The sequence below is a fragment of the Leiobunum rupestre genome, chromosome 2 (assembly GCF_980474605.1).
Source record: "Leiobunum rupestre chromosome 2, qqLeiRupe1.1.hap1, whole genome shotgun sequence".
Lineage (NCBI taxonomy): Eukaryota > Metazoa > Arthropoda > Arachnida > Opiliones > Sclerosomatidae > Leiobunum > Leiobunum rupestre.
In genome coordinates this window covers 7,982,904-8,103,016 of record NC_143385.1, presented here as the reverse complement: position 1 = coordinate 8,103,016, position 120,113 = coordinate 7,982,904, and the positions used below count along the sequence as shown (strand labels likewise).

Sequence of the window (120,113 nt, the reverse complement as noted above, 5' to 3'; positions counted from 1 at the left end):
AATTGTTTCTCTAACTTTCTTGTATAGAATTCAGACGCGTTTTATTAGGCATATAACGCTGTAAAAATGAGTCAAAAGGTGATTTTCGGCAGAAATAGCACTACGGCCACCATGTCCTTTATTGTTTGGAAAGAACTCAAAAGCTTCAAATTCCGCGACGAGGGAATAACAGTACATTTCACGGGTTAATCGAAAATTCTCCCTAAACTATAATTTTTCTTATTAGTCTACAGTTTACATTTACATTACTATAGTAGAGGTAGTAATAAATTTATGTACTTCTTCATTTGTACTACATTTTCAATAAATCCCTCAATTTTCGGATGTTCTGCTTTATCCTTAAAAATATGTTCCAAAAAATCTTCCTCCTCTGAACTTGATGATGAAGATTCTAATATTAACAAAATAATTCGTAAATCTTCTTCCCTGACCGCCGCCATTTTCCACAAAACCTGCTCCGAATCCGTTGATCCGCAGTGGCGGCGCTAGGGGGTAGGCCAGGTAGGCCACTGCCTACCTTAAAATTTTGAGCGGCCCCAAAGTCACCCTATAAGGAGCCCCAAATTGATCTAGAAAGGCTCTCAAAATGGTCCCAAGAGGAAAAATTATTTATAAATAACAATGAAACAATTGTCGATAATGTATTTAGAAATTTTTGAGGTATCTCCTAGTAAATAAAACCAGTTCTGTTATTTTGGGACACGTTTTACTGTTGTTAGAACTTTTTTGTTCGTCATGTACATCACTACTTTATTTTATTGAAGCATTTCGTTGAGAAAAGGGGGGTTGGGGGCCCATTTATTTGGTTTGCCTACCCTCGCGAAAATTCCTGGCGCCGCCACTGTTGATCCGTCACTTATCTCGGATCAACAGACAGCAAGAAATCAGCCACTCTCTCGCGGAGCAACGTCCCAATGGTAAACGCGAATCTCTGCGGGATCTGCTCTCGAAAGCCCAATGGGACACGCAAGGACTTTCGGAGCACTCCGGGAGCAGAGAGAGCAGCCCAATGAAAAACGCCATTAGAAACATTCCCTGGCTGGTTTCGACTATCTTATTCCGTATAAATACAAAATGGGCCAATTACATTTTCGGAGGTTTCGTCATTATCAGCCAATCATGATTCAAAGAGTGACTACGGCAGCGACTCGTTGCCATCTAGTTTGAGTTACTGAAAATAATAATTTGATTTTAGATTACGTCACCTTAAGAACCCGCATTTGATTGGCCCACGTCAATCGAGTCACGGCCCTATGCACGCGCTCACGTGAGCGCGTGCAGGAGGCCGTGATCGAGTTTAATGTAGTTTTTAAACATGGTAGACTGTTTCTTTACTCGTAAAGGTTTTTCTCTTATATGCAAACGTTTTGGATAACTATTGCGTTGTTTGTTGTTATGGCTCCTCGATGTTTCATTTCCACATGTAGAAAACGATTTGCGGTGGACGGTAATGTGTCGTTGTACAGGTAAAAGTTTGGGTTTCCTTAAGCAATTTGAAATGTTAACAAACGGCGGGCTTTCATATTGATGATTGGGTAAAAATTACTTCAGGAAGTTCAGTGAGCCTAGTGGAACGACAACTCAAGACTATAATTACTGCAATATCCGTTTTTTTAAAAACACTTTATTTAACATTGTAAATATCGGTCTTCGTTGAGTACTATCTCTCATGTTGTTTAACAGTGGAATGTTGAATTTAAGCAGAGTGCGAGACATTTATCTTGGCTAAGCTTCTAAGACAAAAAGCATATTATTAAATAGAAGGTAAAGTTTTTAAAAAGAAGACAATTATCAGTATGATTGTTGCTGTTTAATTCAATGACTGTCGTCAATTCGTCATAATTGCCATTGGTTAGTGTAATGTATTTTTTCTGGGATATAATTACTCTTTCATAAGGTTTTTGTTTATCTAAGTTTCTACAAACATAATAATAAATATAATATTAATTTCTTTAAATGTGAAATAACCTTTAAATAAAAAGGTTAATACTAAGGACCTTCAGTCACTGCTTCTCCCAAAACTGCCATTGACATTGCCTGCTATTTTAAAAGTTAGGCCTATGTCAGGCCTAGGCTTAAATATTTTCAAAGCGAACCAAAACGAAATCTTATTTATCTTCCTCACAATGGCATTTAAATATTCCTTATAATAAGTAAATATGAAAACAAAACTAAAAGTTCAAAGAATCTTAACACTTTCATTAAATAAAAATCCAAAAACGTTGAAGTGGTTCATGTGAAAAACTCCAGCAAAAACCTATGGGAATTCTGCGAGCTTGGATCGGATAGATCCTGTAAAAATCCTCTGAGCTTCTACTATTTTTAACCGCCATGCTATGGCGCTAGCGGCTTGCCGTAGTCAATTAATGGCCGCTGATTGGCTGAAGTTTAAGCAAAGACTATATAATCATTAGTCGTTGCTTCAAAATTACTTGGCGTCAGGTTCTCCCGTAGACGGGAGCATTCTAGGTAGGAGTATAAGATTTCTATGGGTTTCGACTTCACGGCGTAGTGGTGTAAGCCGTCTTTTTTCGGAAACGCAAAAAATCGTACAGTAAGATATGATGGCATCGATTACTCACCGATGTATTTGATGAGCGTTATTGAACTTACCCGATTCGAAATCCCTGCGTCGTCAGAAACTTATAATGGAGGTTGATTTTTCGGAGGTCACTTTCCGGAAGTGGGCAATCGTTTCATTACAAAATCGTATAGCTCTCGGAATTCTAATCTAGGGTAGGCAGGATCAACTTAAATCCATCTATTAAATTAAAAATACAATAGTTACCAAATATGTTCCGTTATTAGCTTTTTAAAATAGGATTTACTGATAACCATTTAACTGCCCCCCCCCCAACCAACACGGGTTTTGTTTGAGCTGCGTTGCCTCTCCCAACTTCTTAAACGTTCCTACGCCACTTGCAGTCCACCTTTAAAATGACATTTTGTTTCAACGTAAAATGATTTGATATGCAACCTTCAAACAAATACATATAATTCTAAAGAAAAAGGCACTAAACAATTTCACCGAACCAGTGGCTTATGTGGGCTAGGACCTTCAGCTTTATCGGAAGCGTATTTAATAGAGTACGAAATTTTGGTTTAATTTAATTGAAATTGAAATTATTGCATCGAAGAAATTCTAATTTAGCGTTTTCTCTATTGATTAAAAACAAATGCGCCACCCAGGTTTCAAACCCAGGCCATTCGCCTTGGCAGTCGAGCGCTCTATCACAGAACCACCGATAGCTGCCTAGCTTCACTGAAAATAAGACACTCATCGTAAGCATAATAGGTAATAAAGTCTTTAATTTTTTTATGAATGAATTTATGAAGGCGTAATCTGGTTTTTTTACGAATGAAATTATGTTGATTTAATCTTGTTTGTCTAATCTTTGGTATTGTTGGTTTTTTCTGTCTTATATTTGTATCTACTATTTTTTTAAGTTTATTTCCTTTTCCCCGAAAAATCGTCCAGTCTTAGAGGAACCTTTAAGAGCGTAAGTCATGCCCAAAAGCTTATCCGGTTTCATTATAATAACGTGAAAAATCTTATTTGTGAATGGTAAGGTGTTGCGCTTCTTGATAATATATTTTCTATTGCTTGATTTCTAAGTATTTGAACTAATTTATTGCTTGACTGCGTTATAATATTTTTCTATGAATTATTTTGATTTTGAAGTCTGATTGCTTGACTGCGTTATAATATTTTTCTATGAGTTTTGTTTCTGAAGTCTGATTGATTGGGTTGTTATTGTGTATTTTTCTATTCGTTATTTTTAATTTTTTGATACTCTAATATTTTAAACTGGATATAGTACAACGTTACTTCGGCGTATTTCGAATGTGCGTGAGTTGGAGGGTATTTTCACGTTTTATTAGGATCAGTTTTTTTAAATTTAAATATCTTTCGTTTTATTTGTATTTTATTTCGTTTTTTCAGTCGTATATTTTTATGGAGTTGTATACATCGTGCGCTTACACTTCTGTTGGTCTGGTTTTTAACTGGGTCGTCATTACTTCGTAATTTATTTTAAACGTTTTCTCGACTGATTAAGATGTTTAATTTGAAATAAAATGAGCGTTAAAGATGCGGCAAGTATTTCGTAAGCGAGAAAAATACAAATACCCTCTGTAGATATTTCTTTCATTAAAATTGGCTTCGTATTATATTTAACCGATAAACTTGTACCGTAAATAGGGTTAAATTCAATTGTGCATTGTTTTAGTACGTCTAACTCACTGTTGTAACTACTTAATTTATAATATTCTGAATAAATTATACTCGGTTGTTTCGTCTCAGTTATTTTGATTATAATTAAAATTTTATACCGGGTGGGATTGAACCAGGATTACGTTTTTAGTAAATAACTCTGAATTGCGGAGATCTATCTTTAAGGGTCATCTCGAGAAATTAATACCGCTAGGGACAATTCTTCCGATGAGAGGTATATTTTGGCTTGCCAACTTGTATTCTTTTATAATTGCACTTTACTTGGAAAAAATTCTAGAGTAAAATTTGATTTCTATCGTTTTTTCCCCCCGAGATATTTCCCTTAAGCCTTGGCATATAATGCATGAAATAGAATTATTAAAGCCACTATAAAACCCTTTTCGTTTTATTCAAAATCGCACATTAAGTGTTTTTTTAAACTAAGCTGTTTTGGGCTTAAGATCTTTGAAATATTTAAATCTTAAGATATTTTGCTGAATAGTTAAAGTATGCTGTGTAACAAAATTATTAATTTTATTTCAGTTTCTAAGTGATGATGTTAGGATGAAATGGGTAAAAGCTGTTAAAAACAGTCTTATGATATAAAGAACTACGAAATAGTTTGTTTGATACATTTTGAAGAAAACTCGTGTTTGAGATTATTTGGTGTTGGAAAGATACCCAAATTGTTCTGAAACACTATGCTACACTACCGATATTTCCCTGGTCAACTTAAAATACTGAAACTGAGCAACATTCATACCACGCTTATCCTCTGGTAGCCGAACACTACAGCAAAGCTTTGAAAGAACATTTAATGTGTATACTAGCATGACCGATAAGTATATTTTACAAACAGCCAGTAGTGATGATCAGGAAACATTTCTATCAAGGACTTGGAAAATCCCATCCCACTGTTCCCACAAGCTGAAGAACCAATTATTGATTCCCAATATGCCATTAAGTAGTATTGGATCTGACTATAGTACTATTCAACTGGCAACTTAAAGTACCAATTTGTTTTTCAAACTGAGGAAAAAAGGGGAAATTGACTTAAAATAAATTTCTATGATGAGATAGCGAATGTTAAACATGGTCCAACAAGATAATTAACTCCTATTTAGGAATTTTTCATTGTAATAGTGCACCTCTGTAAAGTTATTATTAAAATAAATACACATTTGGAAAACTAAATATTTTATTTTGCTTCATTTTGTACATAGTATCACAATATTTGAAAATAGAAAAACAATCGAAACTGAAATTCTGATTTCTAAAAATTTTTTAAATATCTCTCTACCACATTAGCTTTTTAATAAAATATGTATTGTGCAAAACACCAGTTGTTGTATGGCTACATTATCACGCTTCTGCCCATTTCATTCTAACCAAAGAATATAGACCCCAGGAATCGAAAGAAAAACCGTTAATGTCTCACCTCTCAAGTTGACGGGAGAGCTTCCGGAATCGCATGAGACAACGCATTTCGCGTACGTTTCTACCCCCTGTTTCGACTTTGCCTTCCGGACGGAAATTTTCTCCCACTCATTTCTACAATTTTGTTTAATTTGTCAATACTTAAATAGTTAAATTTACCGGATATAATTATCTAAAATGTATCTCTAAAATCCTTCTAATTCTCGAGGAATATTTATCTTAGTAAATAATAAGACTAAGTTTCTAAGATATTAGAAAAATAACTAATAATAGTAATTTGCCTTGACAAAGGCGGTTTGGAAAATATATATCTACTAATAGTTAGCTAGCCTTGAAAAAGGCTGTTTGGAAAAATTAATTATTAATAGTTAATTAGCCTTTAAAAGGCTGTTGAAATAATTTGAAATAAAATTAAACTATCAACTAGTCATTTAGCTAAGTGTTTATATTTTAAACAAGCGCATTAGGGCTTCTTTAAACCTCGAGGAGGTAGAAGTCCGCTCTTGCCAAAATAATAGAACAGAAAGACTAAAGACTTAAAATTCGAGGAAGACTTTCAAAATAGACCTGACTAGTTCTGGAGCTCAAGACGAAATGGAAAGAAATGTTTAAAAAAAAAGCAGCTTAGCGATCGAGCCTGGCATTGACCATATTTCGCAAAAGTGGTGAAATCGAAAAAACCGCAGAATTTTCCAGGAAGCGAGAAGAGCAAGGTCGTTTTATTGTTGTGGCTATCGTCGCGTTTACTGGACTCCCTTCTGAGCTTGTATCCGAGCGTCGGATTCCGAGCATTGACGTGCATGCCCGCTGGGGTATTTCCCGAAATTCCCTCAAGCCCCTTTCTTTTCTTTCAATTGTTCATTAAACTTTCTCTCCATTTCCGCTCCCTTCGCCTCCCGAATCTATCTGTTTATGCTCTACTATCTTTTTGAGTAAACGAATTGATTTTAAAAGATTTTTCCCCCCGAAAAACTTTACTTGGCAATAAAAACATAAAGAAATTTCAAATATGTGGCCTCTTAAATAAAAATATGTGGCCCTTTTAATATAAATATGTGGCCCCTCTCAGAAATGCAGGGGGCTAAAGCCCACTTCAGCCCACCCTTAGCGCCGCTACTGTTTATAAAAATCAGATGAATCCTCTTGTGGTCCTGGAGCCGGCCCTAAACGGGTTAGAGTGTGCAATAACTGGTGGCTTTACTGGGGAGTCGGGGTCCGGCTCTTGTAACCCATAAGGGCGGTGGCGCACTGGGAGATGTTAGCTCTGATAAATAGTCCTATCTACACCTCCGACTTCGGGCAGGTTTGGGCTGGATACTGAACTTCAGTTCAGGCTAACGGAGAGGGTCCAGGCAAGCTGGCCACCTCGGCGGATTGGGTAGCCTGCTGTGGGGCAGCGGGCCTCCATATGTGGGCACGGCGGTCCTGTTTCCCGGCCTTTTGGGGCCCACCGGGATCTCCGGTGCCAGCTGTGCCGGGTTACTTGGGCTGCTGTATGCTCGTCTTTCCCCTTTAGGAGCTCTCTCCAAAGGGCTTGGCTCCTTACCTTCATAGGTAGGGTGTCGGCTGGAGTTGCTATAGCATCCATTCTAAATCCCACTGCTGTTTGCGAAGTGGGGATTGGTCCACCCATTGCTGCACCTTCTGCTGGGTTGAGTGGCTTGCGTCAAAGGTGAGACCATCAGTAGTGGGGTTCTGCTACCCATGCTGGATTTGTCACCTGTCCGGGCTTGGGGACGCTGGCGTAGGGCACTATGATGATAGGCCTCCGGTGGTATGGTCTTTGTTACTAGGTACACCGGGCTATAAATTCTGACACACTATGGTCGTGGAGCTGATTTCTTAAAGGAATCTGTTTAAAATGAAGTTATCCAAATCATCGATGCAATTTGAATCTGCAGGTTTTAAGAGATTATTGACTGATGCAGCTCTGTATGCTGCCCAAAATTGTTGAGAATTCAGATGATCTCTATTGCCTCCTCTTTGACGAATATAACCAAAAGTAATTTTCTAGAAAGTCTTGACTTAAAATTTAAATTACCATTTTTATAATTTGATTAATTAGGGCAAGCGTAGTTGTGCAATTGGAGAATTTGTTTTGTCCCGTTAGCTCTGGCCCTGTGTGTAGCCAACGGGTTTTCTTATTGGAATAATTAATTATTAATAAATATTAAGAAGAAAGTTCTCCTGGTAGATGTTTTCTACTTTTAATAGGCGTATGGGAAACTGAAATTTGATATTCATTATTGTAAAAAATAGTTAGTCGATTTCTGGTTTTAACATTCATGAAACAATCGTCAATAAAATAGAGAGAACAAAGTGTAAAAATATTCATTTATTTTATGTTATAGTTTGTAATTGTTGACATTTTGCAGCCACAGTTTAGAACTAAAAGTTTGAAAGTGAATATAATAATAAAATAATAATAATCAGCTGGTCTAATACCTAGGGCCTAAGCTTATCTAATAAAAAAGCGTATTCACCGTTCTTTATCCTTTGGTAACTTAAAAAAAAAGATAAACGAGACTTAATTTTCTTAGTTGACGGACAATTTATCGCTGATAAATACATATTAATAGATTTATTGATGTTAAATTATCCAATAAATAGAAAACTTTTTGCGTCGTTCTATGCCTAAATCACGCGCCGCTCGAGGCGAATGGTGATAGCAGGCTAGTAGCGCCCTCAAACGTCTAAGACTAGTGGACATTTTAGCGAAAAAATTCATGTGACGGATTTTTGAAAGAGAGGCGCCTCTCTATACTATAGACTCTCTGGTTAAACAACATAAGAGATATAAAGTGTTTTTTTTTTTTTAAACGGATATTGCAGTAATTATAGTCCTGAGTTGTTGTTCCCATAGAAATCTCATAGGTAACTAGAATGCTGCCGCCTACGGCCGAGCTTGACGCCAGTTCGCCTTGAACCTTCAGCCAATGAGAGGCCGTAGAGTGGTTCCGCCAAGGAGGATAATAATCCTCCTTGGATATGCTACTATAGCGGGAGATAGGTGACGTCATTCTCTCTGGTGACATTAAATTCTTGGCAGAACCACTCTTTGAGCTCTGATTGGCTGAGATCTGGCTATCGTCTGCCACGGCGTTTGGCCCATTTTCCAGTTACACGGCAGCATTCTAGTTACCTATGAGATTTCTATGGTTGTTCCACTAGGCTCACTGAACTTCCTGAAGTAACTTTTACCAAATCATCAATTTAAAAGCCCGCCGTTTGTTAACATTTCAAATTGCTCCGAGGCTTAAGGAAACCCAAACTTTTACCTGTACAACCACACATTACCGTGGAAATGAAACATCGAGGAGCCATAACAACAAACAACGCAATAGTTATCCAAAACGTTTGCATATAAGAGAAAAACCTTTACGAGTAAAGAAACAGTCTACCATGTTTAAAAACTACCTTAAACTCGATCACGGCCTCCTGCACGCGCTCACGTGAGCGCGTGCATAGGGCCGTGACTCGATTGACGTGGGCCAATCAAATGCGGGTTCTTAAGGTGACGTAATCTAAAATCGAATTATTATTTTCAGTAACTCAAACTAGATGGCAACGAGTCGCTGCCGTAGTCACTCTTTGAATCGTGATTGGCTGATAATGACGAAACCTCCGAAAATGTAATTGGCCCATTTTGTATTTATACGGAATCATTCTATGTTATAAGATTTCTATGGTTTCCCCATTTTGTCAGCTTTCATTCTTGTATTTTTATATTCGATTAACCCTGTTCCGCTGGCTTTTATTTTGCAGCAAAGACAAACCCTTAACCCTTTTCTCCGTGGACTGTTTAAAAACCAGAGTAAATATAATAGGTTTGTGAAGAAGCCCGGTGAGGGCCCGGCACTCCTCCAACAGCGATGAACCGATGACACAGAGGCTTTAGCGAGTACCACAAAACTCTGTCCTTCGTCTCTACCCTCTGTAATTTTTCCTTGTCTTACTTTATTGGAGGACGCAGATTGCGGTGCACGCCCAAAGCTAAAAAACTGAAAAGAGGCTTAACAGAACAAGCAACTTATCGTTAGGATAAGCCAAATTATTTCGTTTTGCAGAAATGTAAGTTTAATTTTATTCTTAGTATTTTATCTTATTATTGTTGTTACTGATCCGTAGCTTCTTTGATCGTGATATCATGAAGCTAAGGATGCGTTTTCAAAAGTTCTTTTTCCTTTCAGAATTATGAAGCCATATTTTATACACGTTCATTACCACATTTCAATTTATTTTAGTGATAGTAATAATAATTCTACATGCCTACACCGTTTTCTTTTTAGTAGACTATTACTTATCTAATCTCAAGAAAGAGGTCTGATAAGCAATAAGCCATAGAGGAAAAGGAAATAGATATTTCCCAGTGAATAGTGACTCGAATTTCTGAAGAAAATTTTTAACGTGTTGAAACATTGAAATATGAAAACAATGCACTTAATGTAATAAATCAAAATGATAAATGCTTATACCAAATATATAAGTTGATTAGAAAAATTACAACTATTAGAGTATGATATCAAATAGCTGAAAAGAATATATTTATCACACACAACTTTTCAAAGTAATACAAGTCATTTCCAGTTTGCAGCACTTAAGTTAGTGCTGTACGAGAGGGCAGTTAAATGTCAAGTTTTCACGCTGGTATATCTCCTTGGAAAATTGTACACAGAGTTTCTAAATTAATGAGTGATTGTTAAAACAAAATGAAATTCAATGCATTTCATCCACAACTTTTCCTTTACTTAACTGTATAGCGGGGTTTTTTTACAGAACAAACTTTTAGTCAGCTGAATTTGGTTTTATACTTAAGGCTATTTCTGCTAATGAAAACAAGCCATTGGTTTGTAATTCTTTATTGGTAGAATGATAACCAGATTGATGGCTATAAATGCATTTTTCTTTTTGCGAACAGTTTAATTTTCCATAGACCTTGATCCCAAATAAAAATTAGCGGGCAAAGAAGATTTATCATCGTAGTTTATTTAAAATTACATACATTGCAAATGCTTTGTATGTGTTAACTGTAATCAGGTAGATAATTCTTATGAGGTCTTGAATTACATAATTTTCTATAATATTTGGCTCAATTTTTATTGCAATTACTTTTGCTATTATTGTAATAATTAGGTTTATTTCAGTTGAAATGTCCAGATCTCTCTTGGGAGGAAGTGGTCAGAATAATAACTTAGAAGATTTAAGAGAAGTACTTGATGATATGCCGTCATTGAATGAAAGTCTGGATGTTGTCCATTCTGGATTGTCATCGAATGAGAACTCTGATAGTCAACAGGGTATGTCTCCTGGTGGTCAGAAAAGGTCAGCAGCACTTCCTACATCATTCCCATCTGAACTTAGGAGACACAATTCTGTCCCTCCAGGTGTGTGTTTGTAAATGTTATTCAGTGTATTATTTGTAAACTACTTATATGTTAAATTACACTCTTTGGAAACATCTCATGCTTTTGAAAAGAATTTAAATTGCTCAATTGGGAGACATACCTTCTCAGGTCATAAATGTTTGTTAGCATCAAAAGATGAAAAGCGGAAGATAAAAGATATTTTATTTTGGCAAATAGAATTTTTGTAGCGTAAATACTCTCAAATAATGTGACGTTAACTACTATTCCTCTGGTCCCTCTACATTTGTCGCCTGGAACTGTAAGTTAGTTCATCCTTGGGCTTCAAAGATCCACTTCCTTTAATAATATCCCTTATGTATACTGGTTTAAATTCTTTATCACACATGATTGGTACGCTGCCGCTGCCAAATGTTTTCGTAAATCTCATTCACTCTCAGATTTAATTTGTTTCTCAAATGAAATCAAATTTGAATGAGCATCTGAATTATTTTTCTATATTCTCCTAGTATCATGCAGTGTCCCCTTTTATTTCCCTAAAACTAGTAAAATATGGTTATGCACACCTAAAATAAATGTTAATTGTTGAGAAGTAAGACATTTACTCTTTAAAACTATCGCATATTTTGAATTATTTTGCTTCGCCATGATATGATTTTGGGGTAATTTCCTTCATCCTCTAAGCTTGTATTAATTCAATACAAGGCTGGAGGCAAAATAATTTGGTTAAAAAATATTGTTCACACTAGAACAAAGCTATAGCGAGCATCAATGTTATGTACTATAAAAGTTAGTATGCCATTCGTATCCTAGCTGCCAAATGCTAAAACAAGGCCAATGCAGGCTACATCAGAACTAAGTACAGAATCTGGCGAAGGAGAACCTTTTGATAAGTACTTCAATGCATATTCTGATAAATATAGATTCAAATTAAAAATTTGCTTAGGAATTCGGTGGCATAAGCAATGCCAGCCTTGTTTTAGCATAAGCTTGTTTTTGTTCAACCCTAATTTTAAAAATAATCTTATAATATCTTTTTTCAGCTAATACGACTGTTCCACTATCTAGTCCAAGTCCGTCACTAAATGGAGAAGATGGCAGACACTTGTCAAAATCGTCCGTTTCAAAAATAGATTTCCTAAAACAGTGGAGTATTTCTACGTACAAGTGCACCAGACAAGCTTTATCTGAAAAACTTGGAAAAGTAACTAATTAAAAAAAATTATGTTGCTATTGTAGTCTATGCTGCATGGGCTTAAGATAGATTTGTTACAGTTATTAAGGTGTGCAGAGCTTTTTTATTACGTCATAGTAATGAGGGGTGCCCGATATAACAGTAACCAATTTATCCGCCTATTTTTCTAATATCGGTATTGGCCGATACTGGTATAAGAAATATATTTAAAAATAAAAGATAATTCTTGATTAACTAACTACATTGTAATGATAACATCTTATTTGATTGGCCTCGCTACATACGCCAGACTTAAGAAGCTAGATCATACCTTTTTTTAGACAGGTGGTTAAGAGTGTGAATAAATAAAAAACAACCATATTCGATTTGTGATAGAAAAAATGTATCACGTAAAATGAAAAGAAATATAATTTGGGTATGCTCTTGCCAAACTTTTTTTCACGAAAAATTATAATAATATGGTATGACAGTGTACTGAAGCTTCTTTTACAATGATTTTATCATATACACTACTGTTATGATTGATAACTTTGTTCATATTGTCCGATATTATTGGCCACGAATAACTGATAAATTGGCTGTACCCATATCAGTGCAACTCTAATAGTAATCCTCTATATTAAAGATAGGTTCAAAGTTAATATTTCAATAATATTCTGTATTATAAAATTGAGGAAAGATTTAAAATATTACACAGAAAACTAAAATCTTGTCTGGTTTCAAAAATATCCTTTATTTAATAAAGTGCAGTATTTTTTTTATGTAGTTATAGTTATGACTCACCAGGGCCATAACAATAATAAAATTGTTTAAACCATATTTATTTACAGTTAGATTAAGATTAAAGTTTTTATTTTTAAATTTATAGGGAACCAAAACCGTAGATGTTGAATTGGAGACACACATAGATCAGCTACGAGAGACACAACGCAGGTTCTGTAACATATTAAGATTGGCTCGTGCATTAACTAGCCATTTCTATCATGTGGTTCAAACTCAACATCAGTTGTCAGAGTCCTTCTCCGAACTAGCCACGAAATCTCCAGATCTACAAGAAGAGTTTGCGTACAATGCAGAAACTCAAAAGAACCTCAGCAAGAATGGTGAAACTCTACTTGGTGCTTTAAATTTCTTTGTATCAAGTTTAAATACACTGTGTAATAAAACGATGGAAGATACCCTACTTACAGTGAAACAGTTTGAAACAACAAGGTAATAAAATATTTTGAATTCCATATTGTTTAGAAATTAATTTATTTAAAGCAAATGGTGGCTCTAGTGGTACGATAGGTGTAATTTTAGGTTGGAATTTCCAAAGCTTTTAAATGGGAACTTAATAACTGCCGTATCTTTGCTATGAGGCATGCAGCTTCCCTATTAAAGTTCTAGTCTCTAATTTAAAATGTTCACAGTCTTATAATTATAAGCAAGATTTATTGTTAAATTTTAATTGTAAATTATGGTCAACATCTTTTTTCATTGAAAAGTAACACACCTACATAATGTTTATCAACAAAGATTGGAGTTATTTCTTCGCCCCTTTAATCAAACTGCTAAAGCTTTCCATTGGGTGATAAAATTTAAAATATTTTGCGTTCTGGCTACGGGGTCCTTTTGGTACAGAACAGAAAAGCATCCAAAGGATTTTCTTTGGAGCCACCACTTGCTCTATATGATATATAAACTTGTATGGGCATGACCCTGCATCAGGGTTGTCTGATAAATCCGGTGACTTAAAAAAATCATTGATTTAAATCGCGTATTATATTTCAATTTATTTATGAAAATATACGAAAATAGGTTCTTTAGAAATTTCAATTTATAAAAAATGCAATTAAATTTCATTATTAATTAATAATTTAATATTAACTATAGTTTTGTTATCGCTGCAGTCAAATTATTTATCATAAGGCATAAAGCCTTAAAAAATCAATATTATCAATTAAGTCAAAGATGTATTAAACTATTTAAGAATATAGAAAAATAGTATTAGCCTCCTTGCGTACTTTGTACCGAACGTTTGTCTGCTTCTTTTTCACCGCATATATTCATATGGTGAGTGTCAAGAAAAATGTAGTGGATGAACCTTCGCTACATACTCGATTGTGGGTTTAAAATCTTTGTCTAAAGCCTTCATGACATAAATCAGTCGCATACAATTTACTTTTAGGAATGGGTCCAAAGCCTAGAAAGATATTTTGCCATTTTTGACGGAGCATATGCCATCAATGTGTTACATATAGCAGTCACGTTTTTTAGCTTTTACCACCCTCTAACTGCTAATGTGATTCTGTATTTCAGGGCTGTCTGAATGAAGTCAATTAGTTTTTAAATAATTTATTTAAATCGCCTATTATGAAAATTGACAAAAGTAGGTTCTTTAGTAATATGTCAATTCAGAGCAAACTAAGTTACAAGTAGTGATTCTTCTATGTACTTAAAATTAATTTAAATTCCATTACATTTAAATTGCAAGGAAATCAATGAAATCAGGTTTTAAGCAAATAAATCGATTTTTAATTTTTTTGAACATCAATATTTACTAAATTTCCAAATTTCATGGGCATTTTGTAAACCCAACAGGGAAAATTAACTATCAAACTTAAAAATGTTTATTGTATACTGAATTTTCTGTATTCAGTTCATACAATGATTCAATCAATATAATTCAAGCAAATGCCATCTCACTTTAGCCAGGATTGACAAAACCCTGGATCTTTCACAGATTTTGCTGTAGGAGGTTGTGAGCCAATTGTATATGAAAATATTTTTTAGGCTTGAATATGATGCATATCGCACTGATTTAGAGGAATTAACTGCAGCAAATCCTGGTGATAGTGCATCTTCGCGATTAGAAGAAGCTCGAAGGAATTTTGCTATGCAGAAGGAAAAGTATGAGCAGTTAAGATCAGATGTTTCTGTCAAAATGAAATTCTTAGAAGAAAATAAGGTTTGTAATATTATATAATATTCTCAGTGACAGTGGTCTGTCAAGGTGAGCCATTTCATTTCGTATACAGCAAGTGTACGGCTGCCCGCTAGATATCATATAACAAAAAAATTTTGCTAGTCTTATACTTGACATGATCACATTGATAGGTTTTATTTCTCCAATTCAATGTTTATTACCTTGCACTAGCTTTGTTTTTAATATAGGAAAAGAAATTATCAAAGAAACTGTATAAATTGCAACTTTTCAAGGGAAGTATGTCACTGCGAATCAGTGGCATACTAGCTAGAGCTATAGACAGAGAACAGACAATTCCCACCACTTTGACTGTACTGGATATTGTACCTTACCTCTTTTTTACTGTGTATATTCTACTCAAGAACATGGAGCCCGTCTGTCAAACAGACCAAAAAGGGCCAGAATCTGAGCGTTAAAATTCTGCACAAGAAAATGGAATCTGTTCTCTGCGTTTAGGGTCTGGTTATACAGTGCCAGGTTTCTAATCACACACACCTCAATACAGGCATGGTAGTAAGGGCTGGTTGAATTTGATTTAAGATAATAGTGTAATTTCTGATTTATAAGAAATAGATTTAAAGTAAGTCATCTTTTGCGTATTAAAATTTATTCATTTCAGCCGAGGGGCTGATCGCTCCGCGTAATCGGTGTACAGAGCCGTACCTTTGACTGTACTAATGGGATTACGCGTAATCTTTGAAGTCCCTGCCTTTGGCAGTGCTAATCTAAGCGTAATCCGGTGTACAGACTTTCTAAGAGTGGTTAGCCCCTCGATTTCAGCATATAAAGTGGTTTAGTTAAAAACACAACTCACTTAATTAAAATGGCATATTTATAAAGTAATACTTTTAAATACCCTTTCATACCTCTGACACAAAAATTCTTTGAGTTAAAATTTTAGCATGCAAAATTATTATAAAATTGCAGTCCCACCAAATTGTAGAATTTTATTTCATAAAAAAACTTAATGATGGATTTATACAATTTTTTACGTCTCATTATTTTTCTTTATTTAACAAGGTCCTTCTTGCTTGATCTCATTATCTATTTCTATTGGATTATTCATGCTAATTTCATGAAATACTTTTTATTTTCAGGTCAAGGTGATGCATAAACAACTACTTTTATTTCACAATGCAGTATCTGCTTATTTTACTGGTAACCAAGTAGTATTGGAAGCCACTTTGAAGCAGTTCAATATCAAACTTAAAAACCCAAATTCTTCTGGTGCATCGTGGTTAGAGCAATAGCTGTTCTACATAAACATTTCGTAGAAATAAATTACGAATATTCCCTACATAACAGTTATTTTTAAAGAACTAAGCCTCTTTAAAAGTATAATTATCGATTCTAGTCTGTAAAGCAAATGCGATAATAGACTTTAAGTCTTAAATGAAATTTGGGTTTTACTAAAATAAAAGGGTGTTAATGTAAATAGATGTATTTGTTGGGAGAAGATTAAATTAATATTAACTCTGCCTACAAAACCCTACACCCCAGGGATATGACACTTGTGCAAAAAAAAAAACCGTAAGGTATTTAGTTCACTGCGAGTTAAAAGTTAATATTTGTAATATACCCCAATTGTATTCATGTACATGTATAATGAACTTCCCATATTGTTAACGCTTTAACTGCAAAACATTGTGCACCTTAAGTTTCTAAGTTTAGCTTAAGTAACATATTAACTTTATTTGTAAAACTGAAAGCTTTAGTATTAAGCCACTTCATATGTAATATCAAAAGGTGTTTCATTTTTACAGCAGGAATTCGTCTACAACTAGGAATGTTTATTCAGATGAGTTAAATATGTTAGGTGGGCTTGACTTCTACCACTTTAAATGTTTTAATTAAAATATGTAAGTGAAATGTACTCTTCTTTAGTTAAAGGAAAAGTCCAGGTTGGGTAAAACTTGGGTCTATTTGAAAGATCATGTTTAAATATACTCAAAAATATCAGTCTTAAAATTGTATCTTTTTTTAATGATGATAAATTAATTTTTAAACGAGCCAAATTTACCGCCAAGCGATCTGCCATTTTTTGTTTCGGGGTGACGTTTTAGGACTTTAATCACGCGCTGCTCGCGCTATAACAGGCTTTAACAGCGTTCGGAGCAAGCGCGCGTGGGGAACAGTGTGCGGTCTGCGGAGGGAAGGCTAAAGAAAATGGCAGCTCGCTTGGTGGTAAATTTCGCTCGTTTAAAAATTAATTTCTCGTCATTAAAAAAATATACAATTTTACGACTGATATTTTTGAGTATATTTAAACGTGATCTTTCAAATAGACCCAAGTTTTACCCAACCTGGACTTTTCCTTTAACTTTTTCTTAGTTGTGTCTATAGAGAGTGTAGTGGTCAGTTCCTAAGGTATAATACAAGGCTTTAAAGTCATATCTTTGTTTGTCTCAGTATGACAATTGCATAGGAGAAAAGAAATTACACCTAAAAGGTTTTTAGATTAAGGGAACATTTTAATTTTAATTCTTGCAAGATTTGAATCCATGTAAATGTTTAGGCCACTTATAAAAATTTGTAAGCACTTATGTAATACACTTTTTGTTGTGAGTTGCGGGAGATCATTCCTAGTTTGAGATCGAAATTCCTATTTACTAAGAAAGCGAATGTATAAATGTTTTACTTTCCTTTTCAATAGGTAGTTAGGAACACTTTCAGAAAGTTGTTTCAATCAAATGCACAGGTTTGCTGTTTTTAATAATTATCTAGAACTTATTATTAATTTTACTACAAATTTTTAATATTTTTTAAACTTCGATTATGAATGCACTATCTCCACTTGTTTGCCAAAAATATATAATGGTACAACGATATTACCTATTTATTTCCGTTCGCGAGGCTTTTTGTAAACCTTTGCGAGTTTAAAATAAAAATTATAAAGGTAAATCTATTTGTTCCGATTATGAAATTCTCTAAATAATGTATGTCAAAACTAAATACAACGGCATTTAAAAAAATATCGAAAGGGGCTCCTGGAAACATTTGAGTACGTTCCTGGCATTTATCTTTAATTTATTCAGTACTGTCATACCAGTATTCTGAAATTAAAACTTTAATTAGTGTCTTAAATTCTCCTCTAAGCATTCATGGAGCTATTTTTAATAAGGTGATATCTCAAGAAGTAGCATTCAGCATCATGGGGAGAAGAATACTTATTCTAAAAAAATTTAAACAATTATATGTCTCTTAGAAATAATGGTTTTCTGTGATCTCCCCATGAATGTAAGTGAATTTCCGTGATAATCTAACCAAGGACATTAACCGAAACTTACATTTTACCTACATAATATTTTCTTGGCTAATTAAATTTAGTTTGTGATCATAATGCCTTCTGGTACTTTTAGTGCTGGATATTACATAATTATATGCATTCCTATAATTTTTCTAATCTAAAAGATAGTGCTAAATTATTTTTGTTCATTTTTGAACAGCATATTGTACGATATAAATGCTTCTAGTACCACTTATTTGATTTAAATTCTGCAATAAGTTGGCAAAAAATATTTCATCTGTATTTGTTTAATGCACACTAAAAGCTCTGAATACATTTTTTTACTTAAAATAAATGAAATTTATTTGTCTCCACTCTCTCAGTATATTTTTATATTACAAAATATTTTTAAAACCATCTCAATCCAATTCCCAATTCCACCTAGTATGTCAATAATAGTTATTTGCATATGTTGTGTATTTAAAAAGTAACTAAACTTCAGGTCTACATTTTTTAAACTTCATGATCTGATAAATTAATGACATTACCTTTAATTTTTTTAAACCAATGAGAAAAAGTTGAAATTTAGACAAAGAAATTTAAATGAAAATTGATACCATTAAGTAATCATAGCCTCTTATACAGACACAGTATATTATACTTCTTTGGAACATTAGACTAATACGCATTTGACAACCAAATGGGGGTAATGCCATTATAGGACAATTTTAAAATGTCTAAGCTCACCAACAGGCTGAAATGTAGAAATATTTAAAATATAAAAAAAAATTATTTTCTTTTTCTGCCAAATTTTTATTGAGTTAAATTTTTTTTTTCCCATCTATTATTAAAATTGTACCGCTTAGGGTTTCACTTTAAATATTTGTTTCCCTGTAAACAATTTCTGAATTGGTATATTGGTTTAAAATTAAAATGAACTAAAACAGTCTCTAGCTTTAACAATATTTAAAATTTGGAATTTTGGTTCAGAGTTAAGGGTGAAATTGAGTAAAAATACTACTTAGAATTGCACTGTAGTGTTTTACCCTTCTCGTAATTCATAATTGTTTGAAAGAGTTAGCAGAAACAACAACAATATGATTTTCTTAAAGCCGGAGAAAGACGCTTATTGAAATTGAGAGCTTTTCTTACTCAACGAGTGAATCATTAAACACTACCAAAAACTACGCTTTAAAAGATATAAAAAATACTATATAATTTTGTGGTCAGACTACTGAATCCAGTGCCTATACTATTAAAAGTGTAATTAGAAAACTTAGCTGGGTTGTTGGCAATGGAATATGCTGTGGTAGGTTCAAACTAGCTTCATTAATATTTAAGCCTCGGAGAGAACACTTACCAAGATTGAAAATGAATAGTATGGGCACTTGTAAAACTGATTACCAATTTGTAAATTTTTAAAACGGGTTAGTAAGATGACTGGATATGAGTGTTTATTTTGATTTCCTAAAAAATGGAGTTAAACTTATCGCTATGCATATGAATATAACCCAGAACATATTTAGGTAAATGAGAATGTATGAGATTGTAGCTAATCCTCATGTACAAACTATTGGATATTTATTATGAATTAAATGCGGCTTAATGTATTTTTCTGTAATTAATTATACAAGTTTTCGCAAAAGACAAAGTGAGAAAATTGTTTGGATTTGTGAGTTTCTTAGCTAATGAGCCTCGTACATTCTCAGTAGCCTACGTACATTCTTGACATAACCCATATTAATTCCTGATTTGTAATATATTTTTCACATGATTAATTTTTTAAGTTTGTTTAAGACGAGTAGTTTTTAAGTGCCATTCATCCATTTAAAGTTACTTAAAAAACTGTATTTTAGCAAATGTTTTATGAATTCGTAATAATGATAATGTTAAACATTCCAAATTTTAAAACGATGTGCTTTTCTAAAAAAAGGTAATTAGTTCTAGAAAATATTTATTTCTTGTAATTATTTCCTTTGGTACTTTTCATTTACTGGTTAAAATCACAATATAATAAACCTGTTTCTGGTAAATTTGATATTTTCTTATTAAAATTACATTTGCTACAAAACTAGATTGGGTACCAGAATTATTATCTGGTAGTAAATTTAAAATAATGATGAAGAGTTTCCTTCACACTCAGAAGTGGGAAAAACATTTCAGGCATTAAAAGTCACTACTCGATGATTTGGGACTAAGGTGGAACCCTTTGATAAATTCAGCTACCTTGTGATAATAGATCTGACCACCAATACCCATATATTTTCCCAGGTAACAATACTGACCGAAATAACTAATTTCCCTAAAAGGTCTTAGTAATTATTATAATTAACCATAGTTTTCAAATAAGCCCATTATTATTATTAGTGAAAGGGGTGAAGGGCTAAGGACTTGCGCATTCGCACACTTCGAAGAGAGGTCGATTGTGCAACCCCGAACGTTAAGACTTAAAAAGACCGATATCCGACACAAAACGGAGAATCCTCTTGGCCGGCATATTATAGAAATCAGAAGTTTCCAGCGGATTCATATCAAGATGCTCGAATCATCTGGCCGCGTAGTAATCGCACCTACAAAGCACATGAGAGGCGGTTTCCTCCTCAGCCTGACATGTCTTACAGATTGGATCATCACTGATTACAATCAGGTAAAGATGTCTGTTAAGGAGACAGTGACCTGATAGTAGGCCAACGACCAACCTGATATTAGATTTGGAAAGTGAGAGCAACTCCTTAGCTCTCTGCCTAGAGGGGCCCCGAGATAAACTCTTTAGCCTGCCTTTGGCCATCCATCTCAAGCCAAAGCTTGAGTTGACGGTCAGTCATGGATTCAGAGATAAGGCCGCGAACTATGCTAGAGGGGATAGGAACGTCAGGTTCAGCACCAAAGAACCCAGCCTCTGCCCCCTTCTTGGCTAAGACATCGGCTTTCTCATTAACATAGTACTCCCGATGGCCAGGAACCCAATAGAGTGGAGCTTTATTGTTGGTGCCTAGCTCCGAGAGGAGATTCAAACAGCTATAAACCAGTTTTGAAAAGACCTGAAACTGGTTGAGAGCTGCTTGCCTATCCAAATAAATTTGGATAACCTGGCCATGAAGCTTCTTTTTAAGACAAAGTCAACACAGAAGCAGATAACGGCAATTTCCACCTGAAAAACACTAGCATAAACACCAAGGCTTTCAAAGAAGCCGAGATTGCTAGTAAGACAATACATCCCCGAACCAGAGCCAGAGAGGGTCTTGGACCCATCGGTAAACCAGACGATTTCTCCTCTGATCCCGAGGGTACTATGATTGGTCCACTCCGTACGGCTTGGAAAATAAGTATTGAAAGGCTTACTAAAATGTAACTTCGTAGCCATCATATCAGAGCCCATTAGGTAGACAGGTAGCTGACTTGAAATTTCCCGGTAGATCTTGGTGTGGCTATTATCCCAAATATTCGCCTTCCACCAACCATTCTGGTTGAGCCTATAGGCTCCCATAGCAGCAGCTTCTTCTATGAAAAGATGAAGAGGAAGAATGTTCCGGAGAATTTCTAGAGAAGCACTTGGAGCTGTTCTCATAGCTCCTGTGATGCTGACACAAGCTAGCCTTGGTAGGGTGCGCAGATCCCTCTGCACAGTCTTGATTGGACTCTAGGCCACCAGACCACTGCAGTATAGGAGAGCAATGGTCTAATGATCATGGTGTACAGCCAGAAGACCACTTTAGGGCTAAGTCCCCATGACCTGCTAACTGCCCTTCTGGTTCTCCAAAGTAACATCTTAGCCTTCTTAACTATAGAGTCAAGGTGATGCTTCCACGTTAGTTTGCTGTCTAGAATAACACCGAGGTACTTCACCTCGGTGCTTTCGCTCAAGATAGTCCCAAATAAGGAGATATCATTATAAGAGTTTTGCATCCTTCTACGATTAAAAGGAACAAGAACCGTTTTATTAGGATTAACCGTAAGATCAACTCTCCTGCACCAGCTTTCCACTGATGCAAGAGCCCTTTCTAACTAAATCGCTAATAGTGTTGGGGAATTTTCCCGTGAAGATGATGGCGATATCGACAGCATAGCCGAAGCAGCTGCACCCAACCCTGTTTAGCCTCACCAATAGTTCATCCACAATGAGGCACCACAGAAGAGGTGATAGAACACCACCTTGCGGGCAGCCACGGCTGGTGGCGACCATAAGGGATTCACCAAGCAGGGAGGATACCACCTCACGACTAGTCAGCATAGCTTTGATCCAAAGACAGTGTCATTAATGCCAAAGCGCCTTGCAGCCTTCATTATGAAAAAAGGAAGTCAAACTGATTGGCCTAAAGGCATAGACACCAAGGCCGAGATTGCTAGTAAGACAATACATTCCCGAACCTGAGCGATAGTGTGTCTTAGACCCATCGGTAAACCAGACGATTTCTCATCTGGCCGCGAGGGTTTTGTGATTGGACCACTCTGTACGGCTTGGAAAATAGGTATTGAAAGGCTTACTAAAATGTAATTTAGTAGCCATAATATCAGAACCTATTAAGAAGACGGGTAACTGACTCGAAATTTCCCATTAGATCTCGGTGTGGCTATTATCCCAAATATTCGCCTTCCACCAACCATTCTGGCTCCCATAGCAGCAGCTTCTTCTATGAAATGATGAAGAGGAAGAATGTTCAGGAGAATTTCTAGAGAAGCACTTCGGGCTGTTTTAATAGCTCCTGTGATGCTGACACAAGCCAGCCTTTGTAGGGTGCACAGTCTTTATTCGGACTCTAGGCCACCAGACCACTGCAGCATAAAGAGAGCAATGGTCTGATGATCATGGTGTACAGCCAGAAAACCACTTTAGGGCTAAGTCCCCATGACCTGCTAACTGCACTTCTGGTTCTCCAAAGTAACATCTTAGCCTTCTTAATTATAGAGTCAAGGTGAGGCTTCCACGTTGCTGTCAAGAATAACACCAAGATGATGGCGATATCGTCGGCATAGCCGAAACAGCGGCACCCATCCCTGTTAAGCCTCACCAAAAGTTCATCCACAACCAGGCACCACAGCAGATGTGATAGAACACCACCTTGCGGGCAACCACGGCTGGTGGTGAATATAAGGGATTCACGAAGCAGGGAGGATACCACCACACTATTCGTCAGCATAGCTTTGATCCAAAGACACATTGTCATTAATGCCAAAGCGCCTTCATGATGACTGCGCTGGACACATATCAAAAGCGCCCTCTATATCAAGGAAAACTGCTAACGCTATTTCCTTAAAGTTAATAGCCCTTGCAATGCAGTTAGTTATGCCATGAAGGGCAGGCTCAGTAGATTTGCCTTTTTGGTAGGCATACTGAGCCGTCGAGAGAGGTATTTGAGAAATAACCTCCCCCCTAATATAGTTGACTACCAATTTTTCCAAAATCTTTAGAAAAAAGGAAGTCAAACTGATTGGCCTAAAAGCCTTAGCCTCGAGATAGTTCGATTTCCCTGGCTTCGGAATAATGATCACCCTAGAAAGTTTCCAGGTGCTAGGAATATATCCAAGGGCAATACAAGCCCTATAGATTCTACTCAACATTGGGCAGATAATATCAATGCCCTCCTGCAACAGAATGGGAATTATACCATCCGTCCGCAGACATATAGGGCTTAAAAGACTTTATTGACCAATAAGTCTAGAGTGTGTGACAATTTTATTCGCCACCGCCCAATCTTCCCTTTTGGTACGTGCAATCCTAATGGGAAGGGGGTCAGAATCAGTACTGTTCGTTCTGGAGTCAGGAAAGTGTACATCTAACATATGAGTTAGTAAGTGTCAAGATGTTTAGTCTTATCGTTGGCCATAATTTTCATTAACTTTGCTGTACTGGGAATATCAGAGATATTCTAACAGAAATTCCTCCACGAGTCCCTCTTGGCCTCGCGGATGGCCTTATGGTATGCAGTGAGTGTGTGCTTGTAGGTAACCCAGTCACCCAACCTCTTAGCTTTGTTAAAAAGCCTCCTAGATTCTTTGCGAAGCCTGCCAATCTCATGGTTCCACCAAGGAACTAGCCTTAGCTGGTTGGTAGACTTCACTGGACAGTTGCGGTGGTAGGAGTCTATAATGGCATGTTGCATGGGATCAACAGCCAAATCAAAATTCAGCACCGATGACAGCCTAGGCTTATCATCCTTCAGATGAAAATTTAAATCATCCCTAAAACCAGGCCAATTGGTTCGCCTGGGATTGCGAAGTTTGTTATAAACCTGAACCAGTTTCATCCTGACTTTATAGCAAATGTGTCTGTGATCCGACAGTGAAGGTTCACTAGGCACATGCCAGCCATTAACTAGAGCTTCGACATTCTCTGTACACAGCGTAAGATCAATGACCTCCCTTCTGTTACGAGTAACAAAAGTAGGTTAATTGTTCTTATTAAGAATATGAAGTTTTGTACTAACCACGTATTCCATTAGCTTATCACCACGATCGTTGCAGTTACTGCTGCCCCAGATAACATGGTGAGCGTTCGCATAACAAACTATAATGAGTTTCTTTCCCGACCGCTCAGTGGTTGACCAGATTGGTCACCTCCTGTGATGGTGGGGGCAGAGCATCATCGAAAGGAAAGTAAGCAGATGGCAGCGTGAGTTCATCGTTACCATCAGCGGTAGGGGAAATGATTTTAACCACGGAAGTGTTCCTAGATAGATTGAGAGCAGAAGGGCATGAATGTCCTTGCGTACCATTACACAAGCTCTAGGTGAAACGGAATTATAGTCTTAATAGACATTACCTGTGCTATTAAGACCAAGGATTTTACCCTTGGTAATCCAAGGCTCCTGAATAAGAGCAACATCAATTTGCTCCTCAGCAAGCCTACGACAAAGTACAGCGGAGGCTGCCTTGCAGTGATGAAGATCTATCTGCACCACCTTAATGCTCATGGCGACGGGCCTAGATTGGAGGCAACAACGCCCCCCCCCCCCCCCGTGGTTAGACTAGATCCACCAATCTCCCCCACTATTGCTCCATCTGGTTGAGCCACCATGCCTTGGACCTATTCACCGTCCGAGACACTGAGGATTTTGATGTCCTCTGTCAGCGTATCCTATAGTCCTGTATTGATCGAGTCATTAGACTCAGATTCATTAACAGGTTTAGGATTAACCACACCCTCTACAGCAGATAAAGATACCCCTATCCAAACCTGTCTGAGCAGTAAATCCTGCCGCTTTCATGGCGTTGACCGACTAACTATCCATTAGAACAATCCAATGGATGGCAGCCGGTTCCTCAGTTTTTCCCAGCACCTTCCAACAGCTGGTGTTCAGCGCACCGTTGAAGGTTTGAAGACGCATGAGTAGAACTTTAGGGTCCTTCGTCCAGACCGTATTCGGAGAGCGACCTTACAAGGTTTCGGCAGGTCACTCAATTGTTACCAAAAGCCTTGTTCCCTGGAGAACCTGTTCGTTGCGGTCATACTCCTGACTTAACCAGTTACCTGTGAAGTCATCCTTGCACAGGTAAACCAGGGCACCTCCTTTCAGCTGGAATTGCCAGAATCGAGGAAGAGGGTTACCCGAGGGTATCCCATCTATCATTTCCAGAACTCCACGCTGGATGGTTCCCATTTCTTCTCCGGTTAAGCAATTCGAGGGAAACCATCTTTTATGATGGCCATCCGCATCGAACCTACAGCTTCACTGAAAGTCTGTGGCAGCCTGTTGTTGAGAGCTTTGAGAGTCGTGGTCCGACTCCCTTGTTCTCTTGTGTGAAGAGGAGTTACCCTTTGCAGAGTCTTCTGCCAACTTCCTGAGTGTCTTACGACGCTTGTTCCTCTTGCGAGTACGAGCCTTGGAAGCACTTACCTTGCTTCCCTCCATCGGGGTGCTGTCTTTGGTAGACCCTCGCTTCTGATGCTCGGTACTGCCGGAGGCAGACCCTAGCAACATGGGCTTGGTTTCTTCCAAGACAGACCCACGACCTGAACTTGTTGAAGGGAGGGTAGTATCCTGAGATACACCCTTACCCTGGCTAGAGCCGGGTGCTGTTAAAGACAGACCCGTGCCCGATGGTTTTTTTGTTGTTTTGTTTTTTTTTGGAATTCATAAAAGATCCCACGAGAAAAGAGGAAAGTAAAAGGTCACCGCCCTTAATCCTCTGTCCTGGCGGGAGGCTAAAATACAACGGGGTGTCGCCTGGTGCCCCGAGGGGATCGTTCACGATACCGTATTTTCGCTTCCCCAGAACCACTCAGCCCTCAGAACGATACCTTACACCTTGGCTGAAGGAAGAAGCAGAGCCTTAGTTGGCCAGCATGAAGGGTTGACTTCCACCACGAAGAGGTACAAGGTTGCAGTTTATGGAAGGGCAAATAAGCCTAAAACATGGGTCACTTATTAAACAATAGTTATGCCTCCTTGCTTGGCGAATCGCAACCCCTGCTGTGGTGCCTGGTTGTGGACGAACTCTTGGTGAGGCTAAACAGGGATGTCTGTCGGGGCTTTGGTTATGCTGACGATGGCGCAATGATTATTACTGGGAAGTTCCCAGGAACCATTTCGGCTATGATGAGAAAAGCTCTCATCTCTGTGGAATTCTGGTGTAGGGATGTTGGGCTCACCGTCAATCCTGACAAGACGAACCTGATTCCTTTCACTCGAAGGAAGGTACATGACTTGTTTAATGATATTTCTTTCTTTGGGACCATCTTGGTCAAATCAACTGAGGTAAAATACCTCGGTGTTATTCTCGACAATAAACTAACATGGAAGCCACATCTTGATCTCAGTATCACGAAGGCAAAAATGTTACTCTGGAGAGTAAGGGGTACCATAAGCAAGTCTTGGGGTCTCAGCCCAAAGGTTGTGTATTGGATCTATACAATGATAATCAGGCCTATGCTGACGTATGCAGCAGTGGTTTGGTGGCCGAGGGTAGTGCTTAAGTCAGTTCAGGCTGAACTACGCACTGTGCAAAGGCTGGCCTGTGTCAGCATTACAGGAGCTATGAGAACTGCTCCACGTGCTTCTCTGGAGGTGCTCCTGAATATTCTTCCACTCCATCTTTATATAGAGGGAGTTGCAATTAAATTTATGGGTGCCTATCGCCTACTACATAATGGTTGGTGAAGGCACGGCCAACTTCGATCACGCATACCGCGCTTTAGCGGCCCCGTCAATCGCCTCGCATCTAATGTTAATTTGCGTATGAATAATCCCGATAGGGGCGCTACATACGACAAAAAACCTACTATCACTAAAGGCGGGGGATAAAAGCGAAATCGCGGAGAAATGTTTTTTCTTCGGTTTTCATAATTCATAATTTAAAAAAAATATTACCTTATAAATATTAAATGAAGAAAAAGAGACGCGTTTTTTACGTGAAGGCGCCATATTAGAATACATAGTTTTGAAGGATGTAGAGGTGCTTAGAGCGTTTTGACGCGTAAATAATGTCTCTCTTAAAATTTATAAATCTTTAATAATAACAAATCTTTATTAATAGTATCATAAGTTAATGATACCTCTAAGTACACAAATAAGCCCTTTTAATGAGGAATCTTGGTCCAGAAAATGTGATGTCAAATCTTGTCCCTCCGATTCCCGCGAAAATGAAAGATTTGAAAAATATCTCTAACCCAGCGCCGCTCTGCGGTCGAGAATGAAACTATATTGGGAGGGGCTACTTTTACTAGTCGTACCTTAGTGGGCGTGCCTTAGCGGGGTGGAGAGGGAGAGGGAGAGAGTTCGTTCGTTATAATTTCCGTCACATGAGAGAAATAAACCAATAGCAAAAAAACGTTTTTCTGCCTCTGCGGGGGGGAACGAATTTTCTAAGGGAATATCGAAATTTACCTCTTTTGGGGAAGTTCAAGCTAGCCTTGCACCAAACAGGATTAAAGAAACGTCAGCTTCGGCAGTTCCAAGTGTATGTTAAGGCTACTTTGATACGCAGTACGGAGAGACATAGGTCGATTTGGACAAGCATTTACGCCATAGGCAGCATAGCCATTTGTGTACTTAGAGGTATCATTAACTTATGATAGTATATATATAGCAAATTCACGAGTTTATAACCGTTCTTAGGTAGTATTTTCTGTAAATCTAATTAGTTTTAAGAGTAAGAATATTTAAACTAATATAATTAAAGATAAAAGATGCTTAGGTACATCTTTGGAACTAAATAGGTAAAAGATAGATGGTCTTCAGCTTGCATTTCAAGGAGGATGATTACTGTTCAGGTTTGTACCTTTATTATGGAAAAAATTTTGAGTCAGATAAATTTACAAACCGGCCCTTTCTAAATATACAATATTATTCTAGGTTTAAAAAGATGAAAGCTTAAAACTTGTTGAAACCTAAAATTATAATTTATTGCGCTTTTAACTTAATATTATTTAATAAAAAATGTTAAAATAATATATTTACCCTGAAGTTACAGTTAATCTTCTTTTCACTTTTTGTTTCATTTATTTACATGTGTTTCAAGTATTAAACAATAACACTATGTTCCTGGCAGCATGTAGAGGATGTTCTTGGTTTCTGTTTAACTCTTTTATAATTTATAAACACCCTTAAAAAATTTGAATCATGAAAAAAAATTATACTATTAGTTAAATATTAACCTACATTCGGTTAAATTCAATGTTTTTTAAAATTTATTAAAAAATAATTGTTTTTTGTGGATTTTTCATACCTGACTAACGTTAAATTTTGGTCGTAGCGAAAGCCTGGTGGGAAAATATATACACCGTTAATTCAGGCGATTGACAGGGCCGCTAAAGCGCGATCGAAGTTGGCCGTGGTGGAGGTCTGCAGCAGCTAATTGGGAGTGCAGCCACACCAAATTGTTTCGGCAATATTCTGGTCACTTACTTATCTTATTGATGGGCTCTGACAACATGGCTGCAAAGGTACACTTTGAAAAGCAGTTTAGGGTCTACTTTCCAAGTCGTCTAGACTGGTCTGGCGACACAGTCTTTGGAACCAAGGGAGAAATTGTTAGGTTCACAGATGGCTCCAAGACTCACTCAGGGGTGGGTGCTGGAGTTTATTGTCAGACTAAGGAGTTTGGCTTCTCTGAGAGCCTTATCATTTTTGCTACTGTTTTTCAGGCTGAGATTTCAGTTATCTGCTTCTGTGTAGACTTTTGTCTTAAGAAGAAGTATCGGGGCAAGACTATTCAGATTCTCTCAGACAGTCAGGCTGCCCTTAAGGCTCTTAATCAGTTTAGAATTACTTCTAAGCTCGTTTTTAGCTGTCTGGATCTCCTTACGGAACTGGGCACCCATAATAGGGTTCAACTATATTGGGTGCCTGGTCATAAGGGGCATCAAGGTAATGAGATGGCCGACACTCTGGCCAAGGAGGATGCTGAGCCTGATATTCCAATACCTAATGGCCTGGTTCGCAGCTATGGCTGAGAGGCAGGTCAGGCTTTGGCTTGAGACAGATGGTCAGAGGCAGGCCAAGGAGTTTATTCCTGGGCCAGGCTTTGGCTTGAGACAGATGGTCAGAGGCAGGCCAAGGAGTTTATTCCTGGGCCTTCTAAGAATAGTATAAGGGTGGTTACGGGCCTACTTTTAGGTCACTGCCAGCTTAATAGACATCTGCATCTGATTGGTATCAGTGAGAGTCCTATGTGCAGGGCATGCCTTGCAGAGGAGGAAACTTCCTCTCATGTCCTTTGTGTCTGTGACTCTTATGCGGCTCAAAGGTTTGAGTACCTTAGTATGCATAGGCTGGAAACGAGCAATCTTTCCAACATCCCAGCGAAGCAAATCTTGCGCTTCGTTTCAGAGACTGGGCTTTTCCATGTTTAAATGGCTGGGGCTGCACAATGGACCTCTGGTCGAAGTGCTAGGTTGGGTCTAACCCAACCACCTCCACTCTGGCTATTTTTAACAATAGGTACTTTTGTTTTTTTTTTGGTTTTGTTTATTTTTTTAGATGTATTATTTGTCAAGGATTACAATAATGCAAAAAGTTTTAACCGCAATTTATTATTTAGAAAGTTATGATAAATTTAAAATTGTTACTTGCCAGCAATTTTTACCTAGGAAAATACGACATATTTCGAGATTTTTGTACGTGTTGGATGAGGTAGGACTGATGACGAATTAGATTTAACGACAAGATATTACTAAATTTTTAAAACGTGTGCAAACCGAAAATGTGTTTACGGCTTTTTTGGTTTTGTTATTGTTTTTTGTTTATTATTTGTCAAGGATTACAGTAATGCGAAAAGTTTTAACCGCAATTTATTATTTAGAAAGATATGATAAATATAAAATTGTTATTTGCCAGCAATTTTGGGTTAAGTGTAGAATAGCTGCCCCCACCCGATTTTTTTGGATAGAGGGCAAGATGGGGATTACTTTAATTTTCATTTTTTTTTGGCGAAAATGAATATTAACAAAGATATGCATTTTTAAACATTGGCCTTTTGCAGTGAATTTTCCCTAGGACGATTCTTTAAATTCCTAGATTTTAATGCGTTGTGGATAACGTGGCGCTGATGACGAAAAAGAAAATGTGGAAATGCAAAACATACTAACTTACTTTTTTATTTCAGGTATTTTCGCCGTATTTCAATGCATTTTAGGGGTTTTGGCGGGGATAATAGGTTAGGTTATTTATATTATTAGGTTGGATTAATATCGGGTTGACGATACTTGATGCGTCAGGCTTGGTGCTGTCCTCTAGGTTGCGTTATAGATGGCCCATAGCTTTTTTTAGTATGGGGTTGGGGAGGCGCCGCGCGCCCTCAGCGCTCGAGCGAAGTGAGTGCGCGGCGCCGTCAGGCGCCAATACTTAGAATACATTCGACGTTGTATAAGTCAACATCACACAGACGACATATGATATGACATAGTATGGTTAAAAAACGGCTAAAATGCGGGAAAAATTCCCAACCCTTAAAAGTTAGTACTGTTTTGCATTTCAGCCTTTTTCTTTTTCGTCATCAGTCCTACTTTATCCAAAATGTATTCAAATCTAGTAATTTAAAGAATCGTCCACGTCATCAGTCCTACCTCATCCAACACATACAGAAATCTCGAAATATGTCGTATTTTTCGTTGTAAAAATTGCTAGCAAGTAGCATTTTTACATTGATCATATCTTTTTAAATAATAACTTGCGGTTAAAACTTTTTGCATTACTGTAATCCTTGACAAATAAAAAACCAAAAAAACAAAAAGAGCACAATAAAAACAAAAGTACCTATTGTTAAAAAATCCCTCAACTCTTTCTAATAATAATAATAAACAATAGTTACATCTATGACTAATTAATTTTTGAACATTATGACAGTAAGGATATCACGTACTAGCACCCCACGACGTGGGTTTTTAATAATGGTTATACCTATATTTACCAATAAAAGGAATTATGCTAGTAATGGTTTTTACTTTAAGGAAATTAAATGGCATCAAAATGTCCCTGTACAAGGCTCATGGTTGTAAACTACAGCAAAAAAATAATTTAGAAAAATTAAGCCCAATTATGTTTTTAATATCTAGACTGTGTTTAATTTTATTTTAACTTTGTTTGGTTGTCATGAAATTTTTCATTAAATTCTCGCATGAGAAGGGGTTGGAAAAATGACAATTATGATTAGTCAGATTTACCATCACGAAGTATGGAAGTGAAGGAAATACTATTTTTATCCAGATTTTTCAAATGCCATTGTGTAATTTTTTTGTATCATTTTGAAACCTAATTCTTATTACCAAGTTCTTTTACGGTTTATAATTGATGCAGATATGTTAGTAAAAAGTAAGGGGCTTTTGTATATCTGCTAATGATGGGAATACAATTAAAATAAGTTAAATAAATTAAAATAGCCTTCAATTTGCTGGTTTGGTTATGAAATGCAGAAATTCATTTTTCTAAAGAGCATTTCAACCTTGAGGTATATTTTGTCTGGAAAAGTTATTTTACAAAGCACTAATTAGGTGCTGAGTGATATTTTTCCAGGGAAATTGAGAGCATTATGCCCACAAGTTATTAGTTTGGAAAGTCATCTACGTTATATCTTTCAAATTGGGAAGTAGGCTTTAGATATTTACTACCATACAAGGAGAGCACAATCTTAAAGACAGGCATATAATACAATAGGATTTTCACTGGCTAGAGCCCATGGTGCCTACCCCATCATTAAGGAAGTTGTTGTCTTCAGTCCAGCCATATAAGCTCCGAGAATATGGGCAGTCAATGAAATTGTTTTCAAATAGTGATTTAGTGGGTTAAAAAGCTAGAGACACTTTTCTTGGGTGTGGTGTCCAGGGACTGATTAACACTATTTACACGATTAACGCCAATGTGGTTATAAACATAAAAACATATTTAGATTTGAGGAATGATGTGGAATGACACTACCCTTCCAGAAAAATATTCCTTTTTATGTTATTTGCTAATCTGCTAAATAACCCATCCAATGATAAAAAAGCCAAGGTCTGACTTCATTGCCCCTCAATTAGTCAGCTAAAACAAAAGGATTTTTTTCAACGGAATTCCAACCTGTAAGTTAAAATATGGAATTTATTTTATAAAATAGCTCAATACTTTGGGTAGTTTTGAGCTATCTTACACAATCAATTTCCAAATACTTTTTGAAAAGGTGCGCTGAAATAACGATATTTTACTATGATAAATTAAATTTGGTGGTGTTCTAGCTGATATTAATAAAAGTTTCACTTTCTACTTGAGGCTTACAAAAAAAATCATTCTAAATATGGCTGAAAATATACCTATGACAATAAAATTTCAAATTTGATTAAACAAATCATTTTTTTTTAGTAACATTCACTCTTACTAGTCAGCCCATTCTCAACAGAGTGTATGGAACAATTTAGTACTCTCATCCCTGCTAGACATGCCTAGGGCCTGACACCAGTGGCAGAAGTATGACAACCACCTGATGGGGGGTAGGTGGTTGTTTTCCAATGACCCACAGCATTCTTTGCTTTCCTGACGCATGGTATTTGAGAATTAGCCACCCTAACTATGGATTTAAGTGATGTAGCGCTATCAAATGCTGTCAGTTGTGATTAAATATTTCCTAATGGAAGCTAGTTTCCCCACTAGGTGGCACAGCGCTTTGGCACCTACATAATAAGAAATTACATATTCTACTGACACAAAAATTGTAAACGTTACAACAAATTTTTCTTTAGAAAATTTATTTTAAAATTGGAACAAAAGGCTGTGGGCTTTTTTTCAGCAGTTAGTGGTACGTTAATTAATATTTAATCTTTAAATTTGTCATCTGTCAGAATGGGTTTTAGCAAATTTACTAAGCCACATATAACAGTGACAATCTCATCACAGTAAGGAATTAAATCAAGGTCGAATTTATCATTTAAAATTTTATATGACTTAACTATTTGTATAGTTCTCTCTACCTGCACACGGGAAGGTATTATTTTAACACTGTCTTCTTTACTAAGTTCAGTTTTCTTCCTCAAACAGGGTGGGATATGCAAAAAGATTCCATTTGCAGAACATTCGTCTTCAATAATAAACCCTATAACAGTGCAGTTGATATTGTTAAAAATGGGTGAAGTGTAGTACAGCGGCCTCATCGAATTTGATATTAATTTTGGTTGCGCCTGATAGACCTTGTCACGTAGATGTCGAGGGTATTTTTTATTTTGGCCGCAAATGATTATTTAATTGTTTAACTTAATTTTTTTAATTTTAAAAATTTCTCATTTTCATTGAATTTAATATTAATTTTGGTTGCGCCTGATAGACCTTGTCACGTAGATGCCGAGGGTATTTTTTATTTTGGCCGCAAATGAGTATTTAATTGTTTAATTTAATTTTTTTAATTTAAAAATTTCTCATTTTCATTGAATTTTATATTAATTTTGGTTGCGCCTGATAGACATTGTCACGTAGATGTCGAGGGTAATTTTTATTTTGGCCGCAAATGATTATTTAATTGTTTAACTTAATTTTTTTAATTTTAAAAATTTCTCATTTTCATTGAATTTTATATTAATTTTGGTTGCGCCTGATAGACCTTGTCACGTAGATGCCGAGGGTAATTTTTATTTTGGCCGCAAATGATCATTTAATTTTTTAATGTAATTTTAAATTTCTAATTTTTGGGCATTTGCACGTGTTTTGTTGTACTTATTTCCGTCGTGTGTTCGCCAGGAACACAGTTTCGGTGTCCTAATGAATTCCACGTGATATTCCCTTTTTGTATAAAATCAGTTACAGTTTTTGTTCATTTTCTCGGCGTTTTGTATTTTTGGGCCACAAAGTGATATTCCCGTACTTTATCAAATCTTTTACAGTTTTTGTTCATTTTCTCGGTGTTTTCTATTATTGGGCCACTTTGTTTCTGGTTGAGATTAAAAGTATATATTTGATGCGTAAGGCTTGGTACTGTCCTCTAGGTCGCGTTATAGATGGCCCATCGCTTTTTTTAGTATGGGGTTGGGGAGGCGCTGCGCGCCCCCAGCGCTTGAGCGAAGCGAGTGCGCGGCGCCGTCAGGCGCCAATACGGGGAGTTTAGTAACGTCTTTTACGTGTTTTGGAAGTAATTATCTTCGTCGGGTTGTCGCCTACACCACGGCTTGTTACTGTTTGTTTAGGTTTCCACTCTACTAACTTTTAACATTAAGTTAATTAATTTAATTATCATTTGCGGCCCAAAAAAATTGTTTCGTAATCTACGCGTCAAGTGCTACATTCTCCGCCACCCAAAAATACAAAACCACGGTAATTCCCTAAAATTAGTACATTTTTAACATTAAGTTAATTAATTTAATTATCATTTGCGGCCCAAAAAAATTAGTTTCGTAATCTACGCGTCAACTGCTACATTCTCCGCCACCCAAAAATACAAAAACACGGTAATTCCCTAAAATTAGTACATTTTTAACATTAAGTTAATTAATTTAATTATCATTTGCGGCCCCAAAAAAAATTAGTTTCGTAATCTACGCGTCAAGTGCTACATTCTCCACCAAAAAAAAACACGAAATTACATGAGGCCGCTGTAGTGCAATTTTGCCTTAAAAATCGTTAATGATTTTATATTCCAGATTTTAATACATACCTTTGTCAACCACAATTCCATCTGCAAATTGTTCACCTTTGTTTACGACATTGCTAGCAATGGTTTCGTCCTGGTCACTCACTTTTAAACCCCAGGGATCACTGACGAGTGTTATCATACCAGATGGTGAAATTCCAATGACAGTTTTTATCCTTTTGTAATGGCTGTAGGGTGCCACTTTCTCACCATACGCATTAGGTTTCGTCATGGGTGCTTCAGTACAATTTAACACGACCCGTGCATCCATAAACTCTTTAAAACATTTAGGAAAACTACTCTGGATATTTTCTAAATCCGGCCAAAAATTAAAATTCTTTAAAATTTCAGAAAGAGCACATAGTGTTCTTTCGAAGTATATTGAAATTGACCGATTTGAAATAACAAATAATGCAGCTAAAGCTTCAAATGTCAAATTTGATTTCAACTTCATTAGTGTTAATAATACACGATCATTTACAAGCATAGGAAAATTGGGAAGGTCTTTGTTTTTTTCATGGCCTAACACCTCAATTGAAAGGCTTTCAAATAGTTCTTTTCCAACGCCAGTAAGAGAAACTAAATTATTAGTTGTCATTCCATTGCTAGAAAGTCCAATTCTTGATGATGCAAATTGAACTTGAATGCCAATGGAATGTTTTGTTACTTCTGATGACAAATGATTTTTATTTAGTTCTTGGCTTTGCACTGGATTAGGCACAGTTTGGTTGGAGAGTGAAGACACATTTCCAGGATTTATTGGAATTGGTTCACTTGGAGATTCAATGGGAAATGACTGATAATTCAAATTATCTAATGATGAAGGATCAGTAGATGGATCTGAAATGAACTTGAAAATTAATTTTATTATTTTGCCAACTCTATTATTAAATAAAAATAACTGGGTGAATATCAACACACCAACGCATGTCCGATATTTTTATTTAATTTTTTTTTTGATACTTCAGACAATACTGAGATTTTTGTCAAAATTATTTTGAGGAAATATTAATTTTTGAAAATTAACCAAAATTAAAGTTTTCTAGCGTTACTTTTCCATTTGTGGTATAGTGGGGTACACAAAATTTTCCGTTTTGTGCAATATTGGGTGGGGACAAAGTATTTTCCACTTTTTCTTGGTAATATGACCTCTAGTTTGCGATGCTAGATGGCACATCGTGATTCGTTAGAATTTTTCCACTTTACTTTTTTTTACTTATATTGTATTCGGAGATAGGTGCTTTACCAACATTTTCAGAAGCACGTGGGCAGTTTAAGCAAATCTTGCAGAGAAGCGTGGCCATGAAAAAGTTTTTCTAACATTTTATTTATGCTAGTTTAACCATTTCCGCAAATACAAATTGCACAATGCTTAACTTTTATTGCATATTTTTTTCTTTTAAGCCCATCGCGTATCTTACTTCACCTACAACAATGAAGCGGGCCTAATTTCGGCAAAAGTAACGCTAAAAACGTTAATTTTACAAAATTAATATCTCAGCGAATTTTCATTTCCTTAAAATAATTTTAACACAGAAATCATAAGTATCGTCTAAAGTATACAATAAAAAACACAAAATCGGACATGCGTTGGTAAGTTGATAATTTTCCAAATAACCTTTAGAAAGATTTACACAATGTTGGACCCGTTGTCCTTTCCTTTTTATTAAAGTTGGTTGTCTTTTCCTTTTTATTAAAGTTGATCCAGCTGTAGATATACATGGCAAATTTTTACTGGGAATTGCATTGAATTTCAGACGTCTCTTTGTAGCTTTCCCATCTAAATAATAACTATTGAAGTCAAATGGATTTTATATTCAGGTTTATGTAATCTCACTATTTCCTCCTAAGAAGTCATCTTCGTTGAAGTGGATGCTGCATACCCGTGCCCACTTGCTAGGTGTTTTCTCCGGCTTTATCTTGATTAACCACGCTTTTAAAAGCTTCTTGCAATTGGGTAAATTGTGAAAGGATAACTTTGTCATTTTTTCTTCGCCTTTTACCTGACGTTTAATCCTATTAATCGCGTTATTACTACAAAGTGGTACAGTACAACCTCTGGCCATCTTAATTATTTGTTTTTTAACACTAAAGTGCTTCTAAGATTCTAAATTTGAGGACTCTGGTTTACTCTGGATACCTTTCTTTTGTCACCCACCAATGTGACATGCTATAGCCTTCTGACTGACTGCCATTATTGACATACATACATTTTTATGAATATACTTTGAGAGGCTTATAGCCAGTTTCTTTCCCTGAAGATATTTTTTTATTAAATAAACGACAGTGATTGGGGCACTCGAGAGTCCACTCACCCATAGCAAAACATATCCATGATGAGATTGCCGTTAGTAGTCGAAAATGAAAAAAACTTCGCAGCGTTGCCAGGTCCCGAAAATCAAATTATCGTACTAGGACGATGAAATTATCGATTTGCCATAAAATTTATCGCACATTAGCAACGCAACGAGAATTGGCGCTAAATTTGAATTTTTTACTAATTATTAGCACGTAGTTGGGTTGGGTACTTTTTTATACGAGATACCAAGAATGTATTTATTTATACTCACGGACACGTTGAGGCCCTAACCCATAGAAATCTCATAGGTAACTAGAATGCTGCCGCCTACGGCCGAGCTTGACGCCAGTTCGCCTTGAACCTTCAGCCAATGAGAGGCCGTAGAGTGGTTCCGCCAAGGAGGATAATAATCCTCCTTGGATCCGCTACTATAGCGGGAGATAGGTGACGTCATTCTCTCTGGTGACATAAAATTCTTGGCAGAACCACTCTTTGAGCTCTGATTGGCTGAGATCTGGCTATCGTCTGCCACGGCGTTTGGCCCATTTGCCAGTTACACGGCAGCATTCTAGTTACCTATGAGATTTCTATGCCCTAACCCCGTCACGCTAAGGGGGGGGAGGGGAAAAGGGGGCGGTCTTATTTTTTGCGTCCTCGCAGCAGCGTTAATCGCGTCGAAAAACGTAATGTTTAAGAACCAATAAGATTGCAGTATTAATTGATTTTATTAAAGCGGAGGAGCATACCTGGGGGCCTAACGGGTGGAATTGGAGAAACGCTAAAAATAATCTCGACATATTCATTCTCCCTGAGTATAAATAAATACATTCTTGTTTATACTCAGGGAGAATGAATATGTCGAGACTATCGACGGACACGTTGAGACCCTAACCCCGTCACGCTAGGGGGGGGGGGATTCAAAAAGGAGGAGGTCTTATTTTTTGCGTCCTCGCAGCAGCGTTAATCGCGTCGAAAAACGTAATTTTTAAGAACCAATGAGATTGCAGTATTATTTGATTTTATTAAAGCGGAGGAGCCAAAGATATAGGAAACATTATAAAGGTCTAGATAAAATATTTCAAAGGGAGTGAATACGGAGGTGACAGCTAGCAGAAACGTGTAAATTTCTGCAGGCTATCCTTATAAGGCGCTATCTATCGGTAAGAAAGCTTGTGCTATCGTCGCTAGAGCCATTGTCGCCTGCTTAAAAATTATACTAAAAGTCACCAACAGATGGTGTCTAAAGACTACGGCCTGCGGAAAGGTCAAGCACTTAGTACTACAATGCTAAGAGAACTCGCGATCTTGGTCACGTGCCTTCCTCGGTGTCTGCTAGACGACCCGAAATTTATCTAGACCTTTGTATACATTTCTTATATCTATGGCATTGAATTGGGAATAATACTGCTATAATTACCATTACGATTTCACTTGCCATGGTTACGCGGGACCTGTTCTGATAAGACTGTACGAAATTCATCTTTATAATTAGGTGGTAGCGCCATCTATATTTTGTAAAGTTATATGGCTAAAAATAAATAATTATTAGCTAACTCACCGTAACTTGAGTTAAAAAGGATCGTGTTGACAGAATAAAATAATTTTTAAACAACTTCAAAGGTTTGTTTGTTACGAGTAATCATACATTTCAATATCGCATCAGATTCGCGAAAAAATTCAATTGCAATATAGTAGGCGCTTAAATAAAACATCTTCCCAGAAATTGCCAAGAAGTAATATTTCCGACAGTCAGGACTCATAAGTTATTATTTATATAGTGCTTGTTGAAATATTAGAAAGCTGGAAACTTTCTCGAACGTATATCATCGGTTTTTTGCTAAGCCTTAAAATGCCAAAAAAGTTACCTGGTTAAAAGGAAACACTTGTTTAGTTCTAAAGGAATGAGTTTTCATCTTTTTCCAAAAGATAATTTTATACTAAATGAATTAACTCTGCCTCCATGAGAACTCTTAAAATTGCCTGGTATTATAAAAATATTACATATAATTTTAATTATTTATACCATTAGAGGATAATAATAATAATATTATCTTCTTATACTTAGTTTTAGTAACATTATATATTTTACCTGAAAATATATTATCGAAAATTAACATTAGTATGTTCCTTATACACGTGAGCCGACGTGTTTCTTATCTGACGCAAAATTCTCATGAGGGCAAAAACGCGTCTCCAATTGGCTTAAAGGAAGTAGGCTGACTGCATGGCACACGTGTATTGCAGTAAGCCTACTTCCAGTGAAAGACAGAGTAAACCGAAGATTTATGTAGTCGGCCTTTAAATATGACTTTTTGGCCAGCCATTCTAACCGTTTAACCGACCGACCGGAAATAGCTCCTTCCCAGATGAGTTTGGAGAGGGGAGTAGAAACCGAGTATCTTTTATTGAAGCGCCCATTGCTCGTGTGTGTGCTCGTGTTCATGGTAAAGCGTAAAGGTCGACCATAACATTAAGACAACCATGTCAATCAGGTATGGAAACATGCCCAGTGGTATTCCTTTATCGAAATAATCTTCTCTAAGTGACATAGATTCACCAATTTTTTTTTAATCTGCTATGTACAATGTTTGTTGCCATATTAGGAGTGACAGTTTTTTTTAACTTCATCATCACTTTATCTCTATAACGGGGTTTTATTAATTTCTTACGGAATACTCATGAGATATATGTAATTAATAAAGATTAACTAAAATCAATAAAAACAATACATAATTTATTTACAAATTAAATACATTAAAAGTTGGACACAACGTTTCGAGTCTTACTAGGCTCTTTGTCAAGTGTAACAATTTTTCGTCGAAAATGTCTATTTATTAACAATATACATGTGGTATAATGACGTCATGTTTCTTCACGGTAAATAAATTTCGGGGAACAACATCAAGATTTAAGATTGTGTCGACACGGTAGATATATTTAGAGAGACGATGTTACTGTTTTCGATGTCCCATATAGGGGAGATATCGTTATCTTTAATTAAGTTTATGTTACCAAATTTTTTAATAAGGATTTTTTTCTGCTATTTTTCGTTTAAAGGTGTGGTTTTCAGTGTGGATAATTTGTTTATTGTTAAAATCTATGATGTGGCCAGAGTTTTTGGTGTGAATAGTGAGCTAAACTGTTATGGGGTCTAAATTATTAATTGCACGTTGGTGTTCTTTTAGGCGGGTTAAAACAAGTCTCATGGTCTCTCCAATATAACTATCCGGGCACGCACCACAAGGGACTTGGTAGACTACTCCATCTGGGTTAATTTTATTATTATGGCGATTAATTTTATTTTTGGTTGGGTTTTTAAATAATCTTTTTAACGTAATACCTTTTTTATAGTTTACATGTATATTTAGATTTTTAAGTTTACGTTCTAGGGCATTATTATTTTTACCTAAAAAAGGGAGTTTTAAATACATACATTTATCTTTATTTTTATATTGTTTACAAGTTCGTAAATCAGAGTTAAATCGCGAGTTTTTTATGAGACGGTTTGGGTAACCGCTCATTTTTAATTGGGAGTCGATAAGATCTTTGTCTAGAGGATTATTAGTGTTATATTTATTTATTCGGCAGTACATGTCATTGGCTACGTTATTTTTATTTTATATGGTTGGAAGGATCTAAAATTTAGAAATTTCCCAGAATGGGTAGGTTTTTGAAATAGTTGAGTTTTTAGAACATTATTGGTATTGGTGATTTTTTTATCTAAATTTTTTTATAGTGTTGCCATCTTGTTCCTCCAAAGTGAACTGTATACATTTATCGTAGGTATTTAAAGAGTCGAGTACGTTTAAAGGGTTATTAGTCACTGAAGTTAGTATATCATCTACAAAACGATACCAAAATAAAATTTGGTTTTCGTGGTCATTAAGGAACTTTTTATCCAAGTATTGCATGCACATATTTGCCAATAGTGGGGAGAGGGGTCCACCCATAGGTAGCCCCTCGACTTGTTTAAATATATTGCCATCAAATTCAAAAAACGTGGAGTCCAAGCAAAATTCAACCGCATGTAATATGTCATTAAGGCTAAATTTCGAGATGGGTTTCCCTCGGTGTTTCCCCTTAAGTTTTTCTCTAAAACTTTTAAAACGTAATTTTTCGGAATACTACCAAACAAGTTTATTACGTCGAAGCTAATGAGTTTATTCGAATTAAATTTTATTTTTTGTAATTTGTCTAATAAATCTTCACTGTTTTTTATTTCGTGTTTGCTAATGGGTATTGCAGCCATAGACATAATAAAGAAATAGACACCTTACGCGGAGTTTGATTTCCCAAAAATGTACGGGAGTTATAGCTAGCAGACAGCCGGGAGTTGTTCCGTATTCCTGTGGTACCCGTGTAAAGCGCCACCTAACGCTTATTGGCTTTAAAAACAGACGCAAAAACTTTAGCGGATAATTTGAAAAATGCGTTGTACGTTTATGACTAGGAAATTTAATTATAAAAATGTGACCTAAGTTTTTGTGATTTTTTTACTTAAAAAGCAGTGATTTAAGTGTTTTCTACTAAAAATCTATTTTTATTTGGTAAAAATGGTAAAAAATTTTTGGCTTAAGGGACCTGGAAGACCTCCGTGTGGTAGAAACAGTCGCGCAAGGAGGACATTGTACGGCCATTTTTGTAAAATGTTGTACAACCTCGAAACGTGGACCGATCCAAGATACCTGGAACAATTTGAACACTGTGTTTCATCGGAGGCAAATTATGCCAAAATGTTTTTTAAATTGTGTAAGGTATGGGTATCCTAATCCGGACGGGGTGGACTATATGGCTCACAAATGGCAGTAATTTTTCACATGTTTTTATTGAATAATTGTAGTAAACCCATTGTATTAATTAAATAATATTTAGCTGCTATTCAAATTGTGTTCCTTTCAATATCTTAATACGATATTTTATTTAATAGTGAAACGTCCAAAACGGTTTAAATTTACATTAAAATATTTTTTAAATTTAAAAATTTTAGGAAATGATCCTTACATACGTCGAAATATCAGTCAAACGGAAAACATTAAAAAATAAGTAAAATTACAATAATAAAATATATATATTTTCATGTTTTATTTTAGAACTAAGAATATAAAATTATCACACAATGTTACAATCTAGACTCGCCCTTTCTTTTTCCGATTTCAGCCCTTGCGAAATCGGGTTGACATGAAAATCTTAACCTGCCCAGCATATGGCTGCGCTAACAAGTTATCGTGTTATTTGTACACTTATCGCTATATCCTTTGCGACAAGTTAATTTTGTAGCGCAGCTAACGCGAAAGAGCGCGGGAGAGATAAGCCAATAATTGGCGAGAGCGGGACGGTCACCGCGCGTCCGAGATGAAAAGAGGGGTCAGAAGAGGTAGCCATATACCAGAGATGGGCAAAAAATCATTTGACGAATAACGAATAAATTTTTTTCGTGTCAGTTGTTATTTATAAATAAGGTTACAATTAATTTATTAAGAGAAAAATATTTTAAATAAATGTAGAAAAATATTTTTTAATAAAATAAGTTTATAAATAAAAAGGTCAAATATCTGTTTTATTAAATCATTTGAAATAAATGTATTTTTCAAATAAGAAGACTGAAATATTTTGTCATCAGATATTTCGGGTTGGCGTAGTTTACAAATAGATCGTCAAAAATAGCTTCCGTTTATTTTTTATTTAGTAGATAACGAATTATTTGAGAGGGCTAGACTCAAGGAAAATAACTGAATACATGTCCAATATGTAAGAAAATGCAATACAAATTCCAAAGACAAATTAATTCTGGTGTCAGAGATGAAATACAATTTTCGACACTATTTTTATTTTAACAAAGAGTATCAATATTACCCAGCAATGGTGGTCACTATTTAATGGCACAGCGAAGGCACAGCAGACCTGTCGGAGGGGAGGCAGCGACATGTGAGCGAGGCCCCTTCTCACAACACACATGTTTTGCGAAGGAATAAATGAGGGGCCCGAATAAGTGCCGCAAAGTACGGGAACCCCAAAAAGTGCCGGACCTCAATAAGTGCCGCTAAGTAAGGGGACCCCTAAAAGTGCCCTTGGGTGTGGGGACCACAAAACGTGTCGCTAAGTGCGAGGCCCTAGACGCTCGCCTGTTCTAGCACCGGCCCTATAGCTACACCACTGTAGCTATTAATTATTTAATTAATGCTACTAATTTTTACTTGAAAGCATCATTTACCTTTACTATATACACAAACCTTACGAAGATACGTGAATTTGGTTAATAAAAACATTAATCTAATACTGCCGATCGCATAATTTACGTAGCATCGTCCAAACAGTGGCGTAACTAAGGACCTGCAGACCCCGAGAACGGGGGGGGGGGGGGCTTTTCATTTTCACAAACTAGGGGGCCCTTTCGTTTTAAGTATTTTTACAAGAAAATCTTGTAAAAATGGAGAAAAATCGGTTACGGGACGAACAAAAGACAGGCTTTAAACAATACTAAAATTCAATCTCACTCAATATCCGACGGTAGAAATCGTAAAAAAATATCAAATTTTAATAAATGAAATTCGCGGTTTTTAATTTAAATAGACATATTATATATTGCATTTCCTTTACTACGACACTACTAATACCTTATAACAAATACATTTTTTTTATAAAGGGGTCTTTTGATATCCTGCGGGGGGCTCGAAATTTGTCATTACGCCACTGCGTCCAAAGCTTCTAACTGGAGGTGCTTTGTCGGTGGCATTAGCGTTAAATGTTGCCATTATCAAGAAGTCAAATATCCCGCAACAGTTTACTCCATATAGTGCGATAAGCATTTTATTATGAACCTTGCGTTTACTCGATTAACTAAAACAAAAAGAACAAAGGTCTCCTTAATCCTTATTCGTTATTTAAATTAAAGAAAATATTTCAATTTTTTTTATTCCGCGAAATAAATGACTGAAAATATTTTGTAAAAAAACAATTTACCAAATGAATGTTCATGAAATATTCGTAAAATATTATTTTCCAGATAATAGTCGAAAATATTATTTTTTAAATTATTTACCAAATAAGACCACGACCAAATATTTGTTTAATTGCCAAATAACTATACCTAAAATATTTAGCCCTGTCAATCGACGAATAAATATGATCAGATATTTTGTTATTTAGTAATTTATTCGTTATTCGCCAAATGATTTTTTGCCCATCTCTGCCATATACCCACCTGAACCCTTTTTTCCGAGGGGCTAGCCACTCTCTGAAAATCTGTACACCGATTACATAAATATGAAAATGAGTACAGCCTTTGGTAGTGCGAAATCTGTACTCACTTACGTAATCATTTTAGTGCAGTCAAAGCTACAGGCTTGTACACCGATTACGGGGAGTAATCAGCCCCTCGCTTTTTTCCAGATTGAAAGGGAAACTAGGCCTTTAAGCATGGACTAATTAATGTATACAATAATTAGTCCATGATTTAAGTATCTTTAACCAAAATGAGAGTGGCCCTGAAAAGGGCCGTTTTAGCCAATAAATTGACCTTTGTCCGATTACTCGGTCATGGGTCGCTTCCCACCACAACACCCTGACACTGCCACGTATAGTGCGTTGTGGGACGTCTCCCACTTTTTCTTATACTTGGCGAGTTTGTCCTCCATTTCCTTGTTACGAAACGTTCTTGCAACAACAGGTCCCGATAGTGATCTAAAAGATTCTCTAAATTCACTTCAAAACTCTGCAGGCCGTCTTACGTTTCAAGGATCGATTTTCGCCTCTCAGCTCTTCAAGACTGTCCATGACGAAAATCGAAGAAGTTATGAAAACCTAGTCTCTCGCTTTCGCGTTTTATACCGATGGACCGAAGAAAGGAGGGACGGAGTTACCGTAGCCCCCGTCCTAGGGCAGATTTCGGGGGCGTTGAAGAACGATAAAAAAACCGGGACAAGTGTTCTCCCGATTTCGAGGCGCCGGGATAATCTCGACAAAATAAAGGATTAAACGATGGTATTTGAACAAATATTTTCCGTATGGACCAACTGTTCGCTTTCTGGATACGGGAAAATGAGGCGTGGAAACCCCGAAAAACCGTCACGATCCGTGAATTCTTTGAATGAACTTGCTCACTTAAAATAAATTTCAGACGAAAAATGGGAAAAGAAACTTACATTGGTCGACGACTTAAAAATTTAAATAGTGTCGTAAACTGTCATTAATAAAAACAACCATAGCGGGACAAAATTTTCAGAACAGTAGATCTTAGTTTCCAATTACGTGCGAAAATATTTACTTACGTTCTTACTTAATTTCATATTTTCGGGTTTGGTAACACGTTTTGGCTTAGCCATCAAAAATATTTTTTTTTATTATCAAATATATTTTTAAATGAAATGACCGCCAATGTTTACCATAATCACCTACAATTAATTCTTCTAATATTTCTGAAAGAAAAACAGGTAATCTTATTTCAATTGTGGGAGCTATTGTTATCTATGGAAATAGACCGTAATGTCTTTATAAATACACCTACCCACCCCGAGAATTGCAGATTTCGGTACTTTATCTGATACATAGCGAATCGTTTAGTAAGGTAGTAATCAGCGCGTTCCAACCGGGTTTATCTTGATTATTATGAAAGTTATGAAAATGCTTATTACTTATCTATTAGTTTATTTAGTAATCAAGTTAATTTAAATTATGACAGGCTATTCAAAAAGAATATAATTTTTTCACTAACTATACCCATAAGTAACATAATAAATACATGCTTTTTTATCATTGAAGCCAAATATTCCGCCTATCTATCTGAAACCAGATATGTCGGCTTAGGCGGAAGTCTCGCGTACTTTAGACCACATAAGTTTCATTGTAAATCTATTTGTCATACTTATCCTTCTTATGTTACTTATGCTATAGCACAAGACTAAAGCCTCGAAAATTATCACCTCTTTTTTCCCGTTAAGGAGATTTACGTAAAATTCAGCGAAAAATTACATATTTCACCTATTTATTTATTTATTTTTATTTATTTATTTATTTTTATTTATTTATTTTTATTTATTTATTTATTTTTATTTATTTATTTTTATTTTTTTTATTTATTTATTTATTTATTTAGAAGTAAAATAGGTACAATAAGCCACAGAACAGGCTTGTACAAGATAAAATTAATCACGAACCAAATTAAAACCCATTTAATAATTTACCGAATTATGAGTTTCCTTTGTTTTTACTAAACCTAAACAAAGGGAATTTCTAATTTCTCAACCATTAAAGGGTTAAAAAATATTGAAATTCGAAATTCGCGCCCTTTCGAAGCGCGCCACGGAAATGAAAAGAGCGGAATCGAGAGGGACGAGAGGGGTTCAACGAGCAGTGCTTCCACATGCGGGGATTTTTTCCCTTTTCCAGGATTTTTCAACCTTCCAAAATGCTAAAAGGGAATAATGCAATTTAAGAGGGAATACGGGAAAAGTGAGGGAAAACGGCATTTCGCGGGGGAGAAATGAGGGAAAAGTGTTCTTAGCACGGGAAGAAAGGGATTTTTTAGCTTTTCTGATAACAAAGCCTGTTGTAGTCGTACTCTAAATGTATATTTAGTCCATGGATATGTTATGAGTCACAGTTATGAGAGCGGCCGATTTTTCGCTCTTTCGGTTTTCACACTGAGCGTCGCCCATCTCCGATTTCATGCATTATATGCCCAGGCTTAGGGGAAATATCTCGAGGGAAAAAACGATAGAAATCAAATTTTACTCTAGAATTTTTTCCAAGTAAAGTGCAAGTATAAAAGAATAAAATAAATAACTTATCTTAATCGTACGACAAACATTCGTAATGGAAGCAGTCGAAAAAACTGTAAAAACAAACGATCAGAGACTACTCAATAATCGGTCCATTGTCCCCCGATGAGCTTCCCCCTTTTCACCGCTTGGCGTAAATAGGAATATGGTCGATTTTTAATAAATAAACTGGTCTTTGACCACCTGACCACCGTTATTTCCAAGGCTGTACTGACGCTAGATGTCGATATACAGGGAACAGGTTTTGAAATTGAAACGTGACGTATGGCGGGAGCAATTTCGACTGCTTCGCGGAAAATTCGTCTGTTTACAATTTACAAATATTAATGTTGTTTTTAAATACTTTATTCCATTTCCTTCAAAGAACTGTTTTTACCAGTTTAGTGAACTACTAACAAGGCAAAATTCATGACATTGCCATCTTGAAAAAAAGTAAGACTGGTTCTAATTAGGGGGTACTTTCCAATTTTAAGAAAGTATTTCTGTTGATTGCTTAAGTACTGTAGGAGCTCTCTTATGACTCTGCCACAACAGCAATTAATGAAGGTTGCCTAACATAAAAGCAACCTTACAACCTTAATTTACTTATATGCATGTATAAGGCTTACAATCATATTTTTCCTGACTATATTTTAACAATCTTTAATGACACTTGATCCCATGACCACATGACGAGAACCGCCAGGTATGGTTTCATGGTGAAAAGTAAAATGTTAAAAAAATTACAATATTTAGGAATACAAATATGGAATAAATTACCCACCAAACTAAAAATTATTACTAGTCTGAACTCTTCTAAAACTGAAATAACTAAATATGTTAATAGTATTTGATTGCCCATTTTATGTAATTTATATTGTTTTGTATATACGGGACCTCATTGTAAAACAGTTTTAAACTGAACTGAGAATACCTTTTTGACAAGGCAAATAAAGACATTATTATTATTATTATATGAAATTTAATCAGCTGTTAGGAGCTCTCATAGGCTGAAGTGACATGACATACATTAGTTAACTTCGCAGGGTTTAAAAACTATGCAATAATTTTAAATTTTCAGTATGAGCTTAAGAAAGAAATTATGATACAATAAGACCTTGGATTAAAAACGTTCTACGTAGAACGCTTTTAATTCAAGATAAGACTAACCAAAACTGAACCCTATTTGTCTGTTTTAGGGGAAATGTAGCGTAACTATTCGATAACTGTGGTTTATTAACTTCTTATTTTAGTTGTATTTGACTGAAGCGCCTAGGGTTCTGAAGTTTTTAAAACTGGCAAAAGGCTCAAGGTATTGAGTTAATTTTGAGTGGCCTAGGTGATCCAGTCTTAGAAAGAAGTGTGTACGAATGAGTTCCGACATAGCTTAGTCTTCATACTTGTGATACGGGACAGTGCCGCTTTGTATAATTGAGTTTATGGTCACGACAACGTAACTCAAGAATTGGCCAATTGAAATTTCAAAGTATGCAAGTGATGTTATATAATAATAATAAAATACCTGATTACAGTTTTTGGATTGTAAAATCCCGCAAGAACATAAATAAAATTTTGATGAAACCAATATTGAATTTTAGTGGCATAGTGACCTAGGAATATGAATAACCTGTAATGTGTAATGGAAAACTGTATTCCCCCAATACGGTCTCCCCGTCGCACCTTAGGTAATGTAGCTCTATCGAAAACTTTAACCTAAGCCTATAGCGATATCTTACGGCCGGCAGTGTTACTAGACGTTCGAAATTAGAAGTAGTAACGGGTTTTTCTTGGGATTAGTAGTGGAAACTGATTTTAATTAGTTGAGAAAACTGAGTGTTTGGTTTTAGTTGCAAAATATTATAATAATATAATATTTACCATAATTTGTCTCTTTTTTTACTTTTGGAAATTTTTTTTTAAAAAACTTCAAACATTTTATATTTTTATTTCTCATTAGGATCTCTGACACCTTTTGGGAATTTCATAAGACGTAACTAAAATGGAGGACTCCAAAACAGAAAACCAAATTTTATATTATGCAGTGAACTTAAATCAAATTGCTAATGATGATTTGTATGACTGTGGTAAGAGCTTCGTGGTTTCCAAAATCGAGGCTAGAGCTAAATAAATCCTGGTTCCAAAGCTGAAAATTCATATGAAAGTTAACATATATGGTTCATATAAACGTGTAAATATGTGGAAATAAGATTCTTGACCAAAAAATTAGGGAAATATTTAATTTAAATCAGGGAAATCTGTGAGGGATGTCTTATCTTAAGGTAGTGGTTTAATTTTTGCATTGCGAAAAATTTGGGGGAAATCCAGAAAATTGGTCTTCTATTGGTTGCTTGAACCTTGTTTAAGGTCACATAACTTTGAAATAAAACCCATTTAACTCTTTAAAATTATCAAAGGTACCAGGTTGTTCAGAAAATATCTTCATATTATTTGAAAATGGCTTATGACTAGGGATGCACCGATATATTGGCCTATTTTTCTAATATCAGTATCAGACAATATCGGCTTTAGCGAAGCTGATATTAGCCAATACTCGTATTAAAAAATATTTTCATTAAAACATTTAAAAATAGGAAAATTCTTGATTAACTAATGATAATAATTTATTTAATTGGCTGCGCCACGGACGCTCTTGAAAAACTTTTTTTCATGAAAAATTAGAATAAAATGGTATGACAGTGTACTGAACCATCTTTTACAATGATTTTATCATATATACTACTGTTATGATCGATAATTTTGTTAATATCAGCCAATATATTGTCTGATATTACCGCCGATATATTGGCTGTACCTATATTGGTGCATCCCTACTTATGACATTTAATTGTGCAGTTGACAGGCTTTTACCTTAAGAGGGTTCATACAGACCTGGAAAACCAGGGAAATTACAATTTATTTTTGTAAAAATCTGGGAAATTTATGAGGGTTCAGAAAGTTTGCCCTAAGGAATTAAAATTTAAATTTTCCCAATAAATTTTTTACTTCATTTCTTTTTTGATATTATAATATTGAACCAATTTATCTTAAATGATTCTCTAAATCTTAGTTTAATTTTATCGTGCACCTGGAAAAATCAGGGAAATATTCATGAGAAAACCTGGATATATCAGAGAAATCGGGTTTAACCTTTCCATTTAAAAGTAGAACGCTATTAAATTCAAGGTTATTTTAGTTATAACATTTTCTGGCCCAGTAGTTTTGAAATATTTACCATGGTTTTATTAATTAGATTCATCATTAGTCTTCACTGAGAAAACAGAGGCACTGCAAACAGTTAAAAAGAACAAGGGAGCAAGATTTAAAGTTTTCACTAACAAGGAAGAGGCTGCTTCTTTTTCAACACACGCTCAGACGTCTACCCCAATTTCTTCGGATAAATCAAGGTCACTCTTTTCATTCCCCAGTGACACTGCAGCTCAGAATATAGGTATTGATTTTTAATTATGGAGCTTTGATTTGGCTATATGATGTTAGATTTTGAAAAGTAAGCTTTTTTTTTGAGAAATACATGAAAGAAAATGATCAGTGTTTGACACTGCAACTCGAACTAATTTTTTTTAGTTAAGATAATGACTTCTTACGTATGAGGTAATATTTGAAGTAAGTACTTTTGTTGGTAATAATTAATTTATTAATTAATGGTCATAATTAAAATCTAGGACGACTAGTTTCGCACTTAGTCCAGAGGCATCATCAGGTCTGAAACTGGTTATATACAATGAAGAAATGAAGAAAATTTAAATTAAATTATATTAAAATGATATAATTTTTTACACCGTATTTCAGAGCTAAGCTAGCCTGATCCGCCGTCTTTATTTAAACATTAACAGTGCTCAAAATGGACCGGAATGCCTTTCCGTTTCGTAAAAGTTTTCCTCATGTCGTTCTGGTTAGTAAAGATTATTTGTTATTGAACAGCTCCAGTTTTTCATAATAATCGGAATCTTTCAAAGGAAACACGTTCCAGTTCATGAATAAGTCCATTTCGAGCACTGAACATAAATTATGTTTACGTTTTTTTTAATATTTAGCGATTCATGGATATCTAATTATAAAAAATGGTCAAGAGTTACAATATTTGAAGCATTATTTTTTATGTCAAGATAATGGCCAGGCTGGTTGTTAGTGACATGTTCAGCCAGAGCAGAGTTATATATGTATGCGTTTGTTACTTTTGTCATTTTTGTGTTTTTTCAAATATTGTAACTTTTGCCCCACGTTTTAAAAATGCAAGTTGTTGTTGAAGTCTTCCAAACAATTTCAACACATAAGTATGAATAATTTCCCTGAGTTTTTGGACAAAAAAAATGTCATATTTGATTAAGATAGATGTGGCTAAATAACGAGAGAAAATTTTAAGTATCAACTATGGATTAAAACTAAACATTGAAACTGTCACACTGAGAGAATAGTAGTTGTGGTATCAACAACCATGTATTTATTTGTAGTTGGGGAGAAGGACTATTTCGAGACGATCCGTGGGTATTGTGGTTGCATTTGCACCGGTGTGTGTGCTTCAGTCACATTTGAAGACTGAAGTTTTAGAAGGCCAATCGAGGGAATTTGGAACAATGCTAAAAATCGTCTCTACATAGTTATTATCCCAAAGTTATAATAAAATACATTCTTGATATGAAATTAAATTCCTTTTTGGGGAAAATGGGAAAAAAATTTTATATTGGCATTTTCAAAAAGCAAGAGTATTTTTTTAATAAGCAGGGCTTTTGGAATTAACTAATTTTAAACTTTTAACATGATGCTCTTACCCTTTCTGTCAAGGTTTTGGTGGTGTCTACAAATGGTCTTGTTTACCACTTTCCTTGGTCTTTAATAATTATTTTGCATCCTTTTTGCAGAAAAAGGCAATCAATATAAATCTCTGACTAGTCAAGAAACGGTGAAACTACGTAAAGCTATAGAATTAGGAGATATTGATTTCTTTACTGATGTTGTGTGGTCGAATCCACGTTATTTAATTAGCAGTGGTGATACTCCCACAATTTTACAAGTGAGTGATGTGTTTTCTAATCTAATTTGTCTTGGCCTGCATGCACCTATTTAACAAAGCTATATGGCATTATTAGCATTCCATTGACCGATGTGGTCATAAATTATTAGTTTTGTTGGTAACTACAGCAAAACTTTAAAAAGTATCATACTAAAGTACTATCCATTTTTAGGCAAGGTTAGTTTCTTTGAAATGGTATACTATTTTTATTAAGGGCCCCAAACATATCTTATTATTGTTACCTTTATACAAAATGATTTTTACTGACCAATAGATAAAAACCAATAAAAAACATTTTTCTGTTTGAAAAGGATGTGATATGATTTTTTACTATTGAAAGGTATGGCATATTAGGTGGGGTGGCGGAGTGGTTAGCACTTTTGCCTTGCAGTAAGAGTAGCCGTGTTCAATCATAACTTGTACCACTGGATGAAAATCTCTGAGCCACTCCTTCTGCCCTTACCAAAAAATAAGTTGGCTAAAAAATATTTAAACTTGGTTTTAAGTAGGTTTTAAGTTGGTATTTGAGACAAATACCAACTTAAAACCTACTTAAAACCAACTAGAAGTAGACTTAAAACCAACTCTGATTTTGCTTAATGGAGGCAACTTAAAACCAACTTAAAACCAACTTGAAACTTGCTTAATAAAGACTACTTAAAACTTACTTAATAAAGACAACTTAAAGCCAACTTGAAACTTACTTAGTAAAGACAACAACATGTTTAGTGGGTGGCCTACCACCAGGGTATTTGCACTGCAGGCAAGTCAATATAAAGGCGGACTGACAGAAGCAAACCTAGGCCTTTAAACCACTTAACAACTACTAAAATATACATATACATACTCCCTTTAAAACTATATATTAAGGGGGGCGCAAAAGCGGCTAAATACCCCGGGCGCCATTTTCTCTCGCTACGCCTCTGCTGGAACAACACTAGTCACAAGCATGAAATGTGCCCGAAATATTCTGTTAAAGAGCGACCCTTGGACGGATCGTTACAAAGTACCCTCGTAGGTTCTTAGAAATATAAATACGTTCTTTGCATATTTGGACGAGCGTAGTTATTTAGTAGAAAAATATTCGTAAAAACATTTTAAACCTTCTCGCGATACAAGCACAAACTTAAAGCCAACTTAAAACCAACTTAAAAATAATATGAAATTTTCCGACCACTTAAAACCAACTAATTACCAACTTAGAAAAAATAAGAATTTTCCAGCCTACTTAAAACCTACTTAAAACCAACTTATTACCCCTTTAACTAGTTTCTTGAAATATGCTGGCAACTTGAGCCTACTTAAAACCAACTTAATATCAACTAAAATGTGTAAACCAACTAAAAGCCAACTAAAAACCAACTTATTTTTTGGTAAGGGTATCTAGCTTATTGCTCACTTAAAACAATGCTGTTACATTTTGATGCAGTTACACATATCACTAAAAGTAGTTGAATTTAAATTCCCATTTTCATCATTTCAGGAGGGATTTCGCTATAATGGACTTCATGTTGCGGCTAAGAAAGGGCAAACTGATATGTGCCAACTAATTTTAAATACAATAGAAGATGATAAATTTCTGAGGCTCCTTTTTAGTGATGATCCAGATGAAATATTTAATCAAAGAAAAGCGTATATTGTTGATTTGTATTTGAACATGCCAGAAAAAGGGGTAAAGTTATTATTATATCTTTTATGTCACGCCAATATTTACATCACAAAAATATGGGCTTTTTAAAGAAATTTTTTTAAATATGATAATTGGAATAAGTCAATGGTCATTATTGAAGAATGCCACTAGTTATTTCATTATTATTGTTAATGCTATATTTTATTATCTACAGATGTGTGAAACGCCTTTACACTTTGCTTCCAAATTTGGATGTTTAAAGGTGGTAGAAGTTTTACTGGCACATCCATCATGTGATCGCAGTAGGGTCAATAAAAATGGAAGAACTGCCAAGGAGTGTGTTTGTGAAAGAGTGGGAGATTACGAGACAAAAAAATTGTTAGAAAAGCATTTTGAAGGTACTAATTTAAATACTCATGTGTATAATGTCAGGGAAACTATTCTTTATTTGTTGTTATAAAGTTATTTTTTCTTAATTTTTAGCTCTGTATTTTATACCGGTTTTACGATCCGAAGGAAATGCAATTCCACCAATTATTGGTCAACCATATTCGTTTGACAATCCTAATTTGGCAGTTGAATGCAAAGAACTTATGGATCCGAAAAAACCACTTCTCAATGTGAAAGCAAAAGCTGGTCCAATGCCTTTAAATATTGTGAGTACCAAATGTCATAAGATATTTGCTTAATTCAATCTTTTAAGTATCCTCAGCGTCTAATTCAGCATTAGTATGCGAAAGAATTATGATTATGGGTAGGTACAATACTCATACAATTTTAGACACTGTTCTTTAAATAGCTTTGAAAATGATGGGATACCCAGTTAGTATATTATATTGCGCAATGTATGTTTCCCAATTGTGTATAACTGAACCAAATAGATTTTTAGCTTTGGCAACACAGTTTTGGACAGCTTCTATTCATTTAATTAATTGTAGATTGCCTTTATTCTTTAGGTAAAGGCTTTTTATAAGCAATGGAAGACTTCTCCCCTTCATATAGGTAGCCCAAATTTGGTGTCCAAGTCTGGAAATTTATCATTTGAAAATTCCTTCAGGTTAAAAGATTCAGACAAAGGCTTAGAAAGACTTGGAAGGTACATTTCTTCAATTTTGTTTTCAGAATATAACTATATTAATATTTTTCATCAATTAAGGAAACTAGCCAAAGAGTTTAAAGTATCTTGGACAGAATATTGGCCTTTTATGGATGCTTGGTGTGATTTGTCAACTTCTAGTGGATTAAAGATGCTTGAAAGGCATCTGGCATTTATTCATAGAATGAAATGGGAAGAGGTTAGTGATGGGCGAAACCGATATAATATCGTTTAACAATATTGTGATTTAGCCAATTTATCAGTTCGCGTCTAAATTACCGATTTTACCCGATAGTGCTGATACCGATATTTTCCGATTTTTTTCCCCCAATATTTTCAAAAACAAAGCAGATAATATGGGTATTGGTAAAAAGCAGTTAGATATCAGCAATTCAGCATCGGTAAATTCTTAAAATCTGTATCGTTATAATTATGATATCGGCCAACACTAGTTTCATCTAAACTCTAGAGAATATGAGAAAATCAGTTAAAAGAATGACATCCGCGCTCTTTGTTTAATTAATTTCACATTTTGGCATATTTCTGAGACCTCTTTGAGACATAACATACATTGACAATGAGACTTTAAATTAAACATTGACAGAGATACTTTGCAGATAAACTATGGAATAGGCACCTAGGCTTAGGTTTAGAAGCGCCTAACTTTGGCTCCCTGCTTAATTAATTACAATGACTGACTGGAAATATTAACTCAAAAAATTTAAAATTATCGTTTTAAGGACAAAATTATATTTTTGTATGCACTGATTGATATTATCAGGATTTTTTTATTTGTCTTTGAATAGCGACAGCTAGACCAACAAAAAAATTAAATAGTGATGATTATTGCACGAATTTGCTATAAACTAATAGTTAAATCTTAGACCAAGAAACACAGGGATGTCTCGCTCATAGCATACCCAACACTTTATTTTTTGGCGGGGCTTTGTTGCGGCTGCGGTAGGGAGAGGGGGGTTAGGTGATACAGATAGTCAATAGGTGCCATCCATGAGAGATAAAAATAACGTTTTTTAAAGAACTTGAAAAATATTAGTCAGCTAAGAGTTACATATTTTTAAATTATTTATATTTTTTTAATATTTTAGGGACACAAATATTAAAAACATACCAAAAATTTCGTTTTTTGGAGCCATGCTGTTGCAGGTTACGTACTGACAGATTGTAGGGCTGTGCATGTGACTCAAATAGCCAATAAAAATTGACTCACCTTTGCTACTAGCGACACAGCGCGATATAAATAGGAAATAAGCAGCCGCAACGAAGCTTCGGGCGCAAAATATCTACCGTGCGACGTCCCTGTGTTTCTTGGTCTAAGGTTAAATGCTTGAGACATCTAGATTGCATCCTATAGGTTATCATATTATTGGTATAGGTGCAGGTGAGGATAAGTTTAAAGGGCAACGTAAGTTGTCTGGCAGCTGGTGGCAGGAAAAGTTATTATTGGAAGATTTCTGGAATGGGATTTTCCAAAGTCACCCAGTTTCTATCCTTTTTTGAGGTAGAAGGACAAGAATAAAAGGGAGAAAGGGTAATAGGTTTTTGGGGCCACTTATGAGAAACATTTTGTGATTATCTCTAATTTTTCCTGTCAACCACTTGTGTTGCCTTTTTAAACTTGTCATATACCTACTATCATATACAACACATAATTCTAACATAAAAAACTAGTTAATTCACAAAATATTTGAAAAGAAAATTATTTCGAAAGCGTTATTAATTACTGTTCATAAATGTTATGTTTATTAACCCCTTTTAGGAAAAAGAAGTATCGCATATTTCTCAGGCTGAGAATTCTTTAAGTCCAATGTCTTTAATATGCTGTCGCCTGGAACAGTTTCACTTGCATTCAGCACCACAATCAGCAGAAAGCCTAAAGAAAAACTTATTAAGTGACCTTGATACACCTTTGTCAACGGAGAATAAATCATATTTAAAAAATCCATTTGCTGGAATCGCAACAAGACTTTTTAGTGGTAGTGCTGATGCCCAAGTTGGAATGAAACGGAAACGTAGTGATGTTGAACTAACTGAGCAATCTGAATTAAATAACATTAGAAATATAGTTAACAACAGTGGCATTGGAGATAGGTTGGCTGTTTATTTGGTAGATTTGGTTATTAATGATGAATTATTACAGCCCAAATTTGAAGACCTGTTAGATGATGTTTCAATAACTCTTGATATCTTGTTAAATAGTGCCTTAAGGGATAATGAAGCCCTCTCAACAATTCACAAATATATAGCACAGTGTGCTTGTACCATTTTAAGAGAAAATTTAACTGTACCAGAGCAGAAGATAATTTGCAATAAATGTGAAGAAAATTTAATGCAAGACCTTAATTCATCTGAAGAAGAATATGGATTTCAAAGTCACAGCCCAAGTAAAACTTTTAAAATGAGGTCAAGGGTTTCTCTAAGCAGCAACAAAATCTTCTACCAAGAACATTTACATTGCATTTTGAAGAACTTAAGAATTATATTAGAAAATCATGAGCCCATAAAGACTCATGGGTGTTCTTGTTCTTGGAACAGAAATGGTCTTAAACGTGACCATATCAACCAAGGATTTTCAGACACTAGTGAATCTTCTAAAGAAACTGATGACAATTCAGGTGATGAAGAATTTCATACGCCCCCAAGTAGCAGAAGTAGTTCACCAATGGAAATGCCAGACGAAGGTGTTGAAGTCTTTGTGAAAGGGTATGTTACATAAAATTTTTTGAATATATGCATTTCTTCTATGCTGGTGATGAACTTGCAATTGAAACTTTAGTTAAGTTTGAATTGTATTTCTAGAAATTAATTTGGCCAGTGGCGTAACCCCCCCCCCCTCTTGGGTGTAACTTTGGCTGTACTAAAATTTCACCCCTTCTAGACCCCTCTCAGGTATTTTACATAGGTTGAAACCCTCCCTTGAATGATTTCTAACTACACCACTGAACATGGCTGCTGAAATGATAGCTATAGCAGAATTGACCAGAACCATCTTTAACTTCAGAATAACAATTACATAAAACAATTTAAAAAGAGCAACAATTTCGGGGATACTACGCTTAAATAGGAAATAATGTAGAACTTTGGTCAGTAAACCTCATTAGGAAGGCCTATGGGCTTTATTGTTTTATTTTTCCAAAATATTTGCAAGTGAAGCTATATACTAGACCTGAAAAACATTTTTTGTGCCAAATCTGCGTGACACAATAACCGGTGTTAATTTTTAAAATACTTGGAAACTCAAACCTATGTGGCCAAGAGAATTAGATTTTGGTGCCAATCAGTGTGAATTTTGATGCATTTTTGGAATACGGACTCCCAGTCTTTGGGTAGTATAAAACTGGTCGAATAAGATGTAGAAGTATTAAAATATTTTAAGTCTGCATTACCCAGTATGAAAAAGTTCCAAAACTAACCAAATTTACAAAAAAAAACAAATTCCGAAATTGCCCAATATTTCATAAAATTCCCAATAGCTAACTTGGGGTGGCGTAGTGGTTAGCACTTTCACCTCTCACTAGCAAGAGGAGCCGGCTTGTGTCACTGGGTGAAAACTCGGAACCAACTCCTGCGTTGAGTTTGAAAGTTCTCTACCCGCTGGTTATAGGGGTTTTCCCACAACCTCTTCAGTTTCCCATTTCCATAAAAACTTGTTGAGTTGCAAGTTAATAGTTAATTAGTATTTTGAGCTGTTGGCTCGCGTGGCATGAAGGGCGTGCCATCAGCTAACTATGTATTGTTACCTGGCTACCTGAATTAATGGCTTTAAAATGTCGCTCGATGACTTAGGTCTTAGGTTTTAGACTAGATTAATATTAATATGAAAAAAATTATATTTAAAGAATTAAAAAAATTTAAAGAACCACCCAAAATGTACAGTGTTCCGAAGTGGAAAGATTAGGTAGGAAATTCCGACCAGGACAAAAGATAATTTAGTGTCTAATTTGGCCAAAAGTTGCCAATAATTTTTTTTACTACAGGGAGTCATATTCTGATTAGTCTTTTATTCTTTGTAAAATATTAATACTAACATTGTTCAATAGAGTAATGGCACTCCGTAGCTTTGGCCATGGTCGCCATTTTCGTCGCGATTTTTTTATTGATAGGGAAAAGCATGGGTGACATGCTTTGACGTCACACTGCCATTACTCTATGTTAAACTAATAAGTAATATTGAAAAAATTATTAAAAACTTCAAAATAATTAGTTTTATCTTTTAGTGCAACTTTCCACCACTAGTCTGGACTTTTCTACCAAAAAGTGGCTTTTTAGGAACACTAAAAACTGCCCAAAATATAAAACATTGTCAAACCACCAAAAAATCTATCAAACTGCATTGCAGGTTCAACTAAAAAATATGTTTTGACATTTTAGGTTACAGCCTTCCAAAGCAGACATAGATGTCCTTAATGCCATATCAGAAGTTGTAATTGACCCAGCTCTTTACCCATATGTGACTTTATGGATGCATTGTGTCAGATGTTATCCAAAAGAAGTTCACAAAATGTAAGTATTAATTTTTCTACTATGATATTTTTGCTTTCATATTGGTATAGTGAATACCCAGTAGCCATTTAAGTGGCATTACACAATACTTTGATTCCATACTTCGGTATGTCAAGAAGCAACTATAGGCCCAATTTCTGCCAAACTTTATTGGTCACCACAGTTTTAAAGTTATGCCTTTTACACGCTACACGAAAAGTTTGAGATTAATCTGAATTTTTCTAAAAATGTTTATTACCACAAAATATGTCCAAGGGCGAGTAATATTGATATTTGAATTTTTTTGTTCAATCAAGAGAATTAATATCAAATTTATTAATATGGATGCACTGATATGGGTTCAGCCGTAATATCGGCCGATATTAACAAAGTTATCTATCATAACAGTAGTGTATATGATAAAAGATGGTTCAGTACACTGTCATACCATTTTATTCTAATTTTTCATTAAAAAAAGTTTGAAGGAGCACATCCGAATGTTTATTTTCATTTTACATGAGACATATTTTCTATCACAAATCCGATATCTTTGTTTGCACTCGTAACCCCCTGTCTAAAAAAGGTATGATCTAGCTTCTGAAGTCTGGCGTCCATGGCGAGCCAATTAATTAAAATATTATCATTAGTTAATCGAGAATTTTATTATTTTTAAGTGTTTTTCTAAAATATTTTTTTTATTTTGGTATCGGTCAATATCAGCTTGTAACGCTCAAGATTAAATACTCAGGTTATTGTAAGTCAACTATTTCATTTATTAAGTCGCTTGTTATACTGCTAGAGTGAGAGCCCTAAATACCTCTACTCCTGCCTTGTCTCTGCTCCTATTCATCGTCTAGGGCTTATATAGCCCTTTACTTGGCTCACTCCCAGCTATGCCCCTAACGCCATCTAGCGGCCCTTACACTCTTCCCCACTTTTTATATTTCGGGTCTCTCTCTATTTTTTTTACGTTATTCAATGGTTAATATAAATACACTTGTTATTAATATTACTATCTTTTTTTTTGTTATTATTTAACACAATAAAATTAGAAAAATAGGCTGATTTATCGGTGCATCCCTAATTATTAGATTTAAATAAATTTCTAAGCCAAACTGGCTGCCTCGGAGGATTGAGTTGCCTGCTGTGGGGCGGCGGGTACTCCGTATTAGGCACAGTGGTCCCATTTCCTGGCCTTTGAGTCCAGCGGGATCTCCGATGCCAGCTGTGCTGGGTTATGCGGACCGCTGTGTGCCTGTCGTTCCCCTTTAGACACTCTTTCTGAAGGGTATGACTCTCAACCTACGTAGGTAGGGTGTCGGCTGGAGTTGATAGACCGCCAGTGGTGTGGTTTTAATCATGCCAGTACACCGGAAGTTTTATCTCCATTTTCAAACACAGCAACTTGGTTTGCAAAAAATGTTTGCCTATTTCAGAATTCACATTTAAAGTGATTAGTCAATACATTAAGGCACAACCATTTTTTTTAAATAGGTGGGAGACTCCTTCATTGATGAAAATTAGGACTATTCAGCCAACTTCAGCACCATCAAAATTTTACTCTAATACTGATGACAGTTCCTCTCCACTGTTGAGGTTCAAAATGCCAAAATATGGATTCAGTACGCCACCAAATGCAAGGGCAATCAAGTTGGAAGAAAGGGTTCTTAGGTTTTCTCCTGACACTTTTTAAATTTTTAGCCTTTTTTTTAAACATTTTTATGATAATTTTAACTGTATATGGTGTATTATTGTATATTTGTACCTTTTAAGTGATATTTAGTCAAAATAAAAGTTAATTTTTAATATTTTTGTATTTAAATTAAACCTGCAATGGTAATCTAAACTTAACATGGCAGTGTTATGACAATCTATTAAGTTTTTGTGGTGAAAAGTACCAGGTTTCGATTATTCCACCGCTTGAACAGTAGTGTTCACCCTATCCTTGTGGATTTCACGCAATTGTTTATTTCAAATATAGAAACAAATTCCTGAATTTCATAAAAATACATAAAATGAATAAACTTATTATTCTGTTCAATAGCAACTTTTATGCAATTAATTCAGGTGACTGGGTTAATATATAATAGAAGGATGGTGGCAAGCCCTTAATGGCATGCGAGCTAACAGCTCCCTACACTTACTATTACTGTTGACAAGGAGTGGTTCTGTGTTTTTCACTCACAAGGAGACTACCCGAGGTGTAATTCAGCATTTTTGTTTAAACTCTGGAGTTAGGTAGACTTTCATGTAACTTGAAAAAACCTATAAGGGAAATATTTCTATGGGCTTTAGTTTTGCCAGGGCAACAAAAAACGTTTTTGACAATTAAAATTGAACATTTCTCTAGGTAAATTAACATCAGAAAATCGAAGATTCTAAGGGTCCTTATGATATTTTTCAAATTCTTTTTTATTAAAAAAAACAAAAGCTGGTTAAATTTGGGTATGGCCGGGTCATTCCATACGAAATCGATCAACGTTGTTGCTCGATACAGTAGCTCCTTAGGGGGTAGACCTTATCGTTCTATTTATAAAAAGCGTAAACTCGAAATTTAATCATATTTTAAGCTATGCATCGACTGAGGGATAGAAAAGCCTCCCTTAAATTTCATTTTAGAGAAATTATTATTTCTATCGTAACGGAATTTTTAAAATTTTCCATTTTTTTCAGTTTTTCATAAGACTTAATATTAAGAGTTCATTATTGAAATGGAAATAAACATTTAATTTACAAAAAGGGTTGGTTACAAAATATGTCGCTGCCACTTTGGACAATAAACTATATTTTGGTGTTATTGTGGAATCAGATGAAGAATGTAGGGAATGGCTTATCAGTTTCATTCATCCCCACGGAATTTCAAGTTCTTATAACTGGCCAAATAGAAAAGATGAACATTGGATTCCGGAAAAGGAAATACTCTGCGAGGTTACACGTCCAACAACACATAGGGGGAGGCATTATTACTTTTCTGACAAATGTATCAAAAAAGTCAAAGCACTTTTCCTAAATTAGGATTAAACGTATAACATAAAATACATTAACGTTTTTAATATTATTTTTGCCAAATTTTTTACAATTCAAACCAAAAATATTTTGTAAACAACCCTTTTTGTAAATTAAATGTTTATTTCCATTTCAATAATGAACTCTTAATATTAAGTCTTATGAAAAAGTGAAAAAAATGGAAAATTTTAAAAATTCCGTTACGATAGAAATAATAATTGCTCTAAAATGAAATTTAAGGGAGGCTTTTCTATCTCTCAGTCGATGCATAGCTTAAAACATGATTAAATTTTGAGTTTACGCTTTTCATAAATAGAACGATAAGGTCTACCCCCTAAGGAGCTACTGTAAAAGAGTTCAATGCAAATGTTGAAAAATCGAAAATTTCAAAAAAATAGTTTTAATAGAAATAAATGTTTCTCCAAAACCAAATTTATTTTAAATTGTTCTATCTATAAGGAGATGTTACGTTTTAAGTTTCATTAAATTTAAAGGTGAACCTCCTGGTAAATATAACGTTGAGTGCAACCCCCCCATCGAGCGTCTACATTGAAGACTTGAGCAGATACAGCAAAATAGATACCAAATTCGGAACCAGCAGACGTTTTTAGCTAGGATTGCTATTTTTCATATGTAAATAGTTATTTCCGGTTGCTATATTAAAACAAAATTAAAATAAGTCCGCAAAATTAAGCCGAAAAGCGGTAAATTTCAAAAATTCATAACTTTTCAAATTTTTGAAATTATGCCGCCAAACTTCAGTTATCTTTATATTTTAGGTAGATAAAGCACGAAAAAAAGTTTGGTAGAAATCCGTCACTATCGAGCAACAACGTTGGTCGATTTAGTGTGGAATGACCCGCATATATAATTAAGTTGGGTAAGTTTGACAAATGGGTAATTTTAAGAAATTGACAATATGTATGTGAATCGCCTAAATTCTGGATAAAATAGGGAAAATTTTCTTTAAATATCAAAAATTGTGTAAATTTATTAAATGTCTAAAAAAATAAAATTTGGTAAATTTTTGGGAAAGTTATTTAAATTAGTAAAATTTGTGAAAATTGATGGTTTTGTGGAAATTTTTTAAAATTTGATAATTTAGTGTAATTTTGGGTAAACTTCAGTTAATACGTGTAAAATTAGTGAATTAAAATTGGATACAATAGTGTAACTTGGATAAAATTGGATCAAGTGCTCTAAATTACATAAATATTGGAAAAAGTCGTGTAAATTACTAAAAATTGACAAGTTATATGCAAGTCTACTTAAATCCAGAGTTTAAACAAAATCCTTGAGTTACTCCTAGAATTGTCTCCTTGCCAGTGCCACAAGTTGGGATCAAACGTTGCTGCAAGGCAAAAGTGCTATAACCACCTTGCATTGAATGTCACCCTCGTGTTGGTTTATAATTCATATACAATATAAATTCACTCATATCAGCTTCCCATGCTAACCACCCCCTTTACTGCGAAACAAAAGAACTACAAATTTTATCTTGATGGTTTGTTTTAAAGTAGACTGTGTATATGTTTTGTGAATTTTGGTGAGAAATCCACAAGGATGACACATTTATCTGTGGAATTAATTAAAAGATAAACAGTGATAGTTAGTGTAGGGAGCTGTTGACTTGTGTGGCATGAAGGGCTTGCCACCACCCTCCTACACATTGTAACCCGGCCACCTGAATTAATGGCTTTAAAAGTCGCTTGATGACTATTAGCTTAGCTAATTATTATTATTATTACCTATTTCCAGAGAAAAATGAATAATGTATGTTACATTTTTTATTTTCAATTTTACACTAGTTTGCAAGGACATTGTTAAATTAGATTATAAGAAATTAATAAAATAGTAAAAAATGGAATGTTACACCATTAGAGTTAAATATAAAAATAAACACTCCACTGAGATCTTGGTTACGTAGTGTACTGGTATATATTGCAAATTTGCTTCATAAAAAAGTAACAAAAATATCAGGGTGATGTTGCAGTGCTTTTCAATGGAAGCTGAACTTTAGCACCAGAAATTGAATGACTTGTTTCGAGAGATTTGACTGTCACAACTGACATTCCCGCTCTTCCAGTGTCAAGGGAAGCCATCTAAAAAATTTCTTTATTAGATGGTACAAATATTTGAGATTTAATTGTAATAACAAACCTTTTCCCATTCATTAGTTTGTGGATCATATGCTTCAACCAAAGCTAAATATGATTGGCCATCATATCCACCAATAGCAAATAATCTACCACCAAGTAAGCAAACGCCAGTTGCATCCCGTCCTAAGCTCATTGGTGCTACTGACGTCCATGTATCTGTCTTAGGGTCATACCTTTGATAAAATTTGAGATTTGTTTAAATTCTAAGTAGAAAGTGTAAAAAAATAGATTGAGGCTCATTCACGTACACTAATTACTTCTTAGTTTATGGCTTAAGTGAACATTTTATATTTGACAATATTGTAAATTACAGAGTTTAGACATATGGCTGTACATTGCGGGACTTATTTGAAGCCTATCTTACAATTTTTCAATATTGACAAATATTTCAAGTTAAATTACAGTTTAACTTAGAATTAGTTTTAAATTCGTATTTCAATAAAAAAACCAGCTATTCTTTAAACTATTCCTTAATTTCTTTAAGAGTGAGCACTTATTTACAATGGTTAACTAATCAATGGGTCTCTTTAAGAAAAAGAAAATATTTTTGGAATCAATTTCAAAGTGCCACTGAATGAATTGAAAAATTTAGCCCGCTTTCAAGTAGTGCAAAATTTAATTAGTTTTATAGAAAGTTCATAAAAAGAATCACCTTTCAACACAATCAAATCTGGATGCACTCGGATTGACAGCTGGAGCATCATGTCCTCCAAGAGCAAATAAATAATCATTTACAACTCCTAGCCCCACTCCACCCCTTCTCTTGGACATAGAAGCGCACATTGTCCACTTGTTGGTATGTGGATCAAAGCATTCCACCGAACGAAGGCAGGAGCTTCCATCTCGTCCCCCAACTACATATAACCTTAAAAAAGTATAAAATTATAGTTAAATTGGTGGTATTCATAACAAAATACAAGGAAAAAATCCTTTTAAAAGTATTGTTGGATTTTAGGGGACTGAAAGTTATATGGGTGGTCTGATTCAAATCACCTATTATACTACAATGTATTTATGTAGGTTCTCTAGCAATGCCAATTCAGAGCAAACTCGATTAAATTAAATTGATAATTAATAATTAAATTTAATAATGATTTAAAAAATCCATAAAATAAAATTAAATAAAAAAAATTAATTTTTGTACAATTTTTGACAAAAATTACTACAGAAGCCTGAAATTTAATTTATTCACTTCTATTAATAAGTGTTTCAAGGCTAAATCTTTTTGTGCACTGTCTTTGAAAATAATTTTTGATTAAAACCAACCAAAAGACAAAAACAGTCAAATCTACATAAAATAAAGAACCAAAAGTTCAAATTTAAGTAAACAAAAACTCCAAAGTTAAACTTTTGACAGTTTTAAAATTTTCAAAACCACCACAATTTTTTTTTATTAAATTCAGAACCAAAGTATTATGAATAATCTAATCCACCAAATTGAAATCTGAATCAGCATATTCATATTTAACAAAGGGTCAGGCTGCAATTAGATATAGTTAAAAATTTCAACACTATGAGGTACATAGTGTTTCAAAATTGAATAGCACTTAAGTTACCCCATCTGAGGGTGCCTCCTGGTGCAGTCTGCACCCATTGCACCATCTAGCAAAGCTACTGTTGTGAAGGTACATTCTTCAAGTTAATAACTTAAGTGTTAAGAGACATCATATATTAGCATTAGCAACTTCCTAATTCATACATTTGTAAATTCCATTAGATTGAATATGATTATTCCAAAAAAGTACCTGTTATTGAGTACAGCAACACCTGCAGTACTTCTTTGAGTGTTCATTGGGGCCACATAACTCCACTGTCTTGTTTGGGGATCCCATCTTTCAACTGTATTAAGATAACTCCACCCATCATGGCCTCCAACAGCATACATTGGTCCCTCCAACACACCCACACCTTAAAATTAACCAGGTTATAGGGCACTAAAGTAAGCAAAAATTGCTGACTACCATCAAAGTTCTGGTTACAAATATTAGGATAATAAATGATAGCTAATCTTTCCAATACAGGCCAATCAAATCAAATAACAGTATTACAAGTCACTCAACTTAGGCCCATGTTCCTTTGGTGTTCGGTATTAGTTTAGCTGATTATTAGATTGCATTGTATTAAATTAATTGAATAAGAAAATACTAAAATGTCAAAGGCATTGAAGCGAAGCAATAATTAATAAATTTACAGCTAGCTCACCAGAAAATTCTAAAATTTCCATTAACTACAATGATATTACATCTAAATAGAAGATGTTTCAGATTATTTCAGGATCAGATTACTTCCCACTGAAGGGGTTATACACATTCTAATAATGGTTGTAACAATTTTTATAATACCAAGTCCATGACGATGAGTAGACATGGAAGGCATAGATGACCAAACTTTTGTTTTGAGATCATAGCATTCGACTGTATTCAGTGTTTTAAGGCCATCTCTGCCTCCGACGACAAAAAGCTTATGATCAATGACAGCTGCTCCAAACTGAAGTCTACGGCCACTCATACCTCCATAGTGAGACCAAGAATTGGTTCTGAGATCATATTTATCAATACTGGTTGAACCTAACAATTGGAAATTGTACATTATAAAAATGAAGAACACAAAAACGATATTATTAGAATGTATTTACCTTTACACGCATCAATACCACCAATCACAAAGAGGCAACCAACAGTTGATTTCCTTGGCTTTGTCCTAGGTGACTGTAGCATTAGTCGCCGTTCAGGAAGTAAATGATACTTCATTGCTTCCATAATGAGATCCTGACAGGCACGATCTTCCCTAAAAATTTCATTCGTTTCAACATTATCTGCAATGAACTAAAGTTCATGAATAGTTAAAATGTTATATTGTACTTTAATATTTACTGGTATATGTGTCATGAGCATGACCATGAAGTTTTAATTTATAATAATGTATAATTATCAGCTAATATTTAAGCAAATTTCCTGGTTGCAATACTCAAGAAGATACTCGCGAAATAAAGAGATCTGATTCTATACAAAATGGACCTTCCAAAATATTCCTGTATTCCTAGTGTTTCAGGAAGTGTAATTCCTCAAAAAAAACGAGATTGGGCTGGAGTTAACCTTCTTATTTCAATTAAACACCATTATGAAAAAACTTGCAACTTATATCAATATTGAAATGTTATTTGATTTAACTTCAAAATTTAACTAAAGATATAGTGTCAGAAATTTCTTGGTGTATTAGATTTTTGCATGAGATGTATAAATAGATGAAATATATAAATATTCACTAGCAAATAGTAGTTTTTAAATGGAAGGGTAGGCTTCTATGCATTTCTTGGATGCCAATTATTGATGTCATTTGAGGGTAGAGGTTTATATTAGTTGCTACTAGAGGGAGCAGAGAGAATAGTAGGGCAATAATTTATCACGCCCATATCTTAGGCCGAACTTTGAGATTTTCAATAATAATTTTAACCTTTATGGAGAACAATAATACAACATCAGAATCATAATTCTACCTTTACTGAAATCATATAATTGTTTTTTTTTTTTGTATAAGGAATTTAATTATCAATAAACAGAAATCAATGCCTTATTTCCAAAACAAACGATTACGTAATAAGCTTTTGAAAAATATTGGTGTTTTTAGGTGCCATAACATATACATGCATATTTTATCATTCTGGACATAAAAATCTATCTTATGATGTACCCTAAAATCAAAAAATTTTAAATTTGTCCCAGCTGACACTCTCTTTAATTGAACGTAATCTTCAACAATTTTTATTCAAAATATCTTTTTAAAAAGTTTAGTAAAAACTATAATGAATTTTGTTATCTATACAATTTAAATGCTCATCGATCCTTAGTTAGGGATGGTTTGTGGTCCCTTATGTACTATATTCTAAACTTGTACAAGTTATCATTGTCAAATTCACAAAAATTTATTGCTTTAACTGTCATACCTTTGATTTAAATAAAAGGTTTTTATTATACAGTTGTTGACAGAAATATTGGTTAAAGTGTTTGTGTAAATAAAATATCAGGTTTATGTTGTAAAAAATATTTACTTGTGGTGTTAAAAGAGGAAGTTTAACAACTGCTAAAAGGTTGGAAAGTGGTTTTTGTCTGTTCGATAAATCATGTTTCAGCCAGTCCAGCAAACAATAATAAATAACTTCTTCACTTGGAACATTTAGTTCTTCGCATGACAACAAACGAATGACATCAGGAGCAGGTAGTAGTCTGAATTCAAGGTTTTGAATGACATCCATAAAATGCTCCTGAAAACAAAAAAATACAATTATGATATATTTGCAATTAAAAATTCCACTAACAATTTTTTGAGCTTTGGTTATCAAAACTTAATTTACAAGCGTAAGATTTAAATTGAATCTGTTTTACACTTAAACCAAGAACATATTTATTAATAATTAGGGAGAATGACTATGTTGAGATGATTCGCAGGCACCATGGTCGCATTTTCCCCTGACATGAGAGTGGGGAAAGGAAAAGCATCATGGAGCATATGCTTCAATTGCATAAACTTTAGAGAGCCACTGAGATTTAATCTTTTTAGGGGGAAAGAGCCAGCTCTAAGAATATAGTTGGATTGGAAGCAACGCTAAAAATCGTCCCAAAAGAGTCTCCCTAAGTATAAATAAATCCATTCTTGCTTAATTTTGGACATATTTCATCATATATGAAAATTGCAAAGATTCACACAATTATGTTTGGCAGCTAGGGCTGCACGAGTGTACTCGGGCTCAGACTAGAATATTTTTATTTATTCACGCAGTTTCTCTATTAGTTAGTCAAAGGTTGCGTGACTCTCATGGCTCGTTCGAGCTGGTTTTAACTTTGGTTTTACTTTTACTTTCAGTGCTGTAGAAGTGCAGAGAAGACAAGAGTTAGAACTTTGTTCATAATTTAGATTTCAAGTGGAGATATGAGTAAAAGCAGTTTTATTTTTATAAAAACCAGGTTTTTTTAAACACTGCTTTATAATCTATTTTTCGCTTTTGTTTAACTGTGCATACATATTACCAATCAATATGACCAGAACAAAGTTTTAGTTTTGGTTTCGTTTTTGTATAAATGCAGAATGACCAGGAAAATGCCTTGAAAATTTTATAGAAAAAATAGGAAATTTTCAAGCGAATAAAAGGAAAATATAGAAAAAACCATAAGCAAAAATAAGGATTCTTACCGAAAAACGGAAGCGAAAATAAAGTGAAATATAGGATGAAGAAGGGTACACGATGACGGTATGTTTTTGGGTAAAACCTAAGGAATTTATAGGAAGTTATTGAAAATATAGGAAATGTGGTCCCCTTGTAAATGTTTTAGAAATTTAATCATTTCGGTAAGAAAATGTACAAACATTTTGGAATAATTTTTAATTAAAGAAACCAAATTATTAAAAATAAAGATCACTTGGTTTAAACCATGGTTTGAACCAGCCAACCCTGAGTAAAAGGAAAACATTGAAGAAGAAACGTTTTGATACTTTTGAAGTAACCAACAAATCCAGATATCAAAAAAGAAATTAGCAAATTACTTCGTAATATTTAAAAAGTTTAATTTTTTTAATAATTCTAACCAATATAAGACTCATATTGGGCTCAATTGCAAATTGTAGACTCGGAATAAATTTAAGGCTCAAATTGGAATCTGAAAATTTCCAAGACTCATTCAAATTCAAAAAACTTTTATTTTTAGAAAATATTATTTGTTGTTAGAGGGCCAAGTCTTCAAGCGACTTATAGCCCTCTTTTCATTCTGGACTCCAATTGGACTCGTGGCTAATTTTTTCGGACTCTGACTTGACTCGAAATCCAAAAAAGAGGACTCGCACAGCCCTAGTAGCAGCTAACTCTTTTCTGTAGTGTCACTTATTAGCTTAAATATAACAGTTAAGTTGACCTAACCTAAGACTTCTTATTCTTCAATCTTAATGCCTATTATCTGAAACGTTTGTGCTTTCTTGAATCACATAAATAAGGAGACAGCAGAGGAGTAACATTATTTGAAAGTATTTACCCACAATGATTCTATTGGCCAAAATAAAATATCATTTCTCTCCTGTCTGTTGACACCATTTAGGGCCAGGTTGTAGCGCATTTTTAAAATGGTGACACTCTGTTGTTTAGAGCATTTTAAAAGCATTACTACCCAAAAAAAACATCTTCAGAATGTCACCTGTGGCAAACAACCAACGTTAGAAAAATCTGTTAAAAGGTGACATTTAAGGCTCTATTTTCACACCGCTCTACCAAAATGGCAAATCCTAACAAACTCAAAAATGCTAGCTATCAAAGTTATTCTGACATATGACATCTATTTTTGGTATGTAAGTGCTTCCTCCCACTCTCCCCGCATTTTCTTGGAAAAGGTAAACTTATTTTTGACTCTTTAAATTTTTTTTAAATGTTTTATACCATAATATAATTATGTGATGATGAATGAAGTTTCCAACAACCTTGAGATTCAGCAAAAAGACTGATTCCAATACAGTTAGATGGATGTAGGTGGTCCAAAAGAAACTGGCAACAAACTTCTACAACTACCTGCAGTTGTAAAAGACTTGCAGTTGATAGTAATGTCTCAACATTGTCTTCGTTTAGTTCAATAAAACCTGAAGGAACAAAATAAGAATTCAATTTAATAGTAATGTACTATACAGGTAACAATAGTTTAAAATCAAAGAGCCGCAAGTTACAAACAGCTAATCAAATTGAAGTCTTTATATATAAAGGTATACCTGAGTAACAGTAGTCAATTAAAAGTTGCAACGCATTAGGATCTATATTGTGCATGGAAACTTCCTCTTCAACAGCTTCTCGGAGATTGGTGGTAAACATTGCAGAAAAATAGTCACTAGCTGAGCTGAGAACGAGACGATGAGCAACTATTCTCCTGTCACCAGCAATTAGTGTAACATCAGTTAATTGTTGTTTTTTGTAAAGATGTTTCATTCGGTCCAAACACATCACAGCATGTCTCTCACAAGAGAATGTATTATTTGCAAATCTAATTTTGTTGCTGTTCAAGTCACTATCTTGCTCTTGCATTTTGAAGCCAAAGACCAAAGTCAACTAAGATGAAACGGACCCAATTAGTTATGGGGATAGAGAATGTGCAATAAAATGCAAGGGAAAAATGACAAAATAAATCTCACTACTATATAATTATAGTAAGAAATTTAACATTACAGATAATGTTATCCCTGCATATGTTATTATAAAAGCTACAAGTGCCTTAATAAAACAGTTCCATAAGAATTACTTTATACCAGATATTTCGCTGATTACAAATCAACTCATAAAATAAATAACCTGTGCAGTGCCGAAACGAGGCACTGTCAAAGGTTATGTTGCACTACTATTTTAAAGTGAAAACGTAAAATGATAACCAAGCCCATTCATTCTCTCTGAAATTATTAGCCCCATATACATAGTCTCAAGTAAAAAATTCAGTTCCTCAATTTTAAGTGGGGAGCGTGTAGCTTTACCTTTATTAAATTATTAGCCTTATTTTAAACCACTTCGTAATTTTGTCAGCTCTGACCCCCTGATGAATTTCTAGTACCAGCTAGTACTATTTATGCAGCAGCGGTTATAGGACAATTAATATTTTTTTAAAAATAGGATTATTTACATTAGATGATGTAGATGATTTAATTTATTTTAGCGCTAACAGTATAGGCTAAAACTGATTCAGTATCAATGTCTTCGTTTTTTTTTTAATGCAGTACACTGCTTTGACATCACTCACATCAGTTACGTCTCGACAGCTGATCACGCTTCGGCTCATTGCTTTGTCTACTTTATTTACTCAAAAATAATATAAACCTGGCCGTGTCTATTTTGGCCTGTTTTTCGGGCCATAATAGCCGGGGACTATTTTGGCCCGTTTTTCGGGCCATATTAGCCGGGGACTATTTTGGCCCGTTTTTCGGGCCATATTAGCCGGGGACTATTTTGGCCCGTTTTTCGGGCTAAAATAGCTAAGCATTTGACGGTAAGCTAATTTAGCCCGAAAAAAAGTCCAAAATAGACACTCCGTATAAACCTCGTACCATAGATATAAGAAATGTATATAAAGGTCTAGATAAATTTCGGGGCGTCTAAGCCTAACATAAAATACGCCTAGCAGACACCGAGGAAGGCACGTGACTAAGAGCGCGTGCTCTCTTAGCATTTTAGTACTAAGTTCTTGACTTTTCAGCAGGCCGTAGTCTTTAGACACCATCTGTTGGTGACTTTTAGTATAATTTTTAAGCAGGAGACAATGGCTCTTGCGACGATAGCACGAGCTTTCTTACCGATAGAAAGCGCTAGCTTATAAGGATAGCCTGCAGAAATTACGCGTTTCTGCTAGCTGTCACCTCCGTATTCAATCCCTTTGTAATATTTTATCTAGACCTTTATATACATTTCCTATATCTATGCCTCGTACCCTCAAGATGCCGATTATGCCGTCGTATAATTAGCTCTACGTCTGATAAACCGACGACCATTATTTTAGTAAACAAACCGGTTTGAGCAACCAAGGCTTAGGAGCTAAAATGAACTACAATATAGTGTCAAGTTCTGTTAATGTAATTACTTTGCAAATTAATGAAGTTCTCGCAGACTCACGTTCTAAAATAAATTTGCATTGTCAAATAAAAGAAGCAGGTTTATTGGAAAAAATAGTTGAAATTCAGGTTGAGCTTTTCTGGCGCATCTACAAGGTTGGAGTCTTTCAGGCTTTGCAGATTCTTTTGAGCCTAGGCCAGGAGGCCTAACTCTTCTAGGCTTGATTTGGGTTTTAATAACGCTGGTGGAATATCCCACTTCGACGACTTGTTCCATTTTTGGAAAGCGATCTCTTATTGGTCATTTTCCCCAACCTTTTATTTTTCTAAATTACTCATAATTTAACTTCATCCGCACAAACCGAGCGAGTTTATAAATTTCAATAAAGCTACATTGGGCAGACTAAAATTCCGACGCAAAAAATTCCTTTTCAATTTAGAGGTTTTCCATTGACTGAACTACATATGTTACTAGCCAATAATGTGACTCCCAAAATTACTAGAATGAATAAAAAGGTTAAAATCTAACGTAGTCCACTTTTTTACTGGTTCGTGGTGAAACAAACCGTTAGTGAAGATTTTTGAATGGAATAAAGGTACAGTGGCATACTTATGAGTAATTATGTTACATATGGTAATAGTAAGTGTAGGGAGCTGTTGGCTCGCGTGGAATGCAGGGCTTGCCACCATCCTCCTACGCATTGTAACCCGGCCACCTGAAATAAAGTCTTCAAAAGCCACTTGATGACTTAGGCCTAAGGTGGTGCCTTGGGTATTAGCCTAGCTGATTATTATTATTATTATTATTATTATTATTAATGGCCAGTTTATTTTTAATTAAAAGTATAATTATATACCGAAAAGAGAAAATGATAAAAGAGTTGCACTCTCAGTTTCTCACAGCCAATGAAATTGCGGATTTTTACTCATAAATTAAGCGTATTTCTTGGCCTCTGGCAGTAATGCAATTTGACGTTCTTCTACTACAATCAGTCAGATTCGTCGAACTAAATGCGAAACATCTAAATCATGTCTAAATCAATCATTAAGAATATGTTTAAGAAAATAAGCATAGAAGACATTGCAATTTCTTTATTGCAACAAAAAGAAGGTCAAAAAGGAGTAAAACTGTATTTATTTGAAGAACAAGAAGATGATTAAATATTATTTAAAGTTCCTTAAGAAATGTTTTAAATATCAAAGCTCTTTGGTTTGTGATTAATTAAACTCATTATAGTTCCTAATCGCGATTAACAATTCACTTTCAAAGGTAAAATAATAGGAGGGGAGAGGTGGGGCTAGGCCCCTCTCTAAGATTGGGCTATTTAGGGCTAAGCTAAAGACGGCCCAGTGTGGGGCAGAAAAGGGTGGTCATGACCAATTAATTTATTTTTTAAGTAGGGGCTATAGTGGTCACATTGACCAATACTTTTAAAAAGCTTATTTCCAACACTGGTCCCAAGAGGTCCCAATAGACGCTTCAATAAATCCAAGGTTCATAAATACGCTTGTAACACCTGCGGCGCTGATAATCGCTGATTGTGAAGGGAATAAAGGAAATTTATGGGGTCTTCCATAAAGAATGCGTTGGAGGTTCTATTCCCTTTAAATACGCCCTTGATTATTAATAGTAAACAATAGCCTCTCAAAAAGAGTCACATAAGGGGCCCCCAAAAAGACTTTCGCGGGGGGCCTCGAGGAACTTAGTTACGCCACTGCGTACTACCCGTTTTTCAAATTCACCGCTAAAGTTTTGGGTCTGATTTTGAACCCGATAAATATTCTTAAGAGTTAGGTGGCGCTTTAAACGTAGTACCCCAGGAATACGGCAAAACTGCCGGTTGTCTGCTAGTAACCGCTCCTGTATATTTTTGGCAAATCAAACTCCGCTTTAGATATCTATTTCTTTATTATGTCTATGGCTCTATTTCGTCAAAATGACTTATGATTTTTTTGTTGTTGTAGCCATGGAGGAATAGTAGAGGAGGGGAAAGGAAAGAAAGCGCCAAATTCGACAGCGTAGTGCCAGTTCAAGGCGGGGGAAAAAAGGGGGGAAAGTCGAGGTAGACTTTTTAAAGAATTCAATCCCTAACCGGTAGATCGCGCCTGTGTTGGAATGTATGAAAACATGGAGGAATAGATAAAAGTCTACCTCGACATACCCCCTTTTCTATATCCCCCTTTACGCGATTTCTGAAGAGGAACATCAATGCTTAGCCCAATCAGAACTATCAATACCACTCCAGGGCAGGCTTGGAAATAAGGTTTATTTCTAAACTGGTCTATTTGGCCAGTGACTCCCAACTCTTGAATTATTTAAGTGGTCACGTAGACCAGTTGGTTAATAATACGGTAGATAATTTTGATTTAATAAACTGGACACTGGACCAGTGAACCCCTAGCTTTTGAATAAAAAAACTGGTCCGAGCAATTAATAAACTGGTCTTTGACCCAGTGACCACCGCTTATTTCCAAGCCTGCTCCAGGGCTATTCCTCTATGTTGTAGCTGACAATGTCTTTAATAATATTAAATATGGAACGCACTCCGGTTTAGTTTCAACTTTTTTTCATTAAATATTTAAGAAAGAAATTGTCAAACAACAAAAAAATTCCATAACTATAGTAAACCAGATAATTTTAGAAATATTTACAAAGCGAAAAGGCCATCTTCTAGGGAGGAGCTATTTAAAGTGAAACAGGGTTGTTCAACTTTTAGTAGGTTAGATTACTACGCTATTACAGAAATATAACCATGCTTCCTTCATGATATAAGCGCTTATCCACTTTCTTCCTCGCACATGGGTAATGGGGGTCTATACTGATTTGTCAACAGCTCCCTTTGTTGCAGATAAATAGAAAAAAATGGTGGGGTTGACTAATAATTTACTATTTTAGCTTCCAAAATTAATAAATATTTATTTAAATAATTTCTATAATTTCTAGATAGCGTGAAATAACGACAAAAGAGGGGAATTTTGGGTAAAGCCAGAGTGACGAAACCAATCACTTTTTCTTCCTCAATTTAGTACTTTCATTTAAAAATATGATGAAATTTCCCTCCTTCCCCGCAATTAGAAAATAATAATTAACTGATCATGGCCCGAAATAAACTCAACGATGACAAACGCCACCGCCTTATTTCCAAGCCTGCTCAGTGCACGTATCAGCATTTATTTTAATAAAAACGTCGCAAATTTAGTCGTAATTTTATAAGTGAGAAGTTAAGAACACGTGGGTAAATTCTTCCGTTGCATGTGATTGATATTGATAATGTAATTTCCTAATTTTAATAACTTTACATTCTTAATGAATTTGTTTATTAATATAAAATTTATTATTATTTTCTTTAGAACACAGTGATTAGGGATTGTTTGTCTCTGATCAGATATGTTGGTTTTATTTGAATCCCCGGCAGGTTTTGCCATCTTCAAGGTATGTTTTATTTAACCATTGTGTTGCGTTTTTATTAATAATCAAAGGTGTTGCTGAGTATCAATGACTGTAAAATTTTCTTTCTATAACGTGGTAGTCGTCATTTTCTGTCAACTTAAGGTAGTAGCACACCCTAAAGTTATCAGTTACAAAGTTAGCGACAAAGCTCAAAAATTTTCATATCTAGGTTGGAATCCCAAGTCATAAATCAGTAATAACTCTTCTCAAAATAACAAATCTGGGCAAGTTTATTGCAAATTTCTCATAATTCTGCGATGAGTGATCTAGAACCAGGAGAGATGTTGTTAATGTTAATGTATGGAACTCTCTTCCTTGAAGGGTTAAACCAGCTTCACTGTCTCTTGAATGGGTCCTAGAAGGGAGAACAAAGGAATATTCTATAAATTATTTAGTCTCCAGCGTCATTCTTCTTTGCGGAGAAATACGAACTACTGTTCAGATTGCCTGAGCAGTGAAGCATGGTTTCTCCCCCTATTGTGACTGGTGGAACAATTTAAATTATAGTTTTTCAGATGGATTATGTAAAGTTTTACTAATGTTAATTGAGCTCTTAAGTGAAACTTCAAGATTGCTTGATTACTGTTTCTCAGCGTTGCCAGTTTCTGAAACTTAAATTATAGTACCAGAACCAAAAACCTTGTCGTATGCCAGAAAACTGGTGGTAAATTTGAATTTGGTGTTAAATATTGACTTTTAACTTGTGAAATCAAAATTTTTAATAACACTTAAAGTTCCACCTTTTGAAAACTGATGTTCTAAAGTCACAGTTTTAACTGGTTTTCAGGCAAATTGAAAAATTATAAAAAAATGCGTCAGGGGCGTATTAACCATTAGGCAGAGTAGGCATGTGCTTAGGGTGGCATTTTTCTAGGGGCGCCAAAACTCTGATAAAGCCCCGTGGTCCAAGTACTTGGCTTGCCCCTAGCCCCTACTTAACTGATCAACCCGTTAGACAATGCCAATAGGCTTCTTGCTTAGTTTAAAATTTGGTCATTAGTATCACCGCTTAAAAATTGAGTTTTAAATTAAATAAATGAAAGCTGTCTGCTCATTCAAAATTAGCTCTCCATAATAGCTGAAAGTGTATCTGGAAAACCTATTTATTCAAAAGTTGTCTGATGGTTCTTCACATATTTAGTTTACGGATATTAAGGCAGATGGCGCTATATTTCCTAAGCTAGAAACCTATTGGCGCCAAATGTTTTTGAGCCTAGAGGCGCTGAAAGGGTGAATCCGCCCCTGAAATGCGTACTATATAGTATGCCATTGAAAATATCATACCTCCCACACATCAGCTCGAAATTATCGATAAGTGTCTGGCAACGCTGCTGTTTGTGTAATATCACTGTTTTAATGTACCGATTTATTGCTTAACTCTGGCTTATGAGTGGACTCCAGTTGACTCCCAATTTTGATACATTTTAAAGTGGCTAAGTATTATTTTTTAAAAGCAACTCGACTGGTCTGGCACAGGGAGATGTTAATTGTTATTACTGAGAAAAATTTGCTGGAAGGGTTTGATTTTTCCAAAACCAACTACTCTCACTCATTTTGTCGGATAGGGGTAGGACACACATAGAAAGAAAAAATACGTTTTTAGTCAATTGCGGGAAACAACCTTGGAAATCTTGAAATTCTTTATGCGCTTGACACAAGGTCAGAGACCCATCATGTCCGGACAAATGTTACAGTATATATTAATTGTATGTTTTGGGATAGTTTAAGTCGGTTCCTGAACTAAATTGATAGTTTTCAGGTGTTTAGCAAGAGAGTGAGAGCTGCCTTATGGCAAGACAGGAACAGAGTGCCAGACAGAATGAGAGGAGCCTGGTGGTTTGCTCCTGGGTGGGCTAGAGCCAGTCCATGATGGTAGTTGATTTTAGGGACCACTGTTTCCGTGAATACTGTTAGCTAAGGTGACCCACCTATAGTTGGTGAAGACACAAGCTATAGTCTTGCTCCAAGAAAACCCCACTTAAGCAGCAAAATGAATGGCTCTCCTCTCTACCAGCTTAGTAGAGTGAATGGTGCTGGTAGTAACAGAAGACCGTATGGCTGAACAGTGTTTGAGAATAGTCATGACGCACACTTTAACACCGAGGGTTTTGGTAGAGAAAGAGCATTGTGCGAGGTGACGCCTGACGAAGCCCATGGCAGAAGAAGCCTAGGATGTGATTCTGGAAATATGCCTGTGCCAAGTAGTACTTCTTGGTAGTGACTACTGTAACCAACCTTCTTTCGGACGTTTGGGTTACATGGGGCAGAGGCTTAGGATGAGGTTACACAATAACTATTGTAGTATAATAAGAGACCAATAACTGTTCATTATTCCCACCAAGGGAAGATAATGTGATCCTGCAGCCACTAGTGGAAATAGTAATACTAACTAACTAACTAGCTAGCTGGGAGTTAACCACTCCCCTACTAGCTCCTGACAGCTGTCTATCTTCCCTCTGCCACCAATCTCTCTCTGACTGGTCTTTTTTTATCCTAACCCTAACACTGGCGCCAGGCTTACTAAGATAAGGGATCTGGCCATTTGACCTACTAAACAACATGGCTGCCACTGACCATGTTGGTTATCTGTTATTGTGCAGAGGGGGAAAGAAGCCTGTAACTGACCATTTTTTCTGCTGCCCTTGCCAAGTCCCTTTAGTTGCCTTTTAAATTAAGAAATGAATATTTAAATTGGGGTTGGCTCAGGGGCTGGTATGGGGTTTAATGAAAGATAAAAAATCATTGTAGATCTATATGTTATGGAGGGGAGGCCCCTGTAGATGAGCCACCATTTTAAGGGTATTATAGGGAGGGTCCCTTTAATAATCATAATAATTTCTGCCATGCCATATCTAGAAATTCGTTTAGGGGAATTAGATTATGTAAATAGTGTTCCTAAGAAAACACTTGTAGAAAAGTCCAAACCATGGGCAAATAGTGGCTAATAAGGGAAAAGTGCATTAAAAAGATAAAACGAATTATTTTTTAAGTTTTTAATAAATTATATTTTCAATATTACTTAGTTTACACTGAGCAATGTTAGTATTAATATTTCTTGGATATATTACCTGGATCTTTCCACTTTGGAATACTGAATGTTTAGAGCAGGGCCTATTTTCATTCGGGAGGTCATTTTGGGTAGTTCAAAATTGAGTTTCGACAATTAAAACCTTTTTTTTATTGCATATTTATTTCTTTAAGCCCATCACGAGTACCTATAACTATGAAGCGGGCTGAATAATGCAAAAAAGCAGAAATGCGTTGGTGTGTTAGTATTTGGACCCCATCGCGTATCCTACTTCACCTACAACAATTCAGCAGCCTGCATATTAGTGGAAAACAACGCTAAAAAACATTAATTTTACAAAATTAATATGTCCGCGAATTTACATTTCCGTAAAATAATTTCGTCACAGAAATGTTCAGTAAAATTGTAACCGTTGCCAGTTCGAATTAACGTATCTTGATTAAGATGAATCACGTTAAGTCGTTTATGGTTACAATATGGGGAACACTAGAGGCAAGGCTTAATAATAAGGAATCAAGACACGGTAAAATAAATAAGAACAAATTTTATTGTTCCCTCTTTGGAAAAATAATTAAACAACTTACAATAAAATTTAGACCTTCATTAGACATTGTCTCTTTCTATTGCTTCCCTCTTTCTTTTTTTTTGGGGACAAAAAAACGGAAACGAACAGTCTGTCAAGTTGGACAAAAAACTAACCAGCCAGGGCACGGCACCTGGTGTAATCGCCTTTCTATTGGCCACCAGGCGCCGTGAATCGCCCTGGCGGCGAAACTAAAATAATAACAGGGCACAAGATTTGATAACGGCTCAGTCGCCATCTGGTGACTGAATTCGTTACAAAATATTCAACTGACCTATGTCAGAGGTCACTCTTGTGTGGAAATTTTATTGGGATTTAAGACTTGGTTGCTAACAGCATGGCGCTCTGTTGGCGAAACTCTGGGTCTATCCGGGAAACTTTTGTCATGTGCTCATATTCCCAATCTGCCCCAGCTATTATTCTGGGTGCAGTTCCCATCCCCAAGTGGTGTGTTTTCAGAGTCTCTGTTACGGTTACCCCAGGCGTATTAAAATATTGTGCTGTCCTTCTTGTGTTGGGATCCCAGAAATAAAATGGCGGATTGATGTGTGGCTATCAAAAATTTTGTCCCGCCATCTGGTGACTGAATTCGTTACAAAATATTCAACTGACCTATGTCAGAGGTCACTCTTGTGTGGAAATTTTATTGGGATTTAAGACTTGGTTGCTAACAGCATGGCGCTCTGTTGGCGAAACTCTGGGTCTATCCGGGAAACTTTTGTCATGTGCTCATATTCCCAATCTGCCCCAGCTATTATTCTGGGTGCAGTTCCCATCCCCAAGTGGTGTGTTTTCAGAGTCTCTGTTACGGTTACCCCAGGCGTATTAAAATATTGTGCTGTCCTTCTTGTGTTGGGATCCCAGAAATAAAATGGCGGATTGATGTGTGGCTATCAAAAATTTTGTCCCGCACCAGGAGTTTCTTTAAAACAAGGGTTTCGGCTCTTTTTTTACAGACTCTTGGCAAGTTTCTTAGGGAAATTTTGTCTTGGTTCGTAGCTTCGGGTTCTACAAGGCTGACCCGGCGAGGGACTGTATTGCTGGTCTTACCTTCCGCAGCTCTCTTTAGTCACACTTAGAAACTTTTACCAGCTTCCCACTGCTGGCATTGTTGTCACTCAGGAAAGTGGGTCCTCTCTGTTTGCTTATGGCATCGCTTACTGAGGATGGTTTTTGACTTGTAACCGATATTCAGTCAAGGGAAAACCGAATCTGCTTCAATCGAAATAAAATTACCTTATTTCAATAAATAAGGTCTTTATTTGGGGGCCGAAAAGAATTACAACGCTAGGTTAGCTTATCTTAATCTATCAACGGATGCTTATTACATAGTCGAAAAACAGTGGCAAAAATAACAATTAACATTACCAGACAGGAGAGCCATTTTAATTGCAGTTGAGATCAGGCTTGTGATAACTAGTGGCAGGGGTAACTACCACAGCAAAAAATATTTCCTACAGAAAAGGAACAGTGCTGCCAAGGAAAGTCTGACCGTTGAGTCAAGACGCCAAAAACATACGCGAAACTTGCCGGCTCGGACTAGAGCTTAAATAGAGGAGACCCCCTGGGTTCTATGGCAGTTCTCGCCTCTCTGGCGCCATCTCTCTAGAGTGGCAATAAATAAAATATACAACTAATAATGTAGGAATACGAGTGTCACGCCTAGGGTAAGTTGGGTTTTACATATTTGGGGCATCCGTTGCAGACTATTCAGTGTCTTATCATTATTTTGCTCTTGCAATTGTTACACCAATATGTTCTTTTTTATTTTGGAAAAAAGAAGTATTTGGGTAGTTACGAAAAACCTTAAAAAATGCCCTTGTTTAGTTAAGGTAAAAATTTTGTATAGTCATAGGAAGATACGTCCAAGACACTAAAATCTCCCCTTGTGTATCATCTATTCCAGAATATTAAAATTATTTTTTGGATCCATGTAAAATCATAGTAAATGATAAGGAGCCACATTTTTACACAATTGTTTTCTGAATGGTATCTGAAACCAAAATTTTAATGGAGGAAACATATGAACCTTAAATTCAAAATAATAAAATTTATTGTTTACTTTCAGTATTTTCAGTACCGAATTTCATCATTCCTAATTACCCATGTGATCCCTTTATTAAAATTTAAGTTAATGGATATCATCTAGGGCAACTATCTAAAAATGTGTCTTCTCACTGTAGCACCTGATGTCAGTTTGATTGCAAATCTCAAGTGTACTCAAAACCTGAAAATGCTGTGAGAGTGCGCCCAAAACTGTTTTATACCCCTTTTCGTTCACAATTGGGAGCTCAAGTTGAAAATATTTTTAACTTAGCTCCTGGGAAAGTTATGTTTTAACTGTCCTTTAGGCATCTATCTGTATTCATAGCTTGCTCATGGGTTTGGTTTCTGTTTGTTGCCAAACTTGCCATAGGTCAGCCATGACATACATTAAGACGCCCATGGCGGTCACATTTTTGTAAAACATTCTGTTAACCAAAAATTCAGTAAGGGGAGAGATCTCGTTAACGTTGAAGTAATGAAGACTGCTAAGACAATTCCTTGTCGATTTTAAATTAATTTTAACATTGAATATTTGACCCATGCACCAATATGGGTACAGCCGATATATCGGCTATTTATGATAATACCGGTGTTATTATTGGCTGATATTAACAAAGTTATCTATCATAACAGTAGTGGATATTTTAAAATCATTCTAAAAGATGGTTCAGAGCATATCCGAATGTTTCTTTTCATTTTTTGTGATAAATATTATCGTTGTTTTTCATTTGTTTACGCTACCCCCCCTGTCTAAAAAAAGTATGATCTAGCTTCGTAAGTCTGGCACTAAAATAAAATATTATCATTAGTTAATCGAGAATTTTCTCATTTTTAAATGTTTTTCTAAGACTCGTATAGCCCAATACTGATATTAGAAAAATAGGCCGATATATCTGTGCGTCCTTAGCACCAATAAATTAATTTAATATTTTCCCCATATCATCAGCTTCTAGATGAAAATAAATTGAAGGAAACTGAAAATTTGTTTAAGGAATTTGAAACTCCCGAAGGAGCTAGTAAAGTGTAAGTCAATTTTGAGTATTTTTACACAATTGTTTTAAAGGGAATATAACCTAATGATTCACTTAAACAGTAGAATGATTAGAAAAATAAATTTACCTTAATTTTCTTTAAAAAATGTACGATCTTCTTACCATTTTTGCATTTTATTCATAATTTTATGACTTATTATATTTTGGTTGAATTGACCCTTAGAGTTGGAAAAATTCTGACATTTTATTAATTTCTCAGATATAATCTGACCTATACATGCGCATTAGTTTCATGAAATCCTTTTATCCAATCCACTAATAAAAATGCCAACTCAATCATATTACTATTGCTGGCCCTTGCTAAAAAACGGAACAAAGATTTCCCATCAACTAATAGAAGCTGCAACTCAATCATTTCTAGTGAACCTTTCTGGCCCTTACACTGATACAAAATTCAACCAATTTTTTTTTAATATTAGTGATGATCATTTAAGTTCTACCAAGATATAATTTGACTAGTTCCCAAAAAACAGTAACTACCAATATTCAGTGTTTTGTTTAGATGAAATTGGCTCAATTTTTTCAGCTATTTGTTATTGTTATTTTAATTTGTTGTTTATTGCAGTGTCAAGTTGAAACATTTTGAAAAATTCAAAGATATGCAAGAAGCTGTTTCTTGTAAGTTAACCCTTTCTTCCTATATGTCTGTATGTGTAAAGTATTATATGAACACAATTCTCCTTTATTATGTAAACCATACATCTTTAATAATCATTATTGATTTTTGTAGTTTCTTATCTTAGCTATTTTGATGTACAATTTGTCAGTTTTTAGGTAAAAATTTAACGTAAGAATATATTTATTTATACTTTGGGAGAATGACCATGTTGAAATAATTTTTAGCATCGCTCCCAATTGCCCTCATGCTCGAGGAGTAAGCTCCTTCCCCCTATAAACAAATGAATTGGGATCTCAAGCTTGATGATTTTGCTTCTGAAAATTAAATCTCGATTCCTGTGGATTGTATCAATAGTTATGGTCCCTAAGTATGAATACATTATAAACTACAAATTATAATAAGTAACAAAGAGGTGAACTTGTATGGGGCGAAGATATGCGGACTTTTTCTGAAGTTTTGAGGGGAAAGAGGAAACGTTATCTTTAGAGAAAACACTGTTGCACCGCTTCTATTCAATGTTTTTTTCTCTTATTTTTAAATTGATGAACGGTTTTTTTTCTTAGCAACCGCTGCATTAATTGAAGGAAAAATCACCAAGAGTTTCAGGAAAGTTTTAAAAAAGCTTGTCGCTAAGGAATCTCAAGATACTATTGCAGTTGCTGATGCTAAACTGGGAAATGTTCTAAAAGTTAGTAATTTGGTACTATGAAGTGAAAATTGTTTTTTTAAAGAGGTAATACCAGTACCAAAGTCTATAATAAACTGCCTTGGTGAGTATGAAAGCTCTTATACCCGCAATGTTCAAAATCACATAAGATAAGATAAGCATCAAATTTATAATTGTTGAAAAGCAGTGCGTCTTTCGCTGGCAACATCTCTTGTGCGTTGCACATAATAGTTGTAATGTACCCTTTTGTTTAACAGATTAGCACAGGTTCAAGTCCTTTCGAGGATGGAGTACAGAAAGAAAAATTGTAGCTAGAGAAAACAAAACTTTAAAACCCGTGTTATATTGTAAAGAATTACAATTATAATCATGTTTAATCAGAAAAATAAAGAATTAAATAAATTTTCAGTCTTAGCAGCATTGGGAATTGAATGCACTACGGTGTGAACTTCGTAGTGTTCTTGCACTCACAAAACTAGTGTATAAAGTTTTTAATAGCTAAGTAAAGAAAACAACATTTTTTTGTACATTAGAAAACTCTTTTAATATTTCCCAAAGAGTTGCATTACATTTTTTGGCTATAGCGATTACGCCGCCATTCTCAAACAAGTATTAAAAATCAAATGATGATTCGATTTGTAATGCGCGTTTGAGAAGGTTTTCTTTACTTAGTTATTAACAGGTGTGAACTTCCCCACTCGAGCGTTAAGAAATCAGTACTCGTCAGCCACACTTTTATAGCACCACAGTGGAACTCTGTTATTACTTGATTTGACTAAACTTTATCTCTGAATGGGGTTTATTATAGACTTTTGCCAATGCATATGAGCCTTGAGAAGTTAAGACAATTTTTACTGGAAAATGTTTTACGTGCCCATAGTTTACATTAACTTAATCATACTGGTAGAACATTACATAATCTGTACAATTTGTATCTGATAATATTTTTTCTTTCCAACAGTTTTTTAGAGAACATAAACATTTTTAAAATTGTATTATTATTATTATTTTATTCGTTTCTGCAGGACAAACTAAATGTTAGTTGTGTTTCAAACTCTGCCATTCACGAACTTATGAGGTGTATCAGAAGCCAAATGGACAATCTTATATCAACTTTGCCAAAGAAAGAAATGACAGCAATGGCTCTTGGCTTAGCTCACGGTCTTTCCCGTTATAAATTAAAGTTCAGTCCAGACAAAATAGATACAATGATCATTCAAGCAGTATGTAAGTAAATTTTTTAGCTGGTTGCTCTAATGGATTTTATTTCCCGTTTTCCGCTTTTGAACTGAACTTATAGTAGTTAGTCTGGTAGTATTTGTCTCTAGGAAAGCTCGTGCAATTTACCAAACTGATAAGTTGAATTTCCACCATGAACATAAAGATTTAGATAAAAAATATTTTAGACATTTACTAGGTTATAATTTTTTTAACTTAATAAAACTTGTCAATATTATGATAATGAAAATTTACATGACCTGGTCTTAAAAAATTACCTAACTGTTAAGTTTAAATACTTAGTTCCGATTATGTAGAATGGCTTTTTTGTTAATTTAAAATTTTAATTAAGATCAAGTATACATTTGCTTTTTTTTTCATTTATTAACCCAATTTCCTATTGATACAACTGCCTGTGATGCATAATAACATTAACATGATGTCTGATTGAATTTGATTTTCGTCACTACCACTGAGGCACTGATGTTTAACAACGTCCATTTTAGTAAAATGATTGTATTAAAATGTTGATAATGTGGTTTATTTTCAGCTTTGCTAGATGATTTAGATAAAGAGCTTAATAACTACATTATGCGATGTAAAGAATGGTACGGCTGGCACTTCCCAGAACTATCGAAGCTTATTCCGGATAATCACTTATATATATCAGTGATTAAGTTGATGAAAATGAGGACGAATGCGGCAGAAAGTGATTTTTCGGACCTTTTGGAAGGAGATGATGAAACTAAACTCAAAGAACTAGCTGAAATATCAATGGGTACAGAAATTTCAGAGGAAGATATGGACAATATACTCTACTTGTGTAATGAAGTAATAATATTTTATAATTCTACAATACTTAACTTATTTTTTTTAGTTTTAATTTTTTCAAGATACAATAAAGGGATAGTAGCATAAGTAACATAATTACCTTTTTTCTTCTTGAACTGAGTAAAGTATTATCGTCCTTATTAGTAGCCTATTTTGACTTTGGCATGTTTAGACACTAGGGGGCTCTGTGCTGAATTGAATCATGATAGAGTAATTACAAAATTTTGCTAATCGTCATACTTAGTGATTATTATGTTACTTATGATAGTAGTAGATTTTGGTTTTATCAGGGAACCATATACATAATAATAATAATATTAATCAGTTGGGCTAATACCCAAGGCACCACCTTAGGCCTAAGTCATCAAGCAACTTTTAAAGCCATTAATTGAGGTGGCCGGGCTACAATGTTTAGGAGGGTGGTGGCAATCCGTTCGTGCCACGCCAGCCAACAGCTCCCTACACCAACTATTATATATACACTTGGAATGTCTGAGTAAGAATATGGTTGCCCTGATGATTATCGTAGTATAGGGTGTGGTTACAATGGAGATTTTACTCGCAACATGCTAAAGGAGACTTGGCTCCTAGTTGGCATTAACCCTTGTCTCGAATAGAAGTTCACTTGCCTCTTTTGTTCCCTTTTTACCACTCTTAAGTGAAACATAATTTCTTAGTGGTAAGTTTTAACATCTCATTACACTTCTACCAAATTGTTGTAGTATTTTATTGCCAATGATGCATAATGATTTCAAACTGAAATTTATGATGAATTTTTCTTCGTCACTACCTCTGAGGCTTTGTTAAAAGTTTGATTTATTGATCTTTGTTTTGCCCAGAGTAACTCAATTTTTATCTTACACATTTCAGATTCTTGAAATGAGCAAGTATCGAAACCAACTGAGTGAATATTTGAAAAATAGAATGATTGCTGTTGCTCCGAATCTTACTATTTTGGTGGGAGAGCTTGTTGGAGCTCGATTAATTTCTCACGCAGGTATTAAAGATTTAATTTTTAAATAACCTTTCAGTTATTCTAAATATGACAGAACAGCTAAAAGCTGAAATTTCTACAAATTTTCAATGAAGTGAAATGTTATAAAATATCTGGAGGGGTTTTTGTTATTTTGTGATGTAAATGTTAAACTTGATCATTTGGGTCAGAGCACATTTCAATTTAATAATAATAATAATTTTCTATAAAAAAAGGCATATAAAAGGCAATTTTAAGTCGCACATTCCTTATATCAAAATCAATTTAATTTAATGCTCTACTCTTCTTAAAATAACAATTGAAATAATTTTTTTAGGTTCATTAATAAATTTGGCAAAACATCCCGCATCAACCGTTCAAATCTTAGGTGCTGAAAAGGCACTTTTTAGGGCTTTAAAAGCCAAACATGATACCCCAAAATATGGTTTAATCTATCATGCAGCCCTTGTTGGCCAAACTAGTGCCAAACTGAAAGGAAAGGTAAGATATTAATATATATATATGTGTAGATCTATTATATGCCTAAGTTATAATTTCTACACCTCATCTTCTTAGGTCTCAAGAATGCTTGCTGCCAAAACATCATTAGCTTGTCGTGTGGATGCATTAGGCGAAGAAACTAATACTGATTTGGGCTTGGAGCACAGAGCGAAATTGGAAGCTAGATTAAAGTTTCTGGAAGAAGGAGGGGTAAGATAAAATCATGCATTAGCGTAGCGCTTAAACTTATTGTATGATATGAAATTTTTAAATACTTATTATTTAATGCTTTAACATTTTTAATAGACTCGAAGAATCAGTGGAACTGGAAAGATGAAAGCCAAATTTGAAAAATACGAATCCAAAAGGTAATTTATTTAGCAAGAATTGCTAAGAGATTTTCATAGTTACAAATTCAAAAATATGGTGTTAACCATCTTTATGGTCTAGATAGTTAAAATAAAAGGGTCACTTTCAGCTAAGACCCCTCCTGTTTTTGAATCAGTAGCATTATCCTCTTTCTTACCATGAAACAACCCACTAATTACTAGGGATGCTTGCTTGGTGTGCCTATTTTTATGATATCAGCTTCTTATAAGCCGATATTTTAATATCTACACCATTTGGTTTTATTTCCACAATCTTACATTATTAAAAAAGGCAAGTTCTTCTACAATGTTTGGTTTTAGTCTTATTTCTTAGTTGGTAAGTACTTTTCTGGTTGTACTAAACAGTAAATTTTAATTAAAAATAATGCTATTCTATGTGGGGCTGAAAATATGTACCAGTGCCACCTTTTATTGGCTGAATCAATATCAGTGCATCCCTACTAATTTCTGCAATAAAATAACGTAGCATATATGGATATTGTCATTAAATCTTGGACGAATAGTTACTGGACTCCAAACCTAAGCAAAATCCGCGGGTTCCACAATTTGCAAAACCTGTCATCACTCCAACCGAGAGAATCGCGAAATATTTCTATCCATATACAAAACACTTGTGTAAAAATGTTAGATAACCTGCATTCCGTCGTCTGCTCTGCTGTTTTTATTAGAAGTGAGGCTATTGGAATTTTAATAGGCTTAAAATTATTCAGTAATAATTGTATTTGAATAATAACAAAAGAGTAATGATTTAAATAGGAAGTTCGCTTTAATTTTTTTGCATATATAGTTTGTGTGAAGGTTTAAATAGATTTTAAATTTAAAAATTCGTAGACAAAATGGAAATAAAGGTGTAAGCTTTGATGACAGTGACTAGCTAAGAACGCTAGTCCACTAATATGGGGCTCGTGTTTAGTATTTGGATAAAAAACTTTCCAATACTTGACACTACGGCGCTGCCGTAAAAGCACCAAGCACGTCATTTTGTTTCGGATCCAGTAATTATTCGTCCAAGATTAAATATGGATATTGTCATTAAACGTAGCATTTTTGGATTCCTGCATACATTTAAAGCATCAAAATGAATGATAATTATAATTTAATCTTTGAATTCATTCAATTCAATAGTTTTCATATTTTTAGATGGAAAGCATTGACTAGCTATAAGATTAAAACCCAAAATTATTTCACCTTTGCAGTTATGTTTATCAATCCAGTATAATTTCCTATTTGTGTTATATAATGGAAAAATTGTTTACATTTCACTATTGTTATTTAAATTAGCGAAGTATTTCAATACTCCACACAAGGGGATTCAACAATACCTGCATCAAAAAAGCGCAAATTCACAGCTGATTCTGATGATGATGAAACAACAACCCCTGTTAAAAAAGATAAAACACCCAAAAAGGAAGAAACTGTGGAAAAGGCAGAAGACACCCAGCCAAGCACATCTGAAAAGAAGAAAAAGAAAAAAAGGAAACATTCTGAAACTGTTCAAGAAACTGAAGAAACAACGGAAGCTTCCATAGTGGTTACGCGTAAGTTGGAAGTCTTAATTTGTTTTTAGAATAGTTTTTATACCATACGGTAAAATGATAAATTTTTTAAATTCAAGGCTAGTCATTTGTGATCGTTAAATGTTGAACCAATATTTTTTCAGTTAATTGTTTATTTTAAAGATCTCCCATTGATCCTATAATTCCTATATTGTCCTATATTTCTGAAGTGGTCCTATAAAATCCTAATTACCTTTTTATCCTATATTTTAGCATATTTGGTTAAAATCCAACTGATAAAATTTAAAAAAGATTTACGCGGCCAAAACAAAAATACTTTTAGTAAATTTCTATTTAATTCTCGATAGTTTTCAAAAATCTTATTGAGTGTAATTATTTTTTGCAGCTGTTAGTGAGAAAAAGAAGAAGAAAAAAAAGAAAGAGAAAGCACCAGTGGAGAGTGATTGAATGGTTCAATAAAAATAACTTTGTAAATTTTAATTAAAGAAACTATTTCTATATGCCTTGTAAATTTCGTTTACTCAAATTAGAATGAAAATTATTACTTAATAATGGTGGTATAAATTGATAATGCTTATTTTTTTTACAAGCAATGTTGCAAGTGGCCAGGCACATGCAGAGGTGAAATGTTTTTTGGTGGAACTGGAATGATTCTCCTAAACCAGCTCGCCTCACCCCTTTCGTGGGGCAAAGGCAAGGACACAGTAAATTTACTATGTTTACTTATGCAATAATTTCAGTGTCTCCATGTTTTAGTTTATATCAGTTACGGCATAAGTGGCATAATTACCCTAAGTGTGCCAATATCCCTTACCAAAAAATAAGTGGTCTAGGAAATACTTTAAGTTGGTATTAGCAGTTTACAAGCTTCTTACGTTACCCACTGTGTGGCTCTATCCAAACTGAAAAGGTTAATTTTACTCTACTTATGCAATTAACACTAAATTATTAGTATCAATTAAAAGATTTGGTGTCAAACATTGTTTCTAAATTGATTTAAATTTAAAAGAAAAACATCTGAATTATGATCTAAATTCTTCTGTTGCTCATCCAATGTGGTTGACTAATGCAACAAAATTAATTAAATTATTCTGAGATAAATTAAGTTTACATTCTGATGTTACCTCTGAAAATCTCTACACTAATTGCCCTGGAACTAGTTATTTTCAGCAGCAATTTTTGAGGCTCACGCAGAAGAGCTTTTTCTTACTAATAATATCACTTAGTTTGAGCACGAATGTATTTATACTTAGAAAGAATGATTAGATGATTCCTGGTCTAATATACCCTCACCGCGAGAAGGTGGGAATTTAAAACATCACCAAAGTGTGCTTCATTGCTGTGGAAGTCATAAGTTTTAGAGGGCAATGAGTTACTAGGCTGGTTTGATGTGTTTAGGGGGAAGGAGCATAAGTGGGATTGTCAGCATAGTCATTCTCCCTGAGTATAAATACCTTCATCTGAGAAATCAACAATAACTGTTTTTCAGCAGTGTTGTAAAAAACCAAAAACTATTTCATATGAATTATATTTAATTTTTCTAAAACTTGTACATTTTGAAGGTTACACCAATGTAGTGGCTTTTAATAGAAATTTATATTACACACAAAGCGTTTTACAAATATATTTTGTGTTGTCCTAAAGAATGGCAAAATTTCATACTAGCAATGCTACAATTCAACATTTTTTCATCTACCGGGATTATTACACTCCTATCTTCTTTGACCAATACAATAGATATGACGGAGTCATTTGCCTGAAGTAAAAATATTGGATTGTCACTCCAAGAAACCTTGTAATTTACACCTTTAGGGGATCAATTCTTAAATATCTGAAAGCTAGAAATATAGAACAATAATTTTTAGGCCACAGATTTAAAGTTCATATTTAACAAAATCATAAACAATTGATCTATAATATCAGAGCTGTTTTCAAGATGGCTCTGCTTCAGTATCACTCCGACTAGAGGCTGCAGAGCTAGCTGCAATATTAGCAGAAGCGGCAGTTGCTAATGTTGACAAATGGGACAACTCTTCTGAATAGTAGTGTGGAGTGTTTAAATAGTCCCTCAAAGTTCTTGGCAATGGCAGAGAGTCAATAAGATCTCTTCGAACAGACTTCAGTATTACAAACCTTAATAAGAAAAAGAAAGTACATAAGCTTTTTCTACTAACTTTCCAACATTCCAGGCAAAAAAATTAAACATTCTACAGGAATCAGAGGTTCCACCAAAGCCTGGGATTGTAGAGTTTTTATACCCAAAATAATGATAATTTATAGAACACTGAAAATTGGTCAATAATGAAAAGCCTATTCTCTTAAGGATAGTGTCAATATTTTTATCTTAGATAATAATAATAATAATAGATTTTTATTGCATCATCTTATAAGTTTACAACTTCTTTACATAAGAGTCCAGTTACAATTAAATTAAAGATACTTATCCAGTTCTTATGTATAGTATGACATGTAAAATTGCTTCAACCATTTTAAATCAAGTCTCTACAAAGAAATCTAAAGAAGTTCGCTACAACTAGATAATATAATTAATCCTTTAATACAATGCAACACTGAGCAACATTTAACTCAAGATTTTTATCTGTAACGGCTAATGCATGCAGGATAACTTAGGCACCACAGTACCACCTTACTAGTTTTGGTTATAAAATAATTTCAGAAACTTTCATGTAGTTTATATTTTAAAATCAAAAGTTATCAAATTCCCACAAAAATGATTACAAATTGCATAGTAGGCTACTATTTAAATTGATAAAAACGGTATTCCATACCTCTACTTGGAATGCTTATCACGGCAGATTTTCGTCTCGATGAGTCTGACAGTTTTTTTGACGTCACTATGTTAACTTAACAAACAACTATGTGAGAGGGGAGGGCGCAAAGGGGATTTTTTTCTCTCTTAGTCGTGGCCAAAGCGATCTTACCATACCTGATACAGCAGGATAAGCATTCCAAGTAGAGATATGGTTTCCTGATGCAAACAATTCCAATTACAAATATTAAAAGATCTGAACTATACAAAGTGATTTTTTTTGCTTGAAAAAGTGATTTTTTACAAAAACTATGTTTTCTAGAAAGTTATAATTGGTACTGTACATTATACGTGCCGGGGACACTTTCTACCAAAATTGCATCTAAATCTAAATATATTTTCACGTTTTTTGAAAATTTTAATTTTAACCGCTAGGTGCTATAAGGGTGGGGTGGCGGAGTGGTTAGCACTTTCGCCTCGCAGCAAGAGGAGCCGGGTTCAATCCCAGCTTGTGGCACTGGGAGAAAACTCGGAACAACTCCTTCTGCGTTGAGTTTGCAAATTCTCTCCCCACTGGTTTAAGGGGTTTTCCCCCGAGTTCTTCGGTTTCCCCTTCCATAAAAACTTGTCTAGGTTAACGGTAATAGTTAGTGTAGGGAGCTGTTGGCTCGATCTCGTGGCATGCAGGGCTTGCCACCACCCTCCTACGCATTGTAACCCGGCCACCTGAATTAAGGGCTTCAAAAGTCGCATGATGACTTAGGCCTAAGGTGGTGTCTTGGGTATTAGCCTAGCTGATTTTTAAAAAATTAAAAAAAAAAAAAAAATTGTCAATGAGAAAATTGTAGAGCATCACCGAAAACGAACAAATAGCGTCTTTTTCACTGACAAAATACCACTTGAAAAAGTGACAAGTTGGGCAAGCTAAAATAACTTTTTTTGAATTCCATTGGGAGAGTAGTGTATGAAAGTCAGAAATTTGTTAATCTGGTGTTTAATGCAATTTCAATTTGGGCGCTTGAATGTTTGGATTGGTCTAGTTGGAAACCGGTTAATTGGTCTAGTATTCTTACCGCAAAATCTAAATGGCCAGAGTTTAGATTTCTTGAGAAATGAGCTAGAACAACAACTTGACAAACTGCCGTTGGCGCAACACTGTGGTTTCAGCAAGACGGTGCCCTGCCTCATTACCACAGAGCCCCTGGAGATATTACCTAAACAACGAATTTCCACCACGATGGATAGGGAGAAACGGTCCCGTACACTGGCCAGCAATGTCGCCCGATCTAACTCTGTTGGATTTCTTTCTTTGGGGCTTCGTCAGGGACAAGGTGTACGCCACTCCGGTTGAGACCCTTGAAGAGCTGCGTCAACGAATTGTAAGCGCTTGCCGGGAAGTAACCCCGGAAATGATTCAAGCCGCCTTTGACAATATAATTGTTCGCGCCCAAGCCTGCATCGCAGCCGAAGGTGGTATTTTCGAAACGTACTTATAAATTGTTTGTAAGTAGATAAATAAAATGTCTTTTGTTTTTCAAAAAATTCGCATTTTTCATCCTACGAAATTAAGTCGTGTAATACCTTCTTCGCCATTGTCTCCTGGATTTTCAATGGTGTTTATTTTAGCTTGCCCAACTTGTCACTTTTTCAAGTCGTATTTTGTCAGTGAAAAAGACGTCTATTTTTTTCGCGCCAACGCTTATAGTACCTAGCGGTTAAAATTTAAATTTTCAAAAAACGTGAATATATTTTTCGATTTAGATGCAATTTTGGTAGAAAGTGTCCCCCAGTACAAATTTCAACTTTCTCGAAAACATAGTTTTTTAAAAAAATCACTTTTTCAAGCAAAAAAAACACCCTGTATAATAGTCATAACAACTTTAGAAGATAGACCATTTAATTAAAATACACAATATACCTGCACATATGCTGAAGTGATTGCACTTGTTTAAATCTGGATACTGGGTGAAGTAGTTGTACTCTCATAGGACCTAGAACAGGCCTGCGATGCAGAAAGAAGAGATACCGTCCACTTCTTGAATGTTCAACTGCATTCTCGATGAAATCTACTATAGTGTTACTTCGAAATTTTTGTTGACAACCAAAACTAAAATTTCCTAATGGCATAAAAAAATATTACAGTTTTAACAATTTATAAGGACATAATAGCTCCTCAAATATGTTGAATGAACTAAATTGTTTAATAATTTTTCCATAAATAGATATTTTTAGCAGAAAGTTTGAACTTGGATAAAAACCTTCAAACATAACTTAATCCAACCTCAAAATTTAACAAACAATGATCATTTCTAGGGGTAATTTGTAATTCTTTGGGTGAAAAAGGTTTTATAATTAAAAACTATGAAGTACATAGGTTTCTGAAGTTAAAAATTAGTAATTAAATATTCCTACTTCCACTATTGCTTTAAATTTTTTCTATTAGAGGCAGTTTGTTTTGATTTCCGTAGATTGGGCCATTGACCAAAGTGGTGGTGCCCCATTTAGAGGTCAATTAAAACAGGGACATTTTAGTGCCACAAATTTTCTTGAGCAAGTACAAAACACTCTTCATATCCCTCCATCAGGAAAAATATGCATAACAGCGCCTCCACAAGTGCTAAGGTATCGCAAAGAGCAGCCATGTTTAAAAATCTGTAGACTCAAAAAAACCCAACTCAGTTTTTTCTGAGAGGGATGGAAACTTAGTGTTTTTGCATTTTAGTTGAGGTTAAATGTTACTGTATTAATAGTAATTTATAATAATTAAATATTTAAACAAGGTTTCGTATAGTATCAGTACAAAAAGAAGCTAATTAGTAATTACTAATTACATTGTTATTTCAAACAAGTGTCTAAAAGAAAAATACCAACATACCATGGTCATGTTCAATTCGCACATGTCGAACCCAGCCATTCAATTTAAAAGTTAAACTGAATATATAATGTTCATCAGAGCTATCTCTAACGACGAATGCTCCATCAGGTTCATTACAAAGGAGCTTCTCTGCGGTTTCACCGCTAATTGGTCCCCAATACCAGCCGCACTAAAAATAATTAAAATATTTTTTTAATAACAGAACTAAAAACACATAACTTCAATGAGGGTTGGAAAATAATTACGAAAAAAGGAAAGGTACTTATCAGTTATCACGATACAAAACGAACATAATAACAAACTAATTTTCTAAAATATGAACCAAATAAGGAAGAATGTTAAGCATTATGAAATCATTGTTTTATTTTGAACTAAATTATCCCAAAAGCTGACTCGACGTGTATTAAATTTTAAGTACTGTACATCAAATACACCAACTTTCGACCATTTTGTGAACTACCCCTAAATAGAAAATATTTAGGCTGATAGTGCTTTTCCCCAATTTACTGAAAATAGGGTACTTTAAGGACCAAGTGTTTATTTTGGAGATCATGAATCAAAGAAGGGACTTCTAGGTATTATAAGCCGGGAGTAGAACAAGAGACAAAAATTCAGCCTCTTTCTCTTTATGCACCAACACACAAGAGGCGCCTCATGAATGTTGGAAAAATTACGCTGTACATGCACCGTTTTTTGCGCAGTCTACCTGATTTTTTTTCATGATTCCCGATCCGTTCACCGACTAGTCTTAAAAAAAAATCAGGAAGATGGCGCTAAAAATGGTGCATGTACGGCATAATTTTCCAAACATTCACGAGGGGCCTCTTGTGTGTTGGCGCGTAAAGAGAAAGCAGCTGAATTTTCGTCTCTCCTTCTACTCCCTGTTGTAAGGACCTGGTGGTGGCCTAAAAACCGAGTATGAAAGGAGAATAAGTAAAAACTTACATCTTTAACTTTTTCAATACTGGCTGCGTAATCCATGCTTCTAGTCCTACTATGTGTGCTAATGTAGTTATCAGACAAGGTAGAGAGAGCGCTTAAAGAACTCGAATCTTCATCGTCTCTAACGCAAACAGTGGGCTCATGCAATAAACCATTCTCATCCACTGGTAATGGAGGCAAAGCCCGATTGGTGAAAGGGCTAGTATTTGGACTAGGTTTACTATCGGATTCGCTTACATCTAGAACTTCATTATCTGTAGATGGAAGAACTAGGCCATTTGAAGTTTCCATGTTCTGTTCCGAATGACTGGTTTCCGCCTTCCCAAAAGAGTCTAGTTTTTTCTTTGTAGGAGAGTGAGAGTTACGTTTCAATCCAAACAAGCTTGAAATTGCGGCTTTCATTGTAACTGGAAAACTGTGACGATGATGGTAAATAGGTTCGCTATTAGTGGTATGCTGTTTGTTTTTAGCAGGGGTACATTTCTTGGACTTTCTTGGTCGGAAATAAACTCTAAAAAACTGACGACAAGGAGATTTCTTAGTCTCTTCTTCAGGACTAGATTGTTCTAACACCGCAACATCTTGTTTTTTGCTATTAAAGCATGAAGAATTGTTTTTGACTTCTTCTAAAGTCATGTGAATTGGTTCAGAATGTTCTTTGAAGTTACAGCCATGAGTTAAGTGACCATTTGAAGTAGGTACACTTTGTTCATTACAAATCATAGTTTTAGTTTCGCAAAGTTTCGATGTGGATTGACTAGAATCCTTGTCTTGCTTAATCATAGTTCTACAATCTTGGTGTTTTAACTCCCTTCGAGAAAAAAGTGAACTACTTGTACTAGAATTTTCTAATACATCAGTCATACTTCTTGCCCAACTTCGCATTGGATTTTCATTTTCAGCTAAATGAGACGCCACTATAGAGCCATTTTCCAGAAAAACTGGGTCATCTGAATTCGGCGAAGCAATTTCTAATGACCTGCTGTAAAATAGTGTCCTAGCTCTTGCTTCTGTTGTTCTTACGCTGCGTGAATGTTCTTTAAAAGCTGAAGAAGGACCACTGTTTTCCTGCAAAGACGGTTGTCTTTCTAGAGCTTGCTTTCCATTTGATTCAACACCTTCCCCATCATTCGACACATTGATTGCACCACAACTGGGTCTTACAGCCCTAGGCTTAACAACTGTAGTGAAATGAGCAGATGGATCACTCTGAGAACGAAGTGATTTGTAAGAAATAGCTGAGGCTAAGGATAAACAAGCATCAGCTTCACTTTGAGTTTTTTCCCTTCGTAGACGAGCAGTTCTTGGTGGTCTTATGGGAGGAACTGGAGACTTAAATGTTTCGCAATCTTCACTTAATCCAAGAGACATTGTAGATGGAACATAATATGAGCTAGATGTACAATCATCACTTAAATATTCATCTGTGGCTCCTGAAACATTCTCTTCCTTTGTCAAATTATTAGAAGCGTTGCAGAGAGAGTTTAGTTCTACTGTTAGGTTATGGGTGGATCCATTGGAGCTACGGTTAGTGTTATTTAGGAAAATGGACGGGATTTCACAATTAATATTTGGATAAACTTGACCTTTTTCACTATCAAATTTACTATTTACACCATTGTCTGTTGCAGTTTTTGATTTGTCACAAAGAGATGAGCTACACTTATCAGTGCACAGGCAGTCAATTGGACTACTTGGCCTAGAAGGTTGATCCATTTCTAATCCAATTGGCCCTATATCTCCATTACACCACTGAGCATTATGTAACACTTCTTGGTCATTAGTGAACTTCAGGTGAATTTCAGAATCTTTCGTTTTATTTTCAGAAAGATTATTTACTTTAATGGCTCTAACAGTCACTAGACTGAATTTTACATCACACGATTTATCATCAGCCATAGTAATATCACCTTTTGCTTTCACAGATATGTAAGGCTCGATAACGTGATAAGGCCATGAACATTCTATATTACCAGTACAACATTTACATTTCATCTTTCAAGTTTATATTACCTAGTTCACCACTTGCATTGATTTCAGTCCAGTTTAAAAGTATTTCAATAAACATTACTTATATTATACAATGCTGTACAATTACATAAAAGTAGTGTTGTATTAAATTAGGCCAAACAACTAGTCAAATATTAATGGCTGCCAGCCAGTTCAGTTTGGAAATTGCTGTTTGCCGAATATGAGGAGTAATAAAAATAGGAGTTACGGTACGATTTGGCCAAATAAATATAATATGCAAATAAAACGTGTCTGATAACCACAGTAAGCGGAACCTGTCATGATTACATTAACCTTGTTATGACTTGTTAAGATCCTAGGCCTTTGCGTAGATGAAAAAAATTAATTGGATTTTTCAGTAATTTTTCTTCACTTCATAGTTGAAATAATACTTTTTTTTTCAAAGTATAACATTTGAGGAGTTATTAACTTGATTATGTAATGAAAAAGCACTGGACAAAAAGTAAATACTTATATTAAAACCAAAATCCATAATGAGTTCAGTACGAAGATTTGATTATATTGCAATTTTGCAACAGAGTTGCCAGTCTTGGTTAAGTACTTTTCCTGCTTCAGTTGCTATAATTTGCGCCCCATAAATCAGTGGTTTTTACACACAATCAGCTATGGGTATTTTTGTTAAACAGACACTCGGGCTAGCGTGTTTTTGGGCAGTACAATTTTCGCTCCTTTTTTGAGGGGTGAAAATTGTTCTCTTCTCATTTTCATATTGCGCTTTTTAAAAAGAAATGTTAACGTTCAGTAGATGCTTAAATAAAACCTGTTCAGCAGCTTGCCTAGAAGTAGAAATACAGAGTGCCAGGATATACTTGTAAAAGCGTTATATTTTAAAGCGCACTGCTCAATATTTCAATATAGAAGGGCTCGTTCAATTTTGCACGCGCCTCCTGAAAGAAAAAAATTCGTGCACACTTTCAACTTTAGTCTTACCATATGTAACATAATCACTCATAAGTATGCAATAAAAGCATTTTCGTTAATGAAACCTTGTTCACGGGATATGACGTAAATTACGTCACTTACAACTCTGTGACGAATTACGCGTCATCCACTTTACTGATGGGAAACGGAAGTTAGTGAGAATTCCTCGCGCGTTTCTGGCTTTGCCCATGTCAAGTTTAGTTCGTGCCTCGCGATCACATGATTTCATTTCCATGGGAACCTTTTCAATAGCGCAAGGATTATATGCATTTTTGCATTTTTGGGTCCGCTTAATATATGTTCCGCGTGAAACAAGGTCTCATTTAATTTTTTTCAATGGAAATGTTATACAGAGGCATACTTATGAGTAATTATGTTACATATGGTCTTACAAATAAAACTAACATAAACATGTGACTATTTTATTCAGTGACTCGCGCATGCGCGTAGGGGAGGAAATAAATATAGAGCGGAATTTATTGAAGCGCCGATAGACTCATAAATCATAATAGCTAAGCCCCTCCCATCCTAAAGACTAAGGCTAGACTACCTAATGCAGTTCGATATTCATGGTGGAAAAACTTGAAATGTTGAAATTAATACATTCACGGTCACTTTATACTTAAGCAAAGTGTATAATAATCTGTTTAGATTAAATACCGTTATAAGGAAATATAAACTAAGTTTTATTACAAGTGAAATAGGTACATTGGAGTTGTAAATAACGGCAGTCCACGCGTCAAAAACCCCTGAAAAAAATCACGGGACTCCTAAAAAAAGGTCTTTAGAAGGGGGTAAAGAGTTCACGGGACTCCCTCAAATTATTTCATTTGTGTATAAAGAGGGATTTACATTTTGAAAACCGGCTCCATCAGCCAACCTCTTAGAGCGTGCGCGATTTACGAACCTTTGTTCTATGTAAGAGAACTATCCCTGTGAGTTATTCTTAATCCATGTGTATACTGACCGCCACTATTTCAGCTCTCCGAATATTAGTCGGACTCCCCACGGAGCTAGAGCTCCCCTATCTACTTATGTGTGAAGTCTATAGAAAATGACAATGACCAATGAAAATTTGGAAAACTTGGACTTACCAGGGAAAAACCTCTTTTAACTTAAACAGGTGTGGCCCGTGTGGGGAATAATTTCCATACTTCGTTAGTCTAAGACTAACGAAGTATGGAAATTATTAGTCTATAATTAATAGTCTTGCTCTGTATTCCATTTGGAACAGTAATTGTAACCATAGAAATCTCATAGGTAACTAGAATGCTGCCGCCTACGGCCGAGCTTGACGCCAGTTCGCCTTGAACCTTCAGCCAATGAGAGGCCGTAGAGTGGTTCCGCCAAGGAGGATAATAATCCTCCTTGGTTCCGTTACTATAGCGGGAGATAGGTGACGTCATTCTCTCCAGTGACATTAAATTCTTGGCAGAACCGCTCTTTGAGCTCTGATTGGCTGAGATCTGGCGTCGTCTGCCACGGCGTTTGGGCCATTTGCCAGTTACACGGCAGCATTCTAGTTACCTATGAGATTTCTATGATTGTAACAGTGCCATTGAATACCAAAATTTTGCTTTATTAAAATGAATAAAGGTAGAAAGAAAATTAAGCTCTATGGGTTTGGAATGAAAACTTTAATGGTTAAATTAATAGTGATAATATTTACGAGCATTTTAATCGATTTTAATTTACCCGATCACGATTATATATGAAAATATGTAAACTTTGATGCTGTAGTTTGATTACTGTTGTTTCTTTTATAATTACCATAAAAACTTTATAGGCTTTGCCTGGTTAGCCTGTTAGGTGCCACTTATTTTCGAATATAATATGGATAAATAAAGAGATATTAAAGAACATATAAATTTAAACGAGGGGGGAAGAAAGAGGGAAGAGTCCTGGACTCGTCGAAAAAATAGATCGGCGGAGGGGTCCGGGTCCAGTTGACTCTCTTAAAAATAAACACTATTTACATTTACTATAGCGGGAGATAGGTGACGTCATTCTCTCTGGTGACATTAAATTCTTGGCAGAACCACTCTTTGAGCTCTGATTGGCTGAGATCTGGCTATCGTCTGCCACGGCGTTTGGCCCATTTGCCAGTTACACGGCAGCATTCTAGTTACCTATGAGATTTCTATGGAGGGGGAAGTCCAAACTGCCAGTTTCTAATTTCCAACTGGCTTATATCGAAAGCTTTCGTCTTTTGTAGAACAGGTCGCGCCATTTATTGAACTATGTCAAACTAATATTCAAAATATCACACAAAGTATAAGTAATATAAAGAATGTATTGAAGTTACTAATAATATTTCAGCATAGAATTAACCCCTGGTACCATCCTCACAGCTTCTGTGGAGCAAGTTCGTCTGCTTTTAAGGCGCATTTCAAGGTCATACAGGGGGTAGAAACGTACGCGAAATGCGTTGTCTCATGCGATTCCCTAGTGGGAGAGGTGGGGGTGGAAGCAAAGATAATTTAAACACACGATTCGAATACTGAGAGCTTTCCCATTGACGGTTTTGTTACGAAGCGTTTACCCTTTTCCGGCATGTGAAGTGGGTAAACGCTTGTTGGCATTAGATAATAATTACAAACAAACTGGTTTGAATTTCGCGGGTCCATAGACTTTAAACACATTTTGGTGCATGCATAACGCCATCTATATCTTGATTGTATATATGTTGTGTATGCCACGGGGAGGCGATCAGGCTGCTTGACAGTCTTTTTCACTTTGTATTATTCCTTCTTTTGACAAATAAAGCCGTTATATTTTTCCATTTTACGATATCGTCTCTAAAAACTTTGCGACATGACAAAATAACAGGTTATGGGTTCAGCAAGCTGTCCAATGCGCTAAGAAAGAAAAAGAGACGACATTTACGTAAGAAGAAGAGCGTAATTTAATAAAAGGGACGAATTTATTGAAAGGTTTAACAAGACAAGGCCCGAGCAGAACTAAGGGTTCGTACTCAATTATTCATTGGGGTCATTCATAAAGATCGAAGAAGAAGAGATCTAGTTATAAAGAAATTGATATATAACAGAAAGATAAGCAGAAATGGGAGACGAATATAAAATGGAGAAATTAAACTCTAAGAACTACCGACACTGGTCTATGAGAGCACAGGGATTGCTAGAAGCTAAAGGATGTTGGGCAGCTATAGAACCAGGGTATGAAGGTGAATTGACAACTGCACAAAGGAGTTTAGATCATAAAGCTAAAGCAACGTTGTATTTGATCCTAAACGATGAAAGCCTTGATGATATTGTTGAGTGCGAACGAGCTAAAGAAATATGGGAAGCGTTGGAAAGCATTCACACTACCTACGATACGTGGCACAGGTTATTATTGTTAAAGGAATTTGTAAACACAGTGAAGGAAAAAGGCGAATCTATTGGGGACTATTTAACACGTCGAAATGCCACTTATCACAGTTTGAAGACCGCAGGATTTGTATTTGCAGAAGTAATACTAGCAGGTTTGGCAGTGCTTGGACTACCTAAAGAATACGAATTTTTGGCTAGGAGTTTACAAATCGACAAGAACGACTTAACGTTAACGAATATAAAAGCTAAGTTAACAGAAGAAGAGCGACGTATCGAGTCTGCAAAAATGAAGGGTTCAGAACAACAGGATAAAGAAGTTGACAATGCAAAAGCATTCGCCGCAGGAGGTTCATCCTCTTATAGAAGAAATCGTTCATACAACAGAGGACGAAGCAGAGGAAGAAGCCAGTATATAGACCGATTTCCAAGGCAACAAGAACCAAGAGATGAAAAAGAGCTCCACGCAAATTTACGATGCTATAAATGTCTAGAATTTGGACATATTGGACGAAATTGTACCTACTCTGAAGAAAATAGCACGACTAACAGATTAATACCCCCAAAGAAACAAGAAACAGCTTACGCAAATAACACAGAAGAAAGAAAAACTGCAACCATTACTAGACGTTTCGAAGCATTATCAGCCAGCAACCAAGTATATTTTGGACTGAAATACATATGGGTAATGGACAGCGGCGCAACCGACCATATGACGTCTCACAGAGATAAATTTACATCATTCGAAAGAAAAGAATCAGTCGTACATGTTGCAGGAGGGGGACAACTTATTTCACCAGGTGTTGGAGACGTTGAAATTACCTTAACTGATGATTGTGGAGGATACACTCTCAAATTAACAAACGCACTATACGTCCCCGAGTTGAATGGGAATTTACTTTCTGCAAGTCAAATAACTAATAAAGGATTTAACGTTACTTTAGATGGAGGCGTTGCACGAATTGAAAAGCAAGGAATAAGGATCGCTAAAGCGAAGAAACAAGGACGACTCTATTACTTCCACGAAAAATTGGACAAATCAATAGAGAAATACTCAGAAGAAATAATCACGAATACAGCTAAATCAACCGATCAAGACTTATGGCATCAACGACTTGGCCACATACACCACACTGCAGTAGAAAGGATGGGGAAAATGCACATCATAAAAGACGACGTCCATGGAGGGAAAATCACTGAGAAGTGCGAAATTTGTTTAGAAGGGAAGCTAAAAACAAAGTCATTTCCAAAGAAAAGTAAAACAAGAGAAGACAGATCACTAAGACTTGTCCACTCGGACGTTGTTGGACCGATTAGCCCCACCTCGAAAGGAGGAAACAGATACTTCATGACGTTAATTGACGATTATTCTAGATACACTGAGGTGTATATATTGGCGAGGAAAAGCCAAGTCGAGGAGACTTTTGATGTATACCGAAGAAAAGTTGAAAACTATCAAAACAAACGAATCGTGATGTTGAGGAGTGACAATGGCGGAGAGTACATGAGTAATTCATTCAAGGAGCAATTGAAGAAACTCGGTATAGACAGACAATTAACCATTCCAGGAACACCTCAACAAAACGGAGTCGCGGAACGCGCAAACCAAACATTATTGGACACCGCACGATGTATGCTCCTACAGTCTGGTTTACCTACATGCTTTTGGGCGGATGCTGTAGCAGTAGCAAGTTACCTCCGAAACAGAAGTCCGACTAAAGCGAACAACGGAAAAACACCTTTAGAACTGTGGAAAGAAAAAGAAATTGACATTAGTCATCTACGTGTGTTCGGCTGCAGAGCATGGGCAGTTAATAAAAGAAGAGAGTCCAAACTGTCACCGAAAGGTATACCCTGTATTTTCATTGGATACGACCCACATGCAAAAGCATATAAACTGTGGAATTCAGAAAGTGACGAAATACTAATCAGTAGAGATGTTCACTTTGAAGAAACGGTATTTCCCATGAAAAACAAACGTGCGGAAGCGAAAGAACAAAATCTAGACAACACCATGTGGTGCGCACTTGAAGTTGAAGAACACCGAGAAAACGTAGAGCAACAACAAGACATTGTTGACGCGCCTATTGAAGAGGAACCTAGAATAAACAATAATGTCGACGAACCGCAAGAAGAACAAATAGAAAATCAAGACGTTCAACCAGAAGTAAGAACGCGATCTGGAAGAAGAGTGATACCGCCTACTTGGACACGTGATTACGACATGAACAGGGATGGCGCTTGTAATCAAATCGAATCTGCTCAAGACAAGATCGATCCGCAAACAAGTTGGGAAGCATTATCATCTGCGAACAAGAATGAATGGAAGGACGCAATGCTAGAAGAAACGGCAAATTTAATGAAAAACGACACCTTCGAATTCGTACCACGACCAAAACATCGAAAAACAATCAAAGCGAAATGGATTTTCAAGACCAAATACAATGAAGAAGGAGTTTTATCACGGTATAAAGCAAGACTAGTAGCTCTTGGAAATACGCAGATGCCCGGATTAGACTATAATAAAACCTACGCGCCAGTAGTTCAAGCGAAAACTACACGCATATTATTTGGAATCGCAGCGGAACGCAATTGGAAAATCCATCACTTCGATATCACAGCGGCATATTTATCAGCAGAACTCGAAGAGGAAGTATACATGGAGATTCCAAATCACTTTGCTCACTTGACCGAAGACTTAAAGAAATCATTTGGAACTTTACCAAAAGACACCGACTTGAAAAATGGCGACTACGTATGGAAGCTAAAGAAAAGTATATATGGGTTACATCAGTCAGGTCGACAATGGAATCGACATTTGGACCACAAATTGAAAGCATTCGGATTCACACGATCTCGTGCTGATCCCTGCGTATACTATATTCCTGGAAGAGAGATAATTGTCACCACCTACGTAGACGACGTTGTTGGATATGGTATCGATGAAGAACTAGAATGGCTTAAAAGAAAAATGAACCAGAATCTGGAAGTAAAGGATCTTGGAGAAGCCAAACATATATTGTCCATGAGAATCACTAGAACTAAAGACACCATAATTATGGACCAAACCCTATATACCGAAGAACTACTTAAAGAGATGGGAATGACAAACTCAAAAAGTGTCTCAACACCATTGTGCTTAGGCACAAAATATCACGTTTGCAGAGAAGGACAGGAATTAACCGAAGAAAAGGCGAATCAGTACAGAAGAGCTGTAGGAAGTTTACTCTATTTGGCGACTCATTCAAGACCAGACTTGGCGTTCGCAGCCACATACATGAGTCAGTTCAATAAAAATCCATCACCAGAGCATTGGACTGGAGTTCAGCATATACTGAAGTACCTGAAAGGAACAAAAAATCACGCGCTAGTTTTTCGAAAGACGGATAAACCGATAACAATATTCACTGACGCGGACTGGGGAGCGGATGTTGTGGATAGACGTTCGTTCTCAGGATACACGTTCATTCTAGGAGGGGCTGTCGTAAGCTGGGCCAGTCGTAAGCAAAAATGTACAGCTTTGAGTACCGTCGAAGCCGAATTCGTCGCGTTGGGAGAATGCGCCAAGGAGTGCAAATGGATTCAACATTTATTAGAAGAACTCGGACAAGACTACTTTCTAAAGCAAACAATGAAAGTCCACATAGACAATCAAGGAACTATAAAGCTCGCGGAAAATCCGACAACATCAGACCGATCGAAACATATCGATTTGAAGCTATTCTACGTACGCGAACTCATAGAAAACAAAGACATCGAATTGCAGTATGTACCAACCGAATTCAACCTAGCTGACCAGCTGACGAAAATCGTGCCAAGCCCGAAGATGAACAAACATTTACAATGCATGGGAATCGTTGATCCAGGAGGGGTGTTGGCATTAGATAATAATTACAAACAAACTGGTTTGAATTTCGCGGGTCCATAGACTTTAAACACATTTTGGTGCATGCATAACGCCATCTATATCTTGATTGTATATATGTTGTGTATGCCACGGGGAGGCGATCAGGCTGCTTGACAGTCTTTTTCACTTTGTATTATTCCTTCTTTTGACAAATAAAGCCGTTATATTTTTCCATTTTACGATATCGTCTCTAAAAACTTTGCGACATGACAAAATAACAACGCTATCGGCAACGCGCGAGAGAGTGATTTCGAATCTAGGGTACGAGTTTAAATTATCTTTGGTGGAAGTTTAGTCTGAAAAGTTTCAGCGGGTTCGCGCAAGGGGTGATTATTCCTCATTTCGGTTTGTCTCTCCGTCAGAAAATTGAGAGCTCCTCTAGTCGCAGTCGCGTGTGACGTAGTTGGATCCCTTCTTCGAAGCGCCTACGATCTAGACACAATAATGAGGCGTCTTACAATCTCAAAACCATGTATAAACTATGTCTGTCATTTTTTATAAGAATTTAGGACTATAAGGGAACTTATGGCACACTGTTCAGGACTAAATTCAACCAAAAATATGTATATATTTTTGTAAATATAAAGGTGTTTTTAAAATATAAATGCGTTTTTGAAATATAAATTACTTTTCAAAATATAAGGCGAATTCGTCTAAGACATTCGAGGCCAGTTTAAGAAATGTACTACCTACCTGGAAGGTACACTCTGTTCAAAAAGTCTTTGCCCGTGGGAGATTTCGAACATTTTCGCCTGTCATTTCTTGTATAGTTGCATCAAGTTGAAGCGGACATCGGTAGTAGATAAATAAAATGTTTAGCTACAAATTGGCCAAAATCATTTTCTGAATAGACTTATAATTTGGCCTATTTTGGCCTAAAAGAGGGGGTGTCAACTTTTTTATTTTTGATCTCAGGTCATTTTAAACCCGATTTTCGTGTTCTCCGGGGTTGATTTATATTTAGAAAGTGTTGGAATTATTCAAATCGTTGCATTGGTTCAAACGATATTAACCAAAGACGTTTTCACAGAAATTGAGAAATATCTAAACATCTCACCAAGCCATTTAAAATAATATATGTTGACGGGTTCTGTCGCCATCTTTAGTTCCTAGAAGTAATATTTTTTGTTTAATTCTAAATATGTAACAAATTGAAGGTTAACATATATATTTTCTGGCGTCGCCCCTGTTCGTTTCTCAAATGAGCACATGAAAACATTTATTATTTTAAATGGCTTGGTGAGATGTTTAGATATTTCTCAATTTCTGTGAAAACGTCTTTGGTTAATAACTTTTGAACCAATGCGTCGATTTGAATAATTCCAACACTTTCTAAATATAAATCAACCCCGGAGAACACGAAAATCGGGTTTAAAATGACCTGAGATCAAAAATAAAAAAGTTAACACCCCCTCTTTTAGGCCAAGATAGGCCAAATTATAAGTCTATTCAGAAAATGATTTTGGCCAATTTGTAGCTAAACATTTTATTAATCTATTACCGATGTCCGCTTCGACTTGATACAACTATACAAGAAATGACGGGCGAAAATGTTCGAAATCTCCCACGGGCAAAGACTTTTTGAACAGAGTGTACAAACGCACTATAGTAACACATACCTCACAGGCAGTGGCGTAGACAAGGGGGATTTCCGTGTCACCGCCCCCATTAGGCCTACGTTTGACTGTACTAAATTGTCCTCAACCCCCTTTGACGAATTTCTGACTACGCCATTGCTTACAGCCTACAAGGATAGTTTTTTATGTTTATTTCCTGCAACTATGTATTAGGAGACAGCAAATAAACCAAAACTTTCTCCTACAATGCAGGAAAAATGGAGTACACCCTAAATCATTTCTCCCAAGCATACCAATGGAAAAAGGACAAAACCAGAGACCCTATATTTTAAAAGTGCTTTATATTTTAAAAACAACTTTATATTTTAAAAACGACTTTATATTTTAAAAATGACTTTATATTTTAAAAAATACCCCATATTTACAAAAAAATCTCTATTTTTTTATTGAGTTTTGTCCTGAACAGCGTGCCATAGGAACTCTTATTTATTTACATCTAAATAATCCAAAGTTTATATTTTCATAAAAACACTTTAATATAGACTAAATCCAAAAATAGTTCTCAAGTACAGAAATATTTATCACACAGGCATGTAAAATGATAAAACACCTTTCAATTAAATTATTAATACTAGTTAAGTGACACCTTTCAATATATTAACGCTTTTAATGTTTTATACATTCAGTAACTATATAACGTAATGTGATACCTTTATTATATAAAATTATAGATTTTAACTTTTAAGTATTTTAAAGTATATTAATTATACATATTCAAAATTTACATTAACAATCAACTAGAACTTTAATTACCAATTTTATAATATAACACCTTAAATTTAAAATTTTAACATTAACAGAAATCTATACATTCCTGTTACTTTAGTCAATTTTAAATTTGTACAAATTTAAACTTTAAATAACACGCTACTAATACTTTATCACTTTCTTTATACTATATTTCATTTCTTGTTCTTTTTTGAAGGAATGGCAGTGGGTATTCAGAGCCTCTTTGTATTGGGTTCATCCTTTCTACTCTCAGATCTCTTGGATAATCTTCTTAGAAATGTTCTGAGCAAATCCTGGGATTTTTTAACAATAGGTACTTTTGTTTTTTTTGTGTTTGTTATTTGTCAAGGATTACAGTAATGCAAAAAGTTTTAACCGCAAGTTATTATTTAAAAAGATTTGATCAATGTAAAATTGCTACTTGCTAGCAATTTTTACAACGGAAAATACGACATATTTCGAGATTTCTGTACGTGTTGGATGAGGTAGGACGAGGACGATTCTTTAAATTCTTAGATTTTAATACTTTTTGGATAAAGTAGGACTGATGACGAAACAAAAAGAGGCTGAAATGCAAAACAGTACTAGCTTTTGAGGGCTGGGAATTTTTCCCGTATTTCAACGCATTTTAGCCTTTTTTAACCGTACTTTGTCATATTATATGTCTTCTGTGTGATGTTGACTTTTACAACGTCGAATGTATTCTAAGTATTGGCGCCTGACGGCGCCGCGCACTCACTTCGCTCGAGCGCTGGGGGCGCGCGGCGCCTCCCCAACCCCATACTAAAAAAAGCTATGGGCCATCTATAACGCAACCTAGAGGACAGCACCAAGCCTGACGCATCAAGTATCGTCAACCCGATATTAATCCAACTAACCTAATAATATAAATAACCTAACCTATTATCCCCGCCAAAACCCCTAAAATGCATTGAAATGCGGCGAAAATACCTGAAATAAAAAAGTAAGTTAGTATGTTTTGCATTTCCACATTTTCTTTTTCGTCATCAGCCCCACGTTATGCACAACGCATTAAAATCTAGGAATTTAAAGAATCGTACTAGGGAAAATTCACTGCAAAAGGCCAATGTTTAAAAATTTATATCTTTGTTAATATTCATTTCCGCCCAAAAAAAATTAAAATTAAAATAATCCCCATCTTGCCCTCTATCCAAAAAAAAATTATAAACAAATCGGGTAGGTGGCAGCTATTCTACCCTTAACCCAAAATTGCTGGCAAGTAACAATTTTAAATTTATCATATCTTTCTAAATAATAAATTGCGGTTAAAACTTTTTGCATTATTGTAATCCTTGACAAATAATACATTTAAAAAATAAACAAAACTCAAAAAAGCCGTAGTAAAAAACACATTTTCGGTTTGCACACGTTTTAAAAATTAGTAATATCTTGTCGTTAAATCTAATTCGTCATCAGTCCTACCTCATCCAACACGTACAAAAATCTCGAAATATGTCGTATTTTCCGAGGTAAAAATTGCTGGCCAGTAACAATTTTAAATTTATCATATCTTTCTAAATAATAAATTGCGGTTAAAACTTTTTGCATTATTGTAATCCTTGACAAATAATACATTTAAAAAAATAAACAAAACTAAAAAAAAAAAAAAGTACCTATTGTAAAAATAGCCCAAATCCTTGCATATTTCACATTTGTCTTGGGAACGTCCGCAAGCGGTTATCCATTTTTAATGCCTTATAGTTATTTGAGATGGGAATAGATGGTATGACAAATTCTTCTTTCGGGTGACAATTAAGGAATTATTGCACCCGAGAACCGAGCATTTTAATCCGTGCATTACTGTATTATGTTGAGTTCATGACAACTTGACAAGCCTTTATTAACAAAATTCAAAATAACCGCCTTTAAAATATTAAAATTTAAGCCTCGACTATAAAATTCATGGTTTAAAATAGTCAAAAATACTATTATATAACTATACCATTTAACAATAGTAAAAATGTAATACTATAATGGATCTAATTTATGGGTAAACGATTAATGCTTACCTGAATTTTAATCCACAAAGGAATTTTATAAAAAGGCGGCCGTGGGCCGCCAATTAATGCTTACCTGAATTTTAATCCACAAAGGAATTTTTTAAATTACACATGGTTGGTTTTTTATTTGAAAGCTCGGCAGAGTTGGAAAATGTAACCCTTCAGGTTCATTTTCCCCCGCCACGGCCGTCTCGAGATCTGCTTCGCGCTCATGGCGGCCCAGGCCATCGTACGAAAATCGCGTATGGGAAATTAGTTCAAAAACTTCTCACATCGTTTTCTGGCGCTAGTCTGGCCCCCCCTTGAGAAAATTCGCAGCCATGTTATCGAATGGGAGGAACTGCGCGGAACTTTGGAATTTCAATTATTATCGCGTAATGTGTAATTTTTTGTAAAATATTTTTTTAGTAATATTTAAGTTAATTAATAATAAAAAAGTTAAACACCTCTTGAGATTTTTTAACGCAAAGTAAAGTTTTGAAAAACGTTATTAAAATTTGGTCATTCCGGAGCCAGAAGTCGCCGTCGACGTTTTCTGTATATAAATGTAAACATAAACACGTGGTTCTCCTTACAGCTGTATTTTTGCTATGTAGTAACTTAAAGAGGCCTTTGTTTTGTATTAATGTTTAAAAATTTATTTTAATTAAAGTAGTGAAATAAATGAATTTTAATTAACTAACTGTCACTTGGAAGATCACTATGAATGAAAATAGTGATGGAAACTTGGAAGGTATTTAAATCTGATAAATATAATAAACCAATGTGAATTTCCCACTGAATGATACACAACTAAAAATTTAGAAAACTAGAATTTACAACTTGAGTACTTTTCAAGAAAGAGGCTTATGCACAAGTTCATTCTCTTTCTCAAATTTTGCGGACAGAGTTTTGGTAATATTTGTGATAATTGGAAGTACAACCTTTCAACAAATTAAATCAGCAATTTCATTCGGTGATTATTATTCAAATCACATTGGATGTAAGGGCATAGAGCAATTTTTGGCCACAAGTGGATTTCAATGTTTTTTAAAATGGCAGGTGAATCCCGGAGATAGGGTACAGCTCTCTCTATGAATGTTGTTACTATAGCCATTAACATGATAAAGCTTTGCTGCGGATACCTAAGGTTTCCTCTGTCGGACAATTTTATCAATCCAACTAATGGTGAGTCAGAATTAGGCTGTGATACATTTTCAAGGCACAATTCGCAAAAATGTTTTTCCTCTAGGATTTGTACTACATAACCAGCCAAGTATGCGATACTTGCTAGCCGTAAGGTGCATCTCTGTGTATCTGGGTACTCATAACTTCAGATGGTAACGTAACTTCATTGCCGTTAAAAATAGTTGAAAATCCATCGAGTCTAGTATCAATCATGGCTGATAGATCTGTGAAGCTGTCTTGGGGAACGTTAGATGTTTTAGGTTTTGTTAATGATATAGTGCCTCTCTTAAGGTAGAATTCCAAACTGAATATAGTTTCTCTTGCATCAAGCATGTCATTCCCTCCAGCCATTTTCCTGAGAATGCTGAAAAACATTTCAATAGCATCGCTCGTTAAATTTCTTGTCAAGACAAACTGGAAACCAGATTTAAGGAGGTATGACACGCAAGATATTGTAGACAATGAAGTTATTCTAATAGATATTATAGATTCATATGTTTCCTTTGTCAATTGTAACATAAGGAGCTGCAACCTCCCGTTGCACAATATTTTCTTTAATTTGCGGATCTTTAGACCTTGATAGTAATCACTTTCCTTAAAATGTCCCACTACAAACAAATCTTGCGTGATGCGTAAGCTTCATTGACCCCAAAATCTTTTCTAGATATGTTCTTAGTCCATAATTTGAATAAACTTTCATCAACTGGAAACTGATGAAATTATACATTGATATTCTTCTTAGATTCACAGAATGGAACACAACAAATTTTTGTGGTGGGCATTTTTGCAAATTAAAAATAGGCAATATTTTAAAACTAAAGTTTGAGAAATGTGAACTTAATTTAAAGAATAATAAAGGTATTTATTAAATAATATGAATAATATTGTGGTTATTTATTTAAAATTCTGATAAAAAAAATGCGAATACTGGTTTGAAAATTTTGAAAAACAAAAGAAACTTTGGTTAGGCTTATCAATTAACTAATAAAACTCAATATAAGCATATTACTTTAATTAAATAAATGTTTTAAATGAAAACTTATTAGATAAAGATCAAATCATAAGATGTATATACCAAACTTTCCAGAAGTTTTTGAAAAACAATGCAAAAAGGATTAACTAGTTGAATTTACCGCCATAGAAAACTATTAAATATCCCGCTAATTTTTTACATTTAAGGGGGGGCTCAGACAGCGCTCCTAGTGTTAAAAGAAGGTATTCGCGGAAATACATAGGAGAGGAAATCTTTGCCTGGGCCGCTATGAGCGCGAAGCAGATCTCGAGACGGCCGTGGCCGGCCGAAGAGGAATGTTTACAATCAGCTCTCCCACTCGGCTGTCTTCCCACCGCCATGGCCAACTTCGCGCACTCACTACGCTCGCACCAGGCGGCCTATCCAAAGAATTTCAAATCCATGTATTGGCGCGAAATAAAAGTTTGGTTTTTAGTGTCTTCGACGGCCGCCGGGAGCGCTACTTCCGGACCTTAAAGTCGGCTCCTTTTACGATATAAATAACATGGTTTTCTATGGCGCGAAACTTGACCATAATGAGTACATAGTACTGGAAATTATTTAAATATCAGAAAATTGTATTTATTTTTTACTTTGGTTATAACTTAAAAGTTCAATTTCCATAAATAACCCCTCAAATACTTCATTACTTAGGTAATTTTTAAATAGTTTGTATGAATTTACAGTCCATGGTTGAACGGTTCAGAACTCACGAATAGTTTTCAGCTATTATTTTTACCAACCTTGAGGTTCGCGTGCTTCGGTATTTGGACCTCGTTCGGGCCTCGGGCTAAAATTGGATCACGCTTATTGTCAAAAGAAACAACCCAAATCTAAAAAGCCGAATGGTTAGTATTATAATTTTAATTATCATCGATGTAGTCATAAATTGTTTGTTTTAAATATAATTTCTGGGGTAAAGTTTAAAAAACGCTTCAAAATTAATATTTTTGCCCAATGAAGAGATTGAATCTCCTTATTTACCTTTTGTAAAAATTAGTTTGAAATGTTTAATTTCATATGTTATTCTATATTTTTATTCTTTTTAAACAGCTTTGCTTGGAAAAAAATTAAGGCAAATCCAATAAAAATGATGACAAATTAAGCATTCCATTACTTGTCCATATTTACAATTGAAGGCACCAACGCGCAACGTATTAATAAACTTCGCTACAATTTCAATTTAACCCAACTTATGATTTAAGATGACTGTTGAATTGGAAAGATTTTCCCATATTTAGTTTACACCTTGGTAAAATAAAATAAACCTTAGTTTAATATTATTATATTAATGTAACTTAAAACAAAAACCTTTAAAATCCAATCAGTAAAATAAAGAAAATTTACGCTTCAAATCAAACTTGGTCGAACCCTCGGGGCTCGGGCCTCGTCCTCCAGTCAATTTGCTCCAGTCCCGATTTTTTGCTTAGACTGCCAGCAGCCAGCACCGACCTGCGAATACGAGATTTAAAACTGAACTGAACTTAATTTTTCAGACTTTTTACCCCCACGCTATTACATTGCCCCCGCAACTAGGGAATCGCATAGTTAGACCACAGAATATAGACCTTAATTATGTGTTGGAAAACACTAATCAGAATAAGAAAAGCACAAAACAGTCCTTTCCGTTAAGCCTTGCACTTTAGATCAATCCGAGGGGTAAGAGACTTAGGATTTTTGTGTACACCGGGAGTTCAAACTCTGCAGAGTTCTCGAGAGTTCACGAGAGTTCAAGGGTGAGTTCCAGAGAGTTCAAGGGTGAGTTCCAGAGAGTTCAAGGGTGAGTTCCAGAGAGTTCATTGGTGAGTTCTCGAGAGTTTGGAAGAGTTCTCGAGAGTTCGCGGGAGTTCTTGAGAGTTTCTAGAGTTCAGGGGAGTTCATAAGAGTTCCAATAGCAAATGTACACCTGAGTTCTTGAGTGTCTTACCCCTCGACCCAATCCCATTCTGGAGACTAAATAAAGCTACAGCTTCCATTACTGGAGGTCTATATTCTATGGTTAGACGGGAGCCCGTAGGAATCTCGCCGCATTTCCAATCTAGGGTACGTAGTCTAGATTAGCTTTGGTCATACCCATAGATATAGGAAACGTATATAAAGGTCTAGATAAAATATTTCAAAGGGAGTGAATACGGAGGTGACAGCTAGCAGAAACGCGTAATTTCTGCAGGCTATCCTTATAAGGCGCTATCTATCGGTAAGAAAGCTCGTGCTATCGTCGCGAGAGCCATTGTCTTCTGCCTAAAAAATATACTAAAAGTCACCAACAGATGGTGTCTAAATACTACGTTCTGCGGAAAGGTCAAGCACTTAGTACTAAAATGCTAAGAGAGCTCGCGCTCTTGGTCACGTGCCTTCCTCGATGTCTGCTAGGTGTCAATTCCGTATTTTATGTTAGGCTTAGACGCCCCGAAATTTATCTAGACCTTTATATACCTTACTTATATCTATGGTCATACCATCAAAGATAATATACCTTTTTGCTTTTTATTTCACGCATGCGCTTACGGTCCAATGTTTCTTAGAAGCAGACGACGCCATCTCTCTCCGTATGTTAACTATGGATAACGAATGTTTAGTGAAACTTATAATAAAACGTTGAAAGTGTTATACACAAGTTTAGGAATTAAATTTAAATGAAAAAAAGTGATTATATTACTGAATTAAAGAAAAAAGATCGAAAACGAGACAATATTACATGTAAGTGGTAACAGATACGGTTTGCCGGACCATTAACTACAGGGACAGTCTGGTTCTATAACATCTCTCCCTTAACGGCGCGAAAAACAGTTGTTACATTTTTGCCGCGCTGCCAGGTAAATATTTTTCTGCTTGTGATACAAACGTCATCAACAGGAAACTAAATTCTCGAAATATCGCCATCTATCCGAAAATATTATGAACTGTCGATGTGTCGTGATTTGAATTTGTTTCCGTTGGAAGCCGCTTTGTAAGCTCTTAAGTATTTTTTATTGCCTTTAAATAAGTTTATTTGTAGGTATTTATAAGTACTATTATAATTAACGTGCTGTAAGACATTAATTGTGAAAAATGAGAACTAAACATTGCATTTATAAGAAATGCAAACAGTGATTCACGTTATTTAGATAAAGCCCACATGTCAGGAGTCTTTTTCTTACCCTTCCCTAAAGCTAAAAGCAACTTTGAGAAGTGTAAAAAATGGGTTAAATGGTTGAGAAGAGAAGATTACGGCATGGAGCGGGTAAATGCCAATACATATTTATGCTCAAAGCATTTCGTGGGAGGAAATGGGCCAACTACCCAATTCCCAGATCCAATTCATCACGGGGCATCTGTAAGTATCAGTCTTTAAATGAAATAGAAATTTGACTTTATGGTATACCAATTTAATGCTTTCTAAATACTAGCAATATGTCTCTATACTTAAACCCCCCGCAAAATTGGATGCAATTCCAAACGTTACCAATAGAAGAACAGATAATCTACACCAATACCAATGACCTAGTTTCAGAAATGGTAATAACAGTCTGGTATAAGTATGGCATTTCATTAAAGTGACAAAAATAATTCCAGGTTCACGAGAGTGAAATTTCAAGTAAAGCAATTTGCAGCACTTCTTCGAAACCAGTAAAAGACCATGCTTCAGAAAGGGTAATAACGGTTTTGTTTAAGTATGGTTCGATTCATTTTATTAATTTGACAAAATGTAATTTAGATTCATGAGAGTGAAATTTCAAGTAAAGCAATTTGCAGCACTTCTTCGAAACCAGTACAAGACCATGCTTCAGAAAGGGTAATAACGGTTTTGTTTAAGTATGGTTCGATTAATTTTATTAATTTGACAAAATGTACTTTAGATTCATGAGAGCGAAATTTCAAATATACCAATTTGCAGTACTCCTTCGAAGCCATACAATAATAATCCTCTGGGGGGAATGAATACATCTGCCATTCTCAATGTATATTTTAAGGATTATTTGAATAGTTTAATAAGATTTGTATTTGTTTGATTACCATTGTTTCTCTTAAAGGACCAATCAGTTTCAATTTTGGAGGAAACAACCAGTAATTGCGATGTACCTTGCTTGTCCAACAGAACATTCAATGATTCTACAATATTTACAGTATGTACCAAATTCCGAGTAACTAACTGTTGATTAAAAAATTTTCCCTTTTTGATTTTAAGATTCCAGGTATCTGCAATTAGCTTTTCAGGATTTAAGTTATCCATTTGGCTGGAATGTCACATATTTTTTGAACCTTATAAAAGTCATGAAAATCAATAAAGACACTGGGTATATATACAATAAATATTGCAGAAGACTTTTTGGTTTACTATGAAGTCACAGGAAAAAAGCTTTTGAATGAAGATCTCATAAATGATTTACCAATCAGAATTAACTCAGTTGATAAATTGAGAACAGCTATTCTCTGTTTCTCCATTTGGAAACTATGCAACGGCAGTCCGGAAAGCAAATTTGTGGTTTTGTTTGATAATAGCACGCATAAAGGCGGATATAAGAATACTTTGTCAGGGGCCATCCACAGTGAGAGGTGTTGTTTAGTAGTGAAAAATACTAGCAGAAAGAGATGTTTTTATTGCACTAAACAAAGGTCTAGTTTTAGAGTAGCTATATCCCAAAAGAAACCTAAGCCAAATGTTGCTAAACGTTTCCACAATTTGAGTAAGACTGAATTGGTGAACGAATTGAAGGAATCCAAAGTAACTGGAACAAAACTCATTGCCAAACTAAAGCGATTAGAAGTTAAAATTAAGAAGAAAATTAAAAAAAATGCAGAAACTGTAGAAGATGAAAACCATGAATTTTTAATCAATATTTTGAAAAAGAATTTTGACAGTTCTAAGCAGAATGATTTAGATTTTCAAACAGTTTTCCTAAAAACACAACTACAGATGCTACGGAGTAACAAATATGGAAGACGATGGCATCCATTGGTGGTACAGTGGTGCCTTTTCATGTACCAAAAGTCACCCAGCCTGTATAAAGTTCTGGACGAATCTGGAATTTTAAAATTGCCTTCCAAGACAACTTTGATGAGGCACTCTTCAGACATAGGTGGGAAGCCAGGATTCCATACCAATGTTTTCCAAAAAATACAAAGTGATTTCAAGCAGCTCAAAGTTGAACCACACCATGAATATTTTACGTTGGTGGTTGACGAGATGAAAATCTACGACGACATAGTTTACAGAGTGGAAAGCGGTGAAATGGTAGGATTCACTAATTTGAACGATGTTCAAAATAAATTAATGGCTTTAGAATCAAAAACGTATAAAGAAAAGCCCCTTGCGTCACATGTACTGCAATTCATGATTCGGGGCATTACATCGAGCTATCAGTATGCGTTTGCGCACTTTGGAACCAGATCATTGACGGCAGAAAGTCTTGATTCCCTGATTTTTGAAGCTATAAATAAACTGGAGTTATGTGGCTTAAAGATGTTGTGTGTAGTAGGTGATGGAGCATCAACACATCGCAAATGCTTTGCAATGAATGGAGGGGAAAAATATTATAAATGCAAAAACCCATTCACCACAGATGATAGAGATGTATATTTTTTATTTGATGTACCTCATTTATTGAAAACAGTGCGAAACTGCCTATTGCACAGCACTGAAGGTTGTAAATATAGGCTCATGAATAACAATGGAGAGAACCTGACTTGGGATACCATTAAGAAGGTTTACCAAAGAGATGCAGAGAAAAGTGGTTCATTAAGGAAGTTTCACAAGCTAACGGTGGACCACATTACAGTAGAAAACAAAATTAAAGTGAAACTAGCCACACAAGTTATAAGCCAAAGTGTTGCAAATTACATAAAACAAGAGTTTCCTGGTGAATTTCCCGAGACAGTTCGTTTCATCGAATTGTTTAATAAATGGTTCGACATTATGAACGTGGGTCATCTTTTAGAGGGATTTCATTCACAAAATCCGAACGTTCACCCTTTCCGGAACGTTGATGATTGCAGACTTAGCGTAAGTAATTTGAAATGTTCAATCAAATCCTTGTGGTATCCATATTAACACAAATAATTAATTTCAGTGGCTTAAAAATGAATTCCTCTATTATTTGGATGAATGGGAAAATTTTGTGGAAGAACAGCCCATATCGATATCATCGAAAAATAAAATGTTACTTACCAGGGAAACGTTGTCTGGATTACGACAAACAAGTAATTATTCATAATCTCTAACATCGTAGATTGTAACTAATATTTTATTATTTTAGCAAATGCCATTCTGGAATTGATTCCTTTTTTACTTGAGAAAGGTGCCAAGTTTATTCTAACTACCCACTTCAATCAGGACCCTTTAGAACAATACTTTAGTAAACAGCGGCAAGCGTGTAAAGCTGGTTCACAACCTAGGTTATATCAGTACTCTAGGACAACAAAAGTTTTACAAAATCTGCAGGAAGGAAGAGTTGCACTAA

The 120,113-nt window shown here is 35.2% G+C and overlaps 6 protein-coding genes and 1 long non-coding RNA gene across 14 annotated transcripts; 4 read left to right on the top strand and 3 right to left on the bottom strand.

The window, feature by feature from the left end:
* Window positions 1–9,470: 9,470 nt before the first annotated feature.
* Window positions 9,471–18,649, top strand: Arfip (ADP ribosylation factor interacting protein arfaptin). 2 transcript variants are annotated; one of them, XM_090165358.1, is made up of 6 exons: window positions 9,471–9,721; window positions 10,795–11,034; window positions 12,057–12,217; window positions 13,077–13,420; window positions 14,984–15,158; window positions 16,274–18,647. In XM_090165358.1, exons 2-6 carry the CDS (start codon window positions 10,800–10,802, stop codon window positions 16,424–16,426), a joined length of 1,068 nt encoding a protein of 355 aa, XP_090021484.1. In that variant the 5' UTR covers window positions 9,471–9,721; window positions 10,795–10,799; the 3' UTR covers window positions 16,427–18,647. The 2 variants fall into 2 exon arrangements, with proteins under 2 accessions (XP_090021484.1, XP_090021482.1); XM_090165356.1 differs by lacking the exon at window positions 9,471–9,721 and adding an exon at window positions 10,161–10,297 and having other exon boundaries at window positions 16,274–18,649.
* Window positions 18,650–33,557: 14,908 nt separating this feature from the next.
* LOC149956006 (uncharacterized) lies at window positions 33,558–37,801 on the bottom strand. 2 transcript variants are annotated; one of them, XM_090164574.1, is made up of 4 exons: window positions 37,262–37,801; window positions 37,010–37,204; window positions 35,449–36,264; window positions 33,558–33,900 (listed from the first exon to the last, which is right to left on the bottom strand). In XM_090164574.1, the coding sequence occupies exons 1-4, from the start codon at window positions 37,488–37,490 to the stop codon at window positions 33,623–33,625; spliced, it is 1,518 nt and encodes a 505-aa protein (XP_090020700.1). In that variant the 5' UTR covers window positions 37,491–37,801; the 3' UTR covers window positions 33,558–33,622. The 2 variants fall into 2 exon arrangements, with proteins under 2 accessions (XP_090020700.1, XP_090020701.1); XM_090164575.1 differs by having other exon boundaries at window positions 37,043–37,204.
* Window positions 37,802–47,864: 10,063 nt separating this feature from the next.
* On the top strand, window positions 47,865–61,541 carry Ankle2 (ankyrin repeat and LEM domain-containing protein 2). 4 transcript variants are annotated; one of them, XM_090165354.1, is made up of 12 exons: window positions 47,865–47,931; window positions 49,436–49,562; window positions 50,729–50,926; window positions 52,362–52,507; window positions 53,991–54,179; window positions 54,352–54,535; window positions 54,621–54,793; window positions 55,094–55,233; window positions 55,294–55,432; window positions 57,011–57,954; window positions 59,623–59,754; window positions 61,228–61,541. In XM_090165354.1, exons 2-12 carry the CDS (start codon window positions 49,478–49,480, stop codon window positions 61,424–61,426), a joined length of 2,529 nt encoding a protein of 842 aa, XP_090021480.1. In that variant the 5' UTR covers window positions 47,865–47,931; window positions 49,436–49,477; the 3' UTR covers window positions 61,427–61,541. The 4 variants fall into 4 exon arrangements, with proteins under 4 accessions (XP_090021480.1, XP_090021478.1, XP_090021479.1 ...); XM_090165352.1 differs by having other exon boundaries at window positions 52,356–52,507; XM_090165353.1 differs by lacking the exon at window positions 47,865–47,931 and adding an exon at window positions 48,166–48,184 and having other exon boundaries at window positions 52,356–52,507.
* A 2,972-nt stretch (window positions 61,542–64,513) lies between these two features.
* On the bottom strand, window positions 64,514–72,616 carry LOC149956004 (kelch-like protein 5). 2 transcript variants are annotated; one of them, XM_090165351.1, is made up of 10 exons: window positions 72,536–72,616; window positions 71,640–71,973; window positions 71,317–71,513; window positions 68,947–69,159; window positions 67,534–67,723; window positions 67,241–67,465; window positions 66,644–66,806; window positions 65,551–65,763; window positions 64,900–65,071; window positions 64,514–64,841 (listed from the first exon to the last, which is right to left on the bottom strand). In XM_090165351.1, the coding sequence occupies exons 2-10, from the start codon at window positions 71,947–71,949 to the stop codon at window positions 64,716–64,718; spliced, it is 1,809 nt and encodes a 602-aa protein (XP_090021477.1). In that variant the 5' UTR covers window positions 71,950–71,973; window positions 72,536–72,616; the 3' UTR covers window positions 64,514–64,715. The 2 variants fall into 2 exon arrangements, with proteins under 2 accessions (XP_090021477.1, XP_090021476.1); XM_090165350.1 differs by lacking the exon at window positions 72,536–72,616 and adding an exon at window positions 72,390–72,510.
* A 3,999-nt stretch (window positions 72,617–76,615) lies between these two features.
* Window positions 76,616–90,832, top strand: nop5 (nop5 ribonucleoprotein). 2 transcript variants are annotated; one of them, XM_090165348.1, is made up of 13 exons: window positions 76,616–76,730; window positions 76,809–76,890; window positions 83,512–83,588; window positions 84,183–84,235; window positions 84,800–84,924; window positions 85,929–86,130; window positions 86,672–86,952; window positions 87,823–87,949; window positions 88,263–88,426; window positions 88,502–88,636; window positions 88,733–88,794; window positions 90,097–90,353; window positions 90,718–90,832. In XM_090165348.1, the coding sequence occupies exons 2-13, from the start codon at window positions 76,846–76,848 to the stop codon at window positions 90,777–90,779; spliced, it is 1,590 nt and encodes a 529-aa protein (XP_090021474.1). In that variant the 5' UTR covers window positions 76,616–76,730; window positions 76,809–76,845; the 3' UTR covers window positions 90,780–90,832. The 2 variants fall into 2 exon arrangements, with proteins under 2 accessions (XP_090021474.1, XP_090021475.1); XM_090165349.1 differs by having other exon boundaries at window positions 90,097–90,374; window positions 90,738–90,832.
* Window positions 90,833–91,846: 1,014 nt separating this feature from the next.
* Window positions 91,847–99,416, bottom strand: Socs16D (Suppressor of Cytokine Signaling at 16D). Its single transcript, XM_090165347.1, has 4 exons — window positions 96,923–99,416; window positions 95,978–96,146; window positions 95,021–95,219; window positions 91,847–92,465 (listed from the first exon to the last, which is right to left on the bottom strand). The coding sequence occupies exons 1-4, from the start codon at window positions 98,912–98,914 to the stop codon at window positions 92,264–92,266; spliced, it is 2,562 nt and encodes an 853-aa protein (XP_090021473.1). The 5' UTR covers window positions 98,915–99,416; the 3' UTR covers window positions 91,847–92,263.
* A 12,759-nt stretch (window positions 99,417–112,175) lies between these two features.
* On the top strand, window positions 112,176–112,946 carry LOC149956001 (uncharacterized). The gene is made up of 3 exons (XR_016478142.1): window positions 112,176–112,227; window positions 112,536–112,661; window positions 112,726–112,946. It is a non-coding gene; the product is annotated as an uncharacterized LOC149956001 (long non-coding RNA).
* Window positions 112,947–120,113: the final 7,167 nt, after the last annotated feature.

Bases quoted from the DNA above. Each gene is read 5' to 3' on its own strand.
- nop5 (XM_090165348.1), top strand. From the start codon at position 76,846: ATGTTGGTTTTATTTGAATCCCCGGCAGGTTTTGCCATCTTCAAG. The intron at 84,925-85,928 runs GTTAGTAATTTG...TCGTTTCTGCAG, and splicing joins AACTGGGAAATGTTCTAAAA to GACAAACTAAATGTTAGTTG. The intron at 87,950-88,262 runs GTATTAAAGATT...TAATTTTTTTAG, and splicing joins TCGATTAATTTCTCACGCAG to GTTCATTAATAAATTTGGCA.
- LOC149956004 (XM_090165351.1), bottom strand. From the start codon at position 71,949: ATGCAAGAGCAAGATAGTGACTTGAACAGCAACAAAATTAGATTTGCA. The intron at 66,807-67,240 runs GTATTATAAAAA...GTTAATTTTAAG, and splicing joins TACTCATCGTCATGGACTTG to GTGTGGGTGTGTTGGAGGGA. The intron at 65,764-66,643 runs GTACTTTTTTGG...TACTTTTTTAAG, and splicing joins GTTGCTGTACTCAATAACAG to GTTATATGTAGTTGGGGGAC.
- Arfip (XM_090165356.1), top strand. The intron at 12,218-13,076 runs GTAACTAATTAA...TTAAATTTATAG, and splicing joins TATCTGAAAAACTTGGAAAA to GGAACCAAAACCGTAGATGT. The intron at 15,159-16,273 runs GTTTGTAATATT...TTTTATTTTCAG, and splicing joins AATTCTTAGAAGAAAATAAG to GTCAAGGTGATGCATAAACA.
- LOC149956006 (XM_090164574.1), bottom strand. From the start codon at position 37,490: ATGGCCAGAGGTTGTACTGTACCACTTTGTAGTAATAACGCGATTAAT. The intron at 36,265-37,009 runs GTCCGATTTTGT...AGTTCATTTCAG, and splicing joins TTATCAACTTACCAACGCAT to ATCCATCTACTGATCCTTCA. The intron at 33,901-35,448 runs GTATGTATTAAA...GCACTGTTATAG, and splicing joins TGGAATTGTGGTTGACAAAG to GGTTTATTATTGAAGACGAA.
- Ankle2 (XM_090165352.1), top strand. From the start codon at position 49,478: ATGGAGGACTCCAAAACAGAAAACCAAATTTTATATTATGCAGTGAAC. The intron at 54,536-54,620 runs GTACTAATTTAA...CTTAATTTTTAG, and splicing joins GTTAGAAAAGCATTTTGAAG to CTCTGTATTTTATACCGGTT. The intron at 55,234-55,293 runs GTACATTTCTTC...TCATCAATTAAG, and splicing joins GGCTTAGAAAGACTTGGAAG to GAAACTAGCCAAAGAGTTTA.
- Socs16D (XM_090165347.1), bottom strand. From the start codon at position 98,914: ATGAAATGTAAATGTTGTACTGGTAATATAGAATGTTCATGGCCTTAT. The intron at 95,220-95,977 runs GTATGTTGGTAT...TTATGCCATTAG, and splicing joins GCGAATTGAACATGACCATG to GAAATTTTAGTTTTGGTTGT. The intron at 92,466-95,020 runs GTATATTGTGTA...TTTCTTATTAAG, and splicing joins TCACTTCAGCATATGTGCAG to GTTTGTAATACTGAAGTCTG.